Here is a 135,984-nt window from a genome sequence, read left to right as displayed (position 1 = left end):
ACCGGTATTCCAAATAAGGAACTGCGCAGTCGCCCTAGTGATATAAGATCGACACATTTGGTTTTTGTATTTTGCTATGTGAAGTTCTGCCACCAAGGATCACGAAGATTTCTTTATGAAAAATGAACAACTTATTATTCGCGATTCATTCGTTCATAGCGTTAATCATCGTGGAAAATGGAGTCAGTTTAGATTGTAAGTTGTCTTACTGTCGAATATTTCGATTATAATAGTAGTATATATGTATATCTTATGTTCGTAAGCCGTACATACAGTATAATGAATCGATACATTTTGAGTTATGAACTGGATAGCTGCACCTCTCATAAATAAAGTTTGTTTGTTTATAGTTGATTATTTAATTGATGATGTAAGTATGGAAGTGTAATTGTGTAAAATGTAGGCCACAATGTCACAAAAACGTCTAATTCGTATCTAGATTTTAGAGTTTTTAATCATTTTTATAAAACTGGATCCTGCTTTGTAGATTTCTAAAAAAACAAATTATTACATTTCGTTTATTTTTCAGCTAACTATTTTGCTGGATACTCACGACTTGTTAAAAGTGAATGCTACGCGAAAGATTTATATATGATAACAATTCATACTCCTGACGAATGTCGTTATTACTGCGATATTGACAGTCGGTGTGATCTATTTATCCTTCACCCAAGTACCGGTAAATGTTATATTAAAAGTGCCCCGAGATGCGGCACATCAACCATACGAAATGATCGAACTTTGTTTAATAGAAGAGGTAACCATTGAGGCCGTTCCTTACACTCGGAGTGAAGATTATTTGTCGGTTATATCTAGCTGTCTTAACGAGAGAAATCCCACTACAAATTCAGCCAATGAATTTACTGCGGGATTTCTTCCGTTATTCATCATACACGGATATTGTGTATCTTTTCGTCTCATGTAGTTGTCTTCTTTTAAGAGTTACGGTCAAACTACACCGCACATCAGTCGTACACTGGAGTGGCCCATTTAGGGGGTTATAGGTCTTGGACGTTCGATCGATGTGAACAGAAATGTAGTGAGGTTCCAAGGTGTAAAGCATTTCTGGCCGGAATTAAAACTGATGCAAAAACTGGCGGTTGTATCTTATACCCATCACTTCCCGTTCCATCAACTAACACACGAGTCTGGTGGGACTGGCTTTATACATTGAAATGTAAGTTTTAAGAAAAAATCGCATTCATTTTTATTCGTATGAAATTTGAATCTCAATTCGTTTGTGCGTCCTCTATTTCAGCACCGCAGCTCAATTCAAAACAAATTGGAGGTAATTTATTCAACGATCAACGGACAATTGAATAGTTAGAAATTTAGATCTAATCAATAAGCGAGCAGACAGGTAGAACTGTGTAGGTTATAAGTAGCTATATTAACGAAAAAACAATTTTATATACAGTATAAAAATATGCTTAATTCTATTAATTCTATTAATTCTAAAATATGCTTAATTTTTTTCGTTAATAATAAATAATAGATAATAAGGTAATAAGGATTGAAAAAAGGTAACTGTGTAGGTTAACTGACCTTATTACGAAACGAGCATCATACAGTGTATAGCAGTAGCTTCATCAAAATCCCATCATTTACCCGATAAAGCTACTCTGTGCACTAGCACACGAAAACTATATGATTTCAGTAAACTTACAAAGTACTACTAGTTTTCACGTTAACTGTTACACCGGGTTATCACGATTCCTTTAAATATATCTATACTTATTGAAATGTATTGAATTATTTCAGAAAACATAAATCTGTTTACAAAAGCGTACATGGCGCCTCTATCCACATCGAACATGGGACCGGAACTAGCAATCGATGGTCGCCACGAACCGGAAGCGTTCTCGAAACCGTACTCGTGTTCTGAGGCTAAACCTGATTGGTGGGATTGGGCCTGGTGGTATCTGGATCTAGGCGAATCGTATGATATCAGAGAAGTGCTCGTTTTAGCTCGTCAGAATGGTAAATTCTTATATCCGTATTGAGGTCGTGCATTCACGTGTTTTGATCACGTGACCGACGCCATATTGGTGGTGATTTCATGGCAGTTCCTCCGAAATCTGTGAATCAAATTTTTTGTTGTTACGTTTTCACCAACAAACCGTGACGTCATCTGTTCGACCTCTTTATGTATGCACATGATGTCACAGTGCGTCATATTGGCCTCAAGTGCGAGCGACTAATTGTAAGTAGGAAGTCACAATATTGACGGCCAATATTACTGTATCGCAATAACGAACTGAATTTCAGTTTTGTAAGTACGCTGAGTGACTTGTAAGGCCACCTTTCGGTTAGATACTGGCGATAGTAATTGAGACAGATTTATTCATGTTGCGCATATGCACTAACTGAGGTGGTAAATATATAAGTGAAGTAAGATCTTATTTGAGGTTCATGAAACACTTATTGTTTGCCGTCAACACAGACATGACAGTCAATTTGTTACTACTGCAAGCTCAACACATACGACACATGTAGAACATGGAAACGGGAGACAGAAACATGTTTCCGAGGGTTTCCCCGCGTCACGTGCGGTGGAATTAGTTGAGTGACGTCCAATATGACGCGCTGTGCGACAGATCAACTGTATGTAATAATTATAATTTCTGCACGTTTTTTTCAGCGTTCAGTAACGAATACGTCGAGGTGATCGTTACGGATCTATTTCAAAACGCATTAGAAGCGAATCCAGATAATTACACGTTGTGTGACGTCGGTGAACTAGTGACGGGACGAGTCACGAGGTTTATCTGTACATCTGAAGCTTCCGGTCGTTACGTCATCATTCGACGAATAACGAAACAAAAATACGGATTTTCCATCTGTGAAGTTGAAGTTTATTCGCGAAATAGTTTCGGTAAATCAGCGCCATGTTTATTTTGATTATTTCATAAACTGATGTATTCGCAGTTTAGAAGCTTATGAACAATCTCACTAAATCAATCTCTGCTATAATCATCGATGATGGGATTTTCATTGTCTCTTACGTTATTTTTACATGGGATTGTTCGTTATCTCTATACCGTTTTTTGTACGAACCTCAACTGCGCTCATTGCAATAACTTCATAACTACTTTCACCGATGGAAAACATAGTTATCCTTCAAACCTATTGTTAGTGGAAGTTTAAAAATCGGATAACTGATAACTGATAACCGAACCAGTGATTTTTCTTCATTTTCAGAAAACTTAGCAGCTCGAAAGTCTGCACAATTCCGAGTTAATGGCAATGAAGCAAATTTAGTGCCCGCATTAGCCGTCGATTCGAGTCGACAAACTGAACCTGATTCGTATTATAACAGTTTCTACTCAATCTGTGCAGTTTCTGATAACGCGAAACAGAATTGGTGGCACGTTGACTTAGCGAAACTACATCACATTCGTAAAGTAATCGTCGTCGCAAGCGCCACTCCACTCGCAGGTTTAGTTGTTTTCTGTTTTATAGATTATTCAGGGAAGAGAAAACATTTAGATGATTTCCAATAAAGATAAATCGTTTTTATACATGAGTGGAATTTCATTGAAATTGGGGCAAATAATCTCCGAGAATAATTTGTCAGTTTTACGACAGTTTTTTTAATTATTTCTATTGTGTTTGTCACTGAGGTCGAAGATTTACTCTTGACTACCCACTCTGCGATACCAGACCAAGAGGATCTGTATCCTACAAATCGAAAAAGACAAATATTTCTATGAATTCGTATTCTATCAGATTCCTTGAATTTTGGGAAGTTTATCACATGAAATGTTTGTATCTGTAATGTTGTTGTTTATCTGCAGACTACAGAATGTCGTACCTAGAGGGTTATTTGACTACTGAGTTTCACGGACAGCTAATAAAACCAACAGACTTCGATGTGAAATTCCTTTTCCGAAAAACTGGTCTCATAGGATTCGGCGAAAATTTTCTGATATTAACCAATGAAATCGGTCGACACGTAGTCATCCAACAGGGTCTGGATCAGCCGTCGATTCGACTAGCTCTATGTGAGGTAGAGGTGTATGGGAACCCGTTAATCGGTGGTAAGAGAATATAGATTAAAGCTTATAAAATAATTCAAGTCATCTTTTTGGAAAAGAATTTGCCGAAACCCGGGATCGAACCAGGGACCTTTAGATCTTCAGTCTAACGCTCTCCCAACTGAGCTATTTCGGCTGTTGATTAAGTCTGCTGTATCGTTGTGAGTAGTTGGTGCCCGCCGGATGTACGTTTAAAACTGTCATCTTTATTTGCATAGAATATCATAAACACCGCAAACAGAAACAAACGGAAAGAAAACGAAATAAAATGACTCAAACAACAATAAATAAGAATGGGGATTGTAATATAATAGTATTGTGTATTAATGACCTCTAATGATATGTTCTGCATTTGTAGCAAAGTTGGTTACATTGCTTTAATTTTGCTTGTTCCAGAAAACCTCGCGTTAGGTCGTAGAATAATGGTCGGTGGTGATCAATGGTACGGACCAGAATCGGGAACAGTTGTCAGTCCGATGCTGGACGGCCGGAGGGATACGGAATATACAGGGTCCAGCAGCAGCAACGTGGATTTCATTGTAGTCGATCTTTCTGGCTGGTTCAATATCAAAACTGTTGTTCTGATAACAGGATCGAATGGTATTGGAAAACTAATGTCGGGTGGAACAGGTTAACTATTTATTAGATTTTCCAACAAACAATCACTGAACTTCATGTAGAATCATTTAACGTGAAAAACAGAGGTAGTATTTTGTAGGTTAACTGATTTTATTAGAAATCTTTCGTTATTTCTGTCTGGGCGTTTCATAAAAATTCATTTACCCTATCAAGCTACGAGAGGCATAAGTATCCAAAGGCGTCCTCGCATCATCTACACAGTACTACCCGTTTACCTGCCAAATTACCTGCCTACTGTTTACACTAACAGCGAAAGCTCGTAATTTCTCATACACATACGACTACTTTTCGTGTTAACAGGATTTATACTAGGTTAACATATCCTATCATGTCTGGGTTTAGAATGATATAGTACCTCCCTATTTATTTTTAATCAAACCATATTCTCGACATCATTTTTAGCTGGAAGCGTTCATCAAAAAGTTGCAGTTTGCTATCGACATCCGGATCTCAATACTGTTGACTTCAATCACTGTAGAATGTGCTACCAGAATAAAAAAGCGACAGTAATAGCTAAAAATCACGCTTTAATCCTGCACTGTACGCGTGGAAATCTTGGTAGATATGTATATGTTTATATAGAGGATATCAGTGGTCCTACTGCAGCACTGAATCTTGCTGAGCTTGAGGTATATGGCCTCCCATTTGATGGTAGGTATTCATTTAGCTACGTTCTTTAGTTTTCACATGTAGGAAAATATCATAGCGACATTTCCAATAAAGGAATTCACCAGACTGATGTGGCGTTGATCAAAAAGTGTAAACTTTCTTATTCCTATGTTTAGTCGACAAATTTCAATGAGTTGTGGTCTTTGTCGGTAAATTTTCATCAGCATCTCATGGCTCATTTTCCCAAAGGTAATTTTGCGGTAACCGGAAAAGCATCTCAATTCACGACTTACTCGCATTATCAGGCTGATAATGCTATCGATGGTGATGTGCATCCAGACTTTCTATCACGATTTTCGATGACGTTACGAACGGTCACAATACGTCCTAATTGGTGGAAAGTTGAATTGGCATTTACAATAGATGTCGCATGGGTCTCTATACAGATGCCTGTATGTACAAACAATGGTGAGATATTTCTATTTTGAACATTGCATAATACAAAACATTGAGGAAATTTGTTATCGTCAGAATGGGCAAGGACTGACATAATATCTACGTACCTAGGATGTCGTTTTGTTCACTAATGATTAAACTTTGGAGTCTTTATTCCGTTGGATCGACTGCTAAGATTGTCATCTACTTTATATCATATAATGTATAGCTAAACTAGATTTTTACAGTAAACCTCGCCTAACTCAGCCAATCACCGGACACCGGCCGAGATAATGATCGAATTATACGTTTTACAAAGTTGAAATATTTTGTCCGAATTAATCAAAAGAGTTGGTCGTCACCGCGGTCAGTTTTACTGTACTTTTTGGTAGATTTCGATGAGTCATGCAGAGAGAAAATTTAAATAATTCATTTTAGAAACTTATTTATTTTATGTCGACCGTTTCAATACAGAATTGGACAACTATCCATGTGGTAACGATCCGGACTGGAAACTAGATCCCAGTAATAAAAAGTGTTTGGCTTCATTTTCGAAGAAGTTGTTGAATGCTAATGAGGCCAGGACTGAATGTGAGAAGAAAGGAGGCCAACTTATAACAATTAGAAACTGGGAGACGTGGAAATGGCTTCAGGGTATGTTATACTTGACTCGATATTCGGCGCCCGCTTCTTTTTATAGCATATCTACTTTCCGTAAATTAAACATGAAATCGTTTAAAATCCTAAATCGAATTCATACTCTATTGAGGCGTCATAGACAAAATGTACTCTAGACTTCCTGGGTAAAAAACATGCACTCACTGAGAGTTCATTCCATTTTTCACCCAAGATGTTTAATTTTTTTTTCATTGCAGCTGATAATTCGAATAGCTTTACCATAGGATTAAATGATATCAAGGATGAAAATAAGTTTGTTTGGAATTCCGACACGAAACCGGTACAGTATAATCAGTGGTATAATATATATAATCATTTCGAAGCTGATGCTGAGATTCATATTTCAGCCGCGCTTCTTAAACTGGGATGACGATGAACCGAACGATAAATCTGGTGAAGATTGTGTGACGAATAGAGACTCAAGAGGCAGATGGAACGATATTTCATGTACAGGCAGCGATCATATATATTACTGTGAAAAACCGATACGTAAGTCATCGATAATCAAACTACAGACAGTGAAATTAATGCATCGCAAAAAACATTCATATCGTTAACATATATTTTACTATCTTCTTGGATTTTGATGAATGTATGCAATGATATCGAAATGATTTTGACTTTAACTACTGACATTTTGCCAAAATGACCAGAAGCCAAGCTTGAGTCAACATGGCCGCATTTGTTCATGAACCTAAGATGGCCGCCGTACAAGCGCATGGACCAGGATGGCCGCCTCAATATGAAATAGTTGTTTAATATTCTAATATCTAATATTTGTATAGAACTAGCGCCGTGTATGTCGTGGGAATGGACAATCGATGTATCAGAAGATAATTCAAACTACGAGTTATGTTTCGATGACAAGGGAAATAATATTGTGAGGTCGCTGGAAACTAGGAAGGTACCCTGTAACCCGATACGTCGAGGTAAATTTGTCAAAATCACACAACCAAGAACTCGTGCACTCGTCTTTAGAGAAGTGAAGATATACAGCGCAAAACACACAGGTAATTCATCAGTAAAACTGTAGCTCTGATACACATGCATGCGACTCATCTTGCGGGGCGGTCATTCCAACGTTCCGTTTATACCGTGAAGTCTAAATACAGGGGTACGTATGCACCTGGCGTCACATTTGACATCAAAGCACACAGCTAACTGAAGTAAAAAGTAACAGTGCCTTTTTACGTCAAATATGTAATATCATTATGATAAGCATTGACGAAAATCACTGTCCATGTTATATAACTATAATCTGAAATCCTAACAAAAAGAAAAAAGAGTCCGAAAAGGATTGCTTAGTGATTTATCATAACTTAAGTATTCCTGAAGAATACTACGAGCATTTTGGACTACATTTTTCATTACACACGTAAGTGTGGGATTTCATATATCATACTTTTAGCAGCTGTAGGAAGCACCTCCACAGTATCGCAACACAAACTCCCGAATTACATGAGCCTCTAGCTAATGTTATCATCATCCCCATTTTGTGAAAAGAGAACATCGAAAATTTGACTTGTGTTATCTTGATTTAGGTAATATAGCCGTTCAGCCGTTCAGAGCAGTTAGAAATGGCGGACATCTCGCGCTGGATGGAATAGTACCACGTAAAGAACGCGCTGCAACCGTAGAATTAACTAAAGCACCTCCGCCTGTCTCTTGTTATACTAGCCATGATAGATATTGGTTTATAGATCTGTACCATGCGGTTTATTTTGTACGAAAAATCCGATTCTTCGGACCTGAAAACTGTTGTAGTGAGTATCAATCATTATGTGCGGCGTTTACATCCTGACATAATGTGTGAGGTAAATGTATTGTATTCTAAGCTTTATTCAATAAAACGGTTGTTAAATGAGTCGGTGTTGAAAGATATATGATATCAAATCCTTCAATAAATGGAAAAAAGAGTCAGAAATGTTTCCTGATAGACATATTTGCTCAAGTAACAATTCGGACCCCTCTACTTTTTAATTGTGGGAATAAAATTGTATTCTATATTTTCCGCTTAAAGCCCAAGAAGATATTCATATTTACACTTCGGTCGATTTCGTTGACTTGGCGCCTGCAAAGGTGTCGTCCAGTCGAGCATCCGGCAAGTTGAAATTATGCGCAGATGACGTAACAATCTCTACAGACTCGGTTACGGAGGTGAAATGCATAAAACCAGTGATGGCATCGCATGTTTTCGTCTACAAACCAGTTCATCCCAGTCCACTGGTTATCTGTGAAATAGACATCTATGGAACAGAAGCATTCGGTAAAATCTTTTGTCGTATCTTTTATGGTATAGGCTTGTTCTTATCAGTGAGATTATCCACCACGTTGGTTCCTAATTTTCAGCTAATTGGAACCAGCGGTACCAACCTCTAAAGCCATCCGAGGTGCTTTTAGTTACAGCCTTCCTTGCATCCCATCAAACGAGTGACAAAATAGACTCTGCCAATCACATTTGGTGTTGGAGAGTATCGATGTATCTCAATTTATAGAAAATTGAAATGAAAACTTAATGTTAAATTTAAAACATTTTATAATATCTATCTGGTAACAGGGGAAGAATGTGTATGGACATCAGAAGGCGTCGAATATCACGGAACACAAAGCCAGACAGAAAAAGGAAACAAATGTCAACGTTGGAATAGACAGAAACCGCAATCGCATCCATTCGATACAAAATCGAAAGATTTTCCTGAACAGTCACACATAGCGGCAAAGAATTACTGCCGACGTTTGGATGAAAATTTCCCCTGGTGTTATCAAACTACGGGATCACGCTGGGAATTCTGTATTATCGATAAATGCTCTAAAGGTATGAGGTCTTTATTTAACGTTTTTTTAAAGATGAAATGCAGTTCAATCGTAGCATCAATGAAAATGACCACGAAGAATTAGAAAAAGAAATCGTGACAAAACTTGCATTACAGATGTCGTACTGAACGCTGCAGTTGGTAAAAACTGTAAACAATCTGATCACGCTGAGGGCGGAGAACTATCAAACCTGGCAGCCGATGGCGTTTACGATATGTCACGCTGCACCATGATAACCGTTAACGAGGACGAACAGACGATATGGTGGAGCGTCGATCTTGAGATTGAATATAAAGTCAAACAAGTTGTTATAATAAATACGGATGGCATTGGAAGTAAGTTTGAATGTCTGTTCTTAAGAAAAGCTTCATACTTTGTCTGCATAAGTTCCTTTTATTTTCTACAGATGTATGGCTAACGGATTATGAGATATGGTTGTCTCCGAAATGGCACGACTCTGACACAAACCGAACTTCTCGCTTTTACTGTACACAGGATACCGCGACTAACTACGTAACAACTGAGGTTCAGGAAACACGATGCCAACCGAATATCTGGGGCCGATATTTATCAATAGTAAAACGGAGTCGAATTAATCCTATCGTATTGTGTGAAGTGGAAGTAGCGGGATATGTGTACAATGCCACAAAAGGTATTGCTAAATTCCAGGTAGCTCCATCTAAGGCATCTTCAGGGGCAGTTCTAAATTCCCAAATGGAAATTTCCCTCCAATCATTTTCACAAAAAAGAATTGCTATAGCTCTCCAGCTGGACTCGAACCAGGGACCGCTAGCAAACCAGGTGAGCGTGTTTACCACTGGACCACGGAGTCGTAGTGATTGACTGGGTTTGTAAGTTTGTCAGGTCAATGTGGTAACGATTAGAACTGTAACGATTGGTTGTCAAACATTTTTATTAGACGGCCTCAAAAGTTCGTTTTGAAAATGTCTATTTAGATGAAAATATGAAACCTAAGTAAAACATCAAATTTTCTTAATTTCCAGAGAATACTGTAGAAAATTTGGCATTGAATAAATCGACATCTCAAAGTTCAACAACGTCGAATTTAACAAGTGATTTGGCCACTGATGGAAATATCGAATCCAAATATACCAAATGTTCTCGCACTGCTGGTGTCCACAGAACTGAATGGTGGGCCGTGTTTCTGGTGAATGTTTATCAAGTTGAGAAAGTCGTCGTTACAAATGTCGCAGATAATTATGGTACACATATCAAAAATTCTAATTTGGCTCCGTTAATTCGTTATGGCACGACATATTTCAGTCCTCAAGATTCCGAATGTTTGTACATTTTCAGGATCAGATTTTTCGAACGTTACTATCTTTGTCGTGGATGAATTTTTACCAAGTGATCTGTACAACATAAACCCAATAGATGAAGAGACCGCGTCAACATCTCCTGGTAGGTCCTCATGGAGGAGGAAAATATAATCCTCCTTATCATTTTTCCTTTACATCAGTAATGACCTGCACTGGATGCAAAAAAAGTTCCTCTTTGGAAATTATTTGCCTATGTTTATAAGAGGTTATTTGTAATCTTCTACGAACTCCGTAGTTCCTTGAAATCAATTGACACTTATTACTTAAGCTGTATCAGTTTCTATTCTGAACGTAAAATTCGAAATTGTTTGGGCCTTCGTAAATGATAGGTAAATGAAAACAACACTGATGTTTTGCTTATAGAAAGCCCGACTTCAATACAAGATACAACATTGTCAGAAGCATCAACATCATCATCAGCATCAGATCTAACCTCGACAGCAAGTTCAAGTTCATCTGTCACAACGTCTACTGATCCTAACACCGGTCAAACGTCTGGAACTTCTAGCGCAACATCTACTGTTAATGATGATACCACTACAACAGATGGATCAACTGTAGCACCAACAACACCTAGAAAACCTGGAAATTTCACAAGTTGTGGCACAATTTCTCAATTAAAAGAAGGTCAGATTATGCTGATAGAATGTCCACCTGGTGCTGTAGGTCGGTATGTCGTGTTGATGAAACAGAACTCTATCGGGAGCCCTCTTACTGTCTGTGAGGTTCAGGTTTACGGGACACTGAAGCAACTTATGCCAACTACGACATTATCAACAACCGCATCAGAAACAATTTCTAAACAGACAACTTCCAAAGGTAAACTAGAACATTATTTGTGAAAATTATTTGTGATAAAAACGTTTGTGCTGCATGTTGTACTTTCTCTCAAACTGGAAACATTGAATGATGCAAGGCTAATGAAGCCTCCTCATCTAGGTATAAACTATGTTATAATCATATTTCAGTGATCACCACACTCGCCGCTACTGATGCACCGGTAGATGCATTCCCTGTAATAGCAGTTGCAGTTGGTTCTGCTATGGGTGCTCTGGTTCTTCTGATCGGACCGATATTTCTGATAATCAGATTGCTGAAAAAACCTCCGTTCCAACAAACTAAAGTACACGAATTCACAACAGAAGACAATTCAGAAGACATGTCCGATTCTGAATCGGATTTTGGTTCAGCCACTCCACGGTCGATTACTTCAATAACAGCCGTTCATCCTAACATCGTTTCCGGATAGAATTGTCGCCTTTTTACATCTACATGCAAGCACGCTTATAATTAGGCAGGTTTCAATTGTTCTTTTTTCACACTGGTCACGTGTAATCAGCGTAGCAGTCTTTGTTTGGATCTTGACGCGTTCAGCCATGTCTCGTCGTGTGGGTTTTTGACTCTCGTTGAGACAGGTTAGTTAAGGCTTGTCCGATAAAGATGATAAGAGTCTAGTATCGTAAAAGGACTGTAAAGATGATTAGAGTTGTAGAAAGGTTATGAAGATGATAACAGTCCGGTGTTTGTAAAAGAAGGACTATAAAGATAAAAGTCGTTTCTCGATTGGGAAAGACATCAGTGTCAATAGACATTACAACATTTCTTCACGGTGATGACGCGTTCAATCGAAATCTGCCTAAAACTGGCTTCCTATCCCTTGTTTTGTTTTTGCTCTTAATTTTTTACCAAGACACAAACACCGTATTCAAGTTGTATTCACATATCATCACATGAGTTTTTACCATTAAAATATCCGATTTATGAACAATTTTATGGTTACTTTCTCTGATAAATTTTTAACATGCGAAAGACTTCAATTTAGTTTTGTAAGTTGGTGAGAATGGGGACGCTGTGTATACGATAAAAATGCTTGTAATAACATGGTCGTTAAGATACATGTATTTTGTTGTCCAAGAAATTTCCTCCGATTTTTCTGAAAGCTAGTTTGTGGTATCTACAGAAATGTAGAGCTGTTTTTCTGATTTGTCCTCCAGGATCGCCTCATCCTTCCCCTGTGCTTAGGCTATGTATATTACATGTATATTAGAAACGACATCCAATGGAAGCACGTGCTTATAAAACAATCCCGACTTCCGGTGACTTCGACTATTAAATTAGTAGACAAAAGCTATTAATAATTCGTAAAACTCGTGGTTGACTGTTTGAATGCGTTGCGACTTCAATATTTTCGCCGAATGTGCTTGTCACAGAAACATTAAAACTACTTTTTGAAAAATACGAGTGCATATTTGTTCGTTCTCTACTTGTTGCTATAGTTTAAATACGCAGACATTGAAAAAATGGCATGAAGTGAAGATCAAAGAAATTGTCACCCTACGTAATATGAAATGGGACATATTATAGAGGTGAATACCATTAGAATCTAATACTTGCTATGAATTTAATAATCTTTCAGAAGACGTGTCTATTTTGGAAGACATATGAATAGACTGACATATGATTGACAAGAAAGACACGGATCTTACGATTGTTATATTAATTTGTGATTGGTAAAGTTTTTATCGTAGGTTTTAGAAAATGTATTTGGTACAATACATGCATTTACTTGTGTAAAGATCTCACCTGAGGGAAGATCAGCAGTAAATAGATTAAAGCATTCTAGTGAAGAACAATTTTCCCACTATCAATTTTCGACCGGTATCTTAAACAGGAACTGCGCAGTTGTCCAAACAATATAAGATCGACAAATATGATTTTTTTCGTATTTTGCTGTGTAAAGTTCTCTCATTAAGAATTTCGATGATTGAAAAAGAATGAACTGAGTTAATTCATAATTTATCATTAATTCGTTCATAGCTTTAATGACCGTGGACAAATGTCAGTTTAGATTGTAAGCTGTCTTGTTGGGAATGAATATTTCGATTGTATAATATTATATAGTTCGTTATGGTCAATCAAGTCAATTCCGTTTCAATCGGGGTAAAGATCCTTTGACCATTTATACCATAATTCTCTCATTTTAAATACCGTGTTTAGATTGTATATAGATATCGTCACATGTTTATGATGTACGAGTTATGTATGAAGAATTATAGGTTGTTATTTTCATTAAATGATGTACGATGAATTCGGATAAACAGAGAAAATATATCGTGACTTTCTAGATACAAAAATAACCTTTACTTTTTTGCGCCGATTAAAACGTAGAAATTGAGGATTGGTTTCATAGATCTGTGATGTATCGATTACTAATTACATGAATTACGTGTCTTGAACAGTTTAACGTTCGCTACTATCACGTAGTACATACACCATTAGGTGGTGTTACTGCTCGGATGGGTTTTGAACGGAAACTGCAGATTATATTGATACGTGTTTATTTTGCCTCGGAAGCACTAGTTATAAGTTTATATCCTCTCTACGTCGTTTCACTGATCAAACATCGTCGTTTCCGTTTTGTTCGCGCAACTTTCGTCTAATTTTCTTTGTAATCTAAATCTCGATCGGTAAACCTACGGTGTTTACCACAGACCACACGTAATATCTGATGATGGATTCCAATCTGAACGCAATTGCTATTTTGATGGACATATATTATGCCATGGATGCGTTAATGTGTAGTTTTGATCCTCTGTTTTTCGCGCTTAATTTTCTTACGATCATTGCACTGATCAAATGTCGTTATTTCCGTTCAGTTCGAGCGACTTTCGTGTATCTATTTACGATGGCTGTTTCTGACGGTGTCTATGTGCTAAATAGTTTGACCCAATTTCCCCTTTCCTTTATTCGATTATATTTGAACATAGTAAACATCGATTGTACAATTCATTATCGAGGAGATTTAACGGGAAACCAGTGTTCAATACCTTTGAAAAAAATTGCATCGATCGCTCGTATAATTAATATTAACACGGATAAAGGATGCATAATGATATTAGGAAATATTACACGCTATTTATCAGAGGGTTTCTCAAATTGGATCGTAGTTGGTCTCGCCGTGGAGAGGTATTTGTCAATAGCGTGGCCATTCTTTCACCGACAACATGTCACTAACTCAAGGAGACGGGTAGTAGTGTTTCTAATGTTCCTTGTGAGTTGCAGTCTCAACGATGGCGGTGTTCTTGTTGTTATCGGAAAATGTGGAAATAACACAATTTGTTGTGAAACCCTCCTCACGTATACTAATAAAGGTCGAGATGCTCGACTTTTTTCTAGTGCTATTATTAGTTTTTTTCGAGGCTTGGTGCCGTGTTTAGTGGTTCTAGTTCTAATGACTCTAACCGCCCGAATACGTAATAGAGCTACTGGAACTACAATCTCAAATAGCGCAAATAAAACCATGTTTTATACGATCCTTATATTTGTAGTCGTTGTTTTTCCATACGAATTATACGCTTTCCTCGTTACTGTTGCACGTAGTGCATCTGTCAATAGTAGCTTGAGACTATTCAATTTTGTATGCACGGTTTTGTTATACGGCCAGCGTAAATTTGTTTACCGAAAAAATTTCTTTATATACTTACGTACATTACCCGTGTTTAGAGATACGATTAGAAACTTGTGTTTTAGTTGTCATCGTGGTAAGAAATACGTAGAGAATGAAATCTGATTAAGTGTCTCCTGTGATTGTGAAAAAAAAACCAAATAAACATTTTCGTGTCGTTCAATGAATCATCAATCCTTCATTTCAAGCAGTTCAAATGCTACAACACAATTTACTAAAAGACGTCCATACATTTACAAGCTGCATTGATTAAAGTTGTACTATTATTGAATTCATTATCAAGACAAATGCAACTTCACTTCACGATCTTTTTTGCAGAGTTTTAAAATATTATTTCCGAATACCATTCTATATGTTCTTGGTGACATTTCTTTAAACATGTATTCGTGTTATCGTATGTCAAAATGCATCCCGAGAGATTCGTTTAATGTGAGAGTTTGTTTCAAGTTTGACGATATAAATCGGCCATATTCAATTCGGTATTTGGTAATCGTTTTTGGTCTTTATTCGTTTCTTGTTTCTCTTATCGAATACTTATTATCGGAAGTATTTTAGTGTTTTCTCCATCAAACATCTCACTGTTTATATAAGAATCATTAATTATTGAAGGTATAATGAAGAATCAATTCTCACAAATATTTCATCAGTTCCAATTATTTCCCATTCTCCATCATCCTCGACTGCCAGGGGTAGATGATATTCGTATTCGTGCATCTCATTATAATATCTTATACACACTGCGTACAAAATCAACTGTTAGATACAAGCAACTTATTTCAAATACGACGAAATGAAATAAGTGTCCAGTTACTCTAACGTTGGTCGATGTAAACCACGAGGATGCACTTCAACAGTTGTGTGTGTTTAATTTGACTCGCTGGTTGACAGACGACTTTTTAACAACCGACATTTTGGTGTTTTATTGTTCAAATTGATTGAGCATTTTACACCACGTTCAAGCGTTCTATAAAAGAAACGATAATCGAAATGGTCATTTCGACGATGAAGAGTTATTCCAGGATACAGGTAAATTATAGTGTGGTCGATCGCCGCCGCGCGTCGCTGTAGGCTATTTATCAAGATCATACTTTTAGGGATCATTTCTATGTATCGCTAGGACGTCACGCAAATGTGATTCCGACCTGACAGAAAGCCAGTGTGACTGGTTTCTGGCGATTGTTGACCAAATCGAGTCGTTCTCCATCGATGCAAACTTGAGGGAATCCACTACAGCCAGTTTAACATGTGCCATGCAAACATGATGAATGGATATAGAAAATATATCACGATTTTCCAGTTACAAAAATAAGCATGACTATTTTAACAAGCGCCCTAAATTAAAAATAAAATTGGTTTCATAGATCTGTGATGTATCGGTTACTAATTACATACGTGTCTTGAACAGTTTAACGTTCGCTAGTCTGACGTAGTACATACACCATTAGGTGGTGTTACTGCTCGGATGGGTTTTGAACGGAAACTGCAGATTATATTGATACGTGTTTATTTTGCCTCGGAAGCACTAGTTATAAGTTTATATCCTCTCTACGTCGTTTCACTGATCAAACATCGTCGTTTCCGTTTTGTTCGCGCAACTTTCGTCTGATCGTATTTCTAGATATATTGTAAATCCAAATGAGTTAAACTACGGTATTTACCACTGACCACACGAAAATATTACTACGTATCACCGGGTATTACTGTGATGGGTTTCGAACGGAACGCAGCGACTATTTTGTTTGATATTTTTTATGCCATGGATGCGTTAATCTGTAGTTTTGATCCTCTGTTTTTGGCGCTCAATTTGCTGACGATCATTGCACTGATCAAATGTCGATATTTTCGTTCAGTTCGAGCGACTTTCATCTATCTATTTACGATGGCTGTTTCTGACGGTGTCTATGTGCTAAATAGTTTGACCCAATTTCCCCTTTTCTTTATTCGATTATATTTGTACATAGTAAACATCGATTGTACAATTCATTATCAAGGAATCTTAACGGGAAACCAGTGTTCAATATCCTTGAAAAGATTTGCATCGATCGCACGTTTAATTAATATTAACACGGATAAAGGATGCATAATGATATTAGGAAATATTACACGCTATTTATCAGAGGGTTTCTCAAATTGGATCGTAGTTGCTATCGCCGTAGAGAGGTATTTGTCAATAGCGTGGCCATTCTTTCACCGAAAACATGTCACTAACTCAAGGAGACGGGTAGTAGTGTTTCTAATGTTCCTTGTGAGTTGCAGTCTTAATAATGGCGGTGTTCTTGTTGTTATCAGAAATTGTGGAAATGACACAATTTGTTGTGAAAGCCTCCTCGTGTATTCTTCTCATTATACAAGTCTTAGAGTTTGGCTCCTTTCACTTGGCCTTGTATCTTTTTTTCGAGGCTTGGTGCCGTGTTTAGTGGTTCTAGTACTAATCGGTTTAACCGCCCGAATACGTAATAGAGCTACTGGAACTACAATCTTAAATAGCGCAAATAAAACCATGTTTTATACGATTCTTATATTTGTAGTCGTTGTTTTTCCATACGAATTATACGGTTTCTCCGTTACTGTAGCGCGCAGTGCATCTGTCCGCGGTGCCTTGAGACTATTCAATCTTGTATGCACGGTTTTGTTATACGGCCAGCGTCAATTTGTTTACCGAATTAATTTCTTTATATACTTACGTACATTACCCGTGTTTAGAGATACGATTAGAAACTTGTGTTTTAGTTGTCATCGTGGTAAGAAATGTAGAATGCAGTGGCGGATCCAGAGGCATAATATGATAATTTTGAAAAATTTAAAGGGCTGAGATGACATTTCCTGGGTTTTGGAAGAGAAAAATCCTGTTTTAATATGGGTACTTTTTTCCAAGGAATCAGCTAAGTCAAGTCCATCCATGAAATGAATAAAATGTTGTTAGAGGAAAAATGTTGACTACCGCATTAGCGGCAAGTGCGGTAGGCTAAATCCGCCACTGGAATGAAATCTGATTAAGTGTCTCATGTGATTGTGAAAAAAAAAACAAATAAACATTTTCGTGTCATTCAATGAATAATCAATCCATTTTTTTCAAGCAGTTTAAACGCTACAACACAATTAACTAAGACTTCCATACATTGACAAGCGGCATCGATTAAAGTTGTACTAATATTGTGTTTATACATTTTATCGTATATACAATTGAATTCCTACCCTGAGAGATATTTTGAATGAAGGAGTTGACTATATATCTTAGGATTGTCCGCGTTGTAAATTCAAGTTCTGATTTCGGGTAATATTACAGGACTTTTTGTATCGGGCTTCTACTGTACTTCACCCAGTGCTGGCAGTGTGGCTGTCTCCACAGTGTATCTACGATCCTGTGGTAACCACCTGTGGTACATCAGACACTAAGATTCTTGGTGAACTACTGTACATACTGCAATCATTATTCATTTTAAGTTATAATAAAAAATATTCTTTATCAGCCAATAATTCTCCATTCTCCATCATCCTCGATTGCCAGAGGTAGATGATACTAATTGTAGTATAATATGTTGCGCCATGTTGCGCATCAGCAGCTTTTTTTACGAAATAATCGATCATATTTCTCAGATTCTAACGAGACTTGGTGGCAGCACTGTACGGTCCCAGCGATCGCATAAGTATCGGGACCATCACTCGGCATCAGCGACAATGAACTGCTGGTTTTAACCTACATCGAATCTATTGTCGAACTTAGTGAAACCGAATGTCAGTTAGTCAGAATTATATCCCGGAAATTGTTCTAGTTGACTATATACGAAAACAGCTGATTGCTGTCCCGCAATAGCGTCTGTTAAAAAAACACAAAATTACCAGACTGGTTGCCTCTCAGCCATTCATAATTGAAGATAGACTGGTTACCGGTCTCTATCTTCAATTAGAATATATATATTGAATGGGACAGGCAACCAGTCTAAATTGAAGATAGAAACCGGTAACCAGTCTACAATTACATTAGTTCACAGAAATTCCGGTAGGGTACCGTACGGTGCTGCCATCGTCAAATTCGCGTGCTGTTTAAGTGAACTAGGCAAAATTGAGGACAACTATCGTCAGCCTTCGGTATCACACAATTACTTCACAGAATGCCCGCCAGGGGACGTACAGTAAGATGCTGCCACCGAGCTAGCTATGTTTCAAGGTGTACCCTATTGGCCCATCTTCACCCGTCAGGGGATTCGAACCCACTCTGCTAAAGCCGTTTCGCTGGTGGAAGCGAGTTCGGGAGCGATACCGGACCCCTGGCAAGCGAGGATGGATTGACCGGAATACTAGTACGATAGTTGCACTGCTTCAACATTTCTGGTTCCATGAATTTAGACTCCGAAAACGAAGACATAGATTTAATAATAATCGATATTTATTCATCATTTGTTTTTAGTTAATTACAGTAATTATAAAGATATTTGATGATGGGTATGTACACGTGTATTATGACGTCACACTATGTATGTTCATTTCAATTGGTTTATCTATTTCAATTTGTTTTAGTGCCACGTTTGTCCGCTAGATGGCAGCTTCTCAGAATTATATACATCTCATTATAATATCTTATACACACTACATACAAACTCAACTGTTAGATACAAGCAACGTATTTCAAATATGACGAAATGAAATCAGTGGCCAGTTACTCAAAAAATGGTTAACGTTAACCGATTTGATCTACTGGTTCAAACTGATTAAGCATTTTACACCACATTCTAGCCTTCTATAAAAGACACGATAATCGAAATGGTCATTTTGACGATGAAGAGTTATTCCAGGATACAGGTAAATTATAGTGTGGTCGATCGCCACCGAGCGTCGCTGTAGGTTATTTATCACAGAAAGCCAGTGTGACTTGGTTCTGGCGATTATTGACCAAGTCCAGTCGTTCTCCATCGATGAAAACCTCGACGATACATCCATTAAAACCGTGAGAATATTGACGAGGAAATCCACTGGGTAAATGTTTCATACCACCTTTAAAACACACACAAACAAACAATTAGATCCAACACAGGGGCTGGAGCTAGTAAAATCTAAAGGCTCGGAGGAAGAAAAGGCAACTCATAACCTTAAGGCCACAAGTGGGGTTTGGAGCAAGGAAAATCAGAATGATGGGAGGAAGAAAAGGCAGCTCTAAGCCCAAACAGTTAGCCACTCTAACAACTGGGGTTTCTCTATTCGTGTTAGATGTTTCTGAAGGAATACAATTTCTGAAGGGATGAGTATAAAAAATGTGCCGGTTTCAAAATCTTGGTACGTCTTATTGATGGAGACAGTAGTGTGTGCCCCGTAAACACCCCCCCCCCCTAAAAACTGTCCTAGGATAGTGATATTTAAATTTACGGATTATTACGAGGAAGACTTCCAAAGCTCTGAAGTTCCACAGTTCTGATTTCAATTTGTATCAAGAATTCGAACATTTTGCAATCGACTGATTTTAACTGACGAGTCAAACTTATACAAAACTCTGGAACTGGATATGTTACTGCTACTATGCAACCGGATCCAAATGGTTCATTTATGTAGTACACTACAGAGGGAACTGACAAAAATTGTTTCACCCAAACCAGTTGATTTGGTACCTAGGATACTATGGGGTCACTAAATATGTGCCAGGCCCCTGTGTGATGGTAGAATGTGTCAAATAGTTACCGATCCATAGAAATGAGTTAGTGTCTAACTGTGAAGCTCCTTTAGCAGATCTATCAGTTACTGGTTCTGTATTATCGATCTGTAACGTGCTTTTCCTTTTCTCTCTGTAACAATCGAATTAAACAACGACATCACTACATGTATTACCGTACGGTGCTGCCACCAATCTCAAGATACGTCGTTTCAGCGGACTAAGTTCAATGTATCGGGGGTTAAGGTCACCTGCGGTATTATATAAGTTCACAGGATTGTAGGGCCGTGTGGTGCTTGCAGTAGATATCATTAAAATGAGTTTATTTAAATTGCTTAAATCACCGCCGAGTCAGAGAACTATGTCACTTATAATCTACCTATCTAATTACCTTTTAGCTATTATAGTATGCCAGACTCCATCGTCAACCTTCATTGAAGACTTCAAAACGAACAACGCGTCGACTGTATTTTTACCCAAGTTGTAACTTAGTTCTACGAATCCGTCTCTAATCGCCAAACTCAAATAATCTTGATTGACGGTTTTCCCTTGATGCTGAATCAAAACTAAGCCATTGGAAGAGTTTGTCTTTAGGCGAACCCGGAAATCATTGACTTTCTGGCCTTTTTCACTGAAATAGGTATCATAAATGGTATATATACTACAATAGGTATCGTTAACGTGTTTTTGTATTAATAAAGGTACCAATCTGCAGCCCCTAAACCCTCCAGAATTTACTCTTAAAGTCTGGACGATAACACGAAAGTGCGCTGATAAAATATCTCATGTTTAGTGATTGTATTTAATCTTTAATTAAGAATGTCTCAGGTCAAATTCTGAACACATGTGAAGTGTGGACGATCGGTCTTTGGATGTCAGAGGGAATAGAGGGTCCAGGCTCCATATACCTTCAGATATACGTACCCTATGTGTATCCTGTTGAGATACTGGAGATAAGTTGTGCCGTCACAGTGGACCGGTTTACTATTGGAAGAGCTCATCATTTCATGAAGATCTGCAAAATAAGTTTCGGGATTATCGACAAAGTTAGAACAACTATCAGGGCACGATGAATGAATCGTGAAACTACTTACAACGCTCGCAATGGCGTCCACCATACTGCAGGGGACAATCACATTTGGCCCTGTTGAAAACTGCGTAACATTTTCCGCCATTAAGACAAGGATTATTGTCACAGGGAGGACCGTCGTATGGCGTTATCTTATGCACGGAAACAGCGGTTTCCATCAATCTTTCGATATATTCACCATTTATCAACAACTTAAATAAAGAGCATAAGATGTTAATATAAGTCTCTCGTTCAGAACATTCATTTGGCCCTTTTGGTTCGAGAGCAAAGTGCTTTTTCGACTTGACTACGCTATATTAGTACACCGCGTTTTCCAACACTTATGAAGTGAATAAAACGACCCTCCAAGTTTTTGTAACTTACCCGTTGTACAGCACCTCGCAAGCCTGTCGTCACACCGGACAAAGGGTTAATGATCCTAGCGTCACTGAATCCACCAATCAACAACGGCTGATCGAGATTTAATGAGATCAAATCACCCTAAAAATTAGAATAACAATCAATTTAACCAAAACTGAAATATAGCAGATACACAAGCTGGGGACATCCGAACAAGCGAACATCCGAATAATTGCGAGTGAGCGCCAGTGAGGGAGGGATGGCTCCGGTAGAGATAACTAAATTCTCATATCCAAATATTTATCAATGGCTGACCGGAATTTCAAAATAGTACACGAATACCTGAGCTCAGTTGTTAGAACTAGCGGTGGGCGTGACTGTTGCTATAGTATTCTGCATAATTTAACGCCGATTTGCATACAGTCCACACACCCGTATGTAAACAATAGCTATTGTGAAACACATAATAAAGTAGTGTGCTAACATTGAAAAAATATAATATCAGAAATAACTATACTCTAAACTTCGATCTAAGATGAAGCCTTGTCTCGGTGCCTAGTACGATAGTATAATTAGAAAAATTAAATAAAATTCCATATTGGATTTTGCAGATATGGTGTGTGACAAGCTTTGAATCGTCAAAACAAAAATCGACCTGAAATTAACATGTGTTTTGTGGAGTAGAAGATGGTTTTTACATATCAATGGAAGCTTCCCCCAGGGACTCATTGGTAGAGCAAGAAATTCTGAGATTTGTTCTGAAAATTTCAAACATTTGCAAATCAATTTCAACTCAAGAGTCAAATGTAACTCTGAGATATTGAAATCTCTTTAAACAATCAAAGAATCCCAGGGATGCTTCCGTATCTAACGTAGTGACCCCTGGCGGTTTATATGAAAACAACATCAATATGACGACAAAAACTGAAGAATTTAAAGATGGCGGCGAGATAGAAATTGATCGGTGCACGATGATTTGTTGAAGAGTCGACTCTGGCAGCTGAGGTGGTTTTTAAGAAAGACACGTGATTATATAGATATCAATCAGTATAGCGTATTGGTGGAGATACAAAGCAGCAAGTATTTTATTGATACCTTGCGTTTAGACGCGCCCCTATGACGTCTTATTTTATGACCCTAAAATTGAATTACACCATAGTCTCATATATAGATTTGAATATGAAACGCACATAAATTATGCAAATTATTAGATGAAAATAACGGTTTATATCGTTTACACGTATGACCAGCGATAAAAGAGATAGAAGAGATATCCGTTACGTTAGAGGTGAAGGTCATAGAAATGCCGTACAGTATCGCCCCCTATTGGTGTATATACGTACCGGTGCTTTACCCCTGATCGGGTTGGCGCCATTGATGATTAGGAAACCGTGCTTTCTACGTCTTTCAGCAGTTACTTTATACCAGTGATTTAACTTGATTTTCTCTTCGCTCCTGTTAAAAGATAGAGTGCGAAATTAGGACAAGAAATCAGGCGACTTTAAACAGAACTTGGTTCAGTTTAACCAATAATTCCAACGTTATTTTGGTTTTTTGCCTTTTAAATATTTTATATGCTTAATGAAACCTAGGAGTTTGTACTATGAGGAATGAATGACAATTAATGTAAAAAACAAATTTGATTCCCTTGCAAATGAATTGCTACTAATACTAACCACTGAACCCATTTTAGATATATCAACTGATTCCATTCGGCGGGGGTACTTACACAATATCGGCCGCGCCACTGCCTAAATTGAATCTAAAGTGAATGTATCTATCAATGATGTTTAATGAGATGAAATCTCCTCTTCCTTCTGTTCCTTGACCGTTATATAACAATAAACCTAAAACAAAACCAGCACATCATACGTTTCAACTTCATTCCGTTTCGAGTCTTTTGAAAGTAAATTATAGTCAGTTATCTAACCAAAAGGGGTTCGTTAAAACAGGCGCAAACCATGTTATTTATTTTGTGGATATTAGTTACTGCTTCTGGAGGCAGTCTAACTATAAACCCCGTTATTTTCTTCGCACCTGACGATGGTAACTAGAGAGAGAGAGAGAGAGAGGGAGAGGGAGAGAGCCCAAAACATAGTGCTGTTTAATTTTCTATTTCGATTCCTGATAAAATGAATATCGTTTTTAATCTTTTGACTTTGCATATGGTGGATTTTAATCTTATCGATCTATTATCGACTTCTACTAATAACTATTTTTTGTTTCCATTCCACGAGATCTGTTCGTTTTTATATAATACTTACCATTTGGTTGCGTAGATATGAACCATACTTCAAAAGTGATATTCGTATAGGCACTGGCTGAATATTTATATTCGATGTAGGAATCTCCGTGAAATTCGGGTATAAAATGTCGATCGTACTGCAAATTATCTAATGAAGAAACAAATTCATACAAAAGATTTGAGGCAAGTTTTTCTTGGATTATCTTCATTTTCTCGTTATAATCGGTGTTTTATGTTATTACCTGGTCTGCAAACGAATTTACTATTCGGTTGTAGGACACACGTTGTGCCGACTGGACACGGATTCGTCGAACAAGGATTAACTCCTTTAGAGCAAAGTGGACCTGGAATATTCATACACGGAAACTCTTTAATATCATCCGGAGAAATGTTCAAACGCCTAAATAGTCGAAGATGTGCCATAGTAACCAGGATCCAGATCCACGGGTTGCGAGTTAGAGTTAAAGTTTGTTCATTTTCAATGAGTAAACTTTGAGTCAAATCTTAACTCAGAACTGTGGAACTAGACCCAGGTGTCAAATCAGTAAACACGATTAAGACCTGGAAGTCAGGTTTACTGACTTGTTTTAGACATAACAAGCACCACGTGCTTATAGTACGTTGTAGCTTCATAGTAGCTTTGAGTAATCATTTGACAATGATTACTCCAAGATGGTAGATTCATCAGGTAAATGAGTGAGTCATTACCTGATGAAGTTACCGTCTTCAGTGTTTACCATCTACAGATAAACCATGACTCTATATGAACTCATTTAGAATTTAGAGTATAGCCAGTTTTGTTAAGTTCCACTGAAATTCCACTAAATTCGATTTAAGTTACTTAATGGCGACCTTTACCATGACAAAAACTCGCCACGTCACGTGATAGTAGTCCACACATATAACATACACGTACCTTCGAAGTTTTGATCGCAGATGCATTCAAATGTATCAGTATCAATAACTAGACATAGTCCGCCATTTTGACAGGGTAAACTACTGCATGGAGTATGTCCACATTCCGCTGCGTGAGAGGGAGTGAGGAGCAAAGGGTTAATGCGTGCTCGGTTTCATAATGATTATTATGATGATAATAGTAATGATGATATCAGTATATAAATAAATTCACGTATTCTATCGCGTTCGAGTTTGGGCGTTGGTTCAGGGCCCAGTTCCACAGATGTTTAAACCCTCGAGTCAAATCCTAACTGTTTGATAACCGTGGATCTGAGCTCTGGATTCTTATCGGTAATTCTCCGGATTCGGACTAATCGTAAATAATCTATCGTGACCAATAACGCGTTTTAGGCTCAATCAGGAGATTATCTCAATCTTTATTCGTAAATTTAGTAAATTATTGAACGCGATAGAATTCATAGATGCATTAATATATAACTCATTGGTTAGAAACGCAGCAGGAGAGAAATAAAGCAGTGCAGGTAATAAACCTGGATCCAGTAACACAGTAATGTCTAAGACCGGTCTAGGACCAACTCAGTTCTATAGCTTATCTGACAACTTAAGACCAGACTTTAAGACCACTTTTAGAGTCAAATCTCGACAGTACGACTGAGTCAGTTCCATAGTCGTGCCAGTATACCAAGCAGTTTCCCTCCTAAGAATTAAACTTAAAACTCAAACTGTAGAACTGGATCCTTGGTTACAAATTAATGACTTTCAGCAAGTGTCAGCATTTTTACAACCCAGAATTAACTTGCGGGGATATTATCCGAATTATCAGCGGGTAAAGGTAGTTATTAGTTAATAACAGGTTGTTACAGGTCGGAAAGTGAAGCAATCAAAAGAGATGTTATAAGCAGTATTCGGTTATTAACGGATTAGGGAAATGTTGAATTCTGTTGCAGGTTTTATCTGATTAAGATGACGTGATACCAATCAGCACACGTGAGGAGGATATCATAGCTTCACTAGTGCCGCCACCGCTGATACCTACCTATTTTATGGGCTTTAATGACGTCAGGGGATCCCGGATAGTAGAAATTATAAGATTTCGATCCTTTACGACTTGAAACCGTTAAACTCTGTATACATCCGACTAAACCAACACTGACTCCAATATCGCCCATAATCCTATCAAAATAACAGAAAACAAACTGACATCTTAACGGATTCTTCGAAAATTAAATGACCAAATCAATTTTTATACATACATACCTGTCTGTCGCGTTAGGAACGAAACCCATATAAAATGGTTCCTCGATGTTCATCGAGAGGGCACTGCCTTGACTTTGTCCCGTCTTCTCAAGGTCATCGTCTAACTGTAAACTTCCGGTTTGTCCGTGTCGTTTTGCGAGTATACGATGATAGTGATTCAGTATTATTCTATTTTGGCTGATTATCACGGCTGCCCCTGTTCCCAAATTGAATCTGAAATAATCATACCAGGTAATATATGTAACAAGTTTCATAACGAATCAACGAAAACAACTCTTCTGTTGGTTTTCATTGACAAGACGTGGCTGTCTTTATTAGTAGAAGAATAAAATTGTACGAGGATTTAGAGATTTTAACTCAAATGCTACGAGCCATTCCCTTTAATGTGTAAATGGCTCATAGAAATAAGAGCAAAGTGTTTCTTTGAATGTAGGAATTATTATACAACGAATCAATTGACATAAACTACAGGGTCTGATATATACATATAAGTAATGTGCTTAGTGCAGGGAATTTCACTAGTGTCCGGATAAGGACGGCGGTTTATACCTGAATTCTACATAACCGTTTCGTACTGCCAGTGATATAAAATCTCCTCGACCGTTCGCCATTTTACCGCAATATAACAGTATTCCATCGTTATTCAACGAGCGAAATTCCATCTGAACTTCGATGTCACGATTAGGCATCGGCATCATTGTCAACTCCATGAAACTAGAGCCAGAGAACTGAGGAACTTTCACCGCTGCAGCTACAATATAAAATATGTTTCTTAATTAGAATTCTTAAACAGAATATAAGTGGAAACCTTCATGCATGCGTTACGTCATGGGATAGAAGTGTCAAGGACACCGGAAGTGACATCAGTCATGTCAGGTTGCTGTGATAACAAGATACACGTGACTAAAGAAACAACTCATGCGCAGAGAGAAATCAAAATTAGAAATCACATTTCATTGAATTTATGACAAACGTAACTCCCCCGCACAGAGTAGATTGCCCAACATTCAGATTATACCGTTTGTCGATTTATTCAGTATGCAGAACAAAAAAAGGCACATCAATGTTTAAATAGTGATACTCAGTGACACGGAAATCAGAAAACAAGTTCAAGAAGTTTTTTTTTACTTTAAGATGTGATACACGCCGACTGAAACAGCAACCATTTTTACAATTTACACCCAATACACGTTAAATGATGATATATTACATGTAAAATGAAAACTCACACAAAGTGCAACCGTAAATATACAATAACAATAATGTGTTAAACATCTAAAATATAATGTGTCAGTAATAAAGCGTTTTAGGAGTTGACGATGCAGCAAAGAATCTCCGTGGAATAGCCAATAGTATCTACAATCAATATCGGTCCTTCGCTACGGAAGCGCCGTGGGGGGCATAAAATGTGATTTATTGAGGCCTTTCGAATTAAGTCTTTTATTTCCACGTGATATTTGAAGTTGACTACGTGTTTGATCTGTAATTTGTAATGTTAGATCAGAAAGTCGCATCCGGCTCAATGTTTACGATTGATAAATTCGTAACACACTATGAAACAATGTTTTTGCGATGTTGAAATTCATCAAATCGATCACAGACAAAATATTCGATATCTCAACGTCACGTGATTAAATAATCAAAGTCGGTGTCAATCATATCAGTAAAAAATAACAGACAGATATCATTCAAATCATACAAATAGAAATCATCGATCATAAAAACTGTTTGATGTTTTAACATGCAATAAAATGATCAGTCTGTTGTCCGTCTGTCAGTCAGCGCCACTGTATTCACTATTTATCGTTTCATTGCACGACATAGTAAATACATCATCATTACGACACAAGACCGTGCTGTCTATTCTGCCAATTTGTGTGAATCTAATTGAATAGTACCCGATATGAAAATTAGGGTCCCGTTCCGCAAATATGGAATTCCCAGTTCAGTCGAGTTTAAGTGTGAAGTTCATTTTCAGTTTTCTAACTGCTCTCGAATCAAATCATAACCTGGGAGCCAGAATTAAGATTTTACGACCGATATTGATTGTAGATGTTTTCATTCGATACATCGCGGCCTCAAACGCCCTGTAATTACTGCCTCAATATCGCAGGAGAGAGAATAGTCTGCGTTGAGACCGCTCGGTATCGACACGAGTGACGATAGGAGATCAGATATGTTTACCGGGATAGCAGAATCTTAAATCAGTCGATTTGAAGTAATCTCCGTTACATTCGCAACGACCCCATTTACAATGAGTATTTGGAGCTAAACAATCGTCGTTGACTAAACACGAGCCACCAACTTTTCCTGTTAGAATTAAACATGATTTTTAAGAGTAATATTATATACATGATGTTATGCGGGGTCGGGTAGGTAGGGTTGGATGCCTTGCATGCGTGAGTTATCGGAAATAAACTTTTCGATCGTAGACATTGATCTTATCGTCATAATTCACAATCAATACCCTACGTCTTATCGAAATACAGTAGACTCTGCCCAAGTCCCAAGAGATAACTGTTTAACTCAGGGAGATTAACTGATTAGATGTTGAATGTTAACTTTATGTCTGAGGTGCCTCCACGGTTCTGACTGGTTGGTTGCCAATGAGCTCAACGGCGGCGCCACCAGCTGGACAACCGCGAATCGCTCTTATTTTCTGTCGCAAAAAATGTCGATTTGCAACTTTGCATTCGCACATGTTTGTCAACTGAGATATCGCTCTCAAAGCGTACGGTCAGATTCTGTCCCATCAGCTATCCAAAAATTGAGCATTTCTTACTGTAGAGTTCGGTAGATTCAGGGATCTTTATGTGAAATAATCCGTTAATAAGATCGGAGATCGCAGAAAAGAGGGAATTAATTCTCATCAACGATATGACAATGATTCCGATAACTCTGACGTTGCAAATGAAGTTTTATTGCTAATATAAACTACATTCTAACGTAAGGAATGTAAATTTTCCCAATCACCGGATAAAAATAAGGAATAAAACATAAACCGTTTTTAGAGAAGCGCTTTTCGTGTTTTCGTCACAAATTTCTTTAAGAAATACCGAACGCATTTTGAATAATTCATTCCAGTCTGATTGTAAAGAGAGTGCCCTCTATAAACGGAAAACTAACATGTGGTTGTTAGTTGCTACAGTAATGATGGTTATCGGGAGTTGCTACCGGCAACAGGGTTTGGGAATTGTACTACGAAATCCTGGGCTGCATTTTCAAAAATCTGGAACAGTTTTCGGGTCCAATTTAAGACTTTGAAAGTTCAGCCCAGTTTCTCAAAATACCGTGCTCCTTGTTGTAACTATTGTACCAAATTTTATCAATTTGTGACCACAGTCGAGTAAACGGCGCTCAGGGTGAAGCTTCGCGAAATTTTATTGCTTTTTGGTACTTCATATTGTCAGAGACGGCCGCAATTAAACCAGGGGCGGATCAGACCGTGTCGACCGTGCCGCCCGACACGGTCGGAATTTTAAAGTGCCCTTTAATTTTTTCTCTGTATGAAAATTAGCCGTTGTAACCTCGTGAGATACACATAAGTTATTTTTCCTAAATATGTAACTTATGTTTCTTGACTAAATGCCTCTCATAGATGCTCAGAAAGCTCTAAAATGATAGTAAAATTTCAAAAATTTTGCTGATATGCCTTTCCACCCTAAATTAAGAATGTATGCCCTTTTTATTGGTCGACATGGTCACAACATGCCCCTGGATCCGCCCCTGATTAAACCATTTCACGAAACTACACCCATAGGCCATTAAAATGTCCATGAATGTTTCATTGGAAGTGCGTGTTATCTCACCTCGTTCTGAAATAAATGTCGTTAGTATCTAATGGTGCTAACCGGAATATAATCGAGCCATTTCCCTCGTTAAAAATGCACACGGTTCTAAACACGAAACCCGATTTGGTTTTCTAGGTTTTCTCCAAACTGAGAGGTACGTGAAAATTTGATAGCGTTGAAACATATTATCCAGGTCTGGCAGCTCTGTGCCTTTTCATGTCACCGACGGCATATTTGATGTAATTCTCCTGGACCCGGTTCCCTAATCGTGTTAAGAGTTGACTCTGAGTCAAGATAATGCTATTGCAGCATTTAAAACTTTTGCATGGTCAAATTTAACCAAGAAATTTTGACGCGGGTCCCTCTATCTTTTATGTAATGTTTTGCAAGCCTCCTGCACTTGTTGCAAAAACAAAGACCTCACAATCGATAAAATTCTCGCCGCATTTGCATATGCAAATGAGGCATTTTTTCGCCGTCGAAACGCTATGAAATTTTCAACTGAATACATAATGTTGTTGATGGTTAAGGAAAGCGTGGAGGTAGAAGGCAGTTTACTGTTTACAGTGCTAGTGATCAATCGTTCAACGCCTTACATACCCTCATCCCCCTGGAGCCGATCACTAATTACTTTACCGCCTTTCTTCTTTTTACCTTTCCATTTTCGTTTTTTATCTACGACAAGACAAACACAACAACATATACATATACAGCAGGCAATTTTCAAATTTTGAAAATATTTTCGGTTAAACTGAAACGACGGTTGGTGGCGGCAGGCGACAGGCGGCTGTAAATCAGTGAAAATTACAACATTACGAATACAAGAGCTGGAAGAGATGCGCCGCACAGCAGCTTCTCATGCCGTTCAATTATAGAAAAGGATCCGTATCCATTTAAATGACGATTCACGACAACATGAAAAATATATTCTCTAAAATGAATCCGCCTAAAATTCTATTTCTCGATTAACCCAAAAAGTAAAATTAACATGCGGGCAAAAAAACCTTCTTAAAACAAAATATCTAATTAACAAGTAAATTATATTGAATATTTTTGAAATAGAGATTCAAGACACTTACGCGATTTTGGTTTTTCTGTTGGTGTTAGGACATGTCGGGTTGTTTTAGGAGCTGATATATGAATATGTCTGGTTGTTTTACGCGATCTCGACGGAGATGGAGTCGGTCCATAGTATTTATCTGTAAAGTGCAAAAAGTTCATCATTCAATACTCGAAATACACAGAAGCTGCGGCTTACGGTTTTGTTGATTTTACTAGAATGATATTAGAATTGCTAGTTGCTATTCTAGTTACTTTTAAGTGTATATGAAAAGTTGAAATCCTCGAGTTTTTGGTATAATCTTATTTCCTAGTTTATTCCTTTGAATTGGATATGGAGGAGACTTTTATTTTTTGTAATAGATTTTTTTCGGAACAAAAACATCATTCAAAATATTTGTGTACATGCAGGAAGTGCTTCCTGGATTCAAGAAAATTTTCTGAAATAAAAGATTATAACTTTCCTTTGTTTGACTAATGTTTATATTAGAATTCAATAACGATGAAATAATGAAATATTGAAAATTGAAAAATAGCAGAGTGATGATCTTGTTGTAAAGCTAAGATTTTGTAGCAACAAGATTCCGAATTCACACTTCACTCTCATCCATACGTTCAAACACTGTCACACTTCGCGATTCGAAATTGATTGAACTTCGGGTGAATAAAATGATGATAAAATACATTAATTTGTAAAAATATCAAAAATTACCATATAGAGAATTTATTATATTGATGCGTTGTGATGATAATCCTGAAAAACATCGATTGAATGAAAAAGTTTTCTTGAATATTTCTGTTTACGATAGCAACTTTTAATTACGTGTTTTTCATTTAATTTTTGTGTTAGTTCATGTATTTATTAGGTCCAGTATCAATGAACACATATACCTAATTCACTTAAAAATTGCTACCATTTCTTCTCTATACTTACGTTTGCGCCAAATAGTAAACATACCTACACAGCCAGCATGGTTTAACAGACAGCTCGTAATTAATACTCCATCAAAAATAAATTCTCATTACGGGGGATTCGAACCCAACTCGATGTTTCGGGAGAATGGGCACTGGTGGTCTGGAACCAGCTCTACGTTTCTCGATTTAGATTTGACGTCGGGTTGAAACATTGATCTCAACAGTCTACAGTCAAATTTATCAACTACTGTAGAACTGGTTCCAATAAACGGTCTATAAGAACAGCCCTGGTAAATTCCCTAACAGTTTTATGGTCTGAATGACCGAAACCTCCAAACAATCATTTTAGAGCTGTTTTCAAATTTACCTGAACAAGCGCCATAATGCTCAACGGTTATCTCCTCTTGCAGACGGCAAGCCTCGAACTGGAGACTACACAGTCCGCCATACGTCTCCTTATTCGACCCGCAAACGAGCGCCCCCTCGCGGTCATCACATTCAAACAAACATAAACATTTGGCGCGTCCGTTTTCTACTTGGCATTTGCTGCCATGGAAACACTGTACTTTATGGCACGTGACAGGTGAGGGACCTACAAACGATGTGAGAAAAATGAAGAGGAAGAAAAGAATGAAAGGAGAATGCGTGATCTTTCCTCTAACACTGATCACAGAAATGTGCGTGAAACATAGGTACATGAATTTACCGCGATCACACGTGAACTGGTCAAACTGGTCCGGACTTGGACCCAAGTCAAATTGATCACATGGAGACGTTTTTGCCCGGATCAGACCTGAGTCAAATTTAGCCTGTACTTTATAAAAGAGCGTGTTCACACGTAACAATCACTCCTTGCTAAAATGCTATCAAAACGGTGCTGTTGCAAGCGAGGCGAGTCACTTCCGGAACCAGTCGAAATAATTTGACCGTGCTACAATTAGGCCCAGTCCAAAATACCTAGCTCAGGTCAAACACTTGATCAAGCACTTGGCATGTGATCGCGGTTTTACAAATAAACATCTGTCTATTAACAAATATATAGATATGTAGATAGTTGAAATTACTCTGAATGAATTGTGAATTTATTCATGGTGTTCTATGTACGGTTGAATTCATTCTCGTTACGGCTCAACTTCAAAACTCCGTTTACCTATCAGATTCAATACGTATATAAATGCACATTTCTGATGCTACAGAAAATATCTTAATCGATGAAAATTGAATCCTTATAAAATTCAAAATAAAACGTTGAAAATGAAATTATGAGCATCGCCAAGTTGCAAATATATTCATTATTCCACCACCTTAAAAACAACCGACACCATTTTCGGAATATCGTGCTCTTTAGACAGACGACTGTTTTTGTGTCAGTGCATGAGATGTGAGGTCTATACACGAATCTATGTTGATCATTTAAAAAAAAATTGAATACGTTAGTCAAAAATTAAACTCTATGTAATATCTCTAATGATAGGAATCAGGATCTAATTACACAGTATAGCAATTAACTTGAAATCTTTCAAATCCATTTTTCCTATTTTGATGCAAAAAAGCGTCGATAGAGGTCGCTCTTTAGTCACGTGATCCAATTATTCATTCGCGGAACTGATTCGGATGACAAATATCTGAATCTATCGTAAACATTCAATAACAAGAAATATTGACGTCGAGTGTGTTCACTCGTGACTGTGAAACTAGATCCTGTCAATGATTCGTGATATTTCTGTTTCTAACACAGTCGTGTAATATGATATTAAGCTAATGATAATTCCCCGTGAATCGATTTAAACTTACCGAGTTTAGACTGAAGATCTGACAAAAGTATTATATACATGTATGAAAATATCTGTCCAAATCCTATAGGCATTTTCAAGACCTCGGGTTATTCTCATTTTTGCCTTTTTTTTGTATGTTTCAGGAGAAATTCAAACCGGGAAAAATTTTACGAAGGAAAAATGACATACCAGAGCTGCAGCCTCCAGGACCGAGAATCGTCCCGTCCGGACAACGGTTACATTTCATTCCGTGTATGTTCTTCTTGCACATACATCTACCAGTCATCTGTTCACAGTCATCTCTAACTGATCCGAACATGTTACAATTACAGGCTGCAAAACATAATACCTTAATTAATGAGGAAATATCGAGTTAACTGTTTAAGAACCGAGGTTAGTACTCAAACTGGCCTAGATAAAAAATTCAGCCGAAGAGATCAATGATATCGAGAAAAGCTTTAGAGGAGCCCGGATAACCTGGTATCAAATCACATCAAAAACTGGCTGTAGTTTAAAGGTTGACGATTCTATCTAGAAATTACGAGCTTTCGCTACTGGAAGCTATTCGTACATGTAGCTTCATCAGCTAAATGAGTGTTAAACATGTTTGATTGTCTGAACTGATTCTCAAATTCTTCGAGATTTCTGATTAATCAACTTAACCTATAACACAGCACTACGCGCTTACACGTTTTAAGATAAAGATACAATATATTGAGAAGAGGTCACTGATACTTACGGATACATCCACTGTTGCCCTCGGCTATTTTATGCATGCCCCAATATTGCACTTTACATCGGTTACACTGTTTACCGCCGACACCTGGTTTACAGTGACATTGTCTCGTGCTCGGGACGCACACGTTTCTTAACGATCCAAGTTTATTACAATGGCACACGTCTGTATAGTTCATAGAGAAATAATTAAAAATCGATATACTTATATATAGCCGGGACCCAGTTCCCAATTTTCTGGTTAAATTTGACTCAAACTTATTGAAAATTAACTTATTCAATGAAAAAGTCACGAGTGTCAATAGTAAACAAAACGGCAATCATTTATTCTGATGAAGGAACATGGATTACCGCCAAAATATGTCAACAATATTTTTTTGTATAACAAAAACTGGATCTAAAATGTTCGCCTTGTGTTTTTCGGATTCGACTCCAGAGTCAAATTCAACCCAGAAATGGGGAACTGAGTTCTGGTGATTGTTGGTGAAATATATTTGTTATAATCGAGCAAGATGCAGCAATAATTTGATAAAACGAAAATGAAATAAACTAATCAGCAACTATTACTGACATGCAGCATGTATTATAGGATAAAATCCATTAAAAATAAAAAGCACTCCTGTTTATCTTAACAAAAAAACTAGAACTATTTGCACGAAGCGAAAAAAAAACAATTCGATTCATTCCTGAAATAGGTGAAAAATGAAAATGTATGTGGATAAGTTTGACCTTGACCTCAAAGGTAAGCGGACGAGTTCATTCATTTCCAGATACCTACTCGGAAACGTTAGTTCTTAAACTCTCGAGATTTAATTTTTTAGGGTCTGAGAGAGCTGTTTCAGGATTAAGTGAGACTTACTCGGGCAACCGGCGCCGTTTATTCCGGGCGCTGGGGTTAGTTTATCCGGACAACAGCCGTATTTACTGTCTTCACAAGTCTTCGTCGGTTCGTCTGAAAATTAGAAATAACGGATTATCATTTTGAAATTTCTAATTCTAATTTCGTGTAGAATCGATATTCAAATAAACCCAAAGGCTTTCGTATACTAGATTTACATAATCATTATATCATAAGAGATTTGTCTAATTTTTAAAACCACACAATGACATTTATTTCTGTGCATCATCAATAAATGGTTAAGACTTGTGCGCGAGGGTTTCACAAACATTAACAAACTCAAGGTCGAGTGCAAGAGAATGTGCAAAATGTGACATTATTTCGGATTAATAAATTATTAAAATTCATTCAATATCAATCAAAATAAAATCATAAAAATGCAGAAGAAATAAATGATACACGAACCGTGAAACAAGTGACAGAAATAGTCGCGTGTTTTAATTAAATAATGCGAATATTTTTTGATTTTAAAAGTCTACGTGAAATAACATGAATGATGGAGACAAGGCGTAAGACACAGAATGAAGAGCAAACATTGATGAAACGATTTGAGTCCGTGGTCTAAAGATGATATCAAATCGCACACTTTGAATAAAACAGAGTCCGAAATATTACCTAGACTAGACTAATTCAACATTTCGACTTTATCCTAACAGTCTTCTTCAGGAATATTAAAATTTCAAAAAGATTATGAAGCACATAATGTCTTTTGGATCTAATTATCTTATTATTTTATTTCAACAAACAGTACATGTATTCCTGAAGATGAGTATCAAGATTTGGTCAAAACGTTGATATTAATATTTTTATTTTTCCTCGAATTACAACCCGCATTAATTCACTCGATGGAACACTTCAGACTCATGATTCTTAGTGTAAGGATTCTATGTAATACAATGAAGAGATTTCCTGTTTGAGAAATAAAACGTTCGAAAAAATAAAACGACGAAAATGATTAAAGAAATTGATGAAACAAAATTTTGAACAAAAAACAACAAACCAGCGGTTGATTTAGACACATACATGATGACATACTTTCACGACAGCATTTAGCATAATTCGGTCCTCGATGACAGTACGTTCCAGCACTGCAAATATCTCTACCGAAACTACAGTCAAACTCGTATCCAGTTTTAGGATTGATCAAAGGTGCATTACCGTCGCATGGTTTACCCATTACTGAAAGCATGTAAACAATGCGAGTATTATTTCAGGATTTTCAGGTTTATCAGGAGGTTGAAAGATCTATCGTATTATCAAGCAACCAGAACTCGGTCCCATTTAATCGTTTAAACAAGGGCTTTTTTCAACCCGCAGTCAAATTACAACCCCATTAAAATGTGGAACTGGAACCATCTGATGATCACATTGAATGAGGCGTTCTGATTGGTGGATGAACTTACTTTGACACTTTCTGATTGGCTGTGGAGTGATTTCCATTTGCGCGTAACAAGCCGCTTCTCGTAGATGACATTTACTCATATAAACTCTGCCATCAGATCCACAAATCTGATTCTCTTTACTGAAAATAATACAATTCTCAAACTTATTCAGATAACGGAGACCTGCAACTCGTTTCATTAGATGGTCATACACGATACTATAATGAAATATTAACAGGCCTCTGTTGTATGTGTGGTTGTACAGCCATTATACGACTTCAGACCAACCATAGACTATTCTAATACTATAAACCAATCCTACTAATTATAACCAGTCAAAGGATTTAAAACGACTGTCACGACTATGCAACTACAGTCAGGGGCGGTTCAAGGGGGACCTTTACGAATTCATCAAATATTTTTCATTTTGTCAACAAACAAAAGCATTTCAGTGCAAGAGTACGCCTTATATTGCCTTTTTGGGCATCAAAGTGTCCTTTTAGAATGCGAAAAGTCCTTTAAAATTGGCCTCTGGGTCCGCCCCTGCTTGGGCTCTGATGTTTTTAGTAGTTGCTTCTCTTCCCTAAATTGCATAACTATGTTAAGTTGAACGTTAAGAATGGTCAAGAAGTTGAATCAGAACGGACCTGTCTTCGTTACAGTTAAAACTACAGATACATTTCGGATACATTTCTGCATCCATGTCACACGTCCCGCCGTATTGACACGTGTCCTCGTCGCAATAGTCGTTGAATGCACCATCACCGGATTCTGTAAATAAATACTGAATAGATTTATTCAAAGTTCATTTGTTATAAATAGGCAATAAAACTTGTGAATTTTCAATAAAATCAATAGACTAAGTTTATTTATAGGTAAAGATCGCTTTAAGCAGTTTCCGTTTTTTCGTTCGTTTAACGGACACAAGACGTTCGAAAAAATCTATTTCAAATTCTAGAACGTTTTGAATACTAGAACTTATTTCTGAAGTTCGTCTGTTAGGCCTATATCGGAAGAGGTAACGTCGAATGAGAATTCAGATGGAAAAAACTTGTGGTGCAAACATTTACCTGTAGCAGAGATAGAGATAGAGAGAGAGAGCGGTGTTTATGTAAGGATTACGACATCCAACAGTGCGCAGCACCCGACACAAGCAGCCAATCAGGAGACAGATACTATCATATATATATATATACATAGTAGTTAAAAAAGAGAGTGATTTGAAAGTAGCTATAAATATAAATAGCGAATATTACAGGAAGCAGATTTTACTAATTTTATACATCTAAAGTAAGAATATTAAACGCGTTCCAAAACGTCGCTGTTCCGACGAAAAAACTACCAAGTCCGCTGAAATACAATAGCCAACTGTTAATACGACGATTGCTATATGTACGTAGGGTCAAGGTCAAGACACGGAATAGGTCAAGGTCAAGGTCAAAGGAAAAGCGAGAAACGAAAAATGTCGTTGAATTACGTGCGACGAGGAGAAGAAAATGAAAATGATGAAAATAACGAGGAAAAGAAAGAAAAGATGAACATCAGTAAAAATCGGAAATAACTATTTACTAGAATTTGCAATGTTCATCCGTGAGTTAACTAGAATAATAGTTACAACAATGACTAGTAGATGTCAGTGTGCTTGTGTGCATGAATTATCATAATGAAGCTGATATAGTGAGCGTTTAAAGCAACAGAAGCAACAGGCGATTGGCTCCTTACCTCCTGAACCGGCTCCTGAGTTCGAATCGTCATCGCAGGCTCCTCTGTGTAATAACTCTTTATGCGAGTTGATACAAGCGGCTCGTAATAGTTCGCATTCATTGTCGTAAGTGACGACATCGCTGCCGCAAACAGGGTCCAACATCGGAGGACATTCCTGAGGACAAACACATTTACCATTCTCACACCGTGACGAGTAACGACAAACGATATTCTCACATTGGTCTGAAAACATTCGATACGTGTTATACATACAAAATAGAATGTAGCAGTTAAAAAATGTTACTGTCAAAATAAGAAGAGACTCCAGACGAATGGAATCATTATGCTTCATTATCTTATCGTTCGTCCCAAATGAATTCTCTTTCAACCATGGTCGCAGGTTTCGAGGGAGGTAGTCACATAGAGGTAGGCACGTGGAGGCGGTAGTATGGAGGTAGTCACAGGGAGGTGGGAGTTATGGAGGTAGTCACAGGGAGGTGGGAGAATGGAGGAATGTGAAGGGAGGTAATGTTTATGAGATCATACTAACCACATGGACCATGATGAGCTAGAATAATGAACTGTTGTTTTCTACAAGAAGCGATCCTCAAATGACATTCGTTTTCGTAAGTGACGCCATCAGTTCCGCAAACCTTTGCGTCAACCTAACATAAAAACCGCATTCATAATTACAAAACAGCAGTGATTATCATCAGCAACCAGATTATCATCAAGACTCGGTACTCATCTGTAGAGGGTTGATTTGATATTCAATTTAATGATAATTAAAGATAATAAATGTTAATAATATGTTAGTAAGATGATATCCATGGAGTTTATGTGCTTTTTTAGTACATGTTCGTATTATGTATAACATAATATTTGTTGCCATGGAAGTATAGAAATCGATAATTTTAACAGGTTGTCATGACTGCAACTTATGATGTTGATCTTAATGGAATCTTTATGTAAAACTAACCGATCATGTTTGGCTGTATACCGTGGTTCTGGATCGCGCTGTTTAAAACACGGTGTTACAATGACGCCGCCAACACCGTTCCCCCCAACGTTGAATAAGATTAACTAATTTCTATTGTAACCATGGATACAATTAGGGCGTATTTTCCCCTGGGGAACAATTCAAATACTATTTTCACTATTGAGACGTTTTAAATTCGGTTCTGTCAATAGAGAATGATTGGAAGTGTGATTAATTAGATTTTAACTGCGGTATTCAAACAATGGCTTTAAAACCACCATTAATCTGCATATACACGTGTGTATTACACGGGTATCAGACTCGGAGCCGACCAGAATAAAAGGCCCGGAGCCACTCCTAGAGTTTCAGTCCCGGAGACACCCTAGAACTGTCCCTGAGTAGTGAACAAACCCTGGGTATTGTAAATGAATTACCACGCCTGACTGGTCACGACAGCTAAACAGTCACCACAGACAAGCACTTTCTGTCACTACGACTGTGTGGTCTATTTGTTAGGACAGAGGGTTCGCACACTGGAGGTCCCAGGTTCGAATCCGCCAGGCCAGGCTTAATGGAAAATTCATATCAGGGCTATTGGCAGTTCGTAATAAGTATCGGTAGTGGCAATTTTCTGATAGGAACCAATGTACATTTCTGAGGCTAAATTTTATTTTGAATTTTTTGTCAATACATCTAGTCTGGGGGGCCATAGATAAATAAAAATCTGAAATAAAGAACTTCTCTCGAATATAAGCAGCCCTCCCGGAGTATAGAGTCAGTATACAGCCATACATTGACGATGTTTATAATGAGACAGCGAAGCGATTGAAGCTGATGAAGACGGGCGATAGATTTTACACCCACAGAAATGTGGACAATGCGAGATTGCTTCACAATATCAATATATTCAATAGTTTGATAAACAATTTCAGAACGAATAATTTTTCGGTGATTTTCGACACAAAGTCTGTGATTCTGTGAAATACATTCAGTGAGATTCACTTTCACGAACATTTCCACAAAAATCGTATCCGTCACAACCATTGATAAAACATTCTTGATCCATGTTGTAAAGATGATATGAAATCCAACACTAAGGATAAAAAGAGTTTGAAATGTCTCCTTGAGTTAATATTAATCGGTGTTTGGACTGAATCTATATAGATGTCTTTAGGAATTGAGGATATTCGATACGTACAGCTTAAAGAAACATTTCAGACTCTAAATCTTTCATAGTGGGATTCTTGTATCATCGTAGTCCGTCGTGGTCGATGTCGTACGTTCAGTCAGGACGGTCTGGTCCAGTCAGCAGGGTAGCGGGTTCAGGACGGTCTGGTCCAGTCAGCAGGGTAGCGGGTTCAGGACAGTCTGGTCCAGTCAGCAGGGTAGCGGGTTCAGGACTGTCTGGTCCAGTCAGCAGGGTAGCGGGTTCAGGACTGTCTGGTCCAGTCAGCAGGGTAGCGGGTTCAGGACTGTCTGGTCCAGTCAGCAGGGTAGCGGGTTCAGGACGGTCTGGTCCAGTCAGCAGGGTAGCGGGTTCAGGACAGTCTGGTCCAGTCAGCAGGGTAGCGGGTTCAGGACGGTCTGGTCCAGTCAGCAGGGTAGCGGGTTCGGGACGGTCTGGTCCAGTCAGCAGGGTAGCGGGTTCAGGACAGTCTGGTCCAGTCAGCTGGGTAGCGGGTTCAGGACTGTCTGGTCCAGTCAGCAGGGTAGCGGGTTCAGGACGGTCTGTTCCAGTCAGCAGGGTAGCGGGTTCAGGACGGTCTGGTCCAGTCAGCAGGGTAGCGGGTTCAGGACTGTCTGGTCCAGTCAGCAGGGTAGCGGGTTCAGGACGGTCTGGTCCAGTCAGCTGGGTAGCGGTTTCAGGACTGTCTGGTCCAGTCAGCAGGGTAGCGGGTTCAGGACGGTCTGTTCCAGTCAGCAGGGTAGCGGGTTCAGGACGGTCTGGTCCAGTCAGCAGGGTAGCGGGTTCGGGACGGTCTGGTCCAGTCAGCAGGGTAGCGGGTTCAGGACGGTCTGGTCCAGTCAGCAGGGTAGCGGGTTTTGAGGTAGAGAGCGCAAGTAAAATAGATTTGTAACTGTATAGACACAAAGAGAGCGAGAGATAGAGAAAATATAGTTTAAAATGCGATATATTGATAATATTGAAATAGATGTCTGAGAAAACGCTGACGAATGCTACACCGTCACACAGAGTGTAACGTGTGAAATTAACGGCAACCGTTTCGTTCAGATAATGTTCATATTCAACACGATTCGCTCACGTTTACAACACGAATTGTTGTGCGAAGTGTTTTTGATGGTTTCATTAAATGCGAACTACATCTCTACATCTGAGCGTATCTCAAAACACAGCCGTGCCTTAGTCATTACATTAGTAAGCGTTCGATCAGTATGATGCACCGTTTGGTAAATGGTAAATTTCTGAGAAGGTACTGAGTTATTTTGGATGCTGGATAGTTATATGCTCGAGTAAGTAGTATGGATAATGGATAGTTTGCATGCTGAGATGGTCATTGTATTACATGTATTGGGGACGAGACTGAATCTTGTAAGAAAAACGAGGCCCCAGTTTCACAAAAAAAAAGTTCACAAAAGTTCGAAATGTTGAGCGAATCAAAAACACCATTTGACTTAGAATTCTCTACAACTTTTTTATAAAACTGGGACCAAACACCGATCTTTCTATTCGGTAGACAAATGTTGATAATTTTGACCTTTTTTTCTCAAACAATGTTTCTTCTAAAATACTAAACATTACAGTATTTCCTTAAATCAGCCAACCAGATATAGGCAACTGGATTCAGTCAACTGGAATCAGCCAACTCTATTCAGCCAACTTGATTCAGCCAACTGAACACAGCCAACTATAGAATCAGATGCAAATAGGTCAAACATGCAACCGACATCAACAAGAAACGATATCAAAAATATTGAAAAAAAACATGAAGACTTTTGAACGAATGATTTTCGATGTGCACTTTACACATTGAGCACAATCCTAACCTCTGCATGCTCATAGCCCGGTATCTAAAACACACACCAGCATCATTCAGGGGAAAAATACAAAAAATACATTCATATGAAACACGATGAAAGACACATTTTATATCAGATTATTGATTGTTAGTTGTCGGTCACTGAAACAAATCCATGCTGTTAATGATCACATATAGAATGGTTATACACGTTCAGATGCGTTAAAAATACACTTTGTGAATTCAAAATAAACACAATATTTCTACTGGCGACGGCCATATCCTCGTGATTAAAACGCCCTCTAGCGGCGTAACTGGACATTAACGTTAACATACGTATTCTAAAGATGTTAGTAAATCTATATGAAAGGTTTATATGACAATACGATGAACTTAGAGAACAGACTTTAAAGAAATAAAGATATAATAAGTAAAATCAAACAGTTGATGGCTTATAGTTTATTCTCATCTCAAGTTTCAAAGTTTATTAAAACTCCATCATCAGAGAATCAAAAATTCAGTTCATATTTTTTTGGTTTCGCTGATGATGCAGTTTAAAAAAACTGCTGAGATCAAAATAAAGATATGTTAGTAAAATCAATTAACTCTTCAGTTAAAGCATACACAGGACGGAGCTGTTACTGTAACGGTTTGTCGTACACGGGACAAACACGTGTTCTTTAAAGTAGTTTTGATATCAAGAGGATTTGAACAGAAATAAAGTGGGAATCAATGAAATACGAAATATTATACATGAAGAACAAGAATCTTACATTTTCAGACTTCTAACAAACCAACGATAGTAAAAATTGAAAGCAAAGTATAGAGAGATTAGAGAAATACAGAGAGATCGAGTAAGAGTGAAGGAATTCGTTTTAATCAACTCTTAACACAAGACGTTTCGCTAACACGGGAAGTACGTACTTAATCTAGCACAGCTTTAAAGCTTTATTAAACACGTAGTTTAATACAAATTCACACAAATCGTTAGTTAAGCTGATTCACTAATGACATCATCACAAACTATGAATGTTATTGTTATATTGTTAATTATAGGCAGCTATTTTAAACCTATAGTTATACGATATCGTAACGAAGCCAGCGCCACAGTTCTCAACTAATTCTGACTGTTTATAGAATTATTTCAATGTTTTAACTCGAGAGTGCGTGGTGAGAACTGTTGAACTGGATCCTGGATCTAACTTTGCGGTCGCAGAAAGAATCAATTCCTAAATCGAGTAATGATATTAATTGATTTATGATGAAATTATGCATCGATTTAAGAGTTCAGCCTTTTCGTTGAAACTGGACCCTGATATTGAATGCCTCAATATTTGACGTACTCACCTGGACACAACTCGTTGGACAGATACATTTATGACCTCCTTCTTCTCTTGCTTCGCACATTGAATAGTATTCGCATTGATGATGCCCGCAACCATCTACAAATATACGAGATTATTTTTACACAATTTATCATTATAAACTCCCTAAAGAGAATTCACTTTCTAGGATCAAACAAGACATCTTAATATTAATAAAAAGACTACACTTTACAATAGAAGAACATATACAGTATCATAAAAATAACAAACCAACACACGAAAGGCAGAATACCCCCCAATCCGCCAACCCCCCCCCCCCCCAGAAAAAAATGTAGTTATGCAAATATCAGACTGGAATGGATGAGAGATGTGTAAATTGCTCTCTGATTGGGAAATGAAGGCACGAGACATTTTTCTTTTCTGATTGAAATCATCGCTCGATCGTCTCACTATCAAAATAAATCAAATTCGATGCGATAGAAATACGTAGTGACAGTAAAAGGGTTAACTCATTTAGCGAGAGAGAAACTCTTAGAGTGCTTTTCGCATAATTCGGTTATTGTTGCGGTTTTATCCGATGTGTCGGTAACTATGTTAGTAAATCCATTAGCGAGCCAGTGTTTTAATCTGAAAACTGTGCATACCGTGTGCATGCGCCGTGGCGCGGGTTTTCAGCCCCTGAGGTTCTCAGGAAACTAGATTTACTATAAATGCAGATTGACTGTTAATGATGAACAAACGGACAGGACGACTGGCGGTAAGTGTAAGAATAAACAACTTGTGCAGCAGAAAACTGGAATTATCAATACCCTTCATAGGACCGACTAACTGACTGACTCGTTACAGCCTTTGCGTGTTAATCAGGGAACTACATGGAACCACATATACATTAACGCTGTATCAACATTCATCCTCCTAACAACAATCACCTATCATTAAAGAGATGGACCGCCGATAGTTTCACGGTAAACACAATATTTCGGTTTGATTGCAATAATGGCGACTTCTTGTTTTCAACGAGGACAACAATTCAAACTTAATCGTTTTAAGCTTTAACTTCTCAACAGATAGCTTTTTCCAGCTGCCGCGGGAAAACGCCCGTAAAACACAGACAAATTGGCCCCGAACTGGAAAACGTGGAATTCTCGATGACAGATTTAATGACTTATCAATGACTAATTTAGGACTGAAGGACATTGATATTGACGCCCCCTAGCGATTTTAATACGCACCACACGCTCCGGTATGCTTCAAGCGAACGTCTGTATTTTTCTCGCAATTTTCAGCTTTCATTTTACACTCGTTCTCGTAGGTTATTCCATCCATACCACAAACCTGTATAAATATATAACAGCGAATATAACGGGTCTGACACAGGACGAGGGAAGAACAACCGGGTGTATTCATTATCGTGACTGTCAAGGGCGGGGATAGAAAAGGAATGGCATTCCTCGGAACAAGTAGTTGCGCCGAAAGCCGCATGCAGGCGTTAGAAATTTCCGAAGAAATATATTTTGCAAATTTGTACAGGTTTTAACGAGCTAGACAACTTGTCTAGATAAAAAGGGCTGGCAACCTCAATGGGAAGTCAGGGGCCCGAACCACATAGATCCACCCCATATGATGCGACAGTCATGATTTATAAAAAACACTATATCCGCGTTGAAGCGATGAAGAGAGAATTCATTATTCCTGAAGATGACTATTAGGATATAGTCGAAACGCTGAATAAACTACACTAGCTCAAGGAATACAGTATTCCTGAAGATGACTATTAGGATATAGTCGAAACGTTGAATAAACTACACTAGCTCAAGGAATACAGTATTCCTGAAAATGACTATTAGGATATAGTCGAAACGTTGAATAAACTACACTAGCTCAAGGAATACAGTATTCCTGAATATGACTATTAGGACTAAGTCTAAACGTTGAATAAGCTCAAAGTAACATTTTCGGACTTCTTTGTAGGGGATTCTCTCTTCATGATGTGACTGTGTTGTTTGTGTGTATGATATCATCATCTTACCGAGAAAATCCATCAGCGATTATGATAAATGATGTATATATACATATATCATGTTGATGATACAGAGGATCAATATTTGCACTTACTGGATTAAAATCGTTCGGACACGTCGGACATTGACAATGCGGCTGGTTATTGAGAACAACGCAAACCGCGTAGCTTCCACATTTATGATCGATACAAGGTCGTTTATCAGCTGAAATAAACCCAAAATAAATACAGACATTGAAAACAGACGACACCGTCCCGGGAGGAGTTCATCATTCTTTACCCGCGCATATATTTTCTATACTAGATTATTTACCCCTAAGGACAAACGGAAACTTGATTCGATGTGTTGTGATGTAAATTGCGTGACCGTCACGTTTTCTGCACTTTTTAATTGCGCAGCGCAAAAACTGAGAGGCGGAAATATTGACTTAATAGAACAAAAACAGAAAATGTTTTATTGTTATCATTATTAGAATTATTAAGTGTTTGCTACCACTCAGCTCTCGTGTGCCCTTCAGCCCCCCCCCTGGGCCACACAGCTCCTATGTCCCACAACCCCACTGTACCCCTCAGCCCTCCTGTACCCCTCAGCCCCCCTGGGCCCACAGCTCCTATGTCCCACAGCCCCACTGTGCCCCTCGGCCCTCTTGTGCCCTCAGCTCTCCTGTGCCCCTCAGCCCTCCCGTGCCCTCAGCCCTCCTGTGTCCCTCAGAAAAGAAACGGCATTCAGTTCTGTAGTTTTATTGGTTGAAATTAGATTCCAAAGTTGAAACATCAAAATGAGTCAAATTGAACGGACAACGAGTAATCGATGCTACACAGTTTACAACAACTGACTGAACCGTTAATAAACTGAACAAACAAGAGACATTGATGTCAGAAATAGAGAAACAGCAACTTTTAACGAATATTCACGACGTCATCGGAAACGCGTTACATAAAAAAAACTTACTGCAAGGCGCCATGAAGTCGACAGTGATGTCGTTTTTATTGAGACAAGCCTGTCTCCTCAATTCACATACATTGTCGTAGGTGAGTCCATCTGAACCACAAACCGGACGGATAACTGGTGAACACTCATCTGGACATGAACATCTCGGTTTACCTCGTCTGTCAACCCGACACTCTTCACCGGGATTACACGCTACTGAATTACACGGATTTACACCTGAAAATCAATCAGTTTCATTTCTTATTATCACCGAATCGTCTCAATAAATACTACATTATATCATATATATATATATATATATATATATATATATATATATATATATATATATATATATATATATATATATATATATATATATATATATATATATATATATATATATATATATATATATATATATATATATATATATATATATATACCACGATTGGTAGAACACTATATCCGTGTTGACGCGATGAGGAGAGAATCCCACAATGATAATAAAAAGTCCGAAAAAGAAACTTCGAGATAGTAGTTTATTTCAACGTTTCGACTATATCCTAATAGTCATCTTCAGGAAATGAAGATGACTTTTCCTGAAGATGACTATTAGGATATAGTCGAAACGTTGAAATAAACTACTATCTCGAAGTTTCTTTTTCGGACTTTTTATTATCATTGTGGGATTCTCTCCTCATATATATATATAGCATATATTCACACATTGAAACAACAATATTCTTATATATTGAGAATGATGGACGTGAACCTGAATCACTGGGTCTTTTCGTAGAAAATCCCGCGATAAAAAGACGAATTGTGAGTATATTTAACTGCAGCTTTATTCCTCTAGCCATCGTCGGGTAGAAGATTTCGTCTATTTGATTGTGGGATTGTCTACGTCACTCGTCTTACACGGAAACTGTGTATGATCTCGATCAGTATGTGCAGTGTCTCGTCTAGACGAAGTTTCGCGACTTCGATAGAAACTGTATTTTATATGTGAGAATGTAATGCGAGTCCAATCCAATCATTGCCTTAATGATCTCAAACACGTATTTACGACTGGCTCAGACTAGCCTTCTTTAAAAAATCCACTGCAACAAGGCAACAAGGCGTTTCGACTCGGAGTAGTTTGCTTGCCGCAACAGTCAGGTCTTTTGCAAAGAAATGCATACTGTATCGGGCCCCAGCTAACAGGCTACTGTGGTCTCAGTAGGTTATAGTAAGATGGACGGATTGATCTTGAAAATATGTTTTGCCCCCAAGCCACTGGGTGCTGTTCTATTTCTTGATTATCGATCCTAACATAGATAAAGCGGTGATAAAAATTGTGGTTTTTACTGAGAAACCAAACATCACTTCATGTTACACAATAACATTGACGTGTTAGAATTCTCGCCGACGCTCACTTGGGGCATGAAATATATAACAGTTTCAAATTCTATAGTTACACATCGTGTATAGGCCAGGAGCTGTCTGCCCTAAACTACAACACCAATCAATCAATTCTAACAGCCTGACTGGAATTAATTAATAGTGATTAAGTTACTTGTAATCAGATATTATTTATTGATGCAACTAAATATGCTTAAAGGAATGTTTTTTTAGAATTTAAATACAACAAGTTTACCAACAAGGCGCGTCTAATCAATGTTTTCATAAGCTGGGACTCTACGTCAAGAAGCGTTATCGTTCTATGCAATATAATACGATTGATGAAACACTCTGAGTCCGTGTTGTAAAGATTATATAACGAGAATCCTAACATCTTAAAGAGTCTGAAATGTTTCCATGAGCTAGTAGTCTATTCGACGTCTCGACTTTATTCTTGAATTCCTTGTAGATGACTATTAGGATATATATAGTTAAAACGTTTAAGAAATGAACTACTAACTTACAATGAAATATTTCTGACTGTTTTTATCGTGGAATTGAATGATACCGAGATACCCCAGCTACATGTGACGAGTCATAATCAAATAATACACGTATGTGCACTTGACGACCTTTTACCGCGATTTTATTCTCGAATTCGTGCTATACTGACCATGTTAGGTTGATATAGAGCTGATGAGGTTCATTTCGAGCACACACAAACACACACTCACACACACAGCGGGTATAGTTTTAACCGAGCCTGATATTAAACATCAGTTGATTCAATGTCAAGGGAATGAACGTCAAATAAACTCAATCTGACGTTTATTCGCGCAATGGTTCATGAATTATTTGTATTCGCGCAACAAGAACCGGACGTGACTCGAAAACATTTTTATATCGTTATTGATTGAATGTTTTAACCATTTCGTGGCCGAGAAAAAAATCCCTTCATGAATCTATGAGCAGAAATAAATCTAACAAATTGAAAAAAAAAAACAATGACCCCGACGTGATTCGAACACGCAACCTTCTGATCTGGAGTCAGACGCGCTACCGTTGCGCCACGGAATCGATTGGTTACACATGCAAATTATATGCAAATTATTCAATTCGACTTGATTTTTGCGTACAATGAGTAAACGCAGTGAAAACTTCTGATAAACTGTAGATTTTCATAGATGTTTTTGCGGCAATCCTACGTTTGGATTAGTACCGCGCAAAAAGCGTCTAGGAGACACAGATGACGCGATCTTCAGAAGGCTTAAGCCGCCATCACCCTTGGGAGAAAGGAGATTGTTTATGACTGATGCAGTAGTGTCAGCTTTTTGTCATGACTAGAATCTATTCGGTGGCTCGATTGTGACTGATGGACATTCTGCGGTCTTGGATAAATATTTAAACTATCTCCAGCCTTATATGTGACAGGAATACATGGACGTATAAACGGAAACAGCTTTCTATCGCTTCCCCTGAATACAAACAAGGAAACATAGTTTTCCATCGCTTCCTCCTGTAAGCAAACAGGGGAAACATAGTTTCCCATTGTTTCGTCCTGTATCCGATGATACAAAAACAATGAATCGACAAATAGTCAATGTGAAACAATGAATCATAGTTATTCGTCCTGATTTCTGACGGTTAAATCTCACGCTCTATGAAGCAGATACTCGGCTATTTGCTTATCGGACTAGAAGTAGATTTAATATGGATGTTGATCGTTGGTACGGAGTGGATGAAGACACATGGCTGGAGGGCTTGCCGCCAGATACCATAACAACATCTTACAATATCTCATCAATATCAATCTAATATCCTAACCATTTTTATCCAGTTATGAAGAAATAGCAACAGTTTTGAAAATGGCTTATCATAATATCTAAGTCGAAACGTTAAGATAAGATAACTCATAATGGCGTTTAGCTATCGGTTGTGGGTTTTCTTTTGATACTGCACCGTTGCGTTACTTGTCTATGACAACCAAGCATTGATAATGTTTAGGCTTTTGATATCAGATAATGCCTAATCAAATCAATGTACTAATAGATCCAGTTCCACAGTTAGAGTCGACTTTTAGTTAAAATTGGTTGAGTTTCAATGTTTTAACTACGAGTCAAATCTTAACTAACTCTCAACTGTGGAACCGGGCCTTGAAGAAAGGGACAGAAAAATAGTCTCCATTTTTGTCGATATCCCGGGATATAAGATTGTTGTTTCAATGTGAATATTACCATGAACACGCTATAAATGATTAATCAATGATGGCAGACGTGATTTCATGATATGTTCATTATATTAAAACAGTTTAAACAGAAGGCAAAATGTCGATATGAATTTCTATTAGAAGCTAAGTGAGGAGATATATATATATAGAGCAGGACACAGTTCCACAGTCCGATTCCGCTAGGCCCAGTTCCAAAGTCCGACTCCCGCTAGGCCCAGTTCCACAGTCGTTACTTCAGAGTGGTCTCGAACCTTTAGACAGGACTCAACTCGTTTGATTGACTATAAAACTATGATAGTCCTAGACTGGTTTATATCTAAGCCACTATCGTATCGTGCAACTAATCGCAGGAGTTAAATCTAATCTATCCTGGGATTCGGTTCCACAGGTGTGGACTAGGATAAATGGACTTTTAAATAACTGAAAAATTAAGTATTTTCATGCCTAGAGTCAAACCTCGCCATTAACTGTGGAACTGTGTCCAGAGTGATTTCTACCTATCATAGCCCTACTATACACATAGGCAGCGCCTGGGTAGGTCTGGGATCCCTCTAGACTAAAACATTGGTTTTTGGCCCTAATAATGATAATCAACATCAATATATTGAGTTATGGAATTAACTGACATTTATCTAATTAAATTAATGTCTATATTGATTTAAATATTGCGACTTCTGACCAATCAACACTGACAACACTCGATCATTAGCTATACCTGAAAGAGAACTGGTCTAGATTTTGGTGAATGTTGGTGAAGAAAGTTTGGAAAAAAATGGATGAAGTCGATGGAAACTGTATTTTACATGTAAGAATATGATGTGAGGATCGTGGGGTTGCGGAGCGCCCCCTAGTGGAGGGTTAGAGAAGCTGTTGTGAGGTACTGAGATGTTTACAATATGTAGCTGAAAGGTAGAGAGAAATCACAAGAAAGAGATTCAACCACTCTTTAACCATAATTACCAACCACAACGCCTCCTACCGGCGGAATATTGGAAAAGCACCTTGGCTGACTTCAAAAGTTGGCTAAAGTTTATCTGGTGGATGAATTCCATAGCAGCAATGGAAATAACATTGATGCCATGGTATTTGTCCAATAGATAACTTTAACAACCACGTTTCGAGCAACAAGCCCCTAGTGTTGGTAAAAACAATTAAAAAGATGATTTCATTGTAGCATAGTTTTTTCGATAACAGTGCGCGAAGTTTTGTTCTAAAAATGCGACGATATTTTGGCAAAAATAAAATGAAACGAAGAGAATTTATTTCAGTACAGAGTATAATATAATATATCATATATGTATGGGTTTTGATCAGCCTCAGTTCCGAGATAGTGCAAATTGTTTTATTGTATCATTGCCATTTCGATGACGTCACGCGACGACGTCATAGAGAATGACCTTGATTGTGAGGTGAATGTCATACATATATGGGTGATCAGAAAAAGTGTCAAATCTTCGCAGTGATTTTGATTTTTTGAATTTTATAACGGTTTTAACGGTTATTCTTTTTTTCAACGTTTTATCGATACCGTTTTGACTCAGAATAAAACAGAATTTGACGCCACTGCGAAAATCAGATCATTCTGATAAATGTTGATTTTATAAAGTGAAGTAGTGAGTGGATAGTGTTGGCAACAGCAAAGTTTTTAAGTAACACTAAAACACGGAAAGTGAGGGGATTACCAGGTTTAACAAACTGGTCATCGGCGGCAGTACCTTCCACAGGTTTGTCTGGCAGGAAAAATCAAAGGGCGGACATAAGTTAAGTTATATATTAAAAACAACACGAGTTTTAGAAACAAACATCATGAACCTGAAAGCAAAGATTAATCGTTAAAACCACACACTCCTGCGCCGTGTACGGGATGCCTGGCTGGAAATATAACAGGACGCGCACTTCATCGAACACAACAATTAGTGATCAATCTATGATTGCCAGGCAACGGGATTAAAATATGATTAAAAGCTCGTAAATCAAAGATAAATGAATCGGTTATTAATGGTTACATTGCCTGATTGGATCGAGATACGTTAGAAGATCAATCAAGCGCCTCGATTCGCTTAGGTTTAATACTTTTATTGATAAGATTTAGTTTTGTGCTCGAAAGTGATTGGATTATATTCAATGCGAAAACGCTATTTTCGATTGGTTAGAATCTTTTTTCCGAAGCTTCGACGAAAGGCGTTAAAGTTATTTTGCTTGTGCTGTTATTTTGCTCGCGCAAAACGTTATTGTTATTTTAACGATTTTTCATTTTTACCTGACAGGAAAACTAAAACGGAGGAAATATAATAAATATTCTATGAAAAATCCGCCAAAGGTGAAAAGGAGGCGACGCGATGGAGGTTTTTCAGCTGACGAAAAAAGAATGCAATCGCTGTTTCTAGATTGGAGTTCCGATAATGCGGTAAATCACGAATTCGAATCGTGTGATTTGAATTAAATTACGATGGATTGTTCTCCGATGTTTCTCAATTCCACGCAGCTCTAGTTTAGTGAACAATCACTGATTATTTAGACTTCACCGCTTTCGCTTAAAGCGATCGGTAGAATTTACCTGACGATACCGGAGAATTTAAAGAGCTGATAATAGGAGATGAAAATAGGCGTCAATTCAATTCAATTTGATCGTCAATACGACATGCGCTAATTCGTGTTGACGTGTCGGTTTGACTGGAAATCAGCTGTCAATATTCATAGAAATATCTACGTGTTTTAGTTAGTTTTCATAACTTGGACAGATTTCGATTAAAACTTAAACTTTTTTCCATAAGATCAATCAACTACAGCAACTCTGATGCATGGAATTGATAGAATTTCTATTTATGAGTTTTTATGAGAAAATTTAATTTTGATTTCCGTCGCAAAACGAAATACACACTGAATACAATAAAATTCTTCATAATTTAGACAGATTTCGTGTATAACTTATATTTCTTTTTCTTAAATAAAATATTATTTCTAGCTATTTGATGTTTTTTTAGGTATGAGAAAACCTCATTTTCAATTCCGTCGCAAAATGAAATACACACTGAATACAAATACTCGATCGTGTATTTTGTGTTGTTTCGATATGATCACTTACCAGTGCAAGCTCCGTGGTATAGAATCCCGCAGACTTTTACTCAGTTTACAAGCTTCGCCTGTCATTATACACTCATTACTGTACGTATTACCATCATTAGCGCAGACGGGAGCGTACTCATCCGTACATACGACTGGACACCTACAAACCGGCTTCCTATCGTTATCCAGACGACATACTTGATTCACCTCGCACACATGGTCGTGACACGGATCTGAAACATATGTAAGAAAATAAACCCGAAAATTAGACACAATTGATGTATAAACATTTTGTTGTTTTCTTCCCCTTTGTTTATGATTTGTTTGTTCTAAGGGTAGCCGGGTTACGCGGCCTTCGGGCTTACCTGCCAGCAACGCCCATACAGTGTACGGGCAAATTTTTGTGAAATGATAACTCAATAGTATCCCTTATATTATGCTAATGAAGATTATAGTATATAGAAATACATCGGTGATGTGTGGCGGTCACCAATCGGTTACACGACACGATTTGTGTGTCACCAGCCGAAATAGCTCAGTTGGGAGAGCGTTAAGACTGAAGATCTAAAGGTCCCTGGTTGATCACCTTTGAGGCCATTTATTCATTTTTCGGCATTCTTTGATCAACATTCAAAACAATATACTCGCTCGATTTATACTAAATTGCCTGATTTAATATACGCAGCGTTACCGGGTGCAATGAATATCGATTCATAAAGATATATATAAAAATATGTTTATATATATATATACCCATTTATTTCCGCGCGAAAATCCCTGAATGAACTGAACCGAAGAGAAAGAAGAAGCAAGAGAAGAGAGAGGGAAGGAGGGAGAAGGGAGAAGGAGAGGGAGAGGGAGAGGGAGAGGGAGAGGGAGAGGGAGAGGGAGAGGGAGACGGAGAGAGGGAGAGGGAGAGGGAGACGGAGAGAGGGAGAGGGAGAGGGAGAGGGAGAGGGAGAGGGACGGAGAGAGGGAGAGGGAGAGGGAGAGGGAGACGGAGAGGAGGGAGAGGGAGAGGGAGAGGGAGAGGGAGAGGGAGAGGAGAGGGAGAGGGAGAAGGAGAGGGAGAGGGAGAGGGAGAGGGAGAGGGGAGGAGACGGAGAGAGGGAGAGGGAGAGGGAGAGGGAGACGGAGAGAGGGAGAGGGAGAGGGAGAGGGAGACGGAGAGAGGGAGAGGGAGAGGGAGAGGGAGAGGGAGAGGGAGAGGGAGAGGGAGAGGGAGACGGAGAGAGGGAGAGGGAGAGGGAGAGGGAGACGGAGAGAGGGAGAGGGAGAGGGAGAGGGAGACGGAGAGAGGGAGAGGGAGAGGAGAGGGAGAGGGAGAGGGAGAGGGAGAGGGAGAGGGAGAGGAGAGGAGGGAGAGGGGGAGAGGGAGAGGGAGAGAGGGAGAGGGAGAGGGAGAGAGGGAGAGGGAGAGGGAGAGAGAAAGAAGAGAAAGTTTCATCGCGTATAATGTCAAATGTGAGTTGCACGTATTGTTTAATACGTTTTTAATTCACTGTCACTTTTATTCATCGAATTCATCACAAACTAAATTTTCATTGAATGAGAAACTATAACATTCGATCGACATTTCCCTCGAATGAAAACAGCACTTATAGACACAACGATGCAGTTATTTCTGTTATAGAGCGCGAAGAAAAAATACTGTTGGCATTTCATACGACACACAAACCGATTACGACATTTACGAACGTAGTTTAAACGGTGACATTTACTGATGTTGCATTTGATGATTAATCTTATATTTTTGAATGAACATAATCGGTCTAATTGTATTAACCTAGGAATTCCATCGATTTGTAGCCTATAGTCTAGCGAGACCAGCTGTGTGATGATCGCTTTAGAATTGAAAAAAATATTTTGACGCAATATCAAGACGCCTTTATTCAATGTTTATTTCTGTTTACAGATCAATTTTGGACGGACACTTTTTAGAAAAATGAAATTCAAAAAAAGGATCGAATGAACAGAGCTTGTAGAAATACATACACGATGACAGATAAGATGATGACATGATGCCCGTCGTGGCCATACGATTAATTTTTGTATGGAAGAAGCTTCTTAAGGATTGATTTTTCGATTAAAAATGTTACGAACGGCAAATGTTATCGTGTATATATACACGTATGAAAGTCACACACACACCAGTGTTGAGGATGAGGGTTTTAATGTTCTATCAGTAACTACGGCGGAACCTCGTTATAACGACCTTAGCTATAACAATTTATCTGGTTATCACAAACCTAGAATTTTGCCCCAAATAGGACAATTTTGATAATAGTATCCTGGATATAAACAAACGAAGATTTTTCTGGACTCATAATGTTCGCTGTAACGAGTTTCCACTGTATATAGAACTGTCGGTTATAATGAACAGATTTTCTGGTCTCCTGAAGTTCGTTGTAACGAGTTTCCACTGTATATAGAACTATCAGTTATAATTAACAGATTTTCTGGTCTCCTGAAGTTCGTTGTAACGAGGTTCCGCTGTATATAGAACTATCAGTTATAATCAACAGATTTTCTGGTCTCCTGAAGTTCGTTGTAACGAGGTTTCACTGTATAACTGTGTACGTTTCTTTGTGTAAGATAAATGGTATAATTACTCCCGCGGTGGTTAAAGGGTCATGAGCGCTCTCCACTCGATGCTGCTGCCGCTGCTGTTGCGGTTGCTGTTGCTGGCGCTCGAATATGGTTTGCAATAATTATGAATAAATCTTTAATGGGTAAAATGACATTAACGATGATTCATAACAGGACCTGGACGGGTAGCCCGTTTAATATAGACTCGATGATAAATTGATGATATGAAAGCGGAAGGCTCCGGTTTATCGTCGGGTGTCACGGGATCACAGATCATCATCTTCTCTTGTCGAATATTAATTATTCAAATTTAATTAACTAACGTTGCTGAGATGTCTAGGTGATATGTCTGTAGATATTGACAAGCACGATTGATGGATATCGTGTTCTTTCGTAGCACGAATTACCAGTTAATCCCACGGGTCAGGTGTGGTTTGTGGACCGGGGTTCTGAGGGAGAGGCCTGGGGATTGTATTCGGTGATGGCTTACATTTAGACCAATCTACGTTCATCTTGGTTCAAACAGCCCGGACCAGTTTGAAGATTCGATATCTGAACTACAGCCACACTGTGAAATTGTGGCTCAGTTTCGGCCATTTAAACGGTTGAGGTTTAAGTTGTCTAGTACGATCTTAGTTCTATCGATAGACTATGTATAAACTTATGCAATGACCACATTTTGATGTTAGTCGCGACTTTATAAACGAGTCATATGAACTGAGACTGGACTCTTTATGAAACTGGTACTTGAACTAAGACTGAAACAGTCTACAGAAATCGCGGCAGTAAATGTTGTATCAAATGTTTGTATGATTTAAAGAAACCGTATAGTGTTCGATCGGATGGTAATATGATGTGCTATACCTATCGTTTCTCCTCCTCTCACCACCTCCTCTCTCCCTCTCTCTCTCCTCTCTCCTCTCTCCCTCTCTCTCCTCCCCTCTCTCCTCTCACCACCTCCTCTCTACTCTCTCCTCTCTCCTCCCTCTCCTCTCCCCTCCTCTCACCACCTCCTCTCTCCTCCATTCTCTCTCCTCTCTCCTCCTCTCTCTCTCCTCTCTCCTCTCTCCTCTCACCACCTCCTCTCTCCTCTCTCCTTTCTCCTCTCTCCTCCCTCCTCTCTCCTCTCTCCTCTCTCCTCCCTCTCCTCTCACCACCTCATCTCTCCTCTCTCCTCTCTCTCCCATCTCTCTCCCCATCTCTGCCTTCTCTCTCCCTCGAGTAGATGTATCAACACATTAGTCTCATAATCACACACACAAAAAACGACACTTTTTACAGGAACTCAATTTTCAACGCGATATTATCGATTGACATTAACGTATAGGGTAACCGTCCTATTCAAACACAGTGAGTAGCGAGAGACGGAGAGAGTGTTTCATATCCCGACCATTGCCTCAGCTACTTCACCTGTTTTATTTATACTTCAGGTTCTATCTCTACACGTTCTTCAAACTATAACTAAACCTGAGCGTTTTATTTCACAGAGTTCATTCACACTTCTGGTCGTACGGTAGATGAATATAAGGGTCGTTTTATGTCCATTATCGAGAGCAAATTGATGAATATTTTCTTCATCCTTCCAACGCTGAGCGCCACCTAGTGTGGAGCGGTTTCCACTCATTCTGTTGACGACTTATCGAAATGACGACTTACACTTATTGCAGAAAACACATTTTGACATTCTCACTGAATTTGACCGGTTGTTCATGATATTTGATCGTAAAATCTAATTTTCCCCAGAACCGATCAAATAATATGTTACGTGCTAAATACGAAGGGCCAATCCCAGCCGTATTGCTCCTAGCAGCCAGGTTCCTGGATGTATTAATGTACGAACCCTGGATTGGAAAAACCGCGTTCAGTCTCTCGCTCGCTCTCACTACACTAATCTTCGTAATGAGTCTCTGCCTTTATGTTATATAAAGTCTCGATGTAGAGAACACAATCTGACATCGTGAAGGATTATTATAGCTATAATACAGCGGAGTATGGCTAACTCTTATTGACCACTTGATAAAAACATCACCGCAACTGCTGAATCGCATGGACGGGTTAGTCTGTGTTTAAACCGTACAGTTACAGTAGCTCAGCCATACTGCTGACATTAACCGCACCTCACGTATTTCAGACGTTACGATTAATCCGCTGAGATACGTTAATCCTAACCGGATTAAGTCGTCGCGATTCTTGAGCACAAACAGATTCCAATAAAAGTAAATATATAGCTGCCTGGGGGCCATATTGAACGAGAAACGAGCAAGTACGTCGCAAGGACATGAACCGAGTTCTTTAAGGTTATATCCACGAACTATTTCAGCATGAATTATTATTTTCTAGCAATGTATCGTGGAACTGAGTCTAGTTGTATCAATATCCAATTAGCAATAACGGTTTTCAGTTCAAACGAACCAATCAGTGATCAGTAATCAAATAGACAGTGTTGTAGGTAAAGCCCGGGGTGTCCTGTCATAAAGAGACGTTTTGATTGTTTTCCTAAGGAAGTTAACAGCGATACACATCTTAAGGAAGATTGGGATTTTATGATGCGTGTGAAAACCTGACATTAATAACAATCTCAATATCACGTCGCATGCGAATTATGAAACGATATGAAGAAAAGTGTTCAACCAGCCGAAATAGCTCAGTTGGGAGAGCGTTAGACTGAAGATCTAAAGGTCCCTGGTTCGATCCCGGGTTTCGGCAGTAATTTTGTAAATCGAGGCAGCCAAGCACCGCCACTTGAATATACATTTTTATTGGTATCGCGGAGCAGAATGCCACATAAATATTTTTTTCAATAACGGCAACATAAATCGGATAATGTGCATCAACCATAAATTCTCACTTTTATTTGACAGTCAAATCCTATTTTTCCTGACCAGTAGCGACGCTATGAAATCCCTCGTTGTAACATCATAGACGCATCACAACATTCACCGCATTATAAAGTTGTTATTCTCATATACACTGAGCTGGCGGCGGCGCGGTTCACAAACCGGTTTGTGAAAATGAATAACAAAGCTCGGAAAGTTGGTCATTCGAAAGAGCGCAGTTACAAATTCTTTCGCGGTCAATTTCGTAGAGACGGCGATAATTTAATGAACGGTAGAGAAGCAAAAATATATTAATTGAAATTTGTTGACAACAGTCTGCACTATTTATATGCACAAATATGTAAGGGCGTCTTACTGGACGACAAAATGGCCGTTATTCTGGGGACGGGAAACCAGTATCACCGTTTCATTATGACTCCAACAGTGCAGGCGCTGAAACCAGGATCCAGTCTCACGAAACAGGATGAACTCATTTTATGTCGTTTCATGCTTTCGATGAGGACAACAATTCAAACTTAACAACCGGTTTAAGCTTGAACTTGTTCATGAAACCGATCTCAGTCTGACTACAGTTGACTTAACTGCTGATGATTGAACCGATCCCTGATGCTTAGTGTTTTGTCTCCGCTCAAAGGAAATGTCGATTTAGAAGTGAAATATCTGAAGGGCTCAGACAACTGAATCAGAATACTGATCGAAACAGATAATTTCATATACCACGTTTAATACCAGAGGGTGTAACGACTAATAGCTCTTATTGTTCTCAATCTCTCACATGCCACAGGCGACTAAAATATCAAAAGTCGAAAAAATGTTAAAATTAAATCTGACGGTATGCATTTTAACAATACGCATTTAACGCAGAAGCCGCGATTTCAAACGGCTTTACGTGTGAAATCCGATACAACATCGCGCGGTAAATATTCAAAATAGCAGTAACGGATTTTCCATTAGAGCAATATCAAATAAAACCCGATCGATATCAGGTGGATAACTCAAATATATATTTTCTAGTGCCGATATTTTTTCATATGGTTATTTTCGAAAGAACGGTACAGTTATAAACGTGCTACGTCATATCCGCTTTAAGCTGAAGAGATGGTCCCGGTATCTATAGGTATATATGTGTGTGTTGTAACAGGTGCGCGTTTTGGGCGTTTTAATTGAAACTGTGAAATATCATCACCGCCGCCACCGCCGCTTTCAAATAGATGGAAATGCATTGATTTTCGGTATCGTGGGGTGTTTCATAAACCCTCCAGAGACTCAAAGCAGCATCAGCCAGCAGCAGAAGCAGCAGCAGCAACAACTCTCGAGCCCAGCGGTGGTTTTAACTTAGCTCAGAGTTTTTTTGTTCTTGTGTCGCCTGGAACCACGAGGCGACGAGAATACGAAATGAACCAGAATGGATACAAAAAAAATAAACTTCAGCATAACACGTGATATTTTTGCAATACGTAAATGAATACAGTCAATCTAGTGACATCACTAACTGAGTTCGTCTCTAGTTCCCCGTATATTTTGTATTTCCAAATCAATCCACTAAGTGCAAGTCATCATTTAGATAAAACGTCATCAATTCAAATGAAACTATTTCATTCAATTAATATCATATAAAAGAAGTTCTAAGTGAAGGCGTCAAGTATTTTTCATTTATTTCTGTAAACAGCAGGTTTTTGAGGCAGGTCGTTCGACATGCTGTTTTCCAACTCGGTGATACGTATTGTATAGGTGAATGTTATGCGGCCACGAATATTGTAAACCCTGCATACACAGATATTACCGCATAATTGATATATGAGAGAAATAATTTGACATGACGATGTTGTTCACGATATACAATAAAACACAAAGCTCTCTCCCCCCCCCCCCCCCCCACTCAGACATGATAATATGAAATACCACACTAAGATTTAAAAAGTCCCGAAATGTTTCTTCATATTCTACACTAGTTTTATGGTAAAAATATGAGATGAGGTGTAAATCATCGTTACGGCACAGAATAAGAGCGAGAGACGAACCGACGACCTTCAGTTTAACTGCCGTATCTGGATTCGCTTTCCGACGATAGTTAATTGAATTAAAACGGAGCCATCCTCTTTTGTGTTCTCCATCTCCCAGATGTCTAAAACGCGTCCTTGAAGCATCAACATTCATCGAATGAAAGATTAAAACGCATTGAACGCAACTAAATGTCTGGGTTGATTATCGAATTTGTCTACGACATTCTCTGGAACGAGGTCGACTATTCTGGACCGACGGACATCGCTACGCGATTCTATAACGTGGGGTAGAGTTCAAGAGAACGGTTCTTTTGTGTGGGAATTCTCATTGTTTAAACCACACACTGTCCACCAATCTCCTAACAGATTTTACCCGGTGCAGTTGACAACCATGGATATAGACAAATTCCGACCTCTACCGGTCATGTGACTCTAAAGTGAATGCATTCCTTTTCCCCGAAAGGCTGCCGGCACTTTTATACGAAAAGTAGGGAAGGATATTCCTGCTCTTTCATATTGTTTGCCATCGGCCCCCGTCCACCCCCCCCCCCCCCCCCCTCTAACCAGTGGTTGATTGGATCACTATTATCAGATCAAAGACCGATTCGTTGCGACGTTTACTCATTTCGGATTAAATCCATCATCTCTCGCTGTATCCAGTCTCACAGCGCGGATAATAGGGATGAATTGGTGAATAGGAGTAAGGATGGTTGGAAGGATCGCGGATCAATCGACAGAGTCAACTCAATCTCCTCATCTCAATCACTCTCACTGTTTTCTACCGTTTCAATCAAAGTCTGTCTTTCATCTGAAAACAACTCGTTCTGATTCTGTTGTTTCTTTGTAATTTAATTGTTTCATTCGAGTCGAGTTGAAATCACGGCGAATGATTCGGTTACGTCGCAGTCTCTCCTTGTAAACGCGCTGAAAGCCTTGTAGGGAAACCATAAAGAAATCTTTAGTAAAGAAATTCATTTTACTTAAAAATCCTTCCGATCAAAGCTGAAGATCACTTTTGTCCACGATATTAATATCTCTAACCACGCAAGTCCGCAGTTAGCTCGTAAGTTTTGAAATAAGAAGCCGAAAGTTCGTCAAAAGACTCTCAAAAAGAATGCATTATTCGCTCTGAAGAGATTTCTCCGTAATAAGCTTATTAATCACTTGTGCGGACGCCAGGCCCGATCGGTCTCTGAGACTCGAATACGATTTTAGATTCCGGAAAATACGATACCCTTCATGTTTTAATGTTCGTCTATTACTAGTTAATCGCGGAGGATTATCAGTCTTAAAGTTCATTTCCAATCCCATAATTGTTCGAATGGAATCCGATATCCATCGAACTAATGAATAGAAAGGTCGAATAGCAGAAGACATTTCATCAATCATTCAACAGGATTGCCTGGTGCTGTGACCGACTAGCTATTCATATCGATTTCAGGGATCGCCGTTAAAACAATATCATAAACTTCGATATGAAGAATTGCCCGCCGTGAGGATCATGTGCAGAAGACAGGAAATCGTTTCCAAAAATGTTTGGATCTGTGACAGATGAATTCTCAGGGAAGAAGAACGATCCCTTCTCTGGTTCTCTGATTGGTGGGATTTAGTTCACGTTTCACCAAGAACCTTTGGTGTCTGATGTACCACATGGTGGGTACACTAGGATCGTAGAGCAACGGAGATCTCTGTGGAGACAGCCACACTGCGCAGGACTGAGTGAAGTTCACGTAAGAAAAATGAAAATCAAGATATCCTCATGATTCGTCGTGTCTAGATTTGTATTTTGGAGTAAAAATGAAAAATAAAAAACACTGTCAAGTCGAAAAAAAATACTCGTATACATGTTTAACTTGTTCCCCATCCAGCTGTGCCTTGACGAGAAATAAATTATCGGCCTGAGTAGCTCAGTAAAGATACTGTTGCATCCGTGCTGAGTAGCAAGTGGGTTCGAGTCCTGCTGGCTGCTTACAGCGTGCGGGCAACACTTCAGAGGCTGTGGTCCCGTCGTGAAGTTAAATGAATAATCCAATAGGGTTAGTCCCGAGAAACCAAGATCCAAGCGACGTAAAAGCCAAACACAAAACAACAAAAAAGACTTTGTAAGTTTTCTTGTCATTCTCCTGATGATTGCTGTTTGACAACAGCCGAATATTTGATGGTTTCAATTTTGATTAATTTACAAAATCCTACTTTGCACTGATTGTGACAGCGATATTGTTTTATTGATACGACGTCTATTAAACCTGTAACGTTGTATTGCGTGAAATTGAAGTGAATGGATACGGTTTATATTGTGAAGTTAAGTGTAACGGCAGTCCTCTCCGATTGTTGATGGCTGTTTCCGGTTCAGCGCGTATAATAATACAGGAAACCATCACTCGATATACACTAGCGACACCTTGTGACGTGTGAACAGGAAGCGACGTTACTTCATTAATCGATACAGAACCGACTGTATCATCGTTATTGTCATAATGTTGACGGTTTAGATCGATTGCATGTGATATAGAAATATCAGAGAAGCTGAGAGCTAAACGTCATCGAGTTTTACACTATTTTGAGAATTGAGAATAGAATAGAGTATGTTTTGTTGCTCGACAAAAATGCAGTTGTTTAAAGACCAAAAACAGAAACATCAAAAAATTATAGAAATTACAAGAATTAATTCGGTTCGCATAAGCGGATAATCAACAAATAGTTAAACGGTTTTGATAAATTGGGTTCGTTGTTGAAGCTACTGTTAATCTTTATCAATCATTAGTTGGGTAATTTTGTGCACGCTTGATAATATGACTAGGCGCGTAGTATAGAATAATCATTGAATAGAATAGAGAATATGTTATGTTGCTACATTTGCTAACAGCTCATGAACAAAACAAAAGTTATGAATATTACAATAATGAATGCGGTTGATATCAGCAGATGATTTAAGCATATATCGACGCACATACAAATACACATCGACAAAAAAAAACTTCGGGAGCGTCTTTGATAAATTGGATAAAAAGCTGTTTGTTTGGGTTTATTTGTGCGCGCTTGGCCTAGTTCTGAAAAACGCTACTCGCATACTAGCGACACTGGTGGATTCTCGCTTGCCACAGGCGAAATCCTCAGTTGCCACACAAACAAACGTCTAGTCCTCATTGTTTATTTTTCAAAAGCAAAATATAAAGTGTCATTTTATTCAGTTACAATATTCGATAATTGATTTACGCGTGTTATATTGCGTCTATTGTCGACATTCGTGTTGTTTTGTATCAGGGTTCACCTAGTTTATTACGTGTGAGTCTCAGCAAGAGCCGATATATAACTACCTAATACATGATACGAATGATTTCGATTGAGATATCCCGTGTCCTTTATAACCGCCGTTAATGCGCGTATAAAACAACCATTCGACGTTAGCCGTCGCTAATTTTATCAGTTCTCTACGGCCCCTAATGCCCCTAATGTACCGAGGTTTATGGCGGAGAAGAGACGCCTATGATGGACTCGCAGACGGCGCAAATATCATCACTGACCGATCAATAACAATAAAAACTCTATATGTATAGCTATATTAGTAATTATCGCGCCGAGAATATTGATAAGTAATTACAAGCGCAGACGAGAGTTTGTCGTATGTATTTATTTCTGTTTATAGAAATGTAACCAAATCACGTGACAATGGCACCATTGATGACGTCATGTTTCCTCGAGCTAATATCTATTCGACGTTTCGACTATATTCTAATAATCATCTTCTGCGATACATCTTTAAGTATTGCCGAAGATGGCTAGAATATAGTCAAAATGACGAATTATTCTTAAGCCGAAGGAGACATTTTGGAATCTGTTTATTCTACAAAAACGCGGGCGTGTTACGTCACGATACAAGCGTTTTAGTGAAATAATTCAAAAATTGGTCATTTATTGATTCGTGTCAACTACACAAATATTTACATCATCTTTAAATATAGAAAAGCAATAACTTTACACCAATAATGGTCTACTTGACCTTAAAATAGAATCAAACAGTTTTTAAAACGATTCATATAAAATATTTATATGTAAGCGAATTATAGACAGAGTTGGTACAATCAGTAATTGACGCCGGTAACAAATAGTCAAATAGCTGCGGGAACTGAAGCTACTTAAAATGAATACCGAATATAACGGTTTAAGAAACGTCGATATAAAAATCATTTTAAGTTTGAAATCACCTGCATTTGAAAAAAAACCAACGTGATTTCAGCGCGTATTCATAGAATTTGGAACAGTGGAAATGGGTCAAAAAACGTGGAACTGCGTCCTGAACTTTGGAACTGGGTCCAAAACCGTGGAATTGGGTCCAAAACCATGGAATTTGGTCCAAAACCGTGGAATTGATTGCAGAACTGTGGAACTGGGTCCGGTACACTAAGGAACTGGGGCCGGTATTGAGGAACTGGGGCCGGTACTGTGGAACTGGGTCCGGTACCGAGGAACTGGGGCCGGTACCGTGGAACTGGGTCCGGTACCGAGGAACTGGGTCCACTACCGAGGAACTGGATGCTGGTTTAAGCTGTTCAGTGACGAGACGGGATGAAAGGCTTGATATTTTCTATGTCTCTGCGGTATGCACCGACAACCGACCTCATATATCGGATAATATTTCATCGTCAGATCACATATACATACCGGTATATATATATCATTCATCGTCGACAGGAAGAGGAAACCACTCTTCAAATACGAGGGATTACATTTCCGTGTAGTCTGTGTGAAAATCTTCCCAGATTACATATGTGTCGGCGATATTCGAGAAGGACGGATAGGATTGAATAATGAACGCAGTCACGTGATAGAAACTTAACAGAATTGGGCGTCGCCCACGTGTAATGTATCTACTGGTCAGTCGACTTCAGCCCACGTTGTTCTCGACTTCAGCCCACGTTTTGTTGACTTCAGCCTACGTTATGTCGACTTCAGCCCACGTTTTGTCGACTCCAGCCCACGTTTTGTCGACTTCAGCCCACGTTATGTCTACGGCTACAAACCATCTGATTTTGAATTTCATACGGATATAACTAAACGAGTTTGATTATATTGAAATCCCTAGGCAGCAGTAACTTTCACGATTAAACGAATAATTGGCTCCGTTGAGATTCATAAAGGGGTAAAAATGTGTGACATATTTGAGCTCGGCGATAATTTTTAGTATTTTGATTTGAAATATTTTTCGATAAAAACTTTTACAATAGCTCGAATGCTCATGATATTCTTATATAATACAGTGAAATACGAGAGTTAAACTTAGAATTTAATCTATTTGCGTCTCAAAGTGGGAAATTCCAACCTACGTTCTTGATGAATTGGGAAGTTTTTCCTCTGGTTTTAACCCAGGGGTTGCTAGGGATTGCACAGGACACGGTTCCACAGTTCCACATTAAGATTTAAGTCAAACACTGAAATTGAACTAATTTCGAAACTCATTGAAAACGAAATGATATTAATTCGTCTGTTAAAAGCTGTGGAACTGAGTCCAGATCTTAGACTCATTCCAACCTTGATATACAATTTCAACGATACACAAAGAGAATTTCATTCGACCTCTCAATGTTCAATCCCGAATTGTGGCGCCTTCTTCTTTTTGACATATCGAGCCGCTTATCTGTTATCTGTCGGTAACCAAGGTTACTGACATATTTTTCATCGATACTGAAGGCATTTAAACTATAACTTAAATTAAAAACAAAAAGTTGAGTAAATTTGCCTCGAGGCCGTGTCACATCAAATCAATCTTTATACAGTTTAAAGCTTAATGTCAATTATGTACATCAATACATCAACCGTACGGTGACGTTCAATTCACAATAAGTCGTTGAGTAATGAATCCTCGCGGCCATTTCTCAAAAGTTTGTCAATGAAAAGGATTTGAGGCCTTTAAGGGGGTGTTATACCTCGTGTATCTTTGTTTTACCGCGTGTTGATGCTGCCGGTTAAGTCTGCGAGGGAAATGTCAGAATTAAGGCGTTAAATCGGAAATGTCAGAACAGGTTTAATGAAGTAAAATTTAGATTCTTCAAATCGATCGTAATCTCATCAAAGTCAATCCATTACTGACTATTTCAGTTTTGTAACCTGTTTAAGATTTTCCATATATGTAAAGCCCGTGTTTTCAAACCGTGCTTCGGATATAACTATATTCAAAGTTTTAGAAATCTATAAATCATTTTCAAAAGTTCCGGCTTTTCTGCTCGCTTTTGTTGGTCGTGGCATCTAGCAACATCGCGATTATCATTTTAGGTGACCGCAGTTTGTGCGATCATGATCAGGTCAAGACGGCACTTAAACCTTAAACACACCACTCATGCACAGTCTATAGATCTATCGTATTAGTTCGGAACTGGGTCGTTCTGGTACAAAGCAGTTTGTGGCATGTACGACAAAAGTTCACGTTATTGTTACGTGATGACGGCTGTGAGGCTCAGTGCTGAACACGAGAATTTCAATAGAAGGCTGTTTTTCCTAGGAGACTTTAACGACTGACAGAGTTATAAAATTTATTATGCTATCATCTAGTGAAGGAACATAATTATATGACCTATGGTTAATCAGTAAAATCACAATATCCGTGACGAAACAATAAAATCCCACAATTGCTAAAAGACTAAGAAAAAATTTATATAAAATACTAACAGGCGGGGCTCCTACCATCCGTCACCAGTCTTAAGTTATACCATATCGTTTTAGACTGAAGAAAAGTGGTAGTAATCATGGACTTTCTAGTTTATACGTGAACTAGTGTCCTTCCTATGTGCTACAAGCAGCAGGGAATCAGTCGTATACCTGAATATGTTTGATTTAATCTTCGATGAAATTACGGCATGAATTTATTATAATCTACGTAACGTTTTTTCTATCACTGTCATTCTATACAAGCTTACGAGTATTGTTTGTCATTTTGCTGCCAGACTTAAACGGAAAAATATGATCTCGAATTTCTGCTTACAATAATTTCATCGCCGCACACAAAACCATCGCACGCTATTTAGACATCATTATTGTCCCGGAAGCATTTTCTCGACTTCCTCGTACTTTTATTCGGCGCATTTTAAGCCGATTAAGGAAGTTTCGAATGACAAGTTTCGCACCCGCTCCTGACTCGGATTTCATTCGTCGCAGCTTCATCGGCTTAATATGTTACTTACTTTCAGGCTGGGACAGAAATACAACGCGCCGACGAGACTAATCTACGATCCGCTATCCGCGATGACACCGGTTAATCTTTCACCATCTACATCCATCTTTTTATATAGAACTTTTTTTAAAGGTCACGAAACACGAATCATACGAAATAAAAAAGACGCCGCAAAAGAATAAATCAATTACGCAACAGAGTATGAAATAAATACCGTCGTCTTTAAATAGTTGTCTAAACAACGATCTTTAGTCAATTAAAACCCAATTGATTCATCTATTTATCGATTGTATTATGTTCAATAAATACCGGGTTCCGCATTCGTATTCAATACGTTTATTATAGTGAAAACGACTCAGATCATCAGACTACAATGATCACCGACAAGAAGCCATTGGGGATGATTACATATCGAATAATGCGCTATTTCAAATAGAATGTCATTATTCAAGTGTTGATGATCTTTAATTTACGAAAGGTCTCATTATTGACGCGAAAACGAATGTACTTATGAATGAATGTCATAATCTGGTTATTTGTAATTAGTGAAAATCAGCTCAAAGAATGCTGTATTCTTGAAGACGATTATTAGGATAAGATACAGTTGTTTTGTGGCATTTTATCGTACAACATTGACACAGGATTATCAAGATTATCTGATAATTTATCCCTTACACGGATACATTATTAAATAATATAATAATATTAGATAATATTCATAAAACAATTCGATATTTTAAGTAAAGTCCTGTAAAGCACTCTTAAGTAATTAATAGTTAATCATATTATCATATTTCACTAACCCCGTCATCCCTTCCTGCACGAATGACTTAGCGCGGATATCTGTCCATTAGTTATTACGCCGAACTTTGAAATTGTATCCATTAATTCGAACAAGTTACTGAATAGTTTTCAGCCACCGGGTATGAAATGAGAACATAATATGTATATTTCCCATTTTAGAATATATTGATCATTAACTTTGTGGAAAGTAGATTTTGATGCGGTTTTTATCATCTACTTGAGTGCCGTAACCTGTAACTTTTAGTTTCAACTTCATAAATGACGACGGCATAGAATGGTTATGTAGAATTGAGACTGTGAATGCCAGGTGTATTCGCCTGAGGTCTAGGGGAGGGTAAACGACTATTCTATGAAGTTCTCGGCTTGAAATTTAAATCATTTGTTTGTTTATATCGTGCTGTGTTTGAAGCCTTTAGGAGTTGATATTTCATCTGCTTGACTTCAAATATATGTCACATAAAACTGGCGGCTGTAAATTGAGTTTAACATTCAACTTTTCAAATCAACTTCGTCATTTTCAATTCACTTCAATGTTATCAAATTTACACAAATATTCAAGTGTATATTTTTTTCGATTCTTTTCCAGTTAAAACAAGGTTTACAAAATACAACGATCTTATAAAATCCCACTCTATGCAGCAATTAAATTCGAAATGTTTTTTCGAGCTAGTAACTATATCGTCATATAGTCATCATCAGGAACACTGACTATAGCTAAAGGGAGGCGTTATCGGACTCATTTCTTCGCACTTAGTATTGGATTTCATATGATATTTACAACACGGACTCAAAGTGTTCCATCAATGGTTTTACATCAATCCCTCAATATTACATTTCAAACTGAATCATTTCGCGTGACTTACAGAAATTCTAAAAGTAAAGATATGAGGGATATTTTTATCACGACGAAGGACAAAATGGCCACGGCCGTCACATGCGTGCATTCATCTCACATTATTCTATCATCTGATTTTAAACTTGAATATAAAATGAATTCGAATATCACTTGTATCCTTCATTTCAGATTACTAATGAAACACGCGACTTCGCTCGAGTTTGATATGACGGATCGGTTTTCAGTATTATAGTTACTATTGATATATACTCAATTAGACTGATACAGAACTTCTAATCGATCGATGCATTAAATGTCAACGAGGCGTTCGTATAAAATAACCAGTCATAAAAATTAACTTTACCGATGAACTGACGACTAATCATTTTGAGAAATATCTACTGTCGATAAAGCAGTATCACGTGTGTGATATTTCATTGAATGAATATCAATATTGAATCAAAGATAAGACTTCAGGGGGTCGAACGTGTAGACAACTCCTATAAGCTTGAAAATCGATGGTTGGAAACATATAGCGACCGCAGATTCATACATTATGTGTATTATATAATATAGATGAAATATCGTAAATATCGTAACCGAGTTGAACTAGAATTGGCATCAACATCTCGTGAGGAAAAGTTTCATATTAGCGATTATTGACAAAAATATTATGGACCTGGTTCCACGTTACTGGATACTGGATTCAGTTCCATAGTTCGGAGTTAAGATCTGACTCTTGATCCTGAACCTGATATGAAACTTTGTTAAGATATTGAGCGGTTTTGTTAACCTTGACCTTGTGAGTTTGACTCGTAAAACTGGTCTTAAAAACCTTTGTGGTTTGCAATGATAATCGCGACCTAAAGAAATCAGGTTTATCTGATTCAAATCGCACGTAATGTAAAGAAATGAATAAGCAGATTTTAGAAGTGAAAATGTGCGTTTTTCGATCCGTTGGATTATATTATATTTATCAAACAGTTATGACTTTATCTGGACCATTATTCCGAGGAGAGTGATTAGACCATGAGTCAAGAGAATAATCTAGCTCTGTTCAGCTACTGTTCGGTTGTTATTTTATATAAATAGTTTAAATATTTTGTGTATTATGATGTCTGTGTTCTGGGTCCCAGTGGTTCAGCTCACAGATATATGTTTTCAATATAAGGAATATTTTTTTACTTAATCAAAATAATTGTAAAAACTGTATCAGTACATGGATAAGATGAACCTGAAACCGGGTCCTGGTGACCTAATCTTAATATCTTTTAAATGATATATTTAAAGATAAACCATGCTGTCAGATGCCCCCTCCCCCCAACAATAGATTGACGAATTAAGTGGAGAGTCATAATGGGGCTACTGACCCTAACCCTTACTCCTGAGATCTATTGTCAGAGGGCATGAATAGGGGGTGGGGATTACATTCTATGACACCGGGTACCTACGACTCCAGTTTCACAGGAAGGATTAACTCGAAAAATCAATTTGGAACAAACTGAATTAATGAAGGAAACCATTATATGAAATTGGGCCCTAGTAGAGATCAATTGACAAAATATCATAGATTTTAATCAATTTTTATGATTGAAAATCAATTAAAGAAAAAAATGACTTACCGCATTTTCCGTAGAATTTCATCGATATTGGTTTCATAGCCAGACACGAAGCTCGATCCATTTCGCATTTGTTTTGATATTCCTTGCCGTCGGAAGCGCAGATTTCGCGATCTTCTAAACTGCTACCGAAAGAATAACACTTGGTGGGACACTCGCATCTCGCAGTGGAACCGACCAGCGACGGTACGCACCGAGCTCCGTTCGTGCAATTCATCTTCAAACACGGATCCACTTTACCTGGGAGATAAATATAACAACCGTAACACGGTCTTAGTAACGTTAACATAATCATAACAACAGCGGCAACAATGTGTCGACATTTTGATTTGCCGGTGACAACGGGATAGGCTACAGCCGGGTGCTGCGTAGTCCGGTAACTAATCCTATACTGATATAACATGTTATCAGTTCACTAAGATCTGAACACAGATCAGTTTTATATCGTTTTTAAACACACGTTCATCGTCACCCGATCTATTTCTCAGATACTCGCGCCGCCCGGTCGGTATGTATATATATATATACGTCTACTAGCCGTCGTCTCAGTCGCTGTCGTCAGAATGTGGAAGACACCGCAGAAAACGAGACGAGAGCAGAAAAAACTCGCGCTCGTATTTAAAAACGAAATGCTCAGCCGAATAAAATCGCTAGTAATCTGATGAATGCGACGCGACGTGGTTTAAGACTGCCTCGAATCGCTGTGTCTATCAGAGTCATTAGTAAATAGACTGACTCAAAGATATCGCGAGACAGATCGAGAGAGAGAGAGAGTGGTGGGGGAGGGATGGGGAGGGGAGAGCAATTAAAAATTAATGCGTTAGTTCTCAATCAAATTTCAACTGGTCGCCAGGCGTCTAGTGGCTGCTGCGTGCGTAACTCCAGTATTCCCTTAACACTGATTGAATTCCGGCTTCCGTTGATATTTATAACAACATATCTTCATCTCCGGCTACGAGAAAAATCAGATTTGAAAAATCATATTTCAAATGAGCAGTTCGCTCTTGAGTCGCGCATGTTCATTTATCCCGTTTTAAGCCGAGTGTAGATGCATTTATTCTATAAACTACACAGATATATATATGATATCCAACTGGTTCCATATGAGTTATTGAATCACTACACGATTTGGGACGAAATCCATTAGAAAATCACTAAGATTCACTAAGATGATTTCCAGCGGTAGTTAAAGTCGCCGTGATGTCCCCTTTACTGAGCGACTCTTTCAGGTGTTCCTTCCAATAAACCACAATAATGATGATGATGATGTAATGTCCTAATTCGTGATTTCCCGGTCACAGAGCAGATAAATCGAAATCCTCAATTACACAAACACAAACCAAAAAAAAAACTATCAATTACTCGTCATAATACGATCGACATTATTACCACAGCAAAAACCGATTCCATATCGACCTGAATGTTAAATATATCCTCCGTTATTCTTCTCGGCGAGGTCCCTTAATATTGATGTCTGGTGGCAATTTTCGATTGAAATGCACTCTCTCCCCGTAACGCGTCAGGAAGGGTTAGAACGATGTATCCTTAAAACTGAAAACAGAAGAATGATGTTCGTCGTTTGGCGTGTCGGTTCTCAGTAATGGTTGTTCTATGGTTAGTCATGTGATGGTGATATTACGCAGAGTTGCGGCTCGATGCGTTGCTCCGCTATACGACGACTCGCAGCCGCCGCGTTCACGGGCGCTTTTTTTATTCCCAGTTTGTTTTTGCAGATTTAATCAAGCGTATGATTTTACCGCGGAATAAAACCCGATCGAGAAAACGTTAATTACGTAAAGCGGTAGCGTGTACGTAAACGTAACGTCGGAATACGGCGTAACGTAACGGCATCCGCGGCTGGTAACGGTGAAACTATAGAGAGTGCGAGCGATCAGAGCGTTAAATCGCAGGCGTCGCAGGAGTCGAGATAGCGAAACACAGAGCTCTACCGATACAAACAATAGGGCGCCAGTAACTTCCATTAATGATTTATGGTTAGGTTTAGTTTTTGAATGTTTGTGCGCGTAACACACAGAAATATAGGATCGATAGAGATTAAACAACGAACACGACCACAACATAGAAACCATTAACGCCTGTGACGTTGCGTGGTTATTTCCTCGTCAATGCGCGACATTAGTTTCTCAACCTTAGATAAAACACCGCCCTGTCACTAATACTTTATAGAAAAAACGCGCGTATTTTCCGAGAAAAAGCTCTTAGCTAATCAACGTCACAAAAAGTTAACACTTTAGATGAAATGAGGCTGATATGAAGGTGTGGTATTACTCTTCTCTGATATATACAGCGCGTTGTGTTTGGTGATCTGGAACTGTTTTATTTTTCCCTCGCCTGCCAGTGCCGGTTATTGCGTTGTGGTACGAGTTGTATATTAATTTACCGATCATCCATCCATCTGAGCCCGATCTCAATACACTCGTTCGGGCTGTAAATAATATATTTGCGGCAGTAGCACAATAACAATGATTACCCTAGAGGGATAAACATCACGATTTATAATAGCTTCATTAACCGACACATTCTCGTGTATAAAACCGTCAAGATTCATTCCATAACACGATTCATATCAGCCCATGGGACCCGGGCGAGCCCGTGGGACTCAACGGTCTGCAGCTCGCGGTTCCCCATACGACCCCATACAAGAGCGGATCCAGGGGAGGGTGTCCGTAGCCCGGCCCTCAAAAATAGAGTGCCCTTCTTGCAAAAAGTCTTGAAATAAAAATTTAATATATCTTTTTAGAGATATTTATGCGCAAACAAAAACTAAGTGAAAATAAGACGTTTATGTTACTGGACCCTATTTTGCCCTATTGTCCAATGTGCCCTATTTTAGGGCAAAATCTTCTACAAAATCCTGGATCGGCCCCTGACATGGGACGGCGGACCCATGGGGCTCCAAGGACTGCGACAGGGTCCCACATGAATGAAGAATGACTTCACACCTTACTGGCGGGCGGCGGACAGGTGGATGGGTGGACGGGTGGATGGGTGGACGGGTGGATGGGTGGACGGGTGGACGGGTGGTGATTATTTTCATACTCTGATGGTTTCCCAGTCTCGGAAAAAGCAAATTCTTACATTCCTTTTTTATTATTCTAATAATCTTTTTATTTGAACAATATAGAATCTCGGCCTACGTCTCATCGATTCAACGATCGCGGGAGCGTTAGGAGTTTTTTCATCCAGTAACTCACATGAGTCAAGCCATCAGTATATATACATTACGGGATCTGTACCTGAAATGGGTTTCAGAACGGGATAATCGCGTGTTTGAGGCCAGTAATACCAGGCAGTTTCGGGTCGGCGTGGTTTTTATTGGATCAAGTCAGAGCTGGTTTTTGGCCTCCCGAGAATGAAAATACCATTTACACCAACGAATTATATTACATATACTTACCCTGTGAATACTGATCGTATCGTTAATATTAATCTACCCGGAGCCATCCTAGCTAACACCTGACAACGATCTCGACAGAGACAGACAGACAGACAGACAGACAGACAGACAGACAGACAGACAGACAGACAGACAGACAGACAGACAGACAGACAGACAGACAGACAGACAGACAGACAGACAGACAGACAGACAGACAGACAGACAGACAGACAGACAGACAGACAGACAGACAGACAGACAGACAGACAGACAGACAGACAGACAGACAGACAGACAGAAAGACAGACAGAAAGACAGACAGAAAGACAGACAGACAGACAGACAGTGGGTTTTTATTCTATCATCTGATAATAGTAATTATGATAATGATGATAATGATAATGATAATTCATTTATTTATATAGCGCTATATAGATAAACCAATCCGAAGAGAATTGGAATAGTTAAGTCTTGAAACGACCAGTGAAGAGATAGCTACCTTGCACGAAACATCATCGAGAAGATGGTGAAGTTTACCTATGCAGTATGCGACAAATATTGTTCATGTGACTTGTGAAAGAAAGGTTTTCATCAAAACACCGAGATTTTTGACCATTAATTGTAAGATAGAGATCATCATTCTACCGAAATCCTAGATACCGTTTCGGTACAGTTTTCTTAGAAAACGCCGGAACAAACCTTCAGGTCAGAATCGTTTGTATAAATACATCTGAACATTTCGTTCGTCTTTTGAAGTGATACTCGATGCTTATCAGATCACAACAGATCTGGCTTATTCCGTGACCACTGAGAAAAATAAAGCGACCTTTTCACCTCTCGTGAATACCGAGGCCTTTCAGTAATCGATAACTTAATCTACCGTGTAGGATGATACTAGTATCCCTGAAAGGAAGGGTGTTAACTGTACATTCATTAATCATTAACAATATGAATATCATCTCTTCATTTGTTAATTAAATTCGATCGATGATCCTCCTCGTGTTCTATTCGAAGGAAGCCTCGAGCGATAGAAAAAAACCTATCGTTTTATTCAAAGTTCTTTGATTTATTTATTCCGGTTAATGTCAGATCACGAATTGCTCGTGGTTTCGTTCGAAAGGTCTTTTCATATCGGCATTAAATCCACCCAGCCCTGATTCGGGTGAATTAAAGGCCGCATTTGTTCTCGGGGCAACTGTCGAAATTTAATGAAATCATTTCGTGTATGTATTTCTTCTGATGTTTTTACCAATCTGAATATCGGTGGAAAATAGTGTCGATTTTATGCGATAGATGGCAACAGAGTTTTCCGACGACGAGCGCGTGATCAGTAAAGCGATGTAACCAATCGACGCCGGTTAATGATCAATTTACTAATGTCCTCAGTGAATCAATGGAGGCCGCGCATCTCTAGTTGATTCCCTGTCATAAATCGACGTTGATCATGGTTTTTGTAAGTGCCTTTTAATCATAAGCAAGTTTTAGGCCACGAGGGGTAGAGCGGTTCGAGAGATAATGAAACGGAATTTAGAAATGCCACTGCCCGTCTGATTAGGCCTACAGCCAAATTGTCTTTCAGTTGGAACGATAATTCTGTTGACGACTTACAACTCGTATAGAAATTGAGACAAAAAATAGAAACCGGACTTCAATAGTTGTGACACAAATCCGATAACTGAATAACGATCGTTCACACGGGCCAGAGTAAAACTATCTATCAGTTGATCTTGCACTGTTGTTCAACAAGTACTTGAATTTTTTTCGTAAAATTTCAGCAGCAGCAGCAGGGTTCCCTACAAATTGGTCGGAAACAATCGGTGCCCGGTGTTCTGGTTGGGGGTCCCGGCACGACCCACCAGTGCTGCTGCTGGTACCGTACAGGAATAACCTTTACACCGATGATGTAAGATAAAGTTGTTTTTGTTGTTGCTCTCCTCGGTACATCATCCAGCCCTGTCTGTGTGTATGCTGTGTGCGTGTGTAAGATCTGTTGTGTAACAAACGTAAAATTCCTCTCACAACTTCCTCACACAAACACTATTGTTTCCCATCAGCCGCGGGTGTATTGCACAATCAGCTAAAATATTCTGAATTTGCGGGGTTAGTTAAGGATGTCCCAATATTGTGGGGTTAGTAAGGGATGTTCCGACATTGTGGGGTTAGTTAGGGATGTTCCGACATTGTGGGGTTAGTTAAGGATGTTCCGATATTGTGGGGTTAGTAAGGGATGTTCCGACATTGTGGGGTTAGTTAGGGTTGTTCCGATATTGTGGGGTTAGTAAGGGATGTTCCGACATTGTGGGGTTAGTTAGGGATGTTCTGATATTTTGGAATCCATTAGGGTATCCCAGTTTTACGTATACCTGGGATTTCTCTAAACATACCTAAACGAGACGTGCAGCGCCCCCTGAACTTAGGCCTAATACGTTTTTGTTGCGCACAGCTCGCTAGTTTCAGGTGACATTGCGAACTATAGCTGACGTCATCAGATCCACAAACAGGAGCGAACGTTCGACCGCACGATTCCACGCATTTACATTCAGCCTTATTCAGTTCGTAATTATTCACACAGGTGGCGCCATAAGCGCAATAATGGCGTTCACATGGTTCTGAAATGAGAGATTGAAAGAAATGAATATAAGAACCAGACACTTTACAATAAAATCACAATACTTTGGCAAAATATAAGCCATTTTGCCCAATATAAACCATTTTGCCCAATGTTAACTATTTTGCCCTATGTAAACCATTTTGCCCAATGTTAACCATTTCAGCCAAGTTTCCCATTTTGTCCAAGGCTTTCGTTGACGCGTCATAGGGCGCCATCCGGACATGAGACCAGCCACTGAAGCTGTTTCAGGCGGGTGAGAATTTAATGATTCAGTTGGTAAAGGTTAGTGTTACACCTAGAACTGACTATTTATTCAGTAATTATCTAATGATCTATCAACATCGTATCTAACACACTTCACACAGCTCGAGTCAGTTCGCTTCATAGCTTATCAGATTCCTATAATTGATCCAAGTAGTGAAACGATTGAAAACACGGAATACCGAACATACATTTATAGCAGTACAACGATCTGAGAAGCCTCAAAATTAGATATTTGTATACACTACGTGATGCCTGTCCAGGATTCCCCACGTGAACTATTCCTAGGATCCCCTGTTCCCCAGAATCCCCCGTTCACAGACTGTGTACCACGGAATGGGAAATAATAAAATCAAACTCAACGATCATTAGAAAAATGATTACAGCATATTTTATACTTCTGGGCCCGGTTTTATAGACTGGTATTGCCTTTAACCTGAGGGTTAACTCAATTGAAAATGAATTGAGTTAGCCCCCGGGTTAAAGTTAATACCAGTCTATAAAACCGGGTCCTGCTGTCCGTTTGTAACGTTAGACCCATTAAGCCTATGTTAGTATAGTTTTCTCTGATCGCGGGTATCGCTGCCGATACTCGCCGGAATCTCTGGCGATAGTTTGTAATTTGCAGTTTATTACGGAATCACAGAGTAACAACACGATGACGACGATACGACTGTGTTTAAATTATAATTCGTGTCGCGCGCGGAGTCCAGCAAATCAATCGTTTCCCAGAAAGAAATCTGTCGTCGGTTTATTTCCCCGAGGCAATGTTTCCGTTCTTATTTCAAATCATTTCCGATTCTGCTCAAATTGTCTCCAGTTGCCATTAAACATTGATAAATTCCAATTGAACGACTTCACACCGTTGATAACGCGCGCGCGCGCGACAATTATTTATAGTCAATCACCTTTTCCTTAAACAGTTTGCTGTAAAATAAGGAATGAGTTGTTGTAAATGAGCGCGATCATTCGGTTCGCTGATTCATCCCAGATACGATCGCCGTAAATCATCGGATAAAATATCTCTCTTCACACTCGAGTTCAATCTTACCCTACATCAAAATATCGAGAATAAACTAACATTCTAACTGTAGATTCAAACGACAGAACTGTGGAATCAGGTCCTATAAATTGGGTCCTGAGATGCCGGATCCTGTAGAGAGTCCTGAATCCTATAGAACTGTGTCCTGTCCTTTTGTTGGTGGAAATGATTTCATTTGACACCAGATGAGTCAAACTTTACTCAGAAATGTAGAACCAAGCGTATTTTAAGAAATTCTGAATCGTCTTAGCGCAATACTCAAAAGTTCACCTCGTAATTTCCGTTTCCCGTCACAGTCACCTTTTTCAAAATTCCATTTTTCACCTGTTTCGTCGCAATATTTCAACGTTACGATTTATTGATGGCGATAATCGTTTATACAACGATCGTCAGGAGAGGACACTGACTCGCATTATTTCACTCAAACACGATATATTTAGAAAAGAAAACAATATCTTACAAGTTGAACAAGCGAAACCCATCGTTGATTATACATTTATTATCTTACGTTTCGAGGTTTTAATTAATACTCATCTCAGACAAAACGACAATGAAGCATTAATGATATAAACAGTATTCTCAAAAATATGGATGTTACCGCGGAAGGTTAAGAACAGGAACTGAGACAATCGCTGAAATACAGATAAGACAGCAGATACATAGACAAGGAATTTTTGGCAGATATGTTCGTATCAGTATTTAGATAAGAGTTAATTATGGGGGGGGGGCAGTATTTGTAGCGACATCTTACAATAGCGGAATCAGTATGAGATATTCCGGTCAGGTGACAGACTCCGAGACGTATTTATAGCTATATTATATCTATATCTGTATCTGTCATTTCGATGTTAAACGGAGCGAATTTCGCATCTCTTCACAATCGCATCTGACTATTTTACACTTACACCAGACATTATCGACACACTTGCATACATTGCCACCTTAGGCGATTTGCGAGGACATTTAAATATTTGTATACGCATTTTTGCTTTCCGAATAAAGATGAACGATTATAGAAACGATCATCGATACACTCTAACTCGACGGGGCCATAATTTTCCAAAGCCTGAGGAGATGGAAATTCAAGCGCTACTCAAGGGGATGCTTCACTTCTTATTTATAGAATCTGATTCTAAGGTTTGTGTAATTTCATTGATTCACTGATCATCCATCCAGCGCATATCATGTGTCTGTTTTACGTGTGACTTCAATCTTTAGTCGTATCTCGTAAAGATCTCACTCGTAAAGATCACAACAGATTGTTATGCAGTAGATGTAGCGAATTGTGTAGTACATCTCATTAATCAACGCGCACGTGTCACGTGACACGACGGCGTGTATTCAAACTGATTGAATTGCGATCATTTCGCTTTCATGAGTCGCATTGATAATAAACACATCCCACCAGGTCCTAATTGAGATATTTAAGTTTAAGCTCAGCGGATAACAGTTAAGCTAGTTTGAATTGCTGTCCTCATCGGAAATATGAAGCAATCATAAACTAATTCTAAAAATTAGAAACTGAACCTTCTTGGTTACTGCTTAAGACAGCGATGAATTGGCCCATGAATCAAAATACCACTAGAATTACTAGACCCTTGGTGTAACTTTCGATTCTCTGATGATAAAGTTTAGTCAAAATCTCCGAAACTTTCAGAATAAATCAAGTCAATTCGGATTTTGCGTCAAAACGCCATCTAAACAGAGTCCTGAATCTTCACTGCGGTTCTCAGATTCATTTGTATTCCGCACAAACATCTTCTTTTCTAGATTATCGTCTTGCCCATTTTTCCTAAGAGTCTCAGGCCTGTGCGGAGTGGGAGTTCGGGGGTAAGAGACTTACTCTTTAGACCCGATGTGTTCAGATTGCTCTTTAGACCCGATGTGTTCAGATTACTCTTTAGACCCGATCTGTTCAGATTACTCTTTAGACCCGATCTGTTCAGATTGCTCTTTAGATCCGATGTGTTCAGATTGCTCTTTAGATCCGATCTGTTCAGATTGCTCTTTAGACCCGATGTGTTCAGATTACTCTTTAGACCCGATCTGTTCAGATTACTCTTTAGACCCGATCTGTTCAGATTGCTCTTTAGATCCGATCTGTTCAGATTGCTCTTTAGACCCGATGTGTTCAGATTGCTCTTTAGACCCGATGTGTTCAGATTACTCTTTAGACCCGATCTGTTCAGATTACTCTTTAGACCCGATCTGTTCAGATTGCTCTTTAGATCCGATGTGTTCAGATTGCTCTTTAGATCCGATCTGTTCAGATTGCTCTTTAGACCCGATGTGTTCAGATTGCTCTTTAGACCCGATCTGTTCAGATTACTCTTTAGACCCGATGTGTTCAGATTGCTCTTTAGACCCGATCTGTTCAGATTGCTCTTTAGACCCGATGTGTTCAGATTGCTCTTTAGACCCGATGTGTTCAGATTACTCTTTAGACCCGATCTGTTCAGATTACTCTTTAGACCCGATCTGTTCAGATTGCTCTTTAGATCCGATGTGTTCAGATTGCTCTTTAGATCCGATCTGTTCAGATTGCTCTTTAGACCCGATGTGTTCAGATTACTCTTTAGACCCGATCTGTTCAGATTACTCTTTAGACCCGATCTGTTCAGATTGCTCTTTAGATCCGATCTGTTCAGATTGCTCTTTAGACCCGATGTGTTCAGATTGCTCTTTAGACCCGATGTGTTCAGATTACTCTTTAGACCCGATCTGTTCAGATTACTCTTTAGACCCGATCTGTTCAGATTGCTCTTTAGATCCGATGTGTTCAGATTGCTCTTTAGATCCGATCTGTTCAGATTGCTCTTTAGACCCGATGTGTTCAGATTGCTCTTTAGACCCGATCTGTTCAGATTGCTCTTTAGATCCGATCTGTTCAGATTGCTCTTTAGACCCGATGTGTTCAGATTGCTCTTTAGATCCGATCTGTTCAGATTGCTCTTTAGATCCGATCTGTTCAGATTGCTCTTTAGACCCGATGTGTTCAGATTACTCTTTAGACCCGATGTGTTCAGATTGCTCTTTAGACCCGATCTGTTCAGATTGCTCTTTAGACCCGATGTGTTCAGATTGCTCTTTAGATCCGATCTGTTCAGATTGCTCTTTAGACCCGATCTGTTCAGATTGCTCTTTAGACCCGATGTGTTCAGATTGCTCTTTAGATCCGATCTGTTCAGATTGCTCTTTAGATCCGATCTGTTCAGATTGCTCTTTAGATCCGATCTGTTCAGATTGCTCTTTAGATCCGATCTGTTCAGATTGCTCTTTAGATCCGATCTGTTCAGATTGCTCTTTAGACCCGATGTGTTCAGATTGCTCTTTAGACCCGATGTGTTCAGATTGCCCTTTAGACCCGATCTGTTCAGATTGCTCTTTAGATCCGATCTGTTCAGATTGCTCTTTAGACCCGATCTGTTCAGATTGCTCTTTAGATCCGATCTGTTCAGATTGCTCTTTAGACCCGATGTGTTCAGATTACTCTTTAGACCCGATGTGTTCAGATTACTCTTTAGACCCGATCTGTTCAGATTGCTGCTGACTAAAGAATTCACGTTATGCTGTTAGACTGAAACGGCACCATCTTGTATGGATTTCGTCTCATTTTTCATTCGCAGGAAAAAGCTCATTTTTTCACAAGTCAAGTAGCATTTCTTGTTAACTGTGATGTTTCAACCACGCTACTGTAGGAGGAAGGAGGGAAGGGTATTAGTCACTGTTTGTCGCTAGGAGCCGAATACTGTCGGCCGACCGACCTCATCTTATTGTTGAATAGTTCTATCTGTATCTATTTTCACCGGAGCTTGCTGCTCGTTGCCAAGGGAGTAAAAGTCAGTATCGCGAAACGTGGGATACGGATGATTGGTAATTTCATTCAGCTTCTGTAGAAGTTACAGTAACCTTTCACTAACAACACGTGGTCGATCACGCCTCACTGACCCGTTCAACTCTCATAGCAGAGATATATCTATTTACCAAACCGATACGATACACGTATATCTTATTGTGGTTATAATCAATGATGAAACTATCTAAAATCCGTGTTGTAGAAATGATATAAAATCGCACATTGTCTCCTTAAGCTACGCAGTTGTTTATTGAATGTTTCTAATGGTCATCATAAGGAATATCATGAAGATGATTATTAGGATATGTACATCAATTAAGATAGGACTAAAAGAATAGAAATGTCGGACTATTTTTTCATTCTTAATCATTGGATTTCAAATGATGTTATTGTTATAACGTAAATTAGGATTGAAATTAAACTCTTACCTTCAGTTGGAGGCGTCTTTGGAACAAAAGGTTGATCTGTAAATAGATAAGAAACCAAATGAATTCGTTAGATAAATGTTTCAATTTCTACTTCCAGCAGGGTTCGTCGACTCGAAACTAATCCGGCGATAAATCACCAGCCGAAATAGCTCAGTTGGGAGAGCGTTAGACTGAAGATCTAAAGGTCCCTGGTTCGATCCCGGGTTTCGGCAGGAATCTGTTTTTCATTTTCCTGAGTATACATTTTTTGATACGTATAATATACCTACTAGGGATTCTGAGGGTACCCACAGGACCAACTGGCACATTTAAAGACAATTTTACGACCTAAGCTTAGCCTAAGCTGGCCCTTGTATTTCTTCGGTATTTTTTCGAAATGAAACAAGTTTCGATGATTTCTTTTCTTCCGCCACGAAGTATAAAAGCAAATATAGTTAAAATACACAGACATTAATCCGCGCATCGTTCAACAACTAAATTTATGGTCTATCTAATTGTCGACGGTATTTGTATATGGGTTGTCTATTAGATTCTTCAATTATTTTCTCTTGAAGAATTTTCTCCAATGCAGTAATGTAATAAATCTACGAATTTTGACTTTCGATTATTTCCACTTAGAAATTACTGCAGTGATAAATCGCGTTTTAATAGAAATTAGTGTCTTCTCAGAAACAGCGAGAAACATCTTATCATGTGACAGTCACTGGCACCGGGCGAAACTCACGTTTTTCAATTCGGAATCCCCCGATTAATCCAACCCTTATGAATAAATATTCTATCTTAGTCGTTTGAACTCGAGAGATTTAATGCGTAAATCAGCTGGATTCGAAATTAATTCAGAACAATTCACTGTCACGCTATAAGCAGCAGTTTCTGCGGGTCTCAGGTTGAGTCGTTCTGTGAGAGGTAACGAGACGACGGAAGACACGCTATATTTATGTGTCATTTATCAAACTTTAATTCTTCATTTACGTACAGAAACTATCAGTTACTATCAGTAACGACGCGCTGCATTCATTGCTGGAACGCCACCGGGTAAAATGTAGATGATCTTTTGACGAGATACGCGGTTTTATAGTAGAGGAGATTCAGGCTGTAAAAACGGCTGTATACCTATTAAATCCTTGACTTTATCTCGTCTGACGCTACCGTGTAGAAAAACAGTAATCATCTGACTGAATGTCGAGAGAAATTTCACAACAGTGAATTTACGTCGGTGCCTCGTACAGGGAACAGTGGAGGAGAGGGAACGGTGGATGGATGCCTAGTATAGGGAACAGTGGAGGAGAGGGGACGGTGGATGGATGCCTAGTATAGGGAACAGTGGAGGAGAGGGAACGGTGGATGGATGCCTAGTATAGGGAACAATGGAGGAGAGGGAACGGTGGATGGCTGCCTAGTACGGTCTGAAATTCTCAATGATTACTAATCACACTCAATCATTCTAGGTCCAATCTCTACCAAAAAAGGTTTAACTCTTAAATCAAAATAATATCTTCATCAATTCATTTTAACTTAAATCGATATAAGGAAGAGTTAACATATTTTTATGAAACTTGGCCCTCAGATGCAATACTCCCCCGATCCCCGATGTCTACCGGTATGCCGGTACCGTCTCTCACCCCCCTCCCCACCCGTATTACCCTGATTACTCTACTGATCCCGTTTAAGCTTGCAATCACATTTCCCATTATCACACAGTGTGAATTGATGCCGACCAGTGATTGGTTCACATGAGATATCACTTTTCAAACCGATTTCCGGATTAATTCGGTAAACATGAATTCTGCTGTCATCGGTATTACTCTTATAACAACTACTAAATTGCCTCTGAATCCCTGTTAAACTAGGCCCGCTTTTTCTTCCGGTATCTACCCTTTAAAAAGCGCATCTCTCAACGTCGATGAAACGTGGTATCGTTTTTCTTGGTATTACAAAGTGGCATTGAATGACATTACTTTAGTTTTGCATTGTACATTACGTTAAGTCTAAGTTTGATATGGTACAGCGTGGTATGGTATGATTAAGTTGGTATGGTATTTGGTATGCGGTATGCTGTAGTGTGATGTGGTATGCAGTAGTATATCGATGGTGGTATATTGTGGTATATTATGGTATATTGTGGTATATTATGGTATATTGTGGTATATTGAGGTATATTGCGATATATCATGGTATATCAGGGTATATTGTAGTATATTATGCCTTATTGTTATATTAGAGTATATTATGCTATATTATGCTATATTGAGGTATATTGTGGTATGCAGTGGCATATTATGGTATATTGGTATATTATGCTTTATTGTGGTATATTGAGGTATATTGTGGTATGTTATGGTACATTATGGTATATTATGCTATATTGTGGTATATTGTGGGATATTGTATTAACGTCTAAGGTGTATAAATCATAAAGCAGTAATTGTAGAATTGTTACAGTTGTCAGAATTCGTCCCTCAGGTGGAATCGATTCATGGAAACTTCTGTCATTGTTTTCTATCGTTATAATTGATGAACGCATCATCAATCAGCATCATTGCAGCAGCAGCAGCAGCAGCAGCAGCAGCAGCAGCAGCAGCAGCAGCAGCAGCAGCAGCAGCAGCAGCAGCGGCAGCACCGGTGCTTGCTGTAACCTTATGATGCTGGATGACTTCCCTTACCACCAGTTGCCGGTGTTGCTTGAGATAAATAAGAAATGATACGCATGAAAAATGATCCAATTACAACAAAGCCGCTTCCACAACAAAAAGATAACCAAGATGAAAAAGATGCAAATGCATCCCTTGGAAAATGAGTATGAATGATAATAGAGATGATGATGGGATGCTGGCGGCTAGATTGAGTATCATATTATCACGCAGCTGCACGGGACGAACTGGTTCCTTGACTTTGCTCTAACCAGCCTCAGCTGCGGTGTAACACTATTGGAATCTACGACAAAAAAATTCATTAATATAATGTTTAAAGAAAAAGTTCATTTTTACGATATTCAAAATTTATCAATCTGTTTATTTGAATTTCTGTTTATTAAAAAAATAATAAATTAGAATATCTGTTTATTAAGATTTATAGGATTCGGTTTCATATTTGAGTAGTGGCTCAAGAGTTTATTCATTGAAGATTAATTTGTTCCAACTCAGTTAACTCTAACTCACAACTTGTCTGTCTAAACTGGGTCCACGGAACCTTTTTCTCAAGTTTATTGATTTGATACCAGCTTTACACGGCACCTGTTAACCGGATTTCTAAACTTATCGAAGAGTTGAAAATAAAGTCGAAATTTTCCGTGTGAAATGTGACACACTTCTAAATCGGATACGTTTTTAGAGAGACAGATTCTCCTCACTTCGAGGAGATAAACGCAGCGGCTTCTAAAAAGCACTTGAAAATTTGCGAGGGAAACTGAAGAAAAAATCGATTTGGAGAAATTGAGGATCCGCGGGTTATTTTATCGCTGAGTTCTGAGCGTGAAACTGGAGGAATTTAGACATGTTTTTGGTCGATGTCGCGTCGGTCACAAAAAAGCGTTCGTTACAAGTCGGAAATTCGTGTGCTAATTACCGAACGAAATCGACTCGATTACTGCCTCGGTGTCATCCGTAGCAGTAGCGCTTAACGAGATTTCAGGACTTGCATCGATCCCTCTCTCTCTCACTCAACGTCCTGTAAAACACAACGACAATTCACAGAGAATAACACGAGGAATATAAGAAAGAGAAGATCCCCCATTTTTCCTGCATTCCGAAAGAACAAGAAAATTAATTATACGTAAATAGATTATTTGAAGCCTTGGAAAAAATGTAGACTGCTGTTATAGCAATAGATTCAATGAAGTGTTGCTCAGAAAAATCCAGCATAGTCGCAATAGCTGAATTTAAAGGTTGTGAAAAGCGTAGTTCTAAAAAATGATATAGAAACTATTGCGTAGAATATCATCACTTTACAGTGACAAATAACCAGGGGCCCTTGGGCTCGAGTTAGAGCGTCTCTATTCGTTCAACTACAGAGTGAAAAAAATACGAAAAATATGAGAGGGATAGAAGTGACGCGATGGAGCTGGTGCTGCTCAGTATAGCCGGAGCAGAGTCATGAATATCAACTTGATTTGTGATCCGTTCGTATATGAATAACATACAAATGACCGCGTCGCATATTTGAATGCGTGGATAGAAACAGCAGGCGACGATGATCGATTCGAGATTGATAAAAACAACTACAACCAGTAACAACGGATTTACAAATTCAGAGACGGAATTCAGGAGAGACCGTCGAAGGCTCTGGATAGAAGATTTAGAACGCTGTGGCTGCACGGCCCTAGTGGGAATAATATTACATTTTCTTTCCACTGGCGGCAATTCTCTCAATCTAATATTGCTCTCGCTCAAAAAATCGTGTATATTTTAACGCGGTACAAAATCTCGTACACATTTCATAATCCACTGGGGCCAGTTATACAGTCATGGCTGAGATTTTAGACCAGTCTAAGGCCATCTTAATTCTATAGGCAACTTAACAACTTCATAAGACCGGTGTATGCTTATTTTGGTTCCATAGACATTAAATCAAACAACTTTCCGTCCAAAGTTAACCCATGTTCGCGATCGTTATCTCAGTGATAATCGGACGCTAGATTCAAGATGGCGATAAATTCCAGACTATCAGAGACATCCAACACTTAGCTCTCAGATATTATCTAAATTGCAGTCATTTCTTTTTACTAGATTGCGGCTTCTTATTTATGCGTTGGAATTTCTGAATCTTAAGTTAAATCAAACGTTTGTTAAGTGGGAGATATTTTAACTCGTAAATAATGGAGATTTTTTCGAGTACGTTGTATTTGTCAAACAGAAATGTTTAAGAGTTTCTAGTGAAAAAAAAATTGTTTTTCTCGAGTAAGAGGTCACAAGCCGGAAGTACTCAACCATACATATGGCGACGTATAATACTTCACTCGCCATCGCTTCCCGCGCAACCGTAATAATTTAATAGGTCACGTGCAGACCGGCACGTGACCTTATCCGAGATCATCAGAAATTACAAATTGCTGAGACGAAACGCGATGAGACGCAAAAACTCTGCGGATAATACTTAACCGCGTGGAGCCTCGGCGACTAATGAGTACAGAATCACAATTGTGGGATTTGAATTGTCCTTAATTGGTGACGACCACGGAGTACTCATAAACGAGATATCAGACAGTAATAAATGTATCGCAATTATCCTGAAATATTGAAGGTTTCTTTTTCCGGCAAGAGGAGACGTCGTTTTACTGTCCGCTAGAATGGGTGAACTGATAATTGGACGCAGTATCATTTCACATAGTGTCGGCCATCTTAGAAGAGCTAGCTAAAGCGACCAGGTGCTCAATCACGTGGTTCGGTATTTTCAGACTATAGTTCTGGGCCCAGTTTCATGAAAAAGTTTAAGCCTAAAACGGTTGAGTTTGAATTGCTGTCCTCATTGAAAACATGAAGTAATTACAATGGTAATTACACCAAAAATTTGAGTCTAACCTTTTTGTGAAACAGGGCCCTGGACCTATTTCCTCAGCGAGTACGATTTGTCTCTGTGAGTAAAAGTTGTTTCATTTTCAATGATTTAACTCTGAGCCAAATTTTCGTTGCGAACTGTTGAACTGGATCTGGGATGACTAACCGACATTGATTCTAGAGTAATAATTATTTCATGTTAAATGTGTTGATTATTGAGTCCAACTATTAACTCACAACTGAAGTGAACTGTATACGTGGTTAACTAACCGCGACATTCGGTTTCACTTAGTTCGCAAATAGTCGACTAGGAAAGCGAAGTTTACCCTGGCAGTCTGGGATTCCACGAGACAGAATACATCAAATAAACCTGATGTACCGAGCTTTCCGTCGAACCAAAAACAAACATTATCTCGAGTTCGTTAAGTTTTCATCATCTAAAAACCATGTAATTTACATTAGTGGAACGTCGATTAAATGTCAGTATAGATAGATGTGTGTGTTTGCTGTAAGGGCAGCGAACTGCGCGGTCAAACGAGCATTAAACTGTTAATGATGTTTTACCGGTGTAAAGACGTTTAACATGTCTTGCCACTTGAACACGAGACGGACCGGGAGAGAACGCATTAACTGCGCACTGACCTCGGGGTCGTGTTAACAACATGATCGACTCATTAGTCAATTTGTCCTCGAACATGACGTGTTATCAACATTACCAGTGATCCCTAATAGATTCACTAGACACCGCGGATACGAATGGCTTCTGCGTCCCACACTAAGTCATCAACAGCAGCAGCGGCAGTATCCCAAACAACAGGATCAGCAACAGCAGTAGCACCATCACCACCCCCACCTCCACCACCACAACTTCCAGCAGCAGTAGCACCACCACTTCCAGCAGCAGCAGCAGCGGCAGCAGCAGCAGCAGCAGCAGCAGCAGTATTCCCAACAACAGGATCAGCAACAGCAACAGCAGCAGCAGCAACAGTATCCCCAACAACAGGATCAGCACAGCAACAGCAGAAGCAGCAGCAGCACAATCACCATCAACCCTGTTTTACATCAGACACTAAGGTTCTTGGTGAAGCATGTAGATGCCTCTGCCACTGCGTATTGTAAAGTGAATGAAATTTTCCAGAATAAACCACCACAGCAATAATTCTAACCATATGACCATTTTACTATCGTACTTTTGTAGACAATTATAAGATAGATTCATCTTATAATCAATCATCCGTATAAACAGAGGATTTTGACAAGAGTCATTTGCAGTATATTTAGATAACATAATGTTGTGTTGTTTAATGGTGTCCTCGTCCGGTAAGACGTCGAGTCATCTTTCGTCACTCTTTCTACCGGCTTCCATATTGCGTGTATTTAATTACCGATTGTGATGAGAAGCCTCTGTACCCGGGGAAGCTGAGTGTTAACCTTGATGTCGGTTTAGTCTGACGCGACAGCTCTTAAGAGAAATAATCCCGAATCACGCGAAGGGCTTGTCGGAAAGTCACAACACCACAACACCACAACACGTCAACTGTCTGTCTGTGAATTGATAGGTTACTTCTAATGACGTTAATAGATTTATCGAAAGTCAACGTGTGATTTTTGGCGTTATTTCTGATATTCCAGAGAGATCTTTTAGTCCTGAACGAGATAAATTCACTGGCAAAAATTGTGCGAGGAATAATTTTATAAGTTTTCTTGTCATTGCGTCTGATGATTGCTGTACGCGTCTGATGATGGCTGTATGCGCCTGGTGATGGCTGTATGTGCCTGGTGATGGCTGTACGCGTCTGATGATGGCTGTACGCGTCTGATGATGGCTGTATGCGTCTGTTGATGGCTATTCCGTCAATGGCCGAAACTTTGTGGTTTCAATTTGATAAACTTTCGGGACTATTTTTCCATAGATTTTCAGTGTGAGGTATTTTTCATTCATCACTAGTCATTAGATCAACATTTTATTCTTCTGCATTTCTGAGAGACGGGAAATCTAGCGGGGGTCGGCTCAACACGCTTTATGTGAAAAATCAAAAGGTTTTCATCAAAGCGCCACAAAGCGCCACGCTGCTGGCGACGGGAAAAATGATTACTGAGTTTTGAAGAGGACTCATTTCCTACTGGTAATTACAATAACCAGTCAACTGGAAAATCAGTAATACATTCTGAATGAACAACCGTGTTGTACAAACGAGAAAGTAACCACAGGTGAATATCAATTCAGTAGACAACAGAGGGAGAGATGGGGAGTGAGAGGGGAGAGAGAGGGGGGAGAGGGAGAGGGGAGGGAGAGGGGAGAGGGGAGAGAGAGGGGAGAGGGACAAGAGAGGGGACGGGGAGTGAGGGGGAAGAGGGGAGAGAGAGGGGAGAGGAGGAGACGGAGAGAGGGGCGGGGAGAGAGAGGGGGAGAAGGTAGAGAGAGGGGAGAGGGACAAGAGAGGGGAGAGGGAGGGGAGTGGAGGAGATGGGGAGAGAGAGAAAGAGGGGAGAGAGAGAGAGAGGTGGAGAGAGAGAAAGAGGGGAGAGGGAGAGACGGTAGTGTGAATCAAGCTCTGTTCCCAGTTCAAGTTCCTGAATGAACTAAGATTAGAGTGTAGAGAGAGAGTGAACTAATTATTATGCAAATCGCAACGTTCGCTCAGCCAATGAAAAGGCGGTTAATTGCGACCTTGCCCTACAACGATTGTCCAGCCTTGATATCGTTATAATAAAGTTCAAATGTAAAGAATTAATATCAACATAACGCTAATGTTTAGAAAAATAGATTGTGTAGATGTAACATGTACCTCTGACGACTGCGTGGGGTGGTTGGTACTGGTAAGACTATGATCGGTATGGTTGTAAGATGATAAGTGTTTATCTTTTAGATTTGGTTACTTCGTAAAGGTAAACACGATATAAACGCGTTGATCTGATAATCGCATGTAACAGCACGGGTATGTATTACATAACATCTCAATACAATCCACACATACCACTAAATGTTAAATATCCACTTAATAAACTATTCGTAACAATCTATATTCTGTGTCTATCTCAAGTTGGTTTGAACGAATTTCGGGTGCAAAAACTCAGTCAGTTTCGCTAGCAAATAATCTGTTGAAATGACCAGCACAGATGGGATGTTCGGACTACTATGAAAAGATAAACCACTGAATCGCTGAATTTTAGCATAATTAGCAGTTTTTTTCCCAATTTCACTCATTGTGTCGAGTTTTTTTCTGTATCCGATTAGAAATTTAGGCACAATTTTTTAACCATTTCTATTGAAATGAACACAAACAGTTTTTAACACTCCCAAAGATTACAACTGAAAAATTTCAATGCTCCAAAATAGCGATTGAATTTCAGAATAAAGAATAAAGCGATGAATTGAAGAATTTTCTCGTTCATCTTGTTCTAAAATCCTGATGTGTCGCTGATACTTAGCACTTTAACGTAATTGACTGTCTAAAAATAGCCTAAAAATAATCCGTTCAGTAAATAAGCTTTAGCTGTCTCGTAAACTAATCTCATAATTAATTATCTTTCGTTTCCTTTTTTCAGTGCTACACGACGAAACCGATATAGGTTCAGATTTTCAGACTTGAATTTAAACACAGTTCATGGTTTAGGTATTAAACTCTCTTTGAATTTGAATAAGTTGATGTGTTAGAATATGTTTCAACGATAAGAGAGGTGTTTAACGATAGCTACGGAGCTGATTCCAGAGCTTCGTAAGTGACTAACCCAGGTAAGCTACCCAACTCTAGATACAGGTAAGTTACAGAACCCAAAGTATCGAGCGTAACAAACCACATACAGATTTCAGTACGCTCGCGCGATGTCGTATTCATATCGAAGCGAAACTTCTCGCTACAGATAAGACGATATTGCGGGATTCGAAACCATGAAATTGATGGCTAAATCTCCCCGTAATGTTTCTCGTGGTTAAACTAATATGTATTCTGATTTATCCGCTGGTCGTGGGCCTAAATATATTATCCGAAATTCCGCTAACGAAATTACGAGATTTCTTTCATATATAAGAATAATAACTGTGCAGCGATAGCCGGCAATAAATCAATGGTACAAGTGACCGCTGACCGCGGATATATCAATAAAAAACAACTTCTTCGTATTTTCCGATTTGTGGCAATTAGTGGTGATTTTGTCATCAATCATGTCGACGATAGTGACACAAGCCGACAACTGAACTACGAACCCTGAAACTAACCAATTGAACTCATAACTTCCCGACTGTTACATCTACCATTCAAACCACCAGACGTCACTTATTGTCTAGAATATATTCAGCAATTATTTCTCAGCCTGTAGTGGTTTATATATTTTTAAGCTCCTGGTTGATAAAGTTAGAAGGTATATTTTTTCACGCCGAAGCTTTGCTGTAGGTATGTATATTTTCAGTTAACGGATGTTAAGGGTAACTGTTGTAGTGAGAAGTCACTCATTAATTCATAGATAAAATACAGCGAGAATCCCTCAGATAAACCAACTATTCATTTTACATACCATGAAATAGCACAAGCACCCCCCAACCACCCCCTCCCCCAACCACCCCCTCCCCGACCACTCCATCTCAGCAACTACGATACCATCATTCAGACGTGATGTATACTTGATTTTTATATCGAATGCAATCATTGGATGAAAATGGATTTGGAAATTTATCGACAGGTAGACAGCAACCTCCCTTAAAAATTATGTCATCCTTTCGATCAGCAGTTACAGTTCAGGAATCAGTTCCACAGTTCAGGAATCAGTTCCACTGTTCAGGAATCAGTTCCACAGTTCAGAAATCAGTTCTACAGTTCAGGAATCAGTTCCACAGTTCAGGAATCAGTTCCACAGTTCAGAAATCAGTTCTACAGTTCAGGAATCAGTTCCACTGTTCAGGAATCAGTTCCACAGTTCAGAAATCAGTTCTACAGTTCAGGAATCAGTTCCACTGTTCAGGAATCAGTTCCACAGTTCAGAAATCAGTTCTACAGTTCAGGAATCAGTTCCACAGTTCAGAAATCAGTTCTACAGTTCAGGAATCAGTTCCACAGTTCAGGAATCAGTTCCACAGTTCAGAAATCAGTTCTACAGTTCAGGAATCAGTTCCACAGTTCAGGAATCAGTTCCACAGTTCAGAAATCAGTTCTACAGTTCAGGAATCAGTTCCACTGTTCAGGAATCAGTTCCACAGTTCAGGAATCAGTTCCACAGTTCAGAAATCAGTTCTACAGTTCAGGAATCAGTTCCACAGTTCAGAAATCAGTTCTACAGTTCAGGAATCAGTTCCACAGTTCAGGAATCAGTTCCACAGTTCAGAAATCAGTTCTACAGTTCAGGAATCAGTTCCACTGTTCAGGAATCAGTTCCACAGTTCAGGAATCAGTTCCACAGTTCAGAAATCAGTTCTACAGTTCAGGAATCAGTTCCACAGTTCAGGAATCAGTTCCACAGTTCAGAAATCAGTTCTACAGTTCAGGAATCAGTTCCACTGTTCAGGAATCAGTTCCACAGTTCAGGAATCAGTTCTACAGTTCAGGAATCAGTTCCACTGTTCAGGAATCAGTTCCACACTTTAGGAATTAGTTCCACAGTTCAGGAATTAGTTCCATAGTTCCGCAGTTGTCTCGTTAAGTATGGTTATACTGTGGAATTGAGTCCCGGATATTAATGAATTTTCGCTTAGACTTCATTAATAAAGACATCATAGATTTTCATTGTTCGGGTATTTTAGTCGATGACACTGGATCAGTGACGAACAATGGATTCTCTTTCTAATGAAGCGTGTATATAGTCTGTGAACACTCCTCTCTCTCTCTCTCTTCATCGATTAAATCAGGACAAGTTTTATGAGATTTTCCTGGAAAAATTTACTGTCCTTATAAAACACGAATTACTGTACTATAATATGTCTCCGGTACGGAATGAAATATCCGCTGTCTGCTTTTACCAAAACCCACACACACGCAATATATACCGTGATACGGCTTCATAATTTCCTCTCACCCTCAACTCTTTGATTCTAAGCTATTCGTATGCGATAGGAATTAATAATACACGTTTCTGATTCTATTGCACTTCTAAGGTTGAATCAAATATCGTTAATGAAACCACGATGAGGATCGTTGATACCGTGATCCGTGATACCGTGATACCGTGATACCGTGATACCGTGATACCGTGATCCGTGATACCGTGATACCGTGATACCGTGATCCGTGATCCGTGATACCGTGATCCGTGATACCGTGATACCGTGATCCGTGATCCCGTGATACCGTGATACCGTGATCCGTGGTACCGTGATCCGTGATACCGTGATCCGTGATACCGTGATACCGTGATACCGCAAGTTATACTCACAGAATTCAATATTAACAATCATACATTTTATAATAATCTTATAATAATATATTTTATGTATATAGAAATGATTTAACCAAACTATCATTACAACATATCCGTGAGATATCCGCTGTTGACCGGATAGTTAGAGAATCTGTGCTTTCAGTAAAATTACTGATATCCCTCTCCCCCACACAGTAAATATAGTCACACCTTACGAATGTAAGTAGTGTTAATAATTCAACGAAATAAATTGATTGCAAAGAAATACAAACAATATTCACTAGATCCAACATCATTGACTGCGGTGGTGAGGCCTACTATCTTTATGTTGGGTGTAATTCGCTCGAAGAAAGAGACTCCTAACATTAACCCGTGACGTCATGCGGTCTATAGAGTCCGTGAACGTGACATCATGTGTTGTTTGTGATTTGCCCATACGAAACAACAACAGATGATATGAATGGTCATTCATGAACTCCGGGAGTCTCTGTTCATGCAAAGAGTAGAATATGGCGTCAGTAAGTACGTGAAAAAACCCGTGGCCATTCTTGCCTTGGCCATTTTTTCCTACATTCGAAAAAAAAACAGGACTGCACGACCTCTATTGGCCGTCAAGTGACTAGTTACAATATTATCGACGTCCAAATATGGAAGACAATACTTCAGTGAGAATATACAGCATTTTAAACTGGCTGGAAAACCAGAAACGATATTATGTCACGGCGCCTTTTGAAACGGCAGTGAAATGCAGTTTGCGTGATGCTTTGAGAACCGAATAAAATTGACCTTTCGGGCGTGTGAGGAAGCAATTTCTGCCCATTGCGTGTTATGTCATCCTAAACAGCAGCCGATAGCATCTCTCGCCAGCACGTTCGCTAATTTCAGACCAAATTTAGCTGACACGAAGACTTATCATCGTCGGAGCAATTTATCTTACTGATAAGACCGGATAATACTGGTATAATTTGTAATTTCGGCCCAGGCGACGGTGATAAGATTGTAGCCCCGAAGATGTTCATTAGAAACGGGAGCTGACAGGTGTGATCACGTGATCTCGTCGCTTATCGAATCAAAAAAGATTCGCAGACGAAAACACAACTTAGAGCTAGAGAATAGAAATAGAGGCGCAGTGTACAGTAAAATCCTCAACAGCTCCAGATCGCTTTAGATTCAAAAACCAAATACCGAAATCTTGAAAATGGTCTTAATTCTTAAGCCTTGCCATAAGTTGTTAGATTTTAGAAGAAAAATGGTATTTGGACTGGTCTTGCGTTGTTAGATTGGGTATAGAACCAAAAATTAGTCTTAGACTGGTCTTGAGTTATTAGATTGACTATCTAGCTTATAGACTGAACTAAAAGCTTTCTTGACCGTACAACTGGTCGACTTGGCTTATCTCGGTACTATGGGTACTAGATGAACCAATCTAACACGTCGGTATCATTAGTCAAGGTAGAATGAACCTACCGCCTTCTCGCAGCGACGCAGTTGCGTTTCGTTGCACACACACACACACACAAAAAAAATCGAATTTTCACCAGAAAAAGGACGAATCACTTAGTAATGTACAACACGTTGTGATAGTCCATTAAGTTGACATGGACGTTGTATCGCGTCGAGTGGTCATTTAACCGCTACAGATAGGTATAAATAGTCACCGTACTCAAACTGTTCTCCTTGCGGAGTTTGTTTCACCGCGATAAACCTACTACATGTTTATCATTGTTATTGTCATGGGTAGAATTTTCATTTACTATCGCTTCTTACTAAAGACGACACACAGTCAGTCTATCTCACAGGAGCTCGAACAGTGGCGGTCAATGTCTACATTCCCCCAGAATACATAGCGATCCGTTAATTCCAGTAGACATCATTAATTGAATGCCGCATTCTGTCAAATTAAGCAATTTATTGTGGAAACATTCTTCATTTTTAAAAGCTTACGGTAATGCTCAGGACACGATTGCCAGCTAGATGATACTGTAATAAATTTTATCTTAAAATATAACTTAGATAATACAAATAAACGCCTGGCAAAAGGAATGTCTGTTGTACAGAGCCCTGGGGCCAGTTGCTCAAAAATGTGTTACAGTTAACCAGTGGATAGTTGACATAGTGACAATTAAAGGTTTATGGTATCTATCCGTTGATTATCTTTGACCACCATTTGAGCAACTGCAACCCCTTGGCCTGGTTTCATAGATGTGGAAGCAAAATAATCCCTGGGAACATTTTGAAATTTGTCAGTTATAACCATGGTTTCTCATTGTTACTATGGTGGTTGTCACCCAGATTGAGGATTTAACCCTAGGGATAACTTTGATACTCAGTCTATGAAACCGGGCCCAGGTGTTTACAAAACAGGTAGGATTTCTTCATGTTTTCGATCGCTGACCAAAAATACCAAAGCTCAAACTCTTAAGAGAATTCTTCAGCTCTGAGGTCTTAGCGTGAGTTGAATTCAAATACACATGGACTAACCAAAAAAAAAGGTCTGCACGATATATAGTGACATACGGCGTGGTAAGGATTGCGGACATGAGTTCAGAAAAACAACTACGCGTTTGAAAAATAGCCAACCTCGCTTATCACAGCAGCAATGAGGCATAGAGTATTGGAAGTGGTTTATATCAGCTTCATTTCAGCGAAAACCAATTGGCTAAACGTATTACATGTAGCTGATAAAACTGCTGAGATAGAAAATAAGTGCATCAAAGCTGCGACCATCTGTGGCCGATTTACATGCGGCCAAAACCGGTCACTTTTTTACTGATATACGCGATATTTCTGTTAATTCAATGTGATCTAATAATAAATGAAAAATGGCAATTAATACATCCTTATCACTGACACGACAACGACAGCGACAGGAAAAATATTGGCGCTATCAATTCCGTTCTTTCACCAACGAATTTTGAAATACTGTTTTAAGAGACTGATATTGTTACCATGAAACGTGCCATGATTTCGTAGGGCAAATTGTTCTTTTTTCTGTGATTTATTTTTGAGAAATAGAAGACGCTCGTTGACAGTCCTTGAAATCAGTACTGAACTGGTACCAGACCGGGGCATTTTGAGTTTCTCGGGGTCACGTTAAGGTCCTATAGGTATGTATTCCAATATTTAAGCGAAATACCACAGAAAAACAAATCTTATTAATCAATAAATGGACTGTAGACTTATTCATACATTCACTATAATTTCAGTTTCAGCCATTTCGATGTTACCACGTAGGTCTAGATGATGCGTATTCGAGTGGCATTTTCTCCAGTGTTTGTACAATGTTAATTGATCGGACGCTTGGTTTAATACGGGGTGTAATCCCCCGCTATCCGACATCCATCGCGATGCCATTATCCGAACAACAGGAATCTGTCGTCTGCACACAGGTCGTAACCAACGGCGATCAACGGTTAACATTGTTACCACTCAACGGATCCATTGTTACCCAATTACCCATCATTCTTCAATAAATATATAATGCATTATGGGACCGGTAGGCACCGCACGCTTTATGACGATACGTAGAAGAACAAAGATTTCGGATAAACAGTGGTACAATAATTGGAAACCTTTCCACAATATTGATTGACAATAGATTTGTTTATATACGAGGTTGATATATGAGGTAATTGATGAATGGTTCAGTTTGACGGGGGGGGGGGTGTCTGGAGTCGAAACGAAACTCTGAAACAGAGTCCATGGTGAAACTGAGGGGTATCTGCGAGCACTCTCCGGGGAAAACACCTACTTCATATAAACGTCACCATAATGGATTTTCATCAGATTCCAAAATAGTTACCTTAATATAAAGTATATAGTGGTTTTTGGAAAGAAAATTTACGCCATTGATAGGATTTTGGGCGACTGCAGGACTTTTTTATTCGATACTATTTTTAAGGGAGATGGCGTTGTTTATGGGAGTGGGAGTGAGTAAACAGCGGTGGAGCACGTTCTAATGTTGATTTGTTCTATTACTTACCTGTTTTATCGGAAGGCTTTTCAATTATTGCTCGAATGGTCGGTCTGAGGATAATTCCATTTTCAGTTGGAGTTAACATTGTTGTTGTTATTGTTTTATTTTGCGGCGGAACGTAATGTAAATATTGCGAATAAACGAGAATCATAACGACGGCTAAACTGCACCAGAACAGAGCGAACAGAACGCACAGAATCGCCAGTAAATTCCTGCGTATAAATCGTTTTATCGACCTCAAACATAGCGCTGATTTACTAGGCGGTTCTGTAAATAATGAAGTTTTAGTGGACCCCGATTGAGGTGAATACACATAAACTTGATTCATCTTTGGCATTTTTCGCATTCACGATTTTTTCTCAGACAGCCCGAACTGCGGCTTCGATCACTGTAACTCTACCAGCATTTCAGCGTATGTGAAATCACTACAATTTTAGGAGGACTGTCATTTTAGTGTCTCAACGCTGTTTTGACATTTTCATCCGATACTCGATGTCTTCCACTGATTACACGACGTTACGTGATATCCATCATATAATGATTAATCAGTTATATTTCCGATGTATTTTACACAGACACAAACAGTCTGCGCTTCAATCTATCCGGTTAATACCGTCCTGAAATCCGACACAATCCTCATTGCGCAACTTCGCTACTCCTTCGCTTAGACACTGTACGAATTTCAAATTAGTCTTATCAGAAACTTATCACACGACAAACGTCAGAATTCGGTCTTATCACCATCTCGGTAAATAATAGATTCTATTATCAATCTAAGCAGTATTTAAGGAACGATTGAGTATATGGTTTATTGCCTCCTAAAGCCACTGTAACCAGTAATGACTACCTGACGTGTATAAGTTACTAGCAATGCACTTTGAAATTCATCATGTTGCTAACATATTTCACGAATTATGTGCTGTACATACATGTAGTATCTAAATAAATCCGACAATGATCATCATATCCTCAATTATCATTTGTTATATATGAAATCCTGGGACTGGTTAATTAGCTATTATGATATCTCAGAATATTATTATGTACTTTAATTTTTTCAATTTCTAAAAGAATTATCAATATGCATCGTAGAAATAGCTGTCAATCGATTGATTTTCCAAAAGAGAATAAGCCAGCTGCTTGCGCTAGAAAAATATTACGAGTTATTCAGTGCTTGAAGGATCCATAGTAGAGTAAATTGAGATCCAACCAACAAAAAAACTGTGAAATTGATGTATGAAATATATCATGCATTCATTTCATAATATGCTTAAGTGGCAATTAACATCTTTACCAGAAAAAAGCCGTTGATATCCAGCGATTGAGTTCGATAAGTGGGTTTTGGCTGTTGAGATATCCGGGTTATTCGGGGTATAAGAAGAGCTGAACCAGTACGGCAGGGATAGCGGTGGTTATTGGTATAAAGTGTATGTATTGTGGTATGGTATTTACCTATACACGTAATACTCAAGATACAACATCAACACACCCATCCTCTCTCTCCCTCTCTCGATCCTAGCTCACATACCAAACCTATAACTACGTGATGCTGCTGCTGCTGGTAGTGTGTGTAACGTGTTTACTAAACAAATCTAAACCGTTACATGATTGCGTCTTGTATAAAACTGGGATCAATGTTAAATTAGTTAATTACAATTTAATAGTTATCTATTTACAATTCAGTTCGAAACATCGAGTTTCGCGTTGCGTGTATAGTTGCGCGGGGCTTTATTGTAGATCTGGTAATTACAAAATCTCGTTCGAAATGGTTAGAAAATAAATGGGATATTTCATCAAATGTGGTGGGTTTTTATTTGACAGACTGCGGAAATTATCCCAGATCCCAGTCCACTGCCTTCAAAATATCCCAATCCACTGCCTTCAAAATATCCCAATCCACTGCCTTCAAAATATCCCAATTTTACTGCCTTCAAAATCTGCTTGTTAAAATAAACAAGATGTGATTTCTATGAATCTATGTATAAACAACGAGAGGGAAAGCATCAGTCAGTTAGTCTACTATCCTGTTAATACTTCTTAATAGAAAATTTAAAAAAAACACCTGATGATTCTCTGGAGAGAGAGTGAGAGAGAGAGAGAGAGAGAGAGAGAGAGAGAGAGAGAGAGAGGGGGGGAGAGAGAGCCCGTAACGTTGTGTATTCTAAATTCATGATTACAATTCTTGATAAATGAATTCTTTTTGATTTCTTTAAGTGGATCTTAATCTGATTATCTATAAATTCTGCACGCCAATGCGCGGACTATTATTCTACTAATACGTTACTGCCTCCATATATCAGATTAAGCGCAGGTTTTTATCATTCATTTTTCTTTCTATATCTGTTACCTGCCGACAATAGAATCTATCAACGGCAAATAGGATTAGAAATTCTGCTTCGCACTAGGAATTCAATTTTCAGCTAATCCGCGACGCGTGAACGACAAGTGGAACAAATTTTAATTGATGTTGAATATTTAAATTAGAAATGTCAAAGCGATAAACTGTGAATGCGGGTAATAATTCAGAGACACGCCGGGGCGAAGACTGGAAGAATGGGACCCGGCTCGGTGAGACAGTTGAATACAACTGTCAAACCCGCGACTTATAGAAATAGAATACACACCACACATCGACTCACTACAATATACTCGATAATGAAAAAGTGAAATGAGCCGAAAGAATCATCTGATTCTTCATCCTAACCACAAACACTGATCGAATATTTGTATAAAAGGAAGAAATCAACTTTAAAATACACATGTATCATCATCCTATCCTACCTACGAATGAGATTAAACTACAGTCGAACAGACGGATAATTTGTCAAATACTGAAGTCGTCTCTATTTGTAAATTTCTAATTCGATTTACTAAATTAAAGTCGTCGACGCAATAACGATCATCATCGTCACAACTAAAACTCGACTTAAACTCTCAAGTTTCACCGTATAAAACTAAATGATATTCATTAACGCTATCACATCTATCGCAATTGATATTAACTCCGTTTTTACGTGCAGGTGATAAGTAACTGATAAGACTGATAAGTATCCGACGATTATAATCCAATCAAGCGATACAAATACGGTAGTTAATCCAAGTGTATGAACAATTAATTGTAACATCAACAGAATAAACGCTTATCCTCGATGAGGTAAGAATGAGGTAAGTTTTCCTACCTATGCGAACGCGAACACGGTGTAGTTAGTATGAGAACGTGAAGAATGATCAGTGAGTTGTATTGGCTGCACACGCACTCTCAGAACCCGGACACGAAGCGAGAGAGAGAGAGCTAGCTAGCGAGGAGCGCGGGAGATGCGTTCAGTGCACATACTACACAGAACTACCGTATCTACATCATTGGAGCACTCCAAACTCCATCCGACTCGTCTCCTGAGCGCCCGACAACTGACAATACACCCCGGTACAAGCTATAATCCCTCTGAAAATAAGTCGGTGGTTTAAACGGATAAGAGTCTGATGCGGCTGAAATGCGATGACATTTTATCATTTATCGAACAAAAACTGATCCTCGTGGTTTAAAACGATCGACTCAATCCCGCCCTCCTAGAGAGAGAACAGGTCACCATTTTGGCGGAAGTGATAGATTATTGAACCCTGGAAATGTCTGGTCAATTCCTATAAATACTAACTCTCTAGACTTTATAGAATATCGAATATATATCTTTATAATACATAGATACGCCTTGGGACTTTACTAAATGAAGTAGTTCAAAATCATATTCAGTACAACGCATACGTTTAATGACGTCAGAGGTCTACCCTAATTTGACGTCATCATGAATTCGCAAGGTTCGTTCACCAGGTTCAGTCATGAACGACGCTATCAACTTGTCAGGTTGGCCCAGTGAGTTAGGCAGTCCCTATTTCACTCGTGGTGCTGCCGGGATCGAATCCAACCCGACCTTTCACGCGATACATACTCCGGTAACGTTTTCTTATTTTTTAATTAGCCATTGAAATATATGGTTTTTTTTTTCATTCGTTGAATGAGCTAAGAATATAAGTGTAAGAACTTCTTATTCTAGTTTCGAGTTGCATTAAGTTTTATACACAGAAATACAATCACTAATGGACGACATAAAGATGCCCAAAGAAGAGCTGATTGTTTTTATGTCTCTTTTCGGACTCATAATTCTTATCATTATATTATATTTTATTAGATCATAAAATCAGTGATGATACTCAGTGTAGGCGTATTATAGACATTTACCGTTAGAAAGAGACAATCTTCACAGGATTCTTCGTAGCAGTAGCAGGCCTCCTTAAAACACAATCTTACTACTCACTAATTAGCGAAGCGCACCTGCGCGCACCTGCCCCGGCGCCGGCTTCGATTACTTTCACATGTTTTAATTCAATTCCCTTTTCAACAGGAGACGTCGCCGTGAAGAGTTACCGCGCGCACGCGTGTGGAGTGAGACAAAATAGAGAGACGCCGGAGAAAGAAGGACGCAATGTTTCATTCACTGAGGCGATAAAAAGTTAATTTTAAAATTCGAGTGAAATTAGATCGTATTGAATGGGGGGATTGAAACAGCGCGGTGTTTTTTTTTTTCATTTTCAATTCCCGGTTCTAAGTTGATTTTCAGTAGAGGAAGTTAATGGTTGTTTCTAAACCGATTACTAGATCCGAGAGATAATGCTACTCTGGCGACCAAGGAATTACCAGAAAGAGGGAATTTAGTGTTCTAAGATGCTAAGAGAAAAAAAAACTCAGTATCTTCGCATCAGACTGTTTCAAATAGATATTCTGAAGATGCCCGAAACGTCAGTTGGACCCAGGTCTATAGAGTTCTGAGTTCTGATCACAGCACAGTAAAAACCTTGAAAATAAAACGATTTTGAGAGTTCACTCTCATTGCAAACTGTGCAACTGGAACCTGAGTTCACAGCACTAACTCACAACTGTGCAACTGGATCCGGAGTTCAGAGTTAACTCGAAGTTCCAACTGCGGAACTGGATCCTGAGTTCAGAGTTAACTCTAACTCACAACTGTGCAACTGGATCCGGAGTTCAGAGTTAACTGGAAGTTCCAACTGCGGAACTGGATCCTGAGTTCAGAGTTAACTCGAAGTTCCAACTGCGGAATTGGATCCTGAGTTCAGAGTTTACTCGAGGTTCCAACTGCGGAACTGAATAGTGATTAAAAATATCTTGCTGTTTTGTTGGTTTGGTTTCATGGACTCGTAAAGAGGCAGTTTTTAGAAGGATCACGTGAGCTCAGTCGTGATCATAAAACGAAGCAAACTATACAGCGAAACAAATAATTCAAATCGAAGAGGTTTTCGTCTCATTTCTCGGTGCTCTAACTGAAACAAGACCGGGAAATACCGTTTAGTTCGTCGTGTAGATCAATGGGAGATGTGTTCGAGATCAGATCAACTCGAGCTGATAGCATCGACCTCAATTTACACGCTGTAAATTGCCCGATCAAAATCATCGATTGATTGTTAATCAATACAGAATATAAAGTGATCATTGAGCTCATCATATATACATGTATATACACAAACATTCTGAAAATATAAAACATCTTTAAAAATTCTATTCTTCATCCATAAGGAACTATATTTAACCAAAATAGTGTACATCACCCATAAAATCACAAACAGTAAAAGTGAGGTTTCACCTACCCACTCTAAGCTTCTTTTTTATTTCTCAGCCATTAAGTGATTGGGTTTTCAAACGAAATCGAATTCTAATTCGTTATCGGAAATAAGGAAATTCGATTTGAAAGTAACGGCATAAAATATTCAACGTTAAATACGACGCGAAGTGAACGTATTTGATTTCAAACATCTGTGTTATCTTTCAGTTTTTCCCTCTCAAACTCCACTCTCTCTCCCTCTCTCTCTCAAACTCCACTCTCTCTCTCCCTCATTCTCTAGTACTCGTAACGGGTCTGTATTCTATTGTAAAGGAATTTCAACCGATAGGAATTTCCATTCATTTTTACAGCTAGTTTTAACTCTATAGAGTCTAATATTCTCTGCCCCAGCACCGCAGCAGCAGCAGCAGCAGCAGCAGCAGCATACACCGAGCGAATCGAAAATTGTTTTTTTCTGGCGTTTAAACGGTTTCTCCCTATTTCAACTGTGAAGGCGATGTAAGCGCGGCAGCTATAGGGCAATGTCGGGGATGAATAAGACTCTCTAATTGACGCTTGCACTGGTGAATTCTTAGATAGAACCATCAAATATAGATTTTAGCAGAAAATGCAAAAATGCTGAAAATATACATTTGATTTTTTTCATCTTTTTCAGAAACTTCCTGTAAAAGAACAGTGCTGAAAAGCTTATTGTCTTCGTAGGGTTGTTAGTACCTTGTTCCTTCGCCTTTTCTAATGCAGTGATTAGAATAGACCTATCCTATAATACAATGCTATTAGCCGCTAGTCAGGGCCATTGCTATCATCGACTTTATACCCACTTGATGGAATTACTCTTAAGTATCATAAGTTGGTAATTACGAATAGCTGTCAAGTGGACGTCAAGCGAAAACCTTGACTGAGGCTTAGCATTCTTACTGATGACGACGGGATTATATAGTGGAAATCTATCGCGAACACCACACGACTGCCATCAGAAACGGCCACCGAGGCATAGATTACAATAGAAAAGAAAACGTGTTGTAAATTCAATCGTAACCGGGATTCGAACGCAGTAATCATCCTGAAAGCATACATGGACTCGAACCCACCAATACCAGAACCAATAGCGCGCCATTGATTGACATCACAAGGCCATTTGCATATAAGTAAACTCCATGAATGAATAAGGATTTCAAGCTTTTCATGGGCCAGTTCCATAGATCTGAATTATGAGGTTTACAGTTGAAAACAGTTCACTTTCAATTCTTACTCAAGCATGGCTAACATGACAAATCCTAGAAATCTGACATTCCTCATATATTTTCTGATCTTTTCTCTTTTCTGTTCTTAACTTGAAACAATTCTGTCGGTTCCTATTTTGCTAAGTTAAACAGGATTGACTGTATTGCACTCCAAGCAAGTGGATGCTGAATGTAAGATATATTCTCGACATTTAAGAACCCTCACTAATGCCGCCCGCAAATCACTCGTGATAATGAGTTTACAGTCCCATCAATGGCCGTATGACCGACAGAGTGAGAATTTTATCGTAACCTTTTCAATGGCTATCGATAATAAAAAAGCCGTTGTTCGTGTGAATTTACGTTGTGTTAACGGGCTGTTTGACCCTGAATCTTGACTCATTCAGACTGCAGCTAATTTCCTGTGAAATACGCCGTTTATGTCGGTGTCGTTTTTCTATCTATGTCTGGCGAGCAATTCTTTACGAGTCACGGATAATCTTTATCTTATTTCCGTTCAATCGAGGTTTGTTAGACACTAACGCGGTGATAAAACGTGTCCTATCACACAATACACTGACCGCGTAAGCTGACGCCGTTACTGCGCGATAATGACCACCGGTAACCACCGGAAGTGTAACTGCCCATCATCGAATTATCTGCAAGTCTACATCTGAAAGGCTGCGCGGTGGAGTTAGGGGTACTGACCGCACCGGCAGCCGTCGCAGATTCGCTCATTAGGAATTAACCTGCTCCGGCCTTCATCGAAATACAGGAGCCACCCTAGTATCACTCCGCAGGTCGGTGGATGGGTGAAAACGTTTACGTCGAATTCATTACGCCGGTTTGATCGAATATTTTCCATTGCAAAAATATTTCGAGAAATCCAATTACCAAAATTACCCCATAACTTCTCATCAGTCACGTAGACAATCTGTCTTCCTATCGATCACGTGACCGATCCATCGTACCATCATGAGTCACGTGACAATCCGGCGGTATAACTCCCATTTCGATCTTCACGGCGACTGGAGGCGGTTACAGAGAGAAAGCTTGGAGACTGTCATTCAGATGATTACTCCAAGAGATAAACAGCGTCGCGATGTTTCAACTATGACAAAAATGCGCCAGTTTTATCGTTTTAATATCGACAGATTGTAAAACAAATTCGCGTGACAAACTACAATTTACAGAGGCATCAGTAACCGAGGAGGGGAGGGGGTGATCTATACAGCGACTGGAGGGGAGGGGGTGATCTATACAGTGACTGGAGGGGAGAGGGGGTGATCTATACAGTGACTGGAGGGGAGAGGGGGTGATCTATACAGCGACTGGAGGGGAGAGGGGGTTAGATACAGCGACTGGAGGGGAGGGGGTGATCTATACAGCGACTGGAGGGGAGGAGGTGATCTATACAGTGACTGGAGGGGAGAGGGGGTGATCTATACAGTGACTGGTGGGGAGAGGGGGTGATCTATACAGCGACTGGAGGGGAGAGGGGGTTAGATACAGCGACTGGAGGGGAGGGGGTGATCTATACAGCGACTGGAGGGGAGGGGTGATCTATACAGTGACTGGAGGGGAGAGGTGATCTATACAGCGATTGAAGGGGAGGGGGTGATCTATACAGCGACTGGAGGGGAGGGGTGATCTATACAGCGACTGGAGGGGAGGGGTGATCTATACAGCGATTGAAGGGGAGGGGGGTGATCTATACAGTGACTGGAGAGGAGAGGGGGTGGTCTATACAGCGACTGGAGGGGAGAGGGGGTGGTCTATACAGCGACTGGAGGGGAGAGGGGGTGAGCTATACAGCGACTGGAGGGGAGGGAGTGATCTATACAGCGACAGAGAGGGGGGTGATCTATACAGCGACAGAGAGGGAGAGGGGGTGATCTGTACAGCCACAGAGAGGGGGAGGTGGCGACTGTGCGACTGTGAGGATTGAAGTGTTGACTGATATCATTGATAATTTCGATCACATTCTAGCGCTTGAAAAACACAAATATTCGAATTTCCAATAGAACCTTCTCCCTGCGTGTGTTTGATTGAGAATATTCTCTATTTTGAATAATAAATCATTGATGTAAACAGGAATTCAGAGAATCGTGACCTTTCTGACCGTATCTGATCGATTTGAGTAATATCAGTGAGGAGCGGTAGAACCAGCAGCACGGTTACTGTTCCAGCCACACATCAGAATGAAGATGTGATTAATTCAGGTGCTAGTCGGACTTACTGCAGTCACTACTTCTATAAATCAGTGGGTTTACCTGAAACGGGTGTGGATTATACAACATCGTCTGTGATTGAAGATCCAAATAACTGACATATAGAGAACTTATCGGAGCACGATAGACGATCACAGAATATCAGAATAAACTCGTCGTCAAGATCACGACTCAGTTCCACAGTTGTCAGTTTAGTGGGACTCTGGAGACCAATTAGTTCACTTTGCAATTACCTGATAGAGTTACATATTGACCAAGACCAAGAACTGTGGACCTGGATCGTGAACTGTGGACCTGGATCCTGTGGAGCTGGGTCCAGAACTGTGGAATTGGGGCCTGAACTGTGGAACTGGGTCCAGAACTGTGGAATTGGAGCCTGAACTATCGAGATGAGTCCTGAACTGTAAAACTAGATCCAGAACTGTGGGACTGGGTTCAGAACTGTGGAACTGGGTCCTGAACTGTAGAACTGGGTGGTATGTGGAACTGGGTGCTGGATTGTGGAACTGGGTGCTGGATATCGCTGTATGAGGATATATATAGCTGTGGTAGTTGTATCAGCCTTTCCAGATATTCTTGAACCACCTCCCCTGGCCAGATTACATTCCGATCGTATTCATGACAGAAAAAAAGCGCGGCGGATTCTTTCTAAAGAAACCATTATTTTGACATATTCCGCATGGTGTTGTATATATTGCCGTCCATCCTTGATTTTATCCAGTAAGTCTCACTCTCCGCCAGAACCGTGGTCGGTCTGCTGAATGTTATTTGCTGACGGAAAGAGACGGGCACAAATCGAATGAATATACACCAACAATAATCTGATTTCCACCATCATTTTATAGCGCACAGATATGCCTCACTCGCTCTCTTACTGTCGGATGGATTAGGGTTCTATTAAGGATGAGTCCACGAACGACCAGTGAAAATGTCTATTGATATGAAAGTTGTTCAGATGTAAAACTGTTTGATGTAGGATTTATGGGAATTTGTCGGTTGCCCTAAAGCGTCCCTTTAATCGTGTATAGATTTCAAACGTGTTTGACGGTTCAGTTCAGATTCTACTCGAGGCAAAACAAGTCAAAACATCAAGAGTCCTTGACAATAACAACAGCAGCAGCAGCAGCAGCAGCAGCAGCAGCAGCAGCAGCAGCAGCAGCAGCAGCAGCAGCAGCAGCAGCAGCAGCAGCAGCAGCAGCAGCAGCAGCAGCAGCAGCAGCAGCAGCAGCAGCAGCAGCAGCAGCAGCAGCAGCAGCAGCAGCAGCAGCACCAACAGCACCACCACCACCACCAACAGCACCGGCAGCACCACCACTACTAACAACAACGACAGCAGCAGCAGCACCATCAGCAGCAATAGCAGCGGCAACTACCACCACCAGCACCATCAACAACAACAGCAGCAGCAGTAACAGCAGTAGCAGCAGTGGCACCCGATATAGTGAGTTTGTTTTCACATCACATTCATCGCTGATTCTAGAACAATTTCCACTTAAACAACTTCAAAGAGTGAAATCTCGTTGTCGTCGACGGATTCGAATTTATCGAAGTTAGTTATTTTTCTCTTTTGAAACACGGGGAAGCAGCAGCAGCAGCAGCAGCGGTGATGTTAGCGATGAGATAATTATCAGAGCTGTCAATAAAACAGCGCAGGATGTCATAGATTCGTGACATTGCGCTTGGTTGTACGTACAAGTTTACAGTACCCACAATGTCGCGCTAACTCTCCTCTCTCTCTCCCTCTCTCTTTCTCTCTCTGTCTCTGTCTGTCAGTATATTAATGGGGTTGGTGCTCACTTATTGATGTCAATGGAGGTTGTTCATATCGTGTTACTGTCCGGCGTAAGGAGGTTTTGAGTATCTAAATGAAATGCTGAAAACCATATCGTGGACCGGTTTACACACACTGCATGGTTTGCTAAAAGTACTCCGAGTGTTCGGTTCAATCGACCGTTTACTATTGAGCCGATAAAACCGCTGAAATTTATCGATAAAAACCGATTTAGTAAAAACAACGTTTTCTCGTAAAAACGGAGCCCCAGAGACGTTTGATGTATAACGGCACGGAATAGCGTGGCGCCAGTTAGACTGCGGTCGAGAAAAAAGGAATCAAACCTTTTCAATAGACCGGGCCTATCTCTCAGCTTTAAGACAACCCATGAATAGACCGGGCCTATCTCCCAGCTCTGGGCCAACCCTGAATAGACCGGGCCTATCTCTCAGCTGTAGCACCGACCCTGAATAGACCGGGCCTATGGCTCTCAGTCAGCTCTGGGCCAACCCTGAATAGACCGGGCCTATCTCCCAGCTCTGGGCCAACCCTGAATAGACCGGGCCTATCTCTCAGCTGTAGCACCGACCCTGAATAGACCGGGACTGTGTTACCGACCCGGCACACCGACTAAAACTGGTTGGAATCTTATTCTTCTCTATAAATATTGACTTTGTTCTCAATTTCTGGTTAAATCGTGTTCAGTAATAATGATTGTCGATGTGACGTGACAGAATTCAGCTGCTGTTTATTATTTATTATCTGCGCCGCAGCGCTAGTCTCAGTCATTGTTCGGTAAATAAACTGATCACTGAAACAATGTTTGATTAATCGTATCAAATTTACCCCAATTTCAAACTCTCTATTTGTGCAGAATTGCGATTTTCCCAGTAACTGTAGATCGCATTGAAAGAAGGTACATTGTTCTTAATCATCGATTGTAGTGACACTTGGAGTGCGGCAGTCTGCTGTTTCACCGTGGACTCAAAGAAGATACTCCCTTCAATTTCAGAGCCCAGGGCCCAGTTCCATAGCAAAATGTGGTCGCAATCAAGACTGATCACAGACGGTTAGATTGGCTATAAGAACTAGAATGGTCATGGACTAGTCTTATGTCTAATACTATGGTACCGGTCCCAGAAGCCTGGTGCACAGTCCAAAATATCTTAAGTCTTACGACTGCTTTTAGATTGTCTCTGGAACTAGCATGATCTTAGACTGGTCTTCAATCTAAGCTATGACTCTGATGGCAGACGGCCTCGAGACCCAGCAGTAAACGCGGTTATCTGTTATCTGTCTACAGCGAGTCAAATTCTAACTTGACAACATTCTACTGACCATGCATGCATTGTTGCCATCAGTATCTATCTGATGAGCCAGTAAACAGATTAACTGACCGCAACACGTGACAAGGCGTTAAACCAGATAAACTTTATCCAACCCGTTCTTGTCAGTAAATGTTTTAAGACGATCGATCAATCGACAGGAGACGCGAAACTAAGATAAAACAGCAACACGTCTCGGTGTCTGCGAAGAACTAATATAAACACATTGCTACAGCTTTTTAGTCGTTAAACCATTTCTCAACCAAATCAGACACGCTCTATAGCACCAGGCCGTATTGGCCCTGGTAATGTCATCCTCGTCTGGCCCCAGGGCTGGTGCGGTCTTCTAGACAGTGTTTCTATTCGATGTCATGAACAGGAGACGCAGTGTTTTGCGGTGTAATTTCTATCGTCTGCTGTTAATGGTGGCGGTGGTTGTCAGATACAGGACGCCGGATGAGAGTTACTGGAGGTACTTCAGCGGGGTGCAGCGCCGCCTGCGGCTGACGCGCGCACGACTCGGTTCAGAGACGAACCGATAACAACCTTTCAATAAAACGTGTCAGAAACATTGAATCAATAGAGAGAAAAATATCGAAGAATTTCTTGCTCAATTTCATCCTCACTCGTGGAAAACAGGGACTCGAACCCGGACTCGTAAAACAGGGGCTCGAAACCAGACGCGTAAAACAGGGGCTCGAAACCGTGCGCGTAAAACAGGGGCTCGAACCCGGACTCGTAAAACAGGGGTTCGAACCCGGACGCGTAAAACAGGGGCTCGAACCCGGACTCGTATATAACAAGGGCTCGAACCCGGACTCGTATAACAGGGGCTCGAATCCGGACGCGTAAAACAGGGGCTCGAACCCGGACGCGTAAGACGGGTATTTGAGCATTATTTCAAAAATTTCTATATACTAATTTTGGAAGAGAATTCTTTACTGGAATAAAAAGACTCCATGTAATTTCTGGGGCTGCATGAATCCTAGGTATGCATAGAAGCAAAACAAATGAAATTCCCATATTTAGATAATCATCTACAGCTGAATCCTGGATTCCTACCCTCCTCTGTAACGTAGCTAAAATCTGAATAAAGAATGTCCACTAAAAACCGTTTGCCAGCGCGTAATGTAGATCGCTACTGGAAATGTGAAGGGCTTGATAAATACCGCCACATCTAAACCAAGTGGTTTCAATGTCGGAAAAATGAGACATATCAAATTCCCACTCGTTCTAAGTGAGCCAAGCTGAGATTGGTTTCCCTGGATACACTTCATTTCATGCCATTTGCAATTAACGATATAACTACTTGGACACGAGTAATCAGCGTAAAGTAGACACCTGGTCGACCCATGCGCCATCTACGAGTTATTGTAAACATTATATTTCGCGGTCGTTCGTTAGTCTTACACGCGTTTCTATGTAACGCGAACCGGAATTGAGGGTCGATGAAGAAAAAACGAGTTTTAAGGCACGCTCGGAGAAATTGAAACATTAAGTCCATGATTTATGAGGAGCTACTGCACTTAAAGACACTCGGACAAAAACAACGACGACTTTTTGACGTGACCCGGTACGGTTCGAGTCCCGAATTCCAGTCGTGTAGAATTTTCGCTAATTATTCAACTATGCAAATATAACTTCACACAACCGAGTTATTGAGCTAAATTGACAGTCAACAATGCGATAATAACCCCTGGTTACAACTTATCAAGTGTACAATGACATACTGACATGTAGACCCTAGTATACATGTATTCAGTCTCTAAATGGTTTAATTAGTTGGATCTACGCATTCTATTCCTCTCAATCATAGCGTCATTACTGAGCACTTCATTGGAATTTCTCAGCGATTTGCTAATTGCCCTCATAGAGAATGGACACATTAGGAAACTAGAGAGATTTTGGTGGGGAGTTCCAAAATTCTTATCGTAGGTAATCCCCGGTTCATCCCCGATACACCATCCCCCCCGATAAACTGCCATCCCAGCCTTATGCCAGCTGTTTCTGACAGAAGAACATCTTCTTCTTAAATAATCTCGATTCTTTTCAAAATTAAACTGCGATATACCAGCTCGTGCACGATTTGGAGGTTGTTTCTGTGGCAACAGGTAAATAATTCACCCGGTAAATATTCCGCCTAGGTAAAAATCCGCCCCTCCCACCACCAAAAAAAAGTTAATTCAATATTCTTATGTTGAAAAAACTTTTATAGATTTCAAAAAAATTTAAGGTTGTCGTTGTGATGGTCACACATGCTACACACTGAAAATGATATTATTCTGTGACTTAAAGCATGGACGTATAATGCTTAAAGCAAGCTACATCAAAAATGTTATAATCGTAGTCTGTACACGAAGAGATATAGTAATAGTTAGATATCTATGCACATACGTTTATCTAGATATTGTTGTAAAGATTTAAGATTCATTTTCATAGTTTTATAGAAAACTGAATTTCGGAGGGTGGGTTTACCAGGAGCGATTTTTACAGGGGGAGGGGGGGGGTTATTACGTACAACCTGACTCTATGATCAGAGTATAAGGTACTTCTTGTAAAACGTGCTTTGAGCTAAGGAAGCATTCTTTATGGAAGTTCATACGTAAATAATAGCGGCTAATATATTTTTATGGATGAAATCAAAGCGGACAAGTTTAAAGGAATATGACGTGACCCTGACATTCGTCTGCTATAGAAACTGACACGTGTTCGCGATCTTTGTAAACAAACATCAATAAATTCGTCAAACAAAATATTCATAATGGAAATATAATAGAAATTGGAGGCTACTATTATAAACATTTATATATAACATTATACCAGTGTAAGAGGGGGTAATTCTATATAAAGAAGTCAAATTATTCCGCAAGGTTTCATTGTATGAATTAACCCATAGTTTGAACTAGGGAGGCGGGACTATGAATATCTTCGAACTCTTGAATATTCTGACACACATTTCTCAATTGCCATACCTTCTCTTTAAGCTACGAACTGTGGTAGGCAAAGACAAAATCCAGACATTAATTATAGGGTTTTCTATCCGTTCGGCAGAAAACCCGTTATCGCCGGTTTACAGCTATATCCAAGTTTATTGTTAATTGGTCAAACTAATAAAATGTGCAGATTCGCTAAAACACGAAAAGCAATTGTGCTGATAATGTTAAACATCACACATAAGAAGCGATTGTGGTTGCGATTCCTGTAGCAATTAATGAAGCTTTTAACTTTAAATGCAGCGAAACTAAGTAAAGATAAGTAATAATAGTTCATACCCTGTAACAACGGATTATCTGAAATAAAGATGTGAAAATGAAATTGATTTTTTCATCATTGAGGTTCATGTGAGATGTTCATTCAGAGAGACATAGAGTCATTACATCGAGTACTCATATCTCAGCAGAGAGATGAGTGGAGAGCTCCTCTTTCCTCTCTCTCTCTCTCTCCTCTCTCTCTCTTTCTCCTCTCCTCTCTTTCCCCTCTTCTTCTCCCCCTCCCTCTCATCTCTCGTCATGTAGGCTACATTAGAAATATCATCATAAGCTGCACTATTTGTACACGTTTATATGTCAGTCGAGATCACATAAAATCTTCCCAAGAGTTTGTATTCACAAATTCTTGTATTTCAACCCAGTACAATAAAGGAAAATTCAGAGACAATCATCTCTCGCGTATTGACGACTTGAAGGCTGTTGATGTCATATCTATATCTCCAGATTCAAACGTATTCACATTTCACATGCAATTGAAACACAGAAAGACATTTTCATAGGAAAAATAACTCATGCGATAATATTCTAATAACCAAGAAGCACAAAATCTCCACAAAGTAATAAAAGGCTGGGTCATTTTTAAGAATATTCAATGGGATCTAAGGATCGATACATCTGTGCTGACATAGAATACAAATAGTTGTAGGGGACCAGTAGGGTTTTACAGTGTGATCGACGCCAGTCGGCTCTGTGACAACAAGGAGATGTCCTGTGCTGATGGTGGGAATCACAAAAGAGTTCGACTTTTCCCGGTGTGGCGGAGCTCTTCAGTGTATAGTGTAATTGAGTTTGATTACCGGAAGATCAAATTGTCATCATTATTAATTTCCTAGGATTGATCAATATATACAGGCAACAGTTAAATATTACATCACTGTAACAATTCATAGCAGCAGCTGCAGCAGCAGCGGTATCTGTACGATCAGAGGTTTGAATCCGTCCATTTATACGGGCCAAATAATTATTGAATACCCATCTGTCCATTTGTTTCTCTTGTTGTTATGAGAACATATTCAGATTTATAGAATATCAGTGTGAATGAAAATACATAAATGTATTTTTGGTATGAAGCATTAGTGTTGATGATCTCAGAATGTAAATGTTGAGATACTTTGCGGTATGATTACTAATTGCGTTTTTCTCAAACGGCCTGCTCTGGTTTTTATGAGTTTATGGACCTCCCTCTCCTCCTCCAGGCGATTACAATTCATTTCAATTTTTCCCCTTATATCGTAGAATTTGACAAAAGATGCTTCATTGCATAATGTTAAAACTGATAAACCGATTTCAGGGTTGGATTTACACAATATTTGTCACACCCTCGGAGCTCAGTGTTTCCATTTTGTGAACCACGATCACATGTAGACGACTTAGCCCGAGTCAAATTTGGCCCGCGCGTTCACAAAAAAATCACTCACTTGTTGCTAAAATATTATCGAAACGATGCCGTGGCAAGTGAGGTGAGGCATTTTGACCGTCGCTAAAACTATATCGAGAACTTCGAAACTTAAAGACGGTGGACTGAGTGATACGGTAGTATGAGAAATCTCCGGAGACGACCACAAACCGATTCAGCATCGATTCAGATAAAATACTAGTCAAACATTCATAGCGCGCCAGCGAGCGATCGATAAATCAAGATCTCCAAGCAGACGATTCCCAAAAGATGGACGACAACGAATTTCCGCCGGTTTCGTTTTATCGGCAGCGAATATTTTATGACTGAAGGATTAATTTCTGTCCGATAAAACATAACATCAGACATCACGAAAAACTCTGTTTCATATTCGACGTCTAAACTGAGAGAGTGACTGCTGAGAAATATCAAATCGCGTGTAGCTTTTCGAATCACGGCGGCGCCGAAACAGATTCATCGAAAATAAGAAAAAAACTACAGACTAAAATGTCAAAAGTGACGTCATCGGCTGTCTGTCCAAAACTCATCAGCCCAAATAACGACTATTGATGAAACACTCGCGTGAATCTGATTGTTGAAAGATTATGCAAAATTCCACGCTAAGAATAAAAGCTTAAAAGCCTGAAATGTTTCCTTGAGTCTAATAATAGTCTATTTAAGACTTTTCGACTTTTGTCCTAATAGTCATCTTCAGGAATTATGAATATATACACTTTTGATTTCCGAAAACATTCCCTACTCTTGTCCGGCTCATGTTCGGCTCTTGTCCGGCTGTTGGAGATTGGGTATTCGCCGGTTTTGTTCATAGATTCTCAATTTAAAAAGAAACATTTGTGATTTATCGCAATAAAGAGGATGTTTACACAAATTGATCATAACTAATCAAACTTCTATACTCTGTTCCACAGTAGTATAGGGGTAGATATATAGTGTTAGATTGGTTTGTAGGAATGTAGACTTCATTATAACTGTCACCGCGGGAACTACTCTTAATGACGGGTCTCTCAATGATTCTGACACAATTATTTCCATAGTTTTACTATATATTTCTACGTACATACAATCTGCAGGCTGGTATCAGCCGTATTGTCCAATACCAGTCGTATTGTCCAATACCGTCTAGAATTTCTAGTGTCCTTCAAAGACATTTCACCGGCCATATTTTTTGACGGCACATTTTCACGAGTTAGTAAGCCTATATAAATGCCATGAATCTAATAGTCTTGACATTTCAAATTTTCTTCATAAGATCCCCAAACCCCTGTCAATGGTCTTCAAGCTTGTTGCGTTTGATGCAAGTTCCTACATTTCACAAAAGCGCCCTAAATTCTTTTCCAATTCTGCATCTAGCATGGTTTGGACTGCATTTTATTATTCATATCCTGTATAGATAGGGGCATATAGTTACAGCTCTGATGGGAAGATGGAGATGAACCCTTCCAGCATCCTCTCTCTTCTCACACATTTCCTCTCAGAAGTCAACTCAGTTACCAGACAGAGACGTTCTTCCAATCTCAACTAATCTCATCCGCTCAATCGATATATCGATATTTACATAAAGTGACATTTATTGATTTCCAATTTAAACACGACCGATAAAGCTATTAGTGATGAGATTGCGGTTACGAGTAAGAGTTACTGAGAGGAAAGAGAGAAGAAGAGAGACTCAGTCACACTATAGATGAGAAGCATTGATAAAAAGTGTACGATCTCATCGGAAATCGTTGTTGCAGCAGCAGCAGCGAGCACCTGTTGAAGTATCCATTGATAATTCTACATTTCGGGGTTAATCAGAGTCAATTATATCAATAATTCCATACGCAATTCGGCTAATGAAATTGATACTAGAGAATGTCGAATAGGATTAGACAGCTATACTCGAGATCCTATACATATCATTGTAAGTCATTTCGATAACGTTTTTCGAATGAAGCCTTTGAAGTATTTGTATTATGTCTGTGTTCACCGAGCGTGTAGCAGAGAATTCATGTAGAATTCTCCGAAGTGAAGAATAGAGCTCCCCGAGTCCCTGAGTTTGTGAATAGTGGTGGACATCGCGACGGTTTAAGTCGGTCACATCCTCTTGTGTGCAGTTCATCGAGAACATCTTCTCATGCGACCGAACACAATACGAAGCCTCTCACAAACAATCAACAATCAGACTCTAAAGATGTGTCACTTGTCACATCCATGTATATATAAACGATAATTTATTAACCCAGACACAATAATCTCATAAAAGGAGGAACAATCTCATATAACATGAGACCTTATAATCGTTTACTATTGTAACTCGAGATCTAGGAACAGGTCATAACCTTCCGCGAATAATGGCGGATTTGGCTCTTCCGGATTTATTCTACCGGATATCCGTTATAACAATAAACATCGAAATTCATCTTCGATATTGTGACAATGTTTGAATACATTGACCTATGCGGGTTTGGGTTAATTTTGGTTGGAAAGAAAGGTGATCCTATTTCTGGACTCTAATACAAGTCAATAACCCTTGTATATCATTATCATATACTCGAATGGTGCTTGTGTCAAGGCCACTGATTTGGGAGATATGCGGGTCGCAATTAAATTGAATTCACTTGATTGTTAGTGTGACCGGTATTGCTTTGTGGGTTGATACCCTTCTGGCGTTACCTTTTACATTTTAAAGATGAAATCAGTTTTACAATTCATGGTTTGTGGGTTTTCGTCTTTTTAAACATTTGCACAATTTTCTGATATATGGCAATGTGAAACACTTGAATCCATCGAAGTGTATCATTGATGGCCGCGATATATCGAGATATTGCGAGATTAGATATGAACCCATCTATCACTACAGAGTGTGAAATTAAACGTCATCAAAGAGCTATTAAAGTGATCTCAGTAACCGGCGGCATTACAGTCTCAACTGTCTGACGGCGTCGGCAAGTTCACGGAGCAGGGAATCAAAACTTCTGTAGTTTGTAAAAAATCTGTTTTGGGACCCGTTCCATAATTATAGCTTAGAGGCTTAAAACCAGTCTAAAATCGTCTTAGTTCTATAGCCAATCTAAAAACTTCTTAAGAACAGCCATAACATTTGATAACACTTGAAGTCTCGTCTATGGAACTGGCCCCTAGATGTTTCGAAGTAAATGGTGTAATATTCTTTTTTGGAAAAACGCATACAAATATCATGTTACATAGGTAAAGCTGGTATTTCGAACTCGGTTCGACGCGAAACCTTTTCGACATTTTAATCTTAAAACACACAAAATTACCAGCTTACTTAACATAGAATTCGACAAAATCTCGAGTGTCAAATACGTCCGATTAACTGTTGACATATTTATGTTCGGTGTGAAATATTTACTAAGACTCTTAGCTGTAGTTTGTTGGCATAAAGAAATCGGATAAGATTTTTATTTCTAGCGACCAACAAAGACCGTCATTATGTTCGAAATTCAAATTCAATTCCGGAGGCCATTATAACAGCTAAAAAAATTATAATCTTCTAGGCACTGGTATAATGTATGTGTAGAGGAAGAAATGAAGGAAATGGTCCATAGAAAACGTTAGATATTCAAGAAAAAAATGTGTGACGCTCGCTTTGGGCGCAATATTGTGAATAGGGCCGGATACACAACACTAGCGGAAACTCGTACATCAATGACAACAAATTTGTTTCACGCCGAATTTTGAATAAAGATCACTTTTTGTTCACGATTCAAAAATCATCTTTCAAGAAATAATAAAACGTCATTTCGATCAATCCGAAAGATTTCGCATATCAACAAAAGCCGATTTTAGGTCGAAATATGAATGAATCGTGGTTCTTTTGGCGACTGAAAGAATTTGCCTTTAACGAAAAGCCAGTCGTCTCTGATTCTATAGAATCGACGACCAACATTTATCAATTAAGGGTCCGGTTTTTTGTGATCGTCTCAATGCTATATTCATAGCGTTAAACACATGCACAGGAACTGCCATGTGGCAATTGAGATTTTTTTCTTATTGTTCCGAAAGAATTCGCGACAAGAGGCTTTTATGTGCATGTACCTAGAATGTCAGTGTTATGTTGTTGGTTTATGTATTGCTGTAAGTCTGAGCCGTTATGAGAGTCCTACTCAATATCAAAAACACCTCTCATCTTTGCAATGAAACGCGGAATGATTTTCATAGCGAAATTTCATACATATTTTTCGTGTATATATATACGATATAAAAAGGACTGGTGCGTGTACAACGTGGTTTAGTTGATGATGATGGTTTTGACCCAGACGTCAGTTGAACATCGCGCAATTTTGTAGAAATAAGGACCTCTGTAACCTATTCAACGTTATATGAATGAACGTGTAAAATGCGGTCAAATATAGGAGGCTACATTGCATCCAGAAAGTGACAATACTTTGAGACCTGTTTCTAGAGCTGCTGCTTACCTTTGACGAGCGCTTCAGTCAGATCTATATTTCTCAGAGTCATTCTAATGATGCTCCCGTTTAGTCGTAAATGTCCATTTCCTAAATCTTTCAACAGAAAGATTCTCGTGTCGTACTTGTGAACGTCGCTAACACAGATATCGGGATCGCCGAATCCTTCCACCATGATCATCTTCCTGCGACGGTGTGACATTTTAGTCGGCAACTTTTCAATGTAGTTTTCACCTTTCATAATTCGTTTCACCTCGACTTCGCCCATATAAGATCCACCACCTGTTCGCACGAATCCGTAAAGTTCCTTCACTGTACCGGTCATTACGACATTAGCTATCTGTTCACGATGAGCCAGGTTATCTTTTTCTTTACAGTTTTTTGCGGTTCTTCTCCGGCGACACTCGCCAATTGTCACTAGACATATCAGTGAAATAATGATTAACTTTGTTCTGAAATTCTGCATCGTGGCGGACTGTCGTTATGATGTATTCCACAGGTATGAGATTACTCAAGTTTTCCAGCGGGCCACTCTCGCGTTTAAACTATCAGAAACTGATGCCCAGAATTAACCTATGTTAGTATATCCGCTTTAACAATATTTCACGCAGATAGAATACATGACTCTTGACGTGCGTCCAGTCAGATTCTCCAGCAGTTTTGAACAATAATCTCCGAGATGCTGGTTTTCCTCCGAATCTCCACCGAGAACAGGCGCAAAACCACTCACTCTCCGGTTGACAGGGATAGACACGATTAGTATGTGTGTTCAGTGACATCTACCAGCTACTAACTGAACTAAATTTACTATGCTTTCATTGATGATACACGATATAATACACGCATGAACTGCTAGTCCGTTACGGACCCTCAGTAAACCCCGAAAACATATTGAAGCGAAGCCAGTTTGGTACTTCCTGGCTAAAGAGACTTAAGTCAAAAGTAGATTGACTACTTTCACCGATGATATACGCTGGGTTTTCACTAATAAGGCATCAGTCAATCAATCATTGGAGACAATATTATTATCGAATAGAAGATGATAGAAATGAATGCGCTACGTGCGAGGAAGCATCACAAAGTTCGATGCAAAAGTTGGATATCGATATATTTACCATCTTTTACCGTGTCTTTTCTTAGCACTGTGTAAACGGGGTCCCCTATTTTGGGCGCTGAATTGATGAAACGTTGTTGGCTGAAAGTTCGAATTTTTTCCGACTTACTCGTCTTAGTTATTATAAGTATGGAAGGTAGGGGTTGGCTTCCCTTTCGTCTTATCTTACAAGTGATAGTTTAAAATGAACAAGTAAAAATATCCACCTTGATACAATAGATTAGCAAATTAACGGCAAATTTGATACGTCATTATGTTATGTTATGTTAGGTTATAAGGAAAACATTATTTATATTATCTATGCTTCATGTGGCATGTGAGTGACCGCTTCACGTCCAAGCTACTCGCCACTAACCATCCGTTCCGAGCAAAGGGTTCTATCAATACTACTCGAAAATCTGTATGAAAGTTGATTCCCCTCGTACGAAACCTTCTTTCATTAATAGTGAAATTATGGTTGAAACAATATATGAATATGATATTGAATAATGAACGAAATTTGATTCGGAAAATGTCTGTATATTGCTCGCATGCCAGGGTAGAATAGCACGATGTATAGACTCTTTTACCGTCAAGTGTTGCCCCTATAGATAACGATAGCGGTAAAATCGTGAACTAACGTAGCGGAACTCTCAAGTGATATTTCGATTCATTCAGTGGTTGTATTACTCAGCAAAATTCCAATCATCCATTTCTTCTTATCAGAGTTGATCAGTTAAATGATAAATATGTCGAGTAGCAGAGTTTCAGTATTGTTTTAAGAATGTCAGAATTTTTCTCAGTCCGCCCCGCCGCAAATTGGTCTAGTTAGTCCCCGGCCACTGTTCAAAGGCTATAGTAGACTGGTTGCCGGTCTCTACCTTCAGTCAGATCCGTGCGAATGATAACTGCGAACAGTTGGTGCAGAATTGGACAGGCGACCAGTCTAAGGCTATAGCACCAGAAATTTAGTTTCCATTTTTTCCGCTATCGTTATATTTAGGGGCAGCACTTCATGGTCGGGCTACTAATAAGCGTATTTAAATCCTCTCTCTCTGTCTTCACTGTAAATAAATCATCTGGAATCCAATGATACTTCCTGTGGTCATTAATTATGATTCGAAAAGTCTTCACCGATGAAAACAGACACAAAAATTCATTGATATTTTAAGAATCGTTTCATTTTTTATTACATAATAATTTACATTGGTAAAATTTGTTCATTCAATTGACATTAGTACATGCACAAAGATCAACAACTGGCAGGTCAGTTTTACATCTGACTGGCTGGTCAGTTGTACATCTGACTGGCAGGTCAGTTGTACATCTGACTGGCTGGTCAGTTGTACATCTGACTGGCTGGTCAGTTTTACATCCGACTGGCTGGTCAGTTTTACATCCGACTGGCTGGTCAGTTTTACATCCGACTGGCTGGTCAGTTGTACATCTGACTGGCTGGTCAGTTGTACATCCGGCTGGCTGGTCAGTTGTACATCTGACTGGCTGGTCAGTTGTACATCCGGCTGGCTGGTCAGTTGTTCATCTGACTGGCTGGTCAGTTGTACATTTGACTGGCTGGTTAATCTACACCAAGGAAACAATCGACTAAAATACATTATTACATTTAAACTCTGTAAGAAATATTCATCCTCTCTTAAAGTCGTATAAACTAGAAAAATATCTACAATGTTTTCAATTTCTACTAAATACATAATTTCGATGACTGAAGATTGAATGAATAATGATTGAAAAGTCATGATTATTGAGTCAGGTTTATAACACCACCTGTCCAGCAGGGTGTGACCCTTTTCAGCAGGGGTGACACCTTTTCTAGCAAGGTGTGGTACCCCTTCTAGCTGGATGTGATACTCCTACTGGCAGGGTATGGTAACCCTTCCAGCAGGGCGTGACAACCCCTACTAGCAGGGTGTAGTACCCTTTCTAGCTGGATGTGACACCCCTTCTAGCAGGGTGTAGTACCTCTTCTAGCTGGATGTCGTACCCCTTTTAGCAGGTTGTGGTTAGTGAGTATTTGCTCAGTCTACGGTAGAACAATCATGATTTCTAAGTAGATCGACGACATTTACAAACAAGAGCAGTTTTTTAATGAATACATAGTAACAAAATGCTTTAGTTTATGAATTTTGACTCTGCTTTTACAGGACTTTAGGACCATCCTAATAGTCAAACTCTGTTAATTCCATCATTACTGAAGTTTCTATTTTTAAGTCCCAATTCATTTCATTCCAATTTACTAAGTGTAAGTCATGGTTGCCACAACAATGACAACTTGAGCAAGCTTGACTGTACAATGTTCAGGCACCCATGTAGTGATACGGCTCGAAAATTAGTCTTCCTTTGTACACAATGTTGAAGATGGGTTGAAAATTAGGAAAAAGTGTTTCACATACATAACAAAATCTCCCTTAGCTGAGTCTATAACCATTAATACAAGACAAACAATAAATCTTCAATTTTGTACCGCGGAGTAGAAATGTTATCAGTAATGCCCGAAGAGGGGTGTGGTCTACTGGTTGGAAGGGGGCGTGGTTTAATTATCATAATGCTCCTCCTCTTGCATACGTTTATGATAATCGTCTAATGTTTGTTGTATTCTATCACTGGAGTATTTACATTTGGCAGTTCCACACGCGCATAAAAACTGCTTCCATTTTATCACCCAGAATTTCACTCCGTAATCAAAACTATAAAATAACGAACATCGGTTTCATTAGATGAGAAGTGAAACCAATAGCCACAATTACACAAACAGTTTTGGCAAAATTTGGCCCGGAACAACTGTTCACACAGGTGCCAAATGGCCCCGTACCTGTTTGGCCCGAACAAAAATGTCAGACCATGCTCCAGCCAAATTTTAGCATGGGACTCACTTGGCTTGTCCGAGCAATTAGTATCAAGTGCACTCTCTATTTAGGCAAGGACAAAATCTGCTTCCCTCAGACACTCACCTTTTGATGGGGAAAGTTTGGATGGTCTGATTTTCCATTCAGACGGTAAATTGTCTGAGGGGGCGGGAACAGAAAGATGATTGACAGCTGTATTTTGAATACTAACCCAAGTTCTTCGCCTGCTTTTATTTCTCGCGAAGAGAAAAAACAAATATGAGGGAATCTCAAATCCTGATGATCTACGAATACTTTAACTGGAATTATATTCGGTTCACAGAGATGATTGATGAATCTGGCGATGTTTCCATATTTACGAGCATCGATACAATATGTCTCACCATCCTGTTAAATAATAGAAACAATAACTGTGTAGACTGACTCTGATCTACAGTAGACTGACTCTGATCTACAGTAGACTGACTCTGATCTACAGTAGACAGACTCTGATCTACAGTAGACTGACTCTGATTTACAGTAGATTGTTGGCTTGTTTTGGATCACATGAGATCAATAGATATTCTCTGTGAGGCCACAAGTGAATTCTGGGGCAGTTGGGCGTAATAGTAGGAAAATATCAAACATTTTGTAAATGCATGGACGAGGGGCTTGCCTCAGATCTACAGTAGACTGAGTGACATGATAATCTGAGGCATAGCACATTGTACAGTATGTGTATAAACGTCACTGCTTACCCTGTTATCAAGATCAAATAGATATGAATCATCTTCACGTATATCGGCTTCAGAATCAGATATCAATTCACCTATATATCTATAATTAGAGAGACACATGTTACTGAACAGCAGTGAATGATGAGTTTCATCTCGATGATGATGATGATGATGATGATGATGATGATGATGATGATGATGATGATGATGATGATGATGATGATGATGATGTGAGGACACTTACTCGCATATAAATGTTCCACGTTGTATATCTAATAACGCACGAACTCCCCAACCTCGTCCGACTGTACGGAATATCTGTAACCGAGTCCTACAAATACACAAACCCATCCATCTCTAGTTAGTACCGCGGGGCACGAGGGGAAGAGAGAGAGAGTGGTTCTACTCACAATGGGATGAATACTCACAGGACTCCATTTTGTACGACTCGATTGTAACAATTCGCCCAACATCGACAACTTCGATTACACTCAAATAATATCGGAGGTTCTAACATATTAAACTCGGGCAATAGACGTCCTTCCTGAAATAAACAGTGAGTCTACAGTGAGCTAGACCGCAGGGGGGGAAATACCGAGTCTCTCAGTGACAGTGAGCTAGACCGCAGGAGGGGTGTGAGAAATACTGAGGAGTCTCTCAGTGACAGTGAGCTAGACTGCAGGAGAGAGAGGTGTGAGAAATACTGAGGAGTCTCTCAGTGACAGTGAGCTAGACTGCAGGAGAGAGGGGTGTGAGAAATACTGAGGAGTCTCTCAGTGACAGTGAGCTAGACTGCAGGAGAGAGGGGTGTGAGAAATACTGAGGAGTCTCTCAGTGACAGTGAGCTAGACCGCAGGAGAGAGAGAGGTGAGCTGGCTGGAGGAGACAGTGAGCTGGCTGGAGGAGACAGTGAGCTGGCTGGAGGAGACAGTGAGCTGGCTGGAGGAGACAGTGAGCTGGCTGGAAGAGACAGTGAGCTGGCTGGAGGAGACAGTGAGCTGGCTGGAGGAGACAGTGAGCTGGCTGGAGGAGAGAGAGCTGGCTGGAGGAGACAGTGAGCTGGCTGGAGGAGAGAAAGAGATGGATGAATACATACCTTATCATACCAACATTTAATACTAATTTGAGTACATGGACACGTTACGGTGGAACAATCATCTTCACATTGGCAGTTCTACAAATATGCAACAATATCCGATCACTATCTGACTACTCTCTTAAATGGTTAAACAGTTATCTCTAGAATTGAACGGTGATCTCATAGATAAACAGTTATCTCTGTATTAACCAGTTAAATCTCTTAGTTAAACAGTTATCTCTTTGAGTTTAACGGTTATCTTTAGTCTAGTATAAATGCAGTATCCTGTATATAACTTACATGCAGACTAGTAATAGTACGATTGATATTTAGTTGACTCGTTTCTACATTTGCCGTCACATACATGAAATCACGAGGCCAATCTTCGTCATCAACTGAATTCACGACAGGCATCGCTGTTTTATCCTTACCAAACGATAAATCACTGCAATAAAAACACAGCTGTCAATCAATACATATCTCCGGTAAATGGGTGTGGTTTACGCATACATTATCCGTCTATCAATAGAATGCTTACCGATGCAGTAGTTTCTCTGGCCGGTCTGATCTTTTGGCCGCGAATTTTTTCAGTTGTTTGTTAACTTTCAAAGCCATCCACGCGGAAGAATCATTATCGGGACAACACTACAGAGAGTAAAATATACCGATCAATTCATACAATACTGAAATTCAAACAGCGTAGAGGAGGTGAATCTATTCTATAAACTAACCTCTAGAGGAGTCTGTGAAGCATTATTTACGGCTTCAACATCGGCTCCACGAGCTAACAGTAACCTAGAAATATAAACACACAGTTAACAGCAGCAGCAGCAGCAGCAGCAATGGTACTTCCATGATTTATAAACTTACGCAACACATTCGTAATGATTCTGTCTTGCAGCAACATGTCTGTGGACAGAAAATAATATTTTCTAAGTTTCATTCTAATGTTTTGATAAATAAATGTTAAACAGGAGTGGATTCAAACAGGTCTGGTGTGCACAGTAACAGTCCATGGAGATACCGAAAGCCTCCCACCTCCCCACTTAACCCCATTCACTAGAATAGAGATAACTGAAGTATACCCTAGAAAGCTGATATCATATAAGACTGTTTCAGTTGAGGAATTGAATATACCGGTTTTAAAGAGTTAACAGAGTTTTAATGAATAAAACTTACAAAGGTCGATCTCCGACTTCATTCATCGATTCTAAATCACAGCCACGAGTTAGGAATAATTCAACTATATCAACACTTCCTGAGAATGCTGCCCAGTGTAAAGCTATATTCTCCTCCTACAAAATATCAATTATATCTACACAATTCAGTGACATGGACAGCAGCAGGGTGCCTGTGGATAGCAGGGTACCAGTGGATAGCAGGGAACCAGTGGATAGTAGGGTGCCTGTGGATAGCAGGGTACCAGTGGATAGCAGGGAACCAGTGGATATTAGGGTACCTGTGGATAGCAGGATACCTGTGGATAGAAGGGTTGATTGGGCAATAGGATACCTGTGGCCAGTAGGGTAGATTGGGCAATAGGATACATGTGGGCAGCAGGGTAGATTGGGCAATAGGATACTTGTGGGCAGCAGGGTAGTTTGGGCAGCAGGGTAGTTTGGGCAGTAGGATACCTGTGGGCAGCAGGGTAGATTGGGCAATAGGATACCTGTGGGCAGCAGGGTAGATTGGGCAATAGGATACATGTAGGCAGCATGGTAGATAGGGGCAGTAGGGTACCTGTGGATAGCAGGGTAGATAGGGCAGAAGGATACCTGTGGACAGCATGGAGATTGGGCAGTAGGATACCTGTGGGCAGCAGGTAGATTGGGCAAAAGGATACCTGTGGGCAGCAGGGTTGATTGGTGTCTCAACTTACATTATCTTTAATATTCGGATCGGAGCCTTGAGATAATAAATAACGCACAGTATCGATACGTTTATATTCAGACGCCCAAACTAAAGCAGTCCAACCACCGTCATCCTACAATATACAACAGACACTTACTGATCAGAATAATCAATCCCTCACTAACTCCGGTGTAGGGGGTGAGAGAGATTAACAGGACTTACTAGTGTCGAGATATCCATGAGTTTTTCATCTAAGATATATTTCAGTGTTTCTAGATGTCCGTGTTTAGCTGCTAAATGTATACAAGTCATTCCATCATCATCCTGAAATGAAACCGGTCAGTTCACATAAACACACACACACAGGATACAACCCGATACCATCGCACATTTCTAACTCTTACCCTCGTTTCAATGACAGCTCCTGATTTAATCAGTAATTTCATCACATTCACGTGATTATTTTCCGCTGCGCACATGATTGGTTTTACTAAGACTTCATCTTCTACATTCGGGTTAGCACCAGCCTGAATTATCACAACTACATCCAGTCATTTACCATCGACGACATGTTAACCGTATTGTTATCATGATATAGAAAGATCGTTTTAGGAATCTTTCTTTAGAAATATTTGCAAGTTGAATTTAGGGCAGTTATACCAGCAAGCCAAAGGCTAGTATGTTTTGCAGGAAATGTGTATATGAAGGGAATATATGCGATTAAAAAGATTTCCTAAGGCACATTTTCAACATTTGAGGAGTATTTGAGAAGCGAAGGGCTTTTACTCAGAATTTGAGGATTTTGAAATTGAATTTTGGAATTTGAAAGCTTTTTGAGAGATTTGAGGGACTGTAGGAACCCTGTAACCGTATGAAAACCTATTTTCTATATTATCAGTTACATAAAATCCCAAACTTAAACATTTTGGACCCGTTATTCTTAGCGTGCAGGGCCCAGTTTTATAGACTTATATATAGTTTTATTCTAGTTTTTGATAGTTTTATCACCTTTAACCCCGGGGCTGACTCAATTCATTATCAATTGAGTTAACCCTCGGGTTAAAGATAATACCAGTCTATAAAACCAGCCCCAGGGATTTTGTGTTGTCATTACAACAGACTCAGAACGTTTCATCAATAGTAAGTATTTATATCAGAAAGTATTTATTTACCTGTAATAAACAATGAACGATGGCGAGATGTCCGTAAGTTGCTGCCGCGTGAAGAGGTGAACGTTTCTTGAATTCATCGACTTCACAATTAGGATCAAAACCTTCAGCTAAACCAATATACAATCAGAATATAACATCACGTATAACAGTTACTGAGGGTAAATAACATACACAGCAGTCTTACGCACCTAACATGAATATCACTTTATCTAATTCTCCGTTTTTACTGACCATGTATAAATTCTTGGCGCTCAGTCGCAATTTCTTTGGTCTAGAATAGAAATGCAGATTTAAGATGAAGCAGTGCCTCATAACAGTAGCGACACGGTCCCTGAATCAATCAATCTCTCTCTCTTACCTCTCGGCTTCCATATACGTTAAAATAAGTTCCATTTGTGTTCGAGTTGGACCTAGAGGTAACCCTTCTACAATCAAAAACAATTACATTCCATTCAAACATTTTCTGAACGTAAATCTTATACATATTTAGGATATGTGTACACAATTCTATAATCATATAAACTAAAGGCACTAGCTTTATAGACTGGTTTTAACTCAGATTTATAGACTGGTTTTAACTCAGATTTATAGACTGGTTTTAACTCAGATTTATAGACTGGTTTTAACTCAGATTTATAGACTGGTTTTAACTCATATTTATAGACTGGTTTTAACTCATATTTATAGACTGGTTTTAACTCATATTTATAGACTGGTTTTAACTCATATTTATAGACTGGTTTTAACTCAGATTTATAGACTGGTTTTAACTCAGATTTATAGACTGGTTTTAACTCAGATTTATAGACTGGTTTTAACTCATATTTATAGACTGGTTTTAACTCATATTTATAGACTGGTTTTAACTCATATTTATAGACTGGTTTTAACTCAGATTTATAGACTGGTTTTAACTCAGATTTATAGACTGGTTTTAACTCATATTTATAGACTGGTTTTAACTCATATTTATAGACTGGTTTTAACTCATATTTATAGACTGGTTTTAACTCAGATTTATAGACTGGTTTTAACTCAGATTTATAGACTGGTTTTAACTCATATTTATAGACTGGTTTTAACTCATATTTATAGACTGGTTTTAACTCAGATTTATATACTGGTTTTAACTCATATTTATAGACTGGTTTTAACTCAGATTTATAGACTGGTTTTAACTCATATTTATAGACTGGTTTTAACTCATATTTATAGACTGGTTTTAACTCAGATTTATAGACTGGTTTTAACTCAAGATTTATAGACTGGTTTTAACTCATATTTATAGACTGGTTTTAACTCATATTTATAGACTGGTTTTAACTCAGATTTATAGACTGGTTTTAACTCAAGATTTATAGACTGGTTTTAACTCAACAAAAAATCGATTGACTTTGCTGACTTTCAGTTTATAAAAGCAGTTTCCTCTTCAGATTTAAATCTGCCACATGAAGTTTCAAACGACGGTGAATATATTGAACACATACTCGACGTTAACCGTTTATTATTGGAAATGATTTCTAATGATTTTCCTTCGTCTTCTGCTTCTTCAGATTCCTGACGAACTTTCGTAAATGATAAACCGGTCATCTTGGCTCTCCTTTAATAAAACAATAAAGGCTCATCAAATACCGAGATATGCTCAATAAACTAAACTTCAGGGCTGGGTTTCATAGTTGTGCAAGCAAAACAGTCCCTGGGAACTTTGAAATTCGTCAGTCATAGCCATGGTTTCTCATTGTTACTGTGGTGGTTGTTCACCAAATTTAGGAGTTATCCCTAGGGATAACTTTGATACCAGTCTATGAAACCGGACCCTGGGTTCCAAAACTGGTCTTCATTTCTGGATGCTTGTTTTTAGTTTATTATTAAGATTATCTATAGAATGAAGAGTAAACCGGTTGATAGTTGACATAGTTACAATTAACTGTTCATTTATACTATGGTAAATATCGGCAGATTATCTTTAACCAACTTTTGGGCAACTGGCCCATGGTCCTCGCTTCATCTGTACTGGTCAAAGTGGGGTACGTAAAGCGCTATTTATCCTGATTAAAATATTGACTGCCCGAATACTACAGCGTTTGATACAGTTTGCTATACATCTATACCATAGAAACCTTACAATAATTGACAAACGAACATCTGTTTATGAGAAGAAAGCTAAAATCAATGGAGCACTTGAGACTTACTCTCGTTGAAATTGAAGTTGTTTTTTAGCGTCTGATCGTTTGACTGTGATCTCATGTTGAACGGACTCCTCTCCGCAATGTGGACACAAGTATTTACCGTTTCGAAATATTTGACATTCTCTATGGAATTGATGTATGACTGATTCGTCTTCTTTACGACATTGATAAAATTTACCCTGAAACAATGAGAGAAAAACCGAATGTAAGCCGAGCAAGTTTCTGTTTTATGGACATTTTGTGTCTGATTTTTAGAACTACTTTTTATCTGGTAAAACAGGTATCCATCTGGAGCCAGTTCCACAGTTGTGAGTTAAATTTGACTCTTAGAGTTAAAACATTGAAAATGAACTGATTTTAACTCAAGAGTTAACTCTAACTCACAACTGTGGACCCTGTAGCCTAGAACCAACCTTTGGTGAAGGGCACATGATCAAAAATTGTAAGAATGAGACTGCAGACTGAATGCAGGCTGTGGAATGAGTGCGAGTGAATGCAGTGTGAATGCATAATTTACCTGAGTACAGAAATGTCCACAACTCGGACAACATTGATGCGATTTTAAACGTGATTGATGTTGCTCACAGAAAGCCATGAATGGAATTTTGACGGCAGGACGAAGTAAAACACCTCCTCCGGATACTTTATTACTGCATCCAACAATCTACAAACAACGTACACATCATTTACAGATAATAGGATGTTTCATCATAAACAGAATGAATTTCATCAGCCGCGAATGATTTAAACAGGTTTACTATGTACTGACCTTATCATCTATAGAATCTAAAGCCTGACAGTAAGAAACCTTCGCAACATTCGCGAATCTCGTGCCTCTAACTTTACAAGAACAGAGAGGAATATCGAATAGATCTGGAGTCTCTTCAGACGTCACTTTTACCTACAATATATTCATAATACAAAGGGTTGACAGCAGCAAAGTCGCCATTTTTTATGAAAAAATACCCGAGGACTTTTAAAGAAAAGTAAAACGTTTTAGTGAGGCATTTTGTTAAAAGTAAGCAATAGTCGAATGAAACACTTTAATCCATGTAAACTGCAGATAATCGAAGTGCCACAATTCGACGTTTTATTTAAGAGATGTTTATTAAAACGAAACCATTGTGGTTTCATTCTAATAAACTTCATCGTATAAAAATTTGAATTGTGGGATTTCTTCAAACAATTATAAGAGATTGATAACTGACCTGATTGTAAGGTGTTCTGTGTACATTACGAGTTGCTGCTGTTGACAGTAATAATGAAGTAGTTGTTGATGGAGTTAAAGATCCCGATGCACAATCAGTTTTTAACATAGTAACAATGGGTGAAGTGATATGAGCAGCTGGAGCTGAACCGGACGATGATCGGTGATTACGAACTGTTCTTTTTTGATGATGAATAATACCGTTAGGAGATGAATGACGATTCTTCGATGGAGTATTACCGGACTGCGGCGAGGAACTCCACGGAGGTGTTCCGGACTGCGGCGAGGAACTCCACACAGATGTTCCGGACTGCGGTGAATTATATTTGATAAGCTGCGGAGGCGATGAACTTAACAACGACGTCATTGTTACGAGGTTCTTAGCGACGGTCGTTACGGCCGGTTTTAAAGTCGGCATCTGTCTGGTAGCGGTTGATGTCAGCTGCTGCGTACTGGTCGACGTAGCTGTGATGATGTTGGTGTTAGTTCTGAGTATCGACGCCGATGTAAGCCGAGGTAAAACAGTCGCCGGCTGAACCGGTGAAAAGTTACTCGGACGAGCCGGATTCGGTAATAAGAACGGATGATTAAAACTGTGATTCGCGGTGATTCGATGGTGATTCCCGGTGGTTGTTATGGATGGATTATTCGGTATAAAGAACACGGTCGTAGCCTGCGTATTCGCGATCGACTCGGCTGATATCGGTACGACTGGTATCACTACCGACTGACCTTTATTGTTAATACCGGTTATAACTGGTGTTTTACCGGTCGGTATGGAAGATCCAGCAGACGGTGGTTGTAAAGTGATAACTCGTTTACCGATACCCGGAACGGTTATTAAATGCGTTGTAGTTTGAGGAGGCGATGCGATCGGTATCGAGCTAGAAGTGACTGATTTCTGTATCGGATGATAACCGGTCACCGATGATGAAACTAAAGATGGTGGGAATGATTTTCGCGCCCGGCGTCTCCTCCCTCCTCGTGAGTTTGTTGCCGGTTTCAATGCAATCGACTCTGAATCTAAACGAACTAAAGAAAGAATTTTAAATTAGGGTCTTGAATTAAAAATAAGATACATTTTATGAACTTTTTGGGTGAAATTTGATTCGATTGTAAGATCGTGGTGTTTGGTTTTGTCTGGTTTATTTCTGCGGTGGATAGAGAATGTGCCACACATTTCTTTTTACTATGAATGAACCCATTAAAATTTGTGAACTTACGTTTTTTAGACGGTGGCGCCCCCTCGCTTGATAGTTGATCATCGCAATCCTGAAACGCAAAAGAAAATTGTAACAAAATTACGCTCTAAGTTGACTGCCTTTAGAGGCAACTAAACAGTTATTTCATGACGAGAAACTTCACCATACAAACTTTAATGTTATATTAGTTTTCTTCCAATATCTATCTTTTAACAAAATTACTAAGACGACCTTGAAATAAATGAATATGATTGGCTGTGAACGCTACCTGACTATCAATAGTAGCCTCGCTATCGGAGCCAGTATTATCATGATCCGTTCTTAATTTACGTTTGCCGTATTTACGTTTTCTGTTGAGGTCGTACCGGCCGAACCTTCGTCGTTTTCTCTTCACCGCATTGTTGTTGTTGTTCTTTGAGTTTTCCGTTGTTTTACTGGTAACACTATTATCGGACTCTGCGAGCGGTGTACTAGCGGACTCTGTGAGCGGCGCGATAGCGGACTCTACGAGCGGAGAGGTGTTACTACTATCGGTTGATTCCGCAGAGTTGGCGTGATCTCTTCGCGATTCCGATCTAATCTCCGTTATCCCGAGGGCCGTTTCGATCTCCGGTAAATTCAACGCCATGTTCGCGATCGGAAAAAGATTCACCGTTTTCACCGTTTCTGAAGAAACCGCGGGATTTTTAATTTTCCTCAACGGGAACCCGGTTTTACGAGCTGTTTGCTTCGGTATAAGTTTCCTTTTCTGTGGAGCTGCGTCTAATTCACCCTTAATTATACTCGCGAGGATACTAGACGATTTCTCTTTCGGACCATCACCATCACCCTCGCTAATACCCTGATGAGTACCCTCACTTATAGCCTCACATGTTGTTTCTGGACTTGTATCATCCGTCTGTCTTTCGATCTCATCATGTTTAATATTTTCACTCTCAGTATTCTCACTATTCCCGTCACTGTTCGATCCATTCACATTTTTCTCTTCTGATTTAATCTGATTTAAAGTCGAACCGTTTTCAAGTTGAGACGATGAAGATTTGAAGTTATTAGATTTTCGTTGTTTAATACTGGTTTTTTTGTCTAACGCTGATTTTTTTGTTGAGTTCCCGACCACCTCGGCTACTGCTGCTGCTGCTGCTGCTGCTGTTGTTGTATTGGAATCGGTATTGGTATCGGTATTGGTATCTTGTAAAACGACCGTGCTATCCGAGTTAAACGAATACGAATCGGAATCAACTGATTTTAAACGCAGTGATTTAGAAATGGCCGCCGGCTCCAGATCGCTGATATCACCGATATCAGTCGAGTTTGGAGTTCTGCACTCATCCGAGCACTCATCAACCCCTCCGTTCTCAATATGTGTTCCGTTAGTCAGATGAGGGGCCGCTATATCCATCTCACTGTTGTCATCGGAATCGGTTTTACCGTTTTTGAGCCAAGCTGTTAATTTTTTCTGCTGTCACAAAAAGAGAAACAGAAAGAGAGAAAATGTGATAAATCGGTAAATATCTTTTTAAGAAAAAACTTGGAAGTTTTTGAGTTTAGAACTAGCTAGCAGGCATTAACAGGACATGAAAATTAAAATGAATTTTTCAAAGCATCCGTATTAACAATCTCTGATAAAATAGCAGCATCGCAGCAGTAAACGTTAAAACCGCGTTAGCCAATCACTTCAAATTATAACATGCACCATTCGATGACCTTCACCTTCGATCAGAACAGTTGAATTAGCGTATAACGCATCAAATCAGCAGTTTTAAACAAATCGGAATATTTTAATAACTTAAATGGCGCCATATGTTTATTGGTCATCAGATATTTGAAGAGTTTGACGTAGCGGTAATTTCGGTTTTCCTAAAAGCCGCGTTGAAAGGGTTAAAATCAGCGAAAACTCCGGCGATCGCGTTATAAAACGCTGTATTACAGCGATTCAAACAAACCATCCCGCCCGAAACTGGCTTTATATCGTGGGAATATTAAATCAAATTGTCTATTTGAGGGTTTTTTGTTTGTATTAATTTTTTTAGAGGCACTGTTTGTTAGTTTTTTGTATTTATTTCCCTCACCTGAACAGAACAGCCAGCAGCGGCCATATTGATAGCACCGTACGCGCATGCGCCACACTGCTCAAAAAGCGCGCGACGCGTGTGCGCGGGCTCGAACCTCGGACTCTTGAGTGGTGGTTTGATCCAGGCCAGGAGTTATAACATTTGCGTATGACCCACAAAATTGTGAGTGTCACCATTTATCGAAAAAGGGGTTATAGAGCACTGTGACTATCATTCAGCTCGTGAACATCGATCGTGTGTTTTCTATTTCAGGAAAAGAATTATTTGCCAAAAAAAAGATAGAATTTTATCTTAACTGGAAGATGGTATTTATTCTTTTCA

General features: G+C 39.2%; 3 protein-coding genes and 4 non-coding genes across 7 annotated transcripts; 3 read left to right on the top strand and 4 right to left on the bottom strand.

Annotated features, from left to right (window-relative positions):
• Positions 1 to 4,100: 4,100 nt before the first annotated feature.
• On the bottom strand, positions 4,101 to 4,173 carry Trnaf-gaa (transfer RNA phenylalanine (anticodon GAA)). The gene has a single exon. It is a non-coding gene; the product is annotated as a tRNA-Phe (tRNA).
• Positions 4,174 to 11,307: 7,134 nt separating this feature from the next.
• LOC141908412 (uncharacterized) lies at positions 11,308 to 11,876 on the top strand. The gene is made up of 2 exons (XM_074798455.1): positions 11,308 to 11,371; positions 11,521 to 11,876. Exons 1-2 carry the CDS (start codon positions 11,308 to 11,310, stop codon positions 11,799 to 11,801), a joined length of 345 nt encoding a protein of 114 aa, XP_074654556.1. The 3' UTR covers positions 11,802 to 11,876.
• Positions 11,877 to 19,405: 7,529 nt separating this feature from the next.
• On the bottom strand, positions 19,406 to 120,955 carry LOC141908411 (agrin-like). Its single transcript, XM_074798454.1, has 40 exons — positions 120,229 to 120,955; positions 114,397 to 114,414; positions 83,126 to 83,161; positions 77,312 to 77,536; positions 71,531 to 71,767; positions 53,695 to 53,908; positions 53,167 to 53,192; positions 52,870 to 52,881; positions 52,292 to 52,339; positions 47,021 to 47,236; positions 46,164 to 46,273; positions 45,281 to 45,383; positions 44,071 to 44,165; positions 39,317 to 39,431; positions 38,785 to 39,009; positions 37,710 to 37,833; positions 37,084 to 37,202; positions 36,704 to 36,859; positions 35,642 to 35,734; positions 34,787 to 34,948; positions 34,237 to 34,380; positions 34,067 to 34,084; positions 32,640 to 32,864; positions 31,378 to 31,497; positions 30,899 to 30,973; positions 27,057 to 27,258; positions 26,508 to 26,720; positions 26,287 to 26,423; positions 25,215 to 25,395; positions 24,575 to 24,732; positions 24,352 to 24,480; positions 23,817 to 23,934; positions 23,431 to 23,542; positions 23,183 to 23,224; positions 22,112 to 22,228; positions 21,753 to 21,939; positions 21,583 to 21,673; positions 21,050 to 21,289; positions 20,688 to 20,791; positions 19,406 to 20,009 (listed from the first exon to the last, which is right to left on the bottom strand). The coding sequence occupies exons 1-40, from the start codon at positions 120,683 to 120,685 to the stop codon at positions 19,861 to 19,863; spliced, it is 5,553 nt and encodes a 1,850-aa protein (XP_074654555.1). The 5' UTR covers positions 120,686 to 120,955; the 3' UTR covers positions 19,406 to 19,860.
• Positions 49,388 to 49,459, bottom strand: Trnaw-cca (transfer RNA tryptophan (anticodon CCA)). The gene has a single exon. It is a non-coding gene; the product is annotated as a tRNA-Trp (tRNA).
• Positions 58,898 to 58,970, top strand: Trnaf-gaa (transfer RNA phenylalanine (anticodon GAA)). The gene has a single exon. It is a non-coding gene; the product is annotated as a tRNA-Phe (tRNA).
• Positions 83,265 to 83,337, top strand: Trnaf-gaa (transfer RNA phenylalanine (anticodon GAA)). The gene has a single exon. It is a non-coding gene; the product is annotated as a tRNA-Phe (tRNA).
• A 1,535-nt stretch (positions 120,956 to 122,490) lies between the features above and the next one.
• On the bottom strand, positions 122,491 to 135,687 carry LOC141908408 (uncharacterized). Its single transcript, XM_074798452.1, has 25 exons — positions 135,661 to 135,687; positions 133,860 to 135,050; positions 133,613 to 133,661; positions 132,391 to 133,421; positions 131,952 to 132,083; positions 131,700 to 131,846; positions 131,186 to 131,361; positions 130,481 to 130,593; positions 129,352 to 129,418; positions 129,182 to 129,264; positions 128,994 to 129,100; positions 128,226 to 128,348; positions 128,044 to 128,145; positions 127,850 to 127,954; positions 127,150 to 127,265; positions 126,841 to 126,879; positions 126,702 to 126,765; positions 126,509 to 126,615; positions 126,271 to 126,415; positions 125,989 to 126,066; positions 125,321 to 125,436; positions 125,137 to 125,223; positions 124,914 to 124,992; positions 124,388 to 124,563; positions 122,491 to 124,017 (listed from the first exon to the last, which is right to left on the bottom strand). Exons 1-25 carry the CDS (start codon positions 135,685 to 135,687, stop codon positions 123,864 to 123,866), a joined length of 4,614 nt encoding a protein of 1,537 aa, XP_074654553.1. The 3' UTR covers positions 122,491 to 123,863.
• Between the last annotated feature and the right edge of the window lie 297 nt (positions 135,688 to 135,984).

This window comes from Tubulanus polymorphus, chromosome 7 (genome assembly GCF_964204645.1).
Source record: "Tubulanus polymorphus chromosome 7, tnTubPoly1.2, whole genome shotgun sequence".
Taxonomy (NCBI): domain Eukaryota; kingdom Metazoa; phylum Nemertea; class Palaeonemertea; order Tubulaniformes; family Tubulanidae; genus Tubulanus; species Tubulanus polymorphus.
This window is presented reverse-complemented; position numbering and strand designations above follow the sequence as displayed.

Bases quoted from the DNA above. Each gene is read 5' to 3' on its own strand.
- LOC141908412 (XM_074798455.1), top strand. From the start codon at position 11,308: ATGCCAACTACGACATTATCAACAACCGCATCAGAAACAATTTCTAAA. The intron at 11,372-11,520 runs GTAAACTAGAAC...ATCATATTTCAG, and splicing joins TAAACAGACAACTTCCAAAG to TGATCACCACACTCGCCGCT.
- LOC141908411 (XM_074798454.1), bottom strand. From the start codon at position 120,685: ATGCAGAATTTCAGAACAAAGTTAATCATTATTTCACTGATATGTCTA. The intron at 31,498-32,639 runs GTAAATTTGAAA...TGCACTTTACAG, and splicing joins GCATTATGGCGCTTGTTCAG to ATAAATACTATGGACCGACT. The intron at 30,974-31,377 runs GTAAGTGTCTTG...GTCTTGTCGTAG, and splicing joins AACAGAAAAACCAAAATCGC to ATAAAAAACGAAAATGGAAA.
- LOC141908408 (XM_074798452.1), bottom strand. From the start codon at position 135,687: ATGGCCGCTGCTGGCTGTTCTGTTCAG. The intron at 130,594-131,185 runs GTAAGTCTCAAG...GTTTTATTAAAG, and splicing joins CAACTTCAATTTCAACGAGA to GAGAGCCAAGATGACCGGTT. The intron at 129,419-130,480 runs GTATGTGTTCAA...TTTTGATTGTAG, and splicing joins TAATAAACGGTTAACGTCGA to AAGGGTTACCTCTAGGTCCA.